The following is a 144,179-nucleotide window of genomic DNA, read 5'->3' on the forward strand; positions in this document are numbered from 1 at the left end:
ATGCACCACCAATGACATGCACCACCAATGGCATGGTTGACTTGATAAGACCTCACTCAGTAGGTGTCAGTCCTCACAGCGAGCATTAAGTCTCTGGAGGTGACCTCAGACAAATGTTCTCAGAGTAAATAGGAGTGGACATGTTCCTTATAGTGAAAAGCAGGATTCAGACCAAAGTGAACAAAATAGTGCCCAGTATGGGCTTGCAGGTGGTCAGTATGGGCTTGCAGGTATTCTAAATAATGCTCAGTAAGAGCTTGAAGGTATTCTAAATAGGGCCCAGTATGGGCTTGCAGGTGGTCAGTATGGGCTTGCAGGTGGTCAGTATGGGCTTGCAGGTATTCTAAATAATGCTCAGTAAGAGCTTGAAGGTATTCTAAATAGTGCACTGTATGGGCTTGCCAGTACTCAGTATAGGCTTGCAGGTACTATTCTATATAGTGCTCAGTAGGGAGGAAGGATACCTCAGGGGCAACACGTTCGTCTTGGATGAACGCAGTGCAACAGAGGTTTGAATCCCGATCCTGCGCTTATAAACCACTCATGGGTATTAAGCGTGTTATAAAAGAACAATTATAAGTATGCCTTAAAGGTATTCTAGGTGTTCTAAATAGTGCACAGTATTGGCTTGCAGGTGCTCAGTATGGCCTTGAAGGTATTCTAACTACTGTTCAGTATGGGCTTGCAGGTATTCTAAATAGTGCACAGCATCAGCTTGCAGGTGCTCAGTATCGGCTTGCAGGTATTCTAAATAGTGCACAGCATCAGCTTGCAGGTGCTCAGTATCGGCTTGCAGGTATTCTAAATAGTGCTCCATCTGCTTGCAGGTATTCTAAATAGTGCTCAGTATCAGCTTGCAGGTGCTCAGTATGAACTTGAAGGTATTCTAAATAGTGCACAGCATCAGCTTGCAGGTGCTCAGTATCGGCTTGCAGGTATTCTAAATAGTGCTCAGTATCAGCTTACAGGTGCTCAGTATGGGCTTGCAGGTATTCTAAATAGTGCACAGCATCAGCTTGCAGGTGCTCAGTATGGGCTTGCAGGTATTCTAAATAGTGCATAGCATCAGCTTGCAGGTGCTCAGTATGGGCTTGCAGGTATTCTAAATAGTGCCCAGTATGTGCTTGCAGGTATTGAATACTCTGTATGGACCTGCAGGTATTCTAAATAGTGCTCAGTATGGACTTGCAGGTATTCTAAATACTGGTCTGTATGGGCTTAAATGTATTTTAAATAGTGCTCAGTATGGACCTACGGGTATTTTATATAGTGATCAGTATAGGCTTGCAGGTATTCATTGCTCTGTATGGACCTGCATGCATTCTAATTAGTACTCAGTATGGGCCTGCGGGTATTCCATATAGCTCTCAGTATGGGTTTCCAGGTTTTTTATATAGTGCACAGTATTGGCTTGCAGGTATTCTAAATAGTGCACATTGTGGGCTTGCAGGTGCTGACGTATGTGCTTGCAGGTATTCAGTACTCTGTATGGACCTGCAGGTATTCTAAATAGTGCTCAATATCGGCTTGCAGGTATTCTAAATAGTGCACAGCATCAGCTTGCAGGTGCTCAGTATCGGCTTGCAGGTATTCTAAATAGTGCTCAGTATGTGCTTGCAGGTATTCTAAATACTGTTCAGTATGGGCTTAAATGTATTCTAAATAGTGCTCAGTATGGACCTGCGGGTATTTTATATAGTGATCAGTATATGCTTGCAGGTATTCATTGCTCTGTATGAGCCTGCATGCATTCTAAATAGTACTTAGTATGGGCCTGTGGGTATTCCATATAGCTCTCAGTATGGGTTTGCAGTTTTTTTTTATATAGTGCACAGTATTGTCTTGCAGGTATTCTAAATAGTGCACATTGTGGGCTTGCAGGTGCTCATTATGGGCTTGCACGTATTCCAAATTTTGCTCAGTATGGGCTTGAAGGTATTCTAAATAGTGCTCAGCATGGAGCTGTAAGAATTCGTAACAGGTCTTGGCTTGAGATAGCAGTGCTTAAGTAGGGTTAACAGGGACTCGAGTGCTGTGTGTTTTATGACTGTCCAGGCCACACAGGATGTAATTGTGTGGTCTGCTAACTTTGGTGAAAGGAAAGCTACTGGTACATTGGTTGGAGGGACTCGGCATGAGCTGAAACATTGTGGAAAGAGAGAAGCAGCCCAGGACTGTAAAAGTTGGAAAGGGAGGAGGGTATTGAGAGGCCCTGAGAAACTCGTGTTAACAAGGTAGAAATAATGCAAGAAAAACAGAAGAGGGCAAGGGTGTCACTAAGCTGCTGAAACTGGTGAAGTGTAGTCCGGCACCTTTTCAGGCAAATTAGCAAGTCAGACATTCCTTGCTGTATCTAACAGAGATGGGGAAAGGGTGGTGGAAGCATTATTGACCAGTGTTTGGATGGAATAATTGCTCACATGTTCTTCCATGCATATGTCCGAAGTTAGGTATTTCAGAGAAGTTGTGATGTTATGGAAATGGTACTGATATCATGAAAGCGCCACAGTTACCCAGCTTAACAACATCGATATGTGTGGGGGCACTAGGGCACTTATTTCTGATAAATAAAGGTCAGAGGAGAATGGTGTGGTTCGGCTGCAGGGAGGAGATGCCCAAGAACGTCTGGCCACCGACACAGGGGATCCAAATTCCGATTGTTAGGGAAGTGGGTGGATTTGCACTGCTAATGGACACATGCCGTAGTCTGCCACCGAGGCTTCTGGGGTCACCCACCTGCTGATCCTCTGTGGAGCGAGACCCGCCGGGCGCTCTCATCTGGTGTCTGGAGCTGCAGATGTGGTCCCTTAGAATGCCTGCCTCTGGGGGCATACCTATGGTGTGGTGCCAGGCCGTGGTTTGTGGCACGTAGAGGGTAAGGGATGTTGAGCAGTCCTGACGTTCAACAATCAGAATAACCCTCTCAAGGTCTTTGCTATATTAGTTTCAGAAATCTCTCAGAACGAGGCTTTTTCAACAGCAAATGACCAAGGACCAATCCCAAAGGACACACGTACTGGTACACAGACTGCATCTCACAGTACTGAGCTACTGTTAAAAGATGCCAGCTCAAATGCCGGCTACCCACACCATGTACAGCGCTCTGCTGCTCTTGACCTAGGCTCGTGGTTTGACAATAAAAAAAAAATTAATGATGCCTGTAGGTGAATCATCTCAAGCACACACCACCACTACAGGAGGACAATCAAATACCTCTGTGCATGTTCATGTTAAGTGCAACCCACTGGGTCTGTCCTTCTCCCTCTCTATTCACTCTCTGTACCTTTGTTTATCCACCACAGTTTATTTCAGTCTGTCTCTTTTTCAACTCTCTCTTTCAGTGTCATTATTAGAGCATGAGCAACAGTATGCATTTCCTAAGGCTCTCTTCGTGGTTCTCTCTCATCCATCCACCTCCCTCTCTCTACTCCTCTGCCCCTTCCCTCTCTTTTCCTTTCCCTCTCTCAACACTTTTTCCCCACTGCCCTCAACTCTCTATCCTTCCGCTTTCTCTTTCTTGCCCTATGCAGGTGCTGAAATTCCTTTTGACGGTTAGCCATGTATTCTTCTGGTTAAGGGGTCTGCAGCCTTTGTCTCTCCAGATGTATTGAACCACAATGCCCATCAGCCCAATTCAGCAGAGCCAATGGTGAGGGATCATGGAAGTCATAGTCCAAAACAGCTGCAGAGCAGCAGGTCACAGAGATCTTGGTGGTCATAGTAAAAATGTAGTAGCCCTTGGAATACGAGAAGAAGGTCCAAATGGGGTATTGATCCTTAAACAATCACATGATCATGAATGGGCAAAGGACCACATAACTGCTGATTACTAGCGGAACAAGGCAGGAGTGCCCACTGTCTAAGCAGTCACAGGATATCATTTCCTATTCACTGTGCACTGACCAGGTAATGAAGGTTTAAATGTATGAGGACGATGTGTGACGCTTCCACTCTCTTCAAATGCTTGGTGTGCAGTGTGCACATTCTTTATAATTCCAAAAGTTCTTGATTGGGTCTTTATTTACTGGATTAATGAAAACAACATGCAGGCAATGGTCTGGAACAGTCCCTGCATTTTTGGCATCTTTGCTAGTTTGTCTTCATCTTTACAGCTCAGTCTACAGCTAAACAACCGTAGACTACGCTAAATCAAATATTGAAAACACAATTAGCTCCATGAACATTTAATTTAATTTTCGCTGGTGTTGCGGCTCCCCCAACACAGCGGGATGCATTAATTAAGATGATTAAGATGCTTGCACTTTCTCGCTCTCTATCTTCTGAGCTTTTCTGCTCTCATAGTGTTCTTTGTTCATTGTATCACATTTTTTCAGTTTAGTCCCATCTCAATGCCCCATTGCCTCTCGGCTACGGCACACAGAGTGGTCTACTACATATTCAGGTATGTGGTTAATGTTATCTGCCACCTGCCACGGCTACTCCTATACTTTTGTACTGCACCCCTGCATAGTGAAGGCCAGTCATGCATTTGTGCTTGCGTACGGAGCTACTTGGCGAAGATCGCTGTGTATTATAAATGAGTGCAAATCTTGTCAGGCTGATAACACAATCTTATAAAAGTTATATCTATCTTGTTTAAAAGACACTTAGATGCATTAAACAAAAGCTATGATTTGCTTTCAAGGATGAAAGACTTTGCTTTTTTTAGACTTTACTCTCTACCACTGTGCTTGCTGTCTGCTTCCTACATTGAAACTTCTGCTCAGATGACATGGTTGAGCATCTGCAACTATCATATATTGAAACTTATTCTCAGATGGCATGGTTGGGCACCTGGAACTATAACGGGTCAAGACCTAAAACGAAATTTGGGAGGACACATTAACATTCCAAACAACTAACTGGCCCCCCTGTGCCACAATCCACAGTACACAACTGCCTTTAAAGTTCAAAAGATCAGACACTAGTTGGAAATTATACAATTTGAATTATTGTTCTTAAGGGCCAAACAGTCGACACGTGTTTCGACCATATTTAAAAGGTCTTCCTCAGGGCTTCCAGTTCACAATACTATGGATCCTTTCAGGTTTGTCAAATTAAATCATCTCTTGTGGGACTTATGTGCAAAAATCTTTCCTATATCTTGTGACATTAACAATCTCACAACTCATGTACGATGAATTACCTATTGACATTAGTATGATATATATAATGGGCCTGTCTGGTAAGCCAATCCCTGAAAATTAGTGCACAATACAATGGCATGGTCCGCGTGTGTTTCTAATATAAGCTTCTGTTTGCCTGCCTGTACATGCATATATACAGATGTTCTTATAAAACAAGTTTCTTTGATTTTTTGAATATAGGTGTTAGATAATCTTCTTAGGGCTGAGCACCAAACTCAGTTTCTAGGACGCATTAACATACCAATTGAACGTGGTGTCACCAGAAATTAGCATATCAAGGTGCCCTCTTAAAAAAGTGGGGGACTCTGTCCACCAGCGTGTACCCTTGTCTCGAGCCCTGGGAGCTATTATGGTTGCTCTCTTGGTGCTGTCCGAGTATGGCGTGGTGGCATGTGGACAGATTGCAAGAGCCAATGTTCATGGACTAAGCACATCTTAAGTCTTTAATGGCACAGGTTAGAGGTCAGGACGAAGTAGTTAGAATGCTCTCTCTATTTTCGGGGTTTCCTTCCTCCATTAAGCAATGGGTGAGTTTTCCTCTAACTTTCCCTATCCATCTGTATGGTATTGGGAACTTTGTTCCATTTCTTAGCTCAGGGGAGCTTCCATCTTTTGGCAAAATGCTTCCTTCTGATTTCTGAAGATAAGGCATTTGTTGAAATATTCATCAATTAATCCAAGCAACAATACAAAGCAAGTGTCCTTCTTTCGGGAGAGACTGGGGCGGGGTGGACAATGGGCAACAATATCCCTATTATAGAAACTGTTCAGAGCCTCCATTTTTAATCTTCCTTATCTAAGTGGCCATCAGCATTTCCTGATGTGGCTATCCATGACAAGTCTGTACCAGTGGGCAAAGGAAATATGAGTGGCAACTAGGCATGTATTCTACACCTGTACACATGTAAAAGATGGCTCACCAATAGCGAGGCATCTTGTCTGAGATGCAGGCTTGTAAATCCGGAGACTGAGCCCATCCGAATTGCCTGTCCCTCAATTCTCTTATACTGTCCTCAAGTTATTTTCTCCCATACATTGTGCACATTACACTACTACCCACTTCATTCGTATTCATATTGAACCTTGAAGACATGTCCCCCGAAAACCCATGTTGTCTGAGGAATCATAGGATTCGAATGCATGAAGCATCATCTGCTCCATGTTTTGGGATGTACACTGGAATGCACATATGATCCAACCTAGCATGGGTCATGATTTAACCTCTTGTATTCAAAAGGAGGGTACTTAGCTTATGCCTATTATTAGTGAGTTCAGGGTCAGAGCGCTAAGGACCTCATTTTCAATGAGCGTTCATCTGTGTCCCGGTTCATGTTCATGTATTTGCATGGCGGGGGAGGAGGGGTGGAAGATAATGGATCGTTCTGCCGCTCCCTTCCTCTCCGACATGCAAATAATACAGCAGTTGCGCCAGCATGGATTTTCATGTCACTGCACATTTTGAGGATTCCGATGGAGTCGCTGGCTTTTTCATGGGAATCCATTGGAAACGCTGCCTGGTACATGTGTTGGTGGCAGGCTTCCGATGGAGTGGCTGGCTTTTTCACAGGAATCCATGGTAAACGCTGCCTGCAATGTGTAGTTGGCAGGCTTCCGATGGAGTCACTGGCTTTTGCACCGGAATCCATTTTAAACGCTGCCTGGTACATGTGTTGGTGGCAGGCTTCCGATGGAGTCACTGGCTTTTTCATGGGAATCCATTGTAAGCGCTGCCAGCCTTCTGTAGTTGGCAAGCTTCCGATGGAGTCGCTGGCTTTTTAATTGGAATCCATTGTAAACGATGCCTGGTACATGTGTAGGTGGCAGGATTCTGATGGAGTCACTGGCTTTTTAATGGGAATCCATTGTAAACCTTGCCTGGTACATGTGTAGGTGGCAGGCTTCGATGGATTTGCTGGCTTTTTCATGGGAATCCATTGTAAACGCTGCCTGTCATGTGTAGTTGGCAGGCTTCGATGGAGTCGCTGGCTTTTTCATGGGAATCCATTGGAAACGCTGCCTGGTACATATGTAGTTGGCAGGCTTTCGATGGAGTCGCTGGCTTTTTCATGGGAATCCATTGTATACGCTCCCCGCAAATCTCCATTAGTCAAACAGGGATTTTGGAGCTGAATGGCACGCAAATCCCCGTTGTACACGTAAATAATTCCATGAATCCGGGCATCTTGGCCATCCTGGGCTGCAGCGTCCTTGCACTAGTACTCATGTGTTTATATTATTACACCTAGTGACATATTCGTGTGTGCAGATAACGGGCCGCGTCGTGACGGGTGCTACTAAGTAAAGGATCAGTGTAAGTGGTTGCATTAAACATTAGACACTCAACGCCTCGTCTGCGCACTGAATGCAGTACTTGACTGAACAGTGTTGGCATTCTGGTGCCAGCTGACGACGGCTCTGTCTTCTTATGAGTACACTTCAGACCTTAAAAGGGAAAGAAACAAAGCGTCTTTGGATGGTAGCTTGATTACAAGAAGTCATTCATTAACGGAAATAAGTGTGTGCAGGCAATGGTCTGCCAGACGCAGCATTCTCAGTGCAGATGGGTTCACCACGGCAGCGTCCGTCTCATCAATTTCCCATGTTACTGTCCTTCGTGTTATGTTAAAGGATATTCATACCACGCACTATCACCACCCTAGTGGTGTCCTGGCGCTCTCATGGTAAAATTACCTGATAGGTATAAGGCTTAGAATGGCTCTGTTCGGTTCTGTCTTCTTTTATGTCTCCCCTTATACCAGACTTTCTACTTGTGCTGCCACGAAGCGACACTGATCACCGCTGGCACCTTCCATTTCAACTATAAATAAATAAATACATATGCAAAACTCAAAGCGTGCAACCCTGAATTACGAAGCACACGTCTCTCGGGGCACCGCACAGACTCGCATTGATGGAAGCACTCTTGCAAACCACGTGGATTACTATCATCATGTTTATCCAATCAGAAAACAGCGTGTGTTAATGCAAAAGGCCGAATTGATTGACATTCCCGCAAATGACATAGTGAACCCACGAAACGAGGTGCTTGTACCCCCCCACCCCCCGCCCAACCATGTGGGAGTTATTGGGCAATGTATAGTGAGCGTACAGCTCACAACTGTAGAAATTGCCCCCCACCACTCCGTGTGATTACAGTATAGCCGGTAAGATAGCTCGGTGTGTTGAGCGCTCGCTGCTGCGGTTTGTGAGTGATTTGTAGGTCGCAGGTTTGAATCCCAGCAAGGCTAACTTAGCCGTTCGTCGTTCCAAAGGTGGATAAACGAGCACCGAATTCTGTAGGGTGATATTGTATACATATATGTTCTATGTAAAGCGCTTAGGTGCAAGCACTGCATAAACCTTATCATTTAAGCTGATTTCAAATAACAGGATAGTCAGGTTTCCAAGAATAAGGCGAAGATCTGTCAAGTACTAATGTGTTGAATTCCGCTTCTAACGTGTTCCTTTTTATTTTTTATTTTATTTTTTTCCAATTACATTAATTGCTTTCGATTACAGATGTCTGGCACATAAAATATTTGCAGCGCTGCACAATTTAGAGAGAGACTTCTGAGGACATTTTTCGGTGTGTTTATTAATTTACTTGTTAACAGGATGCATTTAACATCAGACAGACATCAGCAATGACAAGCGTTAGACAATCAGCACTGAACACATTTAAAAGGAGACGTGTTTTCCAAATCTGCACATTAAAGCGTGGCTTCATCATTCGCCCCCTTTGGGCTCTTTTTCGGGGGGTTGGTATTGATGTGTCAATGTGGAAAAAGAACTGCTTAAAGACTTAACCCATTCAGGTCTCCTGTGGCCTCCTTGTTGGGCCTCATCACTGAGTGCAGCTTAGTTCCATATGGGGCAGCAAGCACAGGACGCACATCTGAGCATACCCTCTCTTACAAAGGGAAACATACTAAAACCAAAAAAGTGATGGGTGGAGGGTTTTGAACTAATCTGAACCACTGGCACTGCACTGGGCAACCTTTCACAACACCATTTTTTAGCCCATCTGTGACATTGCAAAAGGGGTCCAGTCATATGCAAATCAGTCAGGTACTGCCACCAATGAGAACAGCCCTGCCCGAACTGCTTGGCCAGGTCCCCTCTGCATGGAAACACAGCAACCGCAGAAATGGTTCCGCCTTGTTGTGCCTCCTCAGTGAGGTGCAGCTTGCTTCTCTATGGCGCAGCGGTTAAGGGCAAGGGACCCATCTATGAGAATACCCTCTCTCGCATAGGGAGAGAAACTAATCTCATGCAGTGCTCCTGCTCTGCCTGCCAATAACTTCTACTTCCCTGAGAATGTTTAATTAACCATAAAACCATGGATATACCTCTTACATGCATAGCATTTGCTCCTGACTTCTAACCAGGTTGACTTCAAGATTTAGCTCCTCCCAGTCTGGGTACCTTGTGGCGATGTATGCCAGGATTCTCCGGATCCCGGAACAGGTGTGGCACTGTGGCTATGCATGGTGCAGTGCTGCAGGAGGTGAGTGTGTGGGGATTCTAGCAGAGGCAGTTGGTGAAGGCGGTACACACAAAGCTGCTGTGGTGCAGTTGGCGAGTTGCCTCATGGAATAATCTTGAAAATAAGGGTAGGTTGACCTGTCCTTCGTATATTAGACCCCACTCCACTCATCTAGCGACGGGGGTGTGTGGCATCCCTCTGATCCTGCTTGTCATGGATTTTTAGAAGGAGTCGGTGAAGGCCCATTGGAGCCCGAGCCTGTCTGGTGTAGGTGACTAATGATGGAGCCGGCGGTCAAGGTGTTTGGCTTTGTCAAGAAGTCCCGCTGTGCAGGTGAACTTGCCGGTAGAGGTGGACTGGGAACCAAAAGAGGCCCTTGAGGTAATTTCCAAAGTGGTGCCATATTACACATTTTCAGCAAGCCCAACAATGTTCCTATGGGAACGTTTGGAAATACCACACAAAAGAAGCCCAGGTTCTCTATAGGCCAGTCCACCCATGCTTGCCAGTGCTGTCAGCCAGGTGTTACAAGTCCATCATAACAACAATTGTTTTTCAATATAACAGCAGGCCTTCCTTGTTGGGAGCAGAAGACTTGAATAAAGCGCTGATTCCCTTAGCACGGAATCGCTGCCACTCGGCGGGTTTGGCCTCTGTCCTATGCCACTGATTGTCACTTTGTCGTGGCACTCCATACAATGTGTCTTGCTGTTTCCTTCTGAGTTTACCTTAAGAAGCATAGAAGGATGCAAGTCAAGGCTGCTTCCCAGTTCTTTCCGCTGCCAGGCCTGACCTTCTTAGGAGAGAAGTGAGCTGTAAATTGGAGCTCGCGCACAGCCCCAGCATAGACACCGCAGCAATTAAAATCTCACACAGTGGCAGGGACTGAAGAGGGTATCCAGGCTAGCTCAGCCTTCTGCTCTAATTGTGTCAGTTTCCCGGACATGCCCCTCTATCTTCCCCGCCAGTCATCTCCCTCCTGCCAGCTGCCAGGGGTACTTACTTGCCATGCGACATGCACGCAGTCAATTCGTGAAGTCGAAGCAGACAGTACCTCAGTCTTTAGGCCAGTTCATTATACCAGGACTGGCTGCCTGCCCTGCAGTCCTGTGCATTAACTCCTGCCACGTTCTTGTCTCGTCTCCCTCAGATATCATCAAATGAGACGTTGCATCGCCGCAATATTTATCTGATGTTGGATAGACCGGCTGTTTATGTTCGCTCTTTGTACTTTGTCCCAGACCTAGATGTTGACACCTAATAAATTACCCTCTCTGGCTGCTAAATTGGAGCACTCCACCGGAACGTTCTGTTCCATAAAGCAGAGTGATGGATGTCTGGGCCTGAGAGGTTGGTTCAAAAGTGACCCCCTGCACTTCATTTGAAATTAGGCTTTTGTGAGCTCACTCACTCTTCCCTTTGCACCGGCAGATGCGACTTTCTGAAGGCAGTACTCGTGCCCTCAGAAGCAGAAAGCAGTTCTGGAAATCCCAGTGACATGGCATGGATTGCATCGCACTCGTCCCAGTGTCTGCTGTGCTCAGAGCTGTTGTGCATTCAGGAATTCAACAATATGTATATATACTAAGTTTTTTTTTTTATTACTTTTCATGTAACTGCTTGCAACAGCATTCTCTTGTATACCTATGCCAATATGTACATCTCACCAGTCAAGCTTGTTTCATGTAACTGGGTGTGACAGCGCCCTGGTGCCTCAGGGTTTTGGCGCTTTACAAATATAAAAATAAATAAATAAATACACACATATCATTTATGCTCCTCTTTTGGGACATAATTTGTAAATTTACTGGGGTACACTCGAGATTTTGGAAGTCAATTCTTCTGTTTGTACCCCACGCCCCTACTTGCAGCTCCCTGTAGGGGGTGCCTATTGACAGCGTGCTTTTGATTACCAGCTTGGTTTGTACTTTATAAATCTCATATATTAACATAACTGACCTTGGGGTACAGACACACCGCTCGTAGCACGTGACTCCCCTGAACCCATATCATGTGTCTGTGACCCCCCTATGAACTCCCCACTCACTTCCATTTTCCCTGCAGACACATGTTCCCTGCACCCGACAAGCTCCAGCCTGGTGAATAGCTGTGTTTTCTATCAGTAACGCAGGTGGGCCAGATTGCTAGACAATGGAAGAAAGTGATTTTCAGGATTGTGACCTTATCCTCTTTTGGAAAAGTAAGCTTTCTATTTTTAGCACGAGCCACTCGATCTATAAATATAAAAATACTTTACTTTATTTTTTTTTTATAGCAATGTGGCCCACTTGCACCAGAACTAAAAATACAATCATTGGGAAACCCTATAGTTTTGGCTTCTTTGTAAGCATGGGATAGGCATTGGCCAAATACCTCTAGGTTACCACCCAGCCATTTGATGGCAACCGCTGGAAAATGTTTGATTACCTGTGCATGACAACAGTTCTTGGTAAATGGTTAATACCCACAAAAAAGCCATAACTTTTGACTTTGTCAAAGGTTCTTTTCAATCAGACCTCCGTTGAAAGAACATGTCGGCAGTGTAAAGCCACTTTTCAGCAGTGCAAATTCACTTTGAACCGGGCAAATATTCCATAAATCTGGCCCATAAAGTGGGTGACGGCACACTTGGTTGAGACATTTTTAGTACATTAGTAGTACATTTACAGCAGTTTTTACTTGTGTGTAGGCACGAGGTACGCAGTTTCCAGGCACTGGCGTAATGGTACAACTCACCAAATTACACTCCCTTACCCTGATTGAGTAGGAGCGTGAGAATCTTTTGGGATGGGACGATTCCTGAAATTTCTGCAAAATGGCATCATTAAGAGGACAATAGGGCCAAATGAGAAACGGGATATTACGGTAAAACTTGAACCTTATTAGAACACTTTATGGCATGTTATCAACTTTAATGGTTGGCAAAGTGGGAATGGATATTCTGTTATATTAGATATGTTATACATTGGTTGCTGTAGTTTAGCTTTTGCACTTTATATGAACATTTTATAAATTTGTATATTATAGACTATACATTTTAAAGCCGATTGTTGTGATTTTACCAAAAAACATAAAAAGGACATTTAATTTGTATTTTTCTTTATGAATGTAAATCATTGGGTGCTTGTATTTTAGCCATTCTGACTTGATAAAGGTGATTTTAATTTGTATGTTGTAATCTTATTAAGATAATTGTCAAATGTTTGTAAAGTGTATTGTCTAATCCAAATACAAATAAAAAAAATAAAAGGGATATTACAATGTTGGTTACAATAATTCCAACTCCTCCAAAATAACAGTATCCGACTTTTCAGAGAGAGCTGTCTCCTTAGACCTGGTGTACATGGCTAGGACACGCCTGCTGAAGTACAGTTATCTAAAACATGTTTACATACTAAAATATTTAGGTATCACTAAAATAGTCTGCAGATCAGTTATGTTTTATTTGTTCTGTAGCTTAAATAAATGAGAAGCTTTGCAGGGTGCAATCACGGCGACACATCCCTTTGCAATAATGCTTTTGACATATTTGCTGTAGTTTCATTCCATTCTTTTCACATGTTCTTATTTCAATGCGTTACCCTGAACACAGCCGCAAGCTTGTTTCTTTGAGCGTAAGGGCCATGCACTCCTTAGCAAATACAACTTCCTTTTAAGACTTGAGCATATCCACAATGTGGGTTTCACAGATTCTAGGAAGGGAGTGTAGAAAAACAGTACATGGCTTTCTGTTTCTCACAAAAAGAGAACATATGAACATTTCGTTTTTGTTGAAGCTTGGCAGGTGGTACACATGGTCTGCTTGGGATACAGGCAACCTAAAGGAAGACAGCTTTTACTAACTTGGCTCTAGAGTGACAAGACATTTTAGTTTTCTCCCTATTTTCTCAATATATTTGGTAAGGCTTTCACTTTTACTGGCTTGTTTCAGAGGAGTTTTACAACCTGCTTCTTACACACGGAGAGCATACATACAGCTAACCTTCTCAATAGAGAAACGAATTCAGACTTCCCATCCTGAATCCGTGAAGTGCCTGACTGAAATAACAGCATCTGTTTTCTTCTCTGGGAAAAAATGTATAGCTCGGAGGGCCTGTTTTGCCATTTGCAAAGAATATTTATTCTCTTAGATTATATCCAAAGTTTCAATTTCAATAATTGGGGTTTTTTGTCATATGTAAAATAAAGAACATATGTTTCAGACAGCAATTAATACATGCAGAATAAATACTTAACACCATGTTTACTTTGATTGCAAGAATAGACATTGAATCTTTGGACTGTTACATCAGGCCTTGCTTATCATCAGCTGTGGTCACTGGCGAATTATGTTCTGTTATTAACTCCTGGCTCTTTGTTTATTACCAAAAAGTGTCCATCAGTTAATGTATTTTTCAAATCAACTTAGTCTAAAACAGATGAAACGAGCATTGGCAATGCAAATAGTTTTGTTGTTTACTGAGGTTATTTGTGTTCCGAATGTATAGGCACCAGGGTGCAAGGAGGAGAGTGCAACACTTCAAAGGGGAATGCATAAGAGGTGCAGCTGTGCAAGAGAAAGAGAAGGATATAAAATATGATCCCAGATAGTAGTGCTTCATTTAATAACAACTTCATACATGCCCTGTGTCCTCCAATTCTGGCATCCTTTTCTTGCTTTCTGTGGCCTGTAGCGTTACCAGACATTTGGTTGAAAAAAATTGGTCGACCAGACAAATGGTCGAACCAATTTGGTCGAAAACCAAATGGTCGAATTTTTTTTTTTTATTTTCACCCTTTTTATTTTTTTCTAAAAACCCCTTTTTTTTAAAACGAAAACCCGAAAAATATATATATATAAAAAAAAAAAAAAGAAAATCGACCATTTGGTTTTCGACCAAATTGCGTCGACCAAATGTCTGGACACCGCCTGTAGTCCTGCAACAAGAGCCAGGGAGAGGAGGAGGGTATCTATGCCAAGGGGACAGGGCTGGACTGGCCTACAGGGAACTCTGGAGATTTCCCGGTGGGCCTCTGCACCCTGGTCCTCTTTTGTATTTTATTTTAACATTCACATTCCCTCATAGGAAAAGGATTGCGCTAACTCAAACTATGTAATATGGGGCCACTCTGAAAATTATTTCCAGGGCCTCTTTTGGTTCCCAGTCCACCCATCCAAGGGGACCTCAACCCTGGGAATGCGCATCAGACCGGGAGGGACAGGTCGGATAGAAAGGACGGATGCAGAACTTTAGCAGAGATGGGGGTACGGGCGAGCCTGTCAATGTGAAGGAGCAGTCAGTTGCGGTAGGGGAGGCATGTGAAGGGTGGAATGGGAAGACAATGCTAACAGATGTGCAGAGCCTGGCCGCAGTGCGGTGGAGCAATAATAACAGGGGCACAGTTACCATGTACAGATAAGGTCATCTCCCCTACAGTGGCTTCAACCCAGATCAAGTACAGAGGCAGCCCACCAGCTGAGAGCAGATGGGGTGTCCTACTCCATCAATGCCGGTGGCCGTTGACAACCCTGAGGTCATGCACAAGCCACCTGACCCCCTTTAATACTCTACACACCGAGAAGGTCGTGGAGGGAGCCCTGGCCCTCACCGGGTCGGCCTTGAGGTCTTCAAGCGGAGTCTTGGCAGGGGTGGGCGAACGCAGCGCTGGGTGTATGTCCAGTGTGAGTACCAATTGTTTTGGTGATGGTGGCTACACCACCAAAAAAATCCAAAAACAAAAAACACCAACAAACCAACAGCCTTTTCAACTCCGCCTCTCCAAAAAGCATTACACCTCCAAAGTGGCCAGTGTTACATAGAAAGACACTCCCATGCCAAATAAACAAACTAAAACAAGCAGGGTCAGTGATACACCTGCATAGTGACAGGGAGAAAAGATTCAGAATGCTAGGATCAATAATTCGAAGTATAATTTAGGTCCATTACGAAACATACTCAAAGATGAGAGCGATTTCCTCTAAGCGGGGTGTGGGCGCTTGAAAAAACGACTTCTGGCCACAGTCGTGCAACCGAGGGATGGCGGATTCTGCTCAGTGCCACAATTCGTCTGAGGGAGCTGCCAGCAGACGCATGACCTGCAACTGGTCTATGTAGTGTGTGGTTGTAAAATATATTTTAACCGTGACAGAAAAAAACATCTACACAGAGAATATCACGCTCGGATTGTATTGACAATGTCACATCGTGCGCCCCACAAGTGGCCCCGACAGTGCTATATGACTAATCCAGGGAAATAACCCTGCCCAACGTCCCCTCCCGCAATGTACAAGGGGATAAGGTTGCAAGAGGAGGAGCAGACCCAAAAACATGCACAGAGCCCACCACTCAAGCCAAGAAACATGTAGGAGTTGGTCCTTACTGCTAACCACCACATCCTGCTCTATTGGATGAGATGGTGATCATGGCACCTATGCATCATATCCAACCAGATCTCCACAGTTCAAGCCTGCTCACCTGTCATTCAACTGGTCCTCTGTCCCCGGTAGAGGGGCTGCACTACAAAACTAAAGGACCCATGCAGGTGGCAGGAGAAAACCAAGGCAACAGAGCTGGTGTGTCTAACTGCTATGGAAGGTACAGAATGCAGGTTGCCCTTATTGTTGGTTTGAGGTTAACACTCAAGCCCCTGCCACCATCTTTACACTGAATCTACGGCATAGCCTGCATCTCCTACCACGGACACTCCATTTCCTCTAGTGGCCTAGACCTTCAAGATGCAAACACTGCATTGATTGGATGACCACACCAGAAAAGAGACGCGGGTACGTGAAGCCAAGATTGGCTACAGAAAGGACATGCCACACAAAAAGTGCCAGAGCGAGTCTGTTTCCATCTCTGTCTCACAAAGAGATCACTCTGTGGCTCAGCCAAGAAAGTCACTCAGACAAGTGATATGTGACAGTACTGCTGATTGGGAGAAAATATGTTAAACAGCATTACTATTGGATTACATCCACGTAGTACAACAGGAATTAACACTTAGTGTGTTAGCAATTGTACACCACAGCATTTCCATTGTAGCGGTATTATTATGCGGTCACACTCAGCTCAGGGAGTTCCTTTCCCTCCAATCAAGGTGGCGCACAACAAAGCACTATTAGTTTGTTAAGGTTCACTTTGGTGAGGCCGCCAACCTGTCTCGCACCCAATCCCAACAAGTACCGAGTGCCACAATGGACTAGGAACCAGGCCGGTGTGTAGTAAGAATATAGATTTATTCATTTATTTACACCAAATATGACACAGACTAACATCAACCACCAATGCTGTGGCAACACAAGAACAAAAATAACATCTGTAATGGCGCCAACACAGAGATAATGCTGAGATATGCAGTCACAATTTCCAACAGCTTTCTTGTCAAATCACCCACCAATACAGAAAAAAGAACAATTCAAAACACACAGTGATTGCTGATTTGGGCATAATAGTTTTCTCTCCCAGCAACACCCACCCTCCAAACATCAATTAGACTTCATCCTCTGAATTGAAGGCCAGTGGCAGAGAGTGGAAACACAATTGGAAAATCATGTTGGGTTCTGATAGAAATGCACTCTTTGGAAAGGGGATTCAAGGTGAAACATCTTTTTTAACTTATTACCACAGATGCAACATAAGGCAAAGGAAAGCAAATGGGAAAATGTGTTTACCATACCTAAAAAGAACAGGCAATGCTTTGTGTGTTGGGTCAGAGCACAATGGGAACAAAGGGGCAATTTTATTTTCCCACCACACATGCAAAGGGAATACAAGACTTCACACTTCTGATTTAAAATGAAGGGGATCAATGGAGAATTTAATTTTGCATCCTGCACCCTCACTTGGAAACAAGGTTTTGGGATGCATTCTTTTGGCAAATCATAGCAACTCAAAACACACTGGGAAGAGCTTGTTAGTTTTAAATGCTAATAAAACACATTCTGCGATTTCTATAAGGGAATTCATTGATTTACTTTAGGAACTACACAGGCAAACAGGATATTTTGCTATGGGGAAATAAATAAAACAATGCTTGAAAATGGAGGGCCTACACAATCTATGGCTTTGGGGATAGCTTTACTTACAGGAGAGGCCTTGTAATGGGCATCAGGGAACAGCATGGCAACCCGGGGACAGCAAGGGTGCCAGTTAAGGCTAGTCCCCTCTGGCTCCTCCAAGGGGGTCCCAGTCAGCTTCTATTTCTCCTTGTCCCTGTCTTCAATGCAAGATTTGGGGTCTCTCTGCTTGGGTGTTTCTCGCAAGAGTTCAGCAGCAGGGTTCCTCCCGGAATAAGTGGAAAAAGCCCAGTTCTGATGCAAACTGGTTTACTGATAGGGCAAATGACATCACAAACCTGTCACGATTCCCGCGAAAGGGATTGGTTGGTTTTCTCTACCCACCTCCCACCTGTGTGCTAATAGGACAAGGAGATGAGGGTGTGAGTTAGGAAAGCTGTGGGAGGAGAAAGCTTTGACATCCCAAACTGAAATGTGGGCTTGGCATGTTTAAACTCAGAAAATCAACATGGCAAGAACCCTAATTTTTCAAATCTTTACATGTATGGATATATTTTTAAGAACTACATTTGAAGCCAAATCAGATGATGCCAATCTTAAATTAGCACGCGCTTCCTATGGAGAGATACATTTTTTCTTAGTTTACTCAGGGGCCATATCAGTGAAAAATATGCCACTTCCCATGTTAATTTTGTCCTTCTTCACACCTACTTTCAAATCTCTTGGAATCAAGGGAAGGCCCCAATCAAATGTTCATTAATACATTCTGTTATGTTTATCACACATACATCATTTTGGCATGGTTTAAAGTGGGTTGCTGTCACCTTTAATAAAAGTCTAGAATTACTGCAGTGGCATATACACTGCCCTTTTTATGCAATAATATGTATTTTTCAATTAACTAAACTCCAGCCTTTCCTTTGTTCCCTTAAGTTTCCTTTCCCCTTAAGCATTTGATCAGTCAGAGGCTGGCTCATGTTGATCTTCGCCTGTCCTTTCGTGTCCTTGTAATGGCCCTGGCTGCATCTCTAATATACATTTTATGGGAGTTTTGACCTCAAGGTCACTTTTGCTGAAAGAACAGGCGTGGCTTTATTTATTTCCACCGTGGTTTAAATTTATACAGTGTATTTCTTTATATATTTTTCAAGCAATGGACCTGATTGATTTGTGACAATCAGACCTTCCTCTCCAGGACCAGCAGAGGAAAAATCTAGGAGGTTAAGTTTCATGTTCAGGAGAAATGACTGGCTGCATGCAAAATTCAGCAAGAAATGGATTTTAAAATCACACACAATGCATTTTACATTACATGTCATGAGGCACCTGGCCTTATATCCATGTCTAACATACTTCTTTAATCTCTCAGTTGCAAAATACATGAATATTACTTCTGAATTGTCCATATGTATAGGGCAGTTTTATGAGAAAACTGTGTTCAAACTCTGAAAAAGGATTTAGATGAGGAAAAAGGGCCCTCTTTTATTTCTTATAATTGCAATAAGCTTGGTTTCACTTGGGATTACTGGAGGACAATTTGGTATTACATTGAAGATGATGTACCCACAGCTATATGTCTATTTAAGTAACAATTGTAGCGTTCCATTGATTAAGTAAAACAGTGCTGCCAACCACATGTCTTTCTTTTCATTGCTGAAATGCACTGTTCATATCGTCACACTTTTGAACTTCCCAGCATATGTTCCTTCATTTGAGGTGCCTGTCTTTAGTTCAATAGTCCTCATGTATGACATGTAAGCGACTTCAATTCAACACTACAGCTAAGTCGATGCCTGGTCTGGGATGCTGATGGAAGCCCTTATTGATGTATTTTTATGTCCAGTTCATTTACTCTGGGTGACAACCCTTATATAACACCCCTCTCTCAGAATCCCCCCGACCCCGCTGAGCCAAGAACTAGGTTTGTTTTGCAAATTTAAAAGGTTTATTTGAAAATTAAACAATATATATCTATCACACTTTTATGGTAAATTAATATTTGATAGCACACTTGTGAGGATGATAGTGATCAACAATGGATAAGGTTACAGTGGTACACTCTTTTTGATGGCTTCGAAGTGATATAGAGAGGATGAAGTAGCTGAGAAGGCTTTTATGGCTTCAATGACAATGCAATGATGAATGAAATGCAGTACAGAAAATAAACTTGATATGACTTCAACAAAAGACAATGTAATCTCTTTTCTTTGACAATTCACCCCCCCCCTCTATGCAAGGTAAAGAGATGGGAGGAAAGCACACAGTTCTCAGGAATGCAATCAAATATAATTCAGTTCCCCCCTAGCAAGCTTAGAGAAAACAGGTAGGAGGATTAAACACAGGCAAAATCCTTCTAAATGTGGTGGCAATGAAGTGAAAAATATACTCAAATTGCTTTTAATTCCCTATAGGAGGTTCAAGGTGAGTGAGAGATACTTTAAATTAATTCAAGATCACTTTAGCAATGCTCTATGAATGATTGTCAGGTTGCACATGAATTTCAGCAAGGAAAGCAAGGACAAATATTTTTACACGTGGCTGAAATTAAGCAAAATGCCAAATCGCGGCAAAATTAGTCGCGTGCCTCGAGCACAATTACGGAGGCACTATAAGGAGGAGGAAGTCGGTAGGAAGTCGGTTCGTTGGAATATTCAGAATCTTAGCTTTAAGATGACAGTTAAAACTCGCTCCTAGCACAAACGGTTCCGGAGATACGGCCGATTTAGTAAAGGTAGTTTTTCGGATTTGAAATTTTAAAGCTCAGAATGACAGATGACAGTTTTCATTTTTAAAGATGACAGAATGACACGATTCTAGGAGGCAGTTCTAATAGGCTAAAATAGTTTGGATTAGATTATTTTAAACTAAGAGATTGGTTTTGGCACAGTGCTAGCTCGGTACTCACACTAGATTTTGGACAGGAATGCGACTTCGTCACCGATCGGGTCAGGATTGGCTGGACTTCTGCTATCAGTTCTTCACAGCGATCTGGTCTCTGGTTCTCTCTGGTTCCAGATACAGCACTGCTTTCTGGATACTGCTACAGGTTCTTACAAAAGTTCTTGGCAAAGAATTCAAACAACTCGCCCGGCTGTTGAATAGTTTGGTTGGTTTTGAGGCCTGCTGAAGAGGATTCAGCTTGTGGATTCAAGCCTCTCTGCTACAAATGCTGGAGTTAATTTCTGGTCTCTGGAGATTGATGGATTTGAAGTCTGGATCTCTGGATGTGAAGTCTGAAGTCTCCCGGCAAAGCGTCCCGCAAGAAAGTGGAAAGTGAATGGGCCTCATTACGACCCTTGCGGAAATGGAAAAATGATGGCGGAAATGCAATACCGCCATCGAACACCGCTCGTTGCGATCATGACCCGTCACCGTAAAGTACGATGCCATTAGCGACACCGCAGTGAACGGCAACGCTAACTGCACCAAGTACGCGCACGCGCGCCTTGCAAAACCGGAATCACCGCCATGGCGCAACGGTACGCGAATTCTGACCCTAGCGGACATGTACTGAACGCCATCAAGCACGTCGTAAAGTACCATTCCGCCATGGCGAGAAATACGGCAACGCGAACCAACCGTAAATGGCCCACTGAGTGCCTGTACTCCACTCCCTGGCCTCATTGCACAACTCCTGGCAGGCGCAATGTACTCACACTATGCAACCAGTGAAATCCACGATTCACCCATGCATGCCAACGTAGAAAAGCATGCAGGGGCTCAAAGCGCCCCGTGAGTGGGCATCCATGTACGGCATGTCACCATAGCCGTACTGACGCAGCACAGGCATGTGAAGGTACAACACATCAAAATGAAAATCAAGAACACATGACACAAAACAACAGTAGTCCCCCATCGCTTGCCACCAGCGCAAGGCAACATCCACAACAGCATCCTGAGGGGGATTGCACCAGCCCTGTACTCATGCCAGTAAACAAACCAACCATCAGCAGAAGCATGTACCACACAAGTCGGCAGAGTGACTGAGCAGCCAGGCTCATCCCAAGAGGGGCCGATGGGAGCTGCAGGGCACAGATGGCATCAATACAGAAGCTATTCCAATGGACATGACCCCAGTCCCCCTCCAACAAACGCACGCAAACACAGTCACCTGTGACCAGCCACATTCTGAACAACCCATCATTCCACCAATCGACCTGGCTGACAGGCACCAGTCGGCCAAAAGCCAATCCCCCACCCCTGAACAGCACATCATGTAAACAGACACAATGGCAGCCTCTATCCGTGACCATACTGTGCTACGTAGGCAAACGCGGCCAGTACTGTACCACACAACTCAACTCAGAAGGCGGAACACAAAGCAGATCAACACGCAATACATACCGCCACAAAGCGAAAATCGCCACATCACCTGCAAAGAACAACGCAACACGACAAATATCGGAATACAATTTAAATGCACATCCAAATGACAAAGGCCCCACATCAATTTGCAAAATCCCACCAAAACAACCATCATCACCGAGGGCTGCATCTGCAATAATTGACCGGCTTCCACTTGTGTGACGCCCTGTACCATCATGGCACACAGGGCTTACATCAACGTTCCAAAAGGCAACATGGAAGCGGCAAGAACCGCAGGTCCGTCCCATGAGGCAGGCACTAGTCGAGCTGAAAGGCCGAAATGTTGCACCTAGCCACCAGTACAGCGTAAGGGCATGTGGCCCATTGGCGATCGTCCCATATGATCGAAATGGTGCTCCACTGATTCACCCGAAGCTGCAGGAGTCGAGAGTAAAAACCATCTGGAGGAGTGGCGTAGAGATGGCATCTGCAATAGGGCAGGAGATACCTGTCACCCAAAAGAAACACAAATCAACCGATTGCATTACGGGACTCATGATGCATTACAATCTTCATTCAACACACCAAATCCACACCCATATGCATGCTAGCCCACTCCAAAGGAATATACACACCCCTAATCCAGTATCGAATCACAACGAAACCAATCGAGCTAAATACACCATTGGCAACGTCGGTTACTGTGCATGCGTCCGTCAAGATAGAACCCATGACATGGGATTAGTAACGTGCCTAGACACAAGTGTATGAAGGCGCGTCGAGACAGGGAGGATCCGACAAGGGCAGAGAGACGTATGTCCCACTATGGCAGCCTTGCATCACATAACGCAGGGCAAGGGGAGTGAACCAAAAAACCCATGTACATGGCAGACCCTAAACGGATTCATCAGTCCATGCATCCACACATCATTCCCTCATCCCGCAATGAAAACGCATGAATATTCACTCACATAATATGTGAAACTTCCATCGCGTCTGTGCGTAATGCAGTCCGCAAAAACCACTGTGCCCCTGGCCGGATCTGTAGTGTTGTGAAGCAAGATGGATTTGGGAACGTCCTGCCTCATCGTCCACTACGCTATTGCGCATCCCCTTCAATTCATATCATTCATTGCCTGCTCGTTATGGGCCATGTCCCAAGGACATTCTACAATAGAACGTTACATTTCCAGCCAGACCTGTGGGCGTATCCTCGCCGCTACTTCAAAACCCAAAATGCTGGCCTTCGAATTCCTCACTTGCAACATTACGTCGAAAAGGCTTCTGTGAACGCTTGCATTCACAATTACATCAATGTAGTGCGGCTGTGTGTCATGATGCTAACTGGCTGCAATCACAAATGGGACGCCACGCCCGTCGGTGAAGTACGTTACTGTGCTGCATGAGGGTCGGCCATCGATCGAGCCCTACATACCACTGACTCTTCACAGGTATGTAAGCGGCTGCAATCATAGCATGTGTAACAATGGGAGCATAGCATGAAAATCAGTCAAAGTACATCACACTGCCATCGGGATTTGATACATGATTCCAATCCCAAGATGCCATGCGGCCAAATGCAGCCTTACGTGCGGGCCGTGCTCGACCAGAAGGGATTGCATCTGCCACAGATTCATTCAATCAGCACAGGTGGAGGCCATACAGGCCGACAGCACATATATTGCAGACCCAAACCCCTCCCACAACCACTCCCACTCCAAAATGCTACCGGCAGGACTAGCGATGTTGGGCCTGGGGTACCAGATAGCACTGCAAGTGCTACAACTACAAGAAGACGACGAACAACAACAGGTACAACAACCGGGCGCACAGGGGAGACGGAGGAGGAGGAGGAGGAGGAGGGCAAGGCAGGGTCAGCAAGGCCCACAAGCACTGCCACTACCACCACGCAGGCGGCCCGCAATCCCACGCCTCCGAGCCGATCCGTTCAACCTCACTGCTGAGCAGATCCACACCCTCTACCGTTTGGACCGGGACACCATAATCGCCATTGTGGACATGACACATGCTGACCTCGTGAGCATGATAGATAGCCCAACCGCCATCCCACCCCTACTGAAGGTGGTGTCTGCACTCCACTTCCTGGCCACAGGCACCTACCAGCACACAGTGGGACAGTTGCATGGCATTTCACAGCCACTGTTCTCACGGACACTCTTCCAAGTGCACGATGCCCTCCTGAAGCACGCCGACGACCACATCACACTACCACGCACGTACCAGGAGATTACCAACGCTAAAGTGGGATTCCATGCACTTGGCGGCATCCCGGGTTGCATTGGTGCCATCGACTGCACCCATGTTGAATTGGTTGTCCCACATGCCATGGAGGTCCAGTACCGCAACCGGAAACAATTTCATTCAATCAATGTGCAAATGGTGTGTGACTCCAACAAGATATTTACGCATTGTTGTGCCAGATTTCCAGGATCTACCCATGATTCTATGGTCCTGAGGAACACAAGAATACCACGCTACATGGAGCGACACGCAGGGCACAGATCCTGGCTACTCGGTGAGTCTCATTCCATGCATGACATCGTGGCCCATTTGATGCGTCAATGACCTTGCAGGGGGGGGGGGGGCTACTTAGCACTATCATTCCACTGACACCCTTTATTCGTCTCATACAGGTGATGCCGGGTATCCACTGAAGAGATGGCTCCTTACACCAATCCGGAACCCACAGAACGAGCATGAGGAGGACTACAACCATGCCCACTCACGTACCCGTGTGGTCATTGAACAGGCATTCGGCCTACTGAAGGCTCGTTTCCGCAGCCTCAGCAGGTCTGGCGGGGCACTCATATACAGCCATGAGAAGGTTTCTAAGATGGTCATGGCATGTGTCATGCTGCACAACATGTGCATACGTAGGAATGTGCCCATGCCCCCTGACGCTGTACTGCATGCACCTGAAGATGATGATGATGATGAGGGTGGGGATGTGGAGGCACCTCAAGGAGTCCATGAGGCACAGGATGCACGTGCAATCCGACAGAGCATCATAGATGCATGCTTCTAGCAACCACGCATGGTGCCTATTACACGGAAAGGGGACCTGTGGCACTGTGTGTGTGTAGTACAGGCACATTGTGGACTGTACGCCTATGAAGGCCTCGTACGCAAATATCAATGTCCACACATGTCATTGGATGATAATGAGGTGCTGTATTGTTGATGTGATTTGATTTATACACCCTATGGACCCGCCACCCAGTGAAGCCCAACACACCCCCTCCACCCTACTACCTCCCCCCCCAACACCAGTGTCCAAATATGCATGCTGTCCGTGGGTAGACGCTATTGCAAGCCCCCTCTACGGGTATCAGGGGCACCCCTGCCCGTGGAGCGCAGGTTCCTGCCAGATCTGCGTTGGGGGCTGCCCTGGACGGAACTTGCCACGGATGAGGTCTCTGCCTGCTCGCGTCCATGCATGTCTCTGAGGGTTTGTGAGAGCTCCGAGAGCACACGGCGCACAGCAGCAAGTTCAGCACAGACGTCTTTGGACGTCGCATGCAGTTCCCCCCTCAGGCTCTCGGTGCTTTTCTCCATTTGTGCTCTCAGGCTCTCGGTGCTTCTCTCCATTTCTCCCCTGAGGCTCTCACTACTTTTCTCTATTTGTGCCCTGAGTGTCTCGGTGGATGTTTCCATGGCTGCCCTGGAACCCCCGCATTCATTTGCATGGTCCTTGAGTAGCGTGGACGCTTCCTGCTGTTGCTCGATCAGCAGGTCGAGGGACTGTTGCCTCTGCTGGGCCATGGACATTTGCGGTGGTGTGACAGGGGGGCTGCTCAACACATGTTGCCTTGGCACAGGACTTGTGGGGGTTGGCCAGTCGTCGTCTTCAGGGTGCCCCTGCGTGGTTTCGTCATGGTGTAGGGGATGGAACATGCAGGGGGATTGGGAAAGGTCATGGATGGTACCTACGTCGCCAGCACTGTTTTCCGTGTCGGAGCATGCTGGCATGACAGCTGTGTCACCTATGGTGCTGCTACCACCAGAGGCAGTGCCATCAGATACGTTCTTTGGGGGGACCTGTGGTGCTGGGGTTGTGGACTTGCTGGCTGCTGGGGTGCCTGTTGCAGTCCCCTCCAGTGTGCTGCCACTTGATTCCTGCTGCTGCCGTGTCTTGATCCTTGCACCTGAGGTGGAGGCTCTTGGGACGTTGGTCCTGGCCCTCTTTGCAGGCGTGCTGGTAGGGGTGTCCTGCAGCTCGTCGTTGGTATCGGACCCTGTGGTGGAGTAAAGAGGGGCGAGCGTTAGTTATGGGTCTGTCGGATTCGGAATGGCAACGTATCAAATGCATTGGGGTGGTACATGAGGCTGATTTGGGACTGGGCCTTGGAGGTGGTCTCATTTTCGTGTGGATTGAGGATGCATTCATTTGGCTGCCTGCAGTTAGGGGGTGCATGCTGCACATGTAGGGGTTGTTTATGGCTTCTTGATTGATTTGTTTGTTCATTCTGACTTTTAGAGGGCGCTGTCAGGGCTAAGTATGTATTGCACTATGGGGTCACATGGTACTGCACATGTTCGTGGTTTGTGGATTTCGCATTGTTTCTCTTGGCCAACCTACCTGATTCTCCGGATGTCGGCACTCCTTTCTCCATCCCTCCGACTCCCTCTATGCTCTCCATTCCTATGGTGGAGGCGCAGATTTCCTCCCAGGGGGTCAACTTGATGGGCGACTCTGAACCCCCCCCGGTAGCTGTGGCGATGTTCCTGTTCGCAGAAAGTATGCTGCGTACGCGGATCCGCAGGTCGTCCCACCGCTTGCGACATTGCTGTGGCGTGCGGGGTGTTGTCCCCACCGCACTTACGCGCTGTGCCACCAGGACCCATATGGCCTTCTTGTTGGCAAGGGCCGTCCTGGTCATTTGACTGGAGAAGACGACGGCGGAATTTTCCTGTAGGGTCTCGGTGAGCACGGTCAGTTCCTCTCGGGAGAAGTGTACCTGCCGCTTGCGGTCACACGCTTTCTTGGCTACCTTTCCCATATTTATTTTTTTAACTGGGGTTGCTAACGGGTTGGGATGTGTGTCAGGGTCGGATTTTTTATGGTTGTGTTGGGATTCGGATTTTATAGTTGTGCGGCGTGCTGTTTCCCGTTCCGGCCACATGCTTTTACTTCCGTTTCCGTATATTTACGGTGGCCGTAATTTGCGGTGCACGCTCGTTACGGTGACCGCTCATTACGGTGACCGCTAAGATGGGTGGCGGTATTGCACCTGGTGCAGCGTACGGCGGCGGTAAGGGCCGTTTTGGGGTCATTTCCGCCATCGCAGCCTTTCGGATTCCGCCATGGCGTAATGCTCGTGCCCGATGGGTCGTGATTGGCCGCACTTTGCTCCTTCGTGCTATGGCGGAAACGCTATTTACGCTGTTGCGGTCCGGTCAGTCAATTTCCGCCAGGGTCGTAATGAGGGCCAATGTCTCTACCTGGGTTTCAATGTTCCTTTTATGTGTTTTGAAAATGGGTGTGTGCCTGGGCCTAGCTAAGCCTGCCCCTCTCACTTATCATTGGCCAAGCTTTCCTCTCTCCCTTGATTGGGGGAAAGAAATGGAGTGTCAGAGTGATGCTGTAGGTTTTATGGTCAGAATAACCTCCCCTTGTCAAATTGCACACAAATCTATTTCTGATGACCCAAATTCATAATTATCTATGCACCATTTTTCTAATATTATATGTCCAGTAAACATATTTTCTGTAGCACCAAACCATCCGATCCCTGTCTTTGCACGATGTCGTGTCCACTGATGACAGAATTCTCCCCTTTTCAACCAGATAACGACCTCTAAACTTTTCCAGATTTTACACACCTGTGCACCAGGGATATGGGTTTCAGATGATAAAGTGCCAGATTTTTAACATGCATACATTTGGAGTAACAACCTTTTTTTCCGCTACTATCCCCAAGAACATACCACAGGGTCCTAACACCTCTTAAAATGTGCACAGAAAAATCACACGCATTATGATGTTATTTATATAATTTTTACAAGTCCGCACTATGAATTATCCATCTTTTTAAAATCATGCTCTGGCCCCAAAGGGGTGTGGTTTTACAAAAGCACATGGTGGAATCCACTTCCCCCCAGCTCAGCTTGTTCTCACAGGCACTGCCCCTCCCAGTTTCTCCAAAGAGGAAGCCATTTTACGACCCTCCCAATATAACATTTGCCTGTGCAAGGGCAGGGCTTTGTTCAATTTCCTGCAGTCCCTAGGTGCTCCTCCCCTAATCCAATCAGAGAGGTGTCATCTCCTTTTGGCAGGGGCAGCAGAATGCAGCCAGGCCTGGGAAGAGTTGTTGAGCCAGTTCAACTCCTGTTGGGGGTAGTTGTCAGGCAGAATTCAGCTAAATGACACTTTAGTTCCCAGTTTTCTACATTCAAATCCAACTTACAATTTTTGCACATGCAGCTAGAATGCTGATTCTAAGTTCAAAACTATGACATTTAAACAATTGCAACCTATATGACACTCACAAGTAGGTCACTCATCTATCCTAAACATTTCGATTTTAGTGGCTTTAAACCCAAATTCACTTAAGCTGCTGACATCCCAAGCTATTTTTTATATATGCATTAAATAATTACTTCCTTCAAGTCATTTCAGAATATAGTTTTACATTGTATCCACCTCTTAGCAAGTCTTTCCTTGGCCTGGTTTGGGTCATTTGTTCAGTTTTACACAAAAGTCTGGTGTTTTTAAAACGCTGGCTTTCTGATAGTGGTGAGCACCAGTATTGCATCCATTTTTGACATTAAGAAAATGAATTCCCCACATTTCTGGGTTGCTTTTGGCAATCAGCATTGCCATTCCCAATGGTTTCAGGCTACTGTGTGTGTAGCCCAATGGTGGTTTTAGGCAGTGCCCTCCTGTGCTCACAACATAGGCAAAAATGGTTGGCAGCCTATTCTTCATGTTTTCCCTGTGCACTTTCTGGGGAGTTCTGGCCATCATGATGTTTTCAATGCCAGTAATGCACACTTTTATGGTAGGGCTTGGATGCATGGGTAAAAACATCCCACAAGCCCCCCCTCTTGCGATGGCCATTGTGATCTTTCACTGATGGAACTCGCAAGATCTGGGATGTTCGCCTCATCTTCTTCCAATTCCGTAGATGGCACAGTTCAGCATCGTTTCCTCCCTCCGGTTGGATCGATCGGTTCTCCTCGCCGGTCCTGATGGGAATATTGGGCGGTACCCCGGGCCCATTGGATCTTTGCTCCCGGTCTCCGGGTCGTTCTCCTGGGTCAGTCTCCGTGGTTTTTCGCTCTCCTAGGATGATAAAGCAAAAGCGGCAATACCTATTCGTAGACATTTCTCCACCACTATTAATGGTGTGGCGAATACATACATTTTATACAACCGGTTACATTTTCTGGCTTTTTTTAAAAACAAGATATAACAGGAAATATTTTTACAAGAATCATAATATTTTAGAGACTATCTACATGGGATAATTTAGGTTGGAACTGGATTAATCTGGAGCGGTCCCCTCTGGGATTCCAGAGGATTCCTCCAGTTGTTGCAGAGTGTGCCTGGATGGCAACACTTTAACTGATTTATATGGACCCACTTGTCTTTCCCTTCCGCCAGACTGCCTTTGGGGATGCGGGTCTTGTAAGCTACAGGGGAGATTTTGTCTATAATTTCAAACGGTCCCTTCCATGTAGGCAAAAATTTTCGCTGTTTGGCCTGGTTCCTTTGGAAATTGTATAGATAGACCCGGTCTCCCACTGTCATGATCTCTGCTTCCAAAAGGTCAGGGTTTTCCCAACTCCCTTGGAAGCAGATCCATAACCCAGGTTCCGAGTGCCAACCAGTCCCAATTGGGACCTTTTGGACCCAGTCCTGGCGCCAGTGGCACCAGGCTCATAAATATGCCCAGTCCCAGCGCTGGAAGCGCCGGGCTCATAATGCTTGGGTGGACTTACCAGCAGCAGACCATGCTGCTTACTTGCCTGCCAGTTGAGCCTCTGATCCTCTTCTGTTTGGAACTACTTTTCCATTTGGGTGGGGCAGGAGCCACTCCCTAGATTCAGAACACTGGAACAGGAACTCTTTTCTTACCTAGGCGTGGCAATGGAAGGAGACACCTAAGCACTACAGGAGGCTATTTAAACCACACCCGATGGATGAATCTTGCTTTGCGTTATTCTGCATCCTCTGCAGCAGAACGCTCATCGTGTCTTCTGCATCTGATCCTGGGCCTAAGGAAAAAGGCTTACCATCCTGAATCCAGTCTTCAGCAACACCTATAAAGACAAGAAAGAACAGGTTAGCATTACGGTCTTCAGTGACAGCTCTTCACTTACCTGGTCCATCGGCTGTCACCAACGCCTCGCGCTGCATTCCGGCATCTGAAAGACAAAGGCTTACCTACTCTTCGTGCGCTCCGGAGGTCTTCACACTGCATTCCAGCATCTGAAAGACAAAAGCTTACCAACTCTTCGCACGCTCCGGAGGCCTTCGGCGCTGCATCCCGCGTCTGAAAGACAAAACAAGGTGCGTTTAAATACATTGGGGAACTTTAATACTCACATGCCATTACTCCTTTCCACATCTAACCCAGTGGGTATTCCGGCACCCTGCAGCCGCTCCGAACTTGTACCTGCAAAATAAAAAGACAGTTAGAGCGCATTGTGAAGCAGGCAACAAGCGCTTACTTACGTGCTTCCAGGCGCTTCTATTCATCACACGGCTCCATCTTCAACTCACTTCAGCCCGTCATCCGCCATCGCCGGAACCCTGCAAAACAAGAAACATCATTACTAAAGACTTTAAAGACATTAGAATTACTCGAAACTTACAGTTCGTGCAGTAAACGACGGACAGCAGTCCTCTGAAGTCAAGAGGCCTGCTTCCCTTATCCAGTGAAGAAACTGGTTACAGCACCCTGCCCCGAGGCAGATGGAGAGCACGGCGTTCACTTACCTAAGGTGAGAGCGTTAACCTTTGGGGTTCTACAGGAGAAGAGAAAGGGAAGAAGAGAGAGACATTCAATAACCCAGTTCCTTAATCCCATATTTTCTATCTGCAGACATCTTACCCTTCAAGTCAGACATACAGTGCACAGAGGTCCAGCCCAAAGAGCCAGCCGTGTGTTACACATCACCTTTGAAGATACGGTATACGCCCAGTCAAGACCGGCGCCTCTACGGGAATCAGGTGAGCGTTACAGAACGCAAAGCCTACCACAAAACTCCCGTCCAGGCGCTATGGAAACTTCGGATACCGACCAGCTAGCCCAGTTACTTGGGGAACTAAGGGCAGAAGTGCATGCAGCCCGTCAGGAAACGAACGCTCTAAGAAGGGAACTGATTATTTCCAAGGAGCGAACAGATGATCTCGCTAGACAATTGCTACAGTCACAAGCCGGACAGACCCCGTTACCCGCATCTGGGGGAAATCTTCCTTCTACATCCTCTATGAATCCAGTGCAGATCAACCTACCTGGGAATGTACCTCTGGCTCCGCCCGAACGATTTTCTGGTGACCCAAAGAGGTTTGCAGTATTTATCAATCAGTGCCGGTTGCATTTCTTATGCCGGCCAGCAGCCTTTCCAACTGATCAAGCTAAAGTAGCTTTCGTGCTTTCGTACCTTAGTGGCAATGCGGCAGACTAGTCGATCCCTCTAGTAAATCAAGATGATCCGGTCCTCCATGATTTTCAAGCTTTTCAGCTCAGTATGGAAAAACTGTTCGCAAGACATTCACAGGGGCAGGCCGTGGACAATGAGCTTCTTTCGTTGCGACAAGGTAATCAAGACCTTTTGGCTTATATTGCGTCTTTCAACAGACTGATAGTGGAAACTCAATGGCCTGAGGACAAAAGGATTACGCTGTTTTATAGAGGTCTACGTGGAGAGCTCAAAGATGTGTTAGCCCAAGTAGTGAATCCCCCACAAGATTGTTCGGACTATATAGACTTAGTCGTTCAAATAGATCACAGACTGCAGAACAGGAAGGCCGATCGTTCCAAGTTTGATGCTTGAGTATTTTCCAAACGGCCAACTCCTTCCAAAGGAGTAGACTCCGGGGAACCCATGCAAATAGGGGGTCTGAAAGGTCCTCTAACACAAAAGGAGCGGGAAAGGAGAAAACAGTTGCAATTATGCCTCTATTGCGGAAACTCAGGGCACTTTCTTCGAGACTGTCCGGTGAAACCTGCCAAGAAGGCAGTAGGAGCTGCAGTTACCAAAGTTACAAACTCTGAGCAGGGAAACGACCTCGCCCGACAAGAATAGAGGTCCTCTTGCCGAGCGTGAAAACCAGTTCCGTGACCTCGCATTTCGTGATACCTATGGTCCTCATTAGCCCTGATAATCCGGATCGATTACATGCAATTGAAGCTTACGTCGACAGCGGTGCCATCGGCAATTATGTGGATCATGAATTGGTTTTGAGGATGAATCTAACTCTTTGTCCCAAGGCTGTAAAGGACGTCATTACTACGGGGGATGGTACGGAGATAGCCTCCGGGCCAGTAACGCATACCACTCAAGAGGTGACGCTAGTAAGTCAAGATGGACACCATGAGAAGATCATGTTCGATGTGATCAAGGTCCCTCAGTTTCAGATTATTCTAGGAATACCTTGGTTAGAGAAACACAATCCTCTGATCGATTGGCGAGCAAGAATGGTCCAGTTTCCAGAATGTGTCTCTACTTGTCACCCTCCACCTGGTGTTGCACTGGCAGCAATTTCTTCAGAGACTACCCAGTTACCTCCCGAATACCTAGAATACCAAGATGTTTTCCGGAAGGATCAGGCTAACTCTCTACCTCCTCATAGGTCTTATGACTGCCAGATAGACCTGATACCTGGATCTACTCCTCCTTGTAGTAGAATTTATGCCCTCACCGAGCCTGAGAACCTTCACCTTCGACAATACCTGGATCAATACCTGGCAAATGGGTTTATTCGTCCTTCCAAGTCCCCTGCTTCTTCAGCTTTGTTCTTCGTTCCAAAAAAGGAAGGAGACCTTAGAACTTGTATAGATTATCGCTCCCTGAACCAGATCACCGTTAAGAATAGATATCCGTTACCTTTGATCCCTGAACTCCTGGACCAAGTCAGAAAAGCATGCATATATACAAAGCTGGATCTTAGAGGAGCTTACCACTTGGTACGAGTAAAAGAGGGCGATGAATGGAAGACGGCCTTCCGCACCAAGTATGGGCTATTTGAATATCAGGTCATGCCCTTCGGACTTTGCAATGCCCCGGCCGCCTTTCAATATTTTATGAACAATGTCCTCAGAGAGCTCATAGATGTGTGTGTTGTTGTTTACATTGACGACATCCTCGTTTATTCTTCATCGGAATCTGAACATCGGAAACACGTGAAAATGGTCCTCGAAAGATTGCGTCAACACAAACTTTTCGCTAAATTGGAAAAATGTGTTTTCAACGTGACTGAAGTTGAATTCTTGGTATTCATATTATCACCTGGCGGAGTGCGTATGGATTCAAAGAAGGTCGATGCAGTTCTCAAATGGCCATCACCATCCTCCGTAAAAGGTGTGCAAAGCATGTTAGGCTTCGCTAACTTTTACCGCAGGTTTATCCCCGAATTCTCTCGAATAGTCCAGCCCATCACTGCCTTGTTAAAGAAAAACAACCGTTTTGAATGGTCTACCGAGGCGGAACAAGCTTTCCAGGATTTGAAGACTAAATTTATCTCTGCACCAATCTTAAAACACCCTCGTCCCGAACTCCCCTACATCGTGGAAACTGATGCTTCAAGCCTTGCCATGGGGGCAGTTCTATCACAAAAGGACCCGGTAACCAATCAGTTGCATCCCGTGTCATTTTGGTCCCGCAAATTCTCACCTCCTGAAATCAATTACACGATTACTGACAAGGAACTTCTGGCTATCAAGTCTGCCTTTAAGGCTTGGCGGCATTATCTGCTGGGGGCCCGACACACCGTTACTGTGATTATGGATCACCGAAACCTGCAATATTTGAAAACCGCAAAAGCCCAATCCTCTAGACAACTCCGTTGGGCATTATTCTTTGCCGAGTTTGACTTCATAATTACCTATCGACCTGGTACAAAGAACGGTAAAGCTGATGCCCTTTCTCGGATGGGAGTGGAAGAACACTTGATCAACCCTAAACCTGTACCAATCATTCCCGAACAAAGGATTCTGGGTGTAATCGCCACAGAATCCATAGAGGAAGTTAAGGATAAAGCCAGGCAACTTGTAACTCCAGCAGACATACAGAATTGGCATCTGCAGGGAAAGGACTTTGCAGTAAAGGACAACTTATTGTATTTCCAAGAACGATTATACCTACCCAGCACAGATTTACGGAAAAAAGTAATCTCTTGTTATCACGATTCTTTAATGGAAGGACATCCCGGTATGGCCAAGACCTCAGAAAAGATCACACGCTACTTCTGGTGGCCATCTTGGAAAAAAGATATCAGAGACTTTATAATGTCCTGTGGAGTATGCGCCCAAAACAAGAGTCAAAAGGAAAGACCAGCAGGCCTCTTACGCCCTATTGACATCCCACCTCGCCCTTGGCATACGCTTTCTATGGACTTCATCACCGATCTACCTCCATGCTCCGGATACAATACAATTCTAGTAATCGTGGACTTATTCTCCAAGATGGCGCATTTCATTCCGCTCAAAGGCTTGCCAACAGCAGCAACTCTGGCCCGAGAATTTCTCGAAAACATCGTCCGACTGCACGGTTTTCCTTCGGTTCTAATTTCGGATCGAGGTAGTCAATTTATTTCTCATTTTTGGCGAAGTTGCTGTCGGTCGGCTCACATTGATGTGAGACTATTGACCAGTCACCACCCTCAGACCGACGGACAAACCGAGAGGACCAATCAAACTCTGGAACAGTATTTACGCTGCATGCTGCAACAAACTGAAAAAACTTGGAAAGACATCCTTTGGATAGCCGAATATGCCTACAATAACTCTGTCCATTCGGGAACTGGGAAAACCCCGTTTTTTCTTTTGTACGGCAGTCACCCTCGAACCTCGGAGTTGGATCCCCTCCAAGATCTTGAAACACCAGCAGTAGACTACCTGAATTCTACAATCACCCAAGCCTTTAAGGAAGCTGTTTCTCACCTTCAAAGGGCTAAAGAACAATACAAGAAAGGAGCAGATCAACATCGGAAGGAAGCCCCTCAATATCAAGTAGGGGATCAAGTCTGGTTATCCACCAAATATCTACCTCTAAAAGGGCCACGCACATTCAACCCAAGATACCTTGGTCCCTATTCCATCACTACCATAGTAAACCCAGTAGCGGTCAAGTTGGACTTGCCCCCGCACATGAAGATACATCCAGTCTTCCACGTCTCTCTATTAAAACCCGTGCAACCTCAAACCTGACTAACTAAATCTCCAAAACCTATCTTAGTTGATGGAGAACTCGAGTTTGAAGTCAAAAGCATTCTGGACTCCAAGATCTCCAAATCTAAACTATTTTACCTAATTGACTGGAAAGGCTACGGCACCCAAGAGAGATCCTGGGAACCTGCTGAATATGTCCACGCTCCTCGCCTAATCAAAAGATTTCACCGAACATTTCCTGACAAGCCAAAACCCCCGGAGAAGCCCGGTTTGGGAGGGGTCTTGAGGGGGGGTACTGTCATGATCTCTGCTTAAAAAAGGTCAGGGTTTTCCCAACTCCCTTGGAAGCAGATCCATAACCCAGGTTCCGAGTGCCAACCAGTCCCAATTGGGACCTTTTGGACCCAGTCCTGGCGCCAGTGGCACCAGGCTCATAAATATGCCCAGTCCCAGCACTGGAAGCGCCGGGCTCATAATGCTTGGGTGGACTTACCTGCAGCAGACCATGCTGCTTACTTGCCTGCCAGTTGAGCCTCTGATCCTCTTCTGTTTGGAACTACTTTTCCTGTTGGGTGGGGCAGGAGCCACTCCCTAGATTCAGAACACTGGAACTCTTATGGAAAGCAGGAACTCTTTTCTTACCTAGGCGTGGCTGTGGAAGGAGACACCTAAGCACTACAGGAGGCTATTTAAACCACACCCGATGGATGAATTTTGCTTTGCGTTATTCTGCATCCTCTGCAGCAGAACGCTCATCGTGTCTTCTGCATCTGATCCTGGGCCTAAGGAAAAAGGCTTACCATCCTGAATCCAGTCTTCAGCAACACCTATAAAGACAAGAAAGAACAGGTTAGCATTACGGTCTTCAGTGACAGCTCTTCACTTACCTGGTCCATCGGCTGTCACCAACGCCTCGCGCTGCATTCCGGCATCTGAAAGACAAAGGCTTACCTACTCTTCGTGCGCTCCGGAGGTCTTCACACTGCATTCCGGCATCTGAAAGACAAAAGCTTAACAACTCTTTGCACGCTCCGGAGGCCTTCAGCGCTGCATCCCGCATCTGAAAGACAAAACAAGGTGCGTTTAAAGACATTGGGGAACTTTAATACTCACGTGCCATTACTCCTTTCCACATCTAACCCAGTGGGTATTCCGGCACCCTGCAGCCGCTCCGAACTTGTACCTGCAAAATAAAAAGACAGTTAGAGCGCATCGTGAAGCAGGCAACAAGCGCTTACTTACGTGCTTCCAGGCGCTTCTATTCATCACACGGGCTCCATCTTCAACTCACTTCAGCCCGTCATCCGCCATCGCCGGAACCCTGCAAAACAAGAAACATCATTACTAAAGACTTTAAAGACATTAGAATTACTCGAAACTTACCGTTCGTGCAGTAAACGACGGACAGCAGTCCTCTGAAGTCAAGAGGCCTGCTCCCCTTATCCAGTGAAGAAACTGGTTACAGCACCCTGCCCCGAGGCAGATGGAGAGCACGGCGTTCACTTACCTAAGGTGAGAGCGTTAACCTTTGGGGTTCTACAGGAGAAGAGAAAGGGAAGAAGAGAGAGACATTCAATAACCCAGTTCCTTAATCCCATATTTTCTATCTGCAGACATCTTACCCTTCAAGTCAGACATACAGTGCACAGAGGTCCAGCCCAAAGAGCCAGCCGTGTGTTACACATCACCTTTGAAGATACGGTATTCGCCCAGTCAAGAGCGGCGCCTCTACGGGAATCAGGTGAGCGTTACACCCAAAGTATATTCCTTCCTGGTGGTCTTCAGGTCGTGGTGGGTTTTCATGTTATCAGCTGATCTTTCTAGATTCCGCTGAGCATAGGCAAAACCATGCTGAAGGTGTTTCCTTAAATTCTCCACATACTCATGAGTTGTGGAGGCATTTATCAGTGTCTGCTATTGGGTCCTGTAGAGCAAATGGTGGGGAAGCACCATCTTGCATCCGGTCATCAACTCAAATGGTGACATTTTAGTTGCAGATGAAGGGGTAGATCTGATGGCCATTAGGACCAGAGGTAATCAGATATCCCAACTTGGCCCAGAATCTGCCACAAACTTTTTTAATATGCTCACAATGGTTTGGTTGTATCACTCTACTGCTCCAGAAGAAGCTGGCCGGTAAGCAATATGTAGCTTCCTTTTAACCCCCAGTATCTCCCACATCTTTGTCATTACCTCGCTGTTGAAATGGCTGCCTCTGTCTGACTCAATCCTTTGAGGTAGACCAAAACGGGAAAAGATGTGGTTAATCATCAAGGAAGCTGCTGTTTCTGCCTTGCAGTTTGGGGCCAGGAGACATTCCACCTACTTCGTAAACAAGCATGTGACGGTCAACATGTACTTGTTTCCTCTAGACAAGCGAATTACAGGGCCTTCCAAGTTGATTTGCAATTCGACCATGGCAATGTCACCCCCCTCTTTTGGAGAGGTGCACAGTGTGTGAGGGATGATGGCTGAAATTGTGCACACACAAGATACCCCTTCAAGTATCGGTCAAGGTCCTGCCCCATGTGTGGCCAGTATGCAACCTCTCTTAAGATTTCCAGTGTGGTGTGAAACCCCCTACGACCGGCGGTGGCCGCTTCATGGGCGTGACTTAACATCAGGCTTCGGAATGAGGTAGGAACCACCCCCTGATCATGGCCAACTTGGGATTTCTTACCAACAAACCATCTTGGATTCAGAACCTTTTTGGACATTTCATCAACACTCTTAGGTCCTCTTTCCCAATGTAATCGGAATCCGTCAGGGGAAAGTTCTCAGGGTCCTCAATGTGTTGGTAAAACTTACCAATTATTGGATCCCCTTTCTGAGCTGTAATCAAATCAGCATCAGGGGTCTCCTTACTCCATTGTGCAGTTGAAAGATCATTGTGAGCATTTGTCTGGGACCTAGTGATAGCAGTGACCTGGATTTCCCCCAACAGGGACTCAATCTCTATTAGATCTCCTTGGATGGTCCCGGTTTTGGCCATCCAAGGGGATCTAATAAAGTAATTTCCAGTTTTGTCTGGTCCCTCTACTTTGGAATGACCCTTGATCTTTTTCCAGTAGATGGTCAACCCATTCGATGTGACCAGATCATCAATGTTTTGGATTAACTTCCCATGTTTCAAGGGTTTGTTATTAGCACATAACATGCCTCTGGTTTTCCAGTTAACCAGGTGCTCCACGAACCCGTTCCGTACATAATCCGAACCTGTGATTATGACCAGTTCGTGGAGTTGATGTTGGAAAGCAGTGAGGAAGGCCTGATGCACAGCCATCAATTCTGCCACCAGACTACTTCTGGGACCAATTTTGTATACAGCGGAGGGTTCTGGGGACTCATTCACCCTTGCATTCCCTACGCCGGCCACCAGTTCTTTCTCCCCGTTGTTGTCAACATGGTAAGAGCATCCATCCACATAGACAGTGGGCATTCCCTCACACTTGTCTTCTTCAAAGAGTTTGTGTGGGGAATTAACGTATGCCTCCATGTTGTCTTTGATTTTTAGACTTTCATCCTTGAGACAGTTTTCTCTGGCACAATCATGCAAATCAGCCAGACCTTGCGCGAGCGGACTCTTCTTGTTTTGGCCATATCTGACCTCCACAGGAAAGCCTTGCATTGACAGAATCCAGGAAGTAATTCGGGAATTACTCACATTTCCGGCCCGGATTCTGTCACTTTGGAGATATTGCAGAGGCTGGTGTGGAGTCTCCACTATGATGTGTTCCCCCTGGATGAACGGGCGGTAATTCTTCAATGCCCACACCGTTGCCAGGAGTGCCTTTTCACAATCGTTGAATTTTTCCTCCACAGAGGATAAAGTTTTGCTCGCATAGGAGATTACTTTATTGACCTTGACATGCTTTTGGTATAATACTGCTGTCAAGCACGTATTAGAGAACCCTGTCTCCAGGAAGAACTCCTTGTTTCTGACAGGGTAAGCTAGGCAAGGCGCTTGTGAGAGGCTTCTTTTGAGTTGTCTTTCTGCATCGGATTGTTCTGGACCCCATTCCCACTTGACCCACCCTTCAAGAGATGAATCAGGGGTCTCTGCTTAGCCCTCAATGAACTTTTTTCTGTAATTAGTCAGTCCAAGGAGGCTCCTTAGTTCCCGCAGAGTTGTGGGATCCTTCAGTTTCTGGAGTGCTTCCACTTTCTTTTCTTGGGAACAGAGACCCTGAGGAGTAATCTCATGCCCCAAGAAATTAACACAGGTTCTACACCACTGTGCTTTCTGAAAGGAAAGTTTTGCTCCGGCGGCCCTCAACTGTGTCAGAACATAACGGATTTCCGCTATGTGTTCCTCCACAGATGAACTTTTGATGAGGACATCATCTACATAAGCCAGGTTACCCCTCGCGCCCAGATCGGGCATGGCCTTATGTAGGAAAATGTTTAATTCATTGCCGGAGTTGAGGTATCCGAAGGGAGTGCGGGTCCATGTGTACTGCTGGCACCCAAAGGTAAAAGCCAGTTTGTATTGGTCCTCCCTACTGACAGGCACGGTCCAGTATCTATTGGTCAGGTCTATTGCAGTGAATACCTGTGACCCCTGGATCTGGGCCAGCCCTTGGTAAATGTAGGGCAGAGGCCATCGGGAAGTATGGACCCGTTTTTTGAGCTCCCTAAGGTCGGAGCAGAGTCTCCACTGGCCGTTTGGCTTCAATATTCCCAGCACCGGATTATTGAAAGTGCTGTGGAGTGGGCGGATTATTCCCCGGGACTCAAGGTTCTTAATTATTTCAGTAAGGGACTCCATCGATGCGAGAGGCAAGCGATATTGCTTCACAAACACTGGAGTCATGCCAGGGTCCGTGGGAATTGTTGTTGTGTAGATGTCGGTGCGACCACAGTCATATGAGTCTACCGCAAAGAGATCTTGGAAATCCAAGAAAACTTGTTTCATCTTTTGCTTCTGTTCCAGAGTCACACAGGCATCAGCTAGGTTGACTCTCTCTTCCACCATCTGCCGGAAGCCTGGAAAGACTTCTGGTTTGGCTATCTCAGCGGCCTCTTCCAGCTGGGTGGAGAAGTCCCTTGTCAGAGTGCTGATTTGGACTGGAGGCTTCAGGTGGGAAAGGCAGCCCTCATGGACCTGGAAAATCACCTCGTCCCTCCTGAAGTCACAAGTCACATCTTCCTTACCATAAGGGCAAGAAGTGTACACCAGGAAGTTCCCCCCATGCCGGGTGAAAGTCCTGTCTGGTGTTGTATTGTCATCACTGTCACTGTCAAAACAGTCCTTGGGGATTGGTCCTAACAGTTAATTTCCTAAATCAATGGAGAAATGTCAGTCACCAACCGCCATTCCCATAATGGTGCCTGCGGCTAGAGTAATACTCTTTAAGTTGCTGTTATCCACCTCTATTGGAATGGTGTCATGTTCTATGTTGACTAACGGTGTTGGGTTTACCCCTAACCCTTGCTGTTGCAGAGGAGCATTTAGATGAATATAAGCATCAGGGTTTTTCAATTTTTGTCCTCTTTTAACTTTCACTTCCAGGGAGAATTGTCGGGTCCTTTCTGGGATGGTGACTTCCTCTTTAATCTGAATTTCAACTGCATAAGGTAGCAATTGAGCTGACCTAAATCATGTTTCTTGATCATCAAAGCCCATGGGATTATCCGCTAATCGGGACCAAGCTTTGAAGTTTATTAGGTCCAAACTAATTGCGAAGCAATTGAGAATGTCACTGCCTAAGTAAAAAGGCGGCAGTGATGTCTCGCACGACCCAACAATTATGGACTATGCTCTTGTTGCCAATGGAGATTTTGAGCATACGCCTGCTTGGCAGGAGATGTTTGGAATTGGGTGCTTCCAGGTCCCATTTCCCATTTGTCTATCAGTTTGAATGTGGGAATGGCTGGATCTTTTGGGAGTTGGCGGAACATGGCTTCACTGATGAAGCTCTTACCGTTGTTCACACACACTCGAGCGAGAACAGAGTCCTTCCCATCATTTAACTGAACAGGGATGAACAACTGCTCTCCAATTTGCTGAATATCAGCCAGGCTCTGAGCTGATTTCACATCTTTCTGGACTATAGTAGTGGGAGTGTCTGAATGTGGATTGGTAAAGAATTTCAGAGTGTTTCCTTCCAGTGTGGAATAGCACCTTAAACTGGAAGGAAGGTTGATTTTCAGAAATAGAGAGGACCCCCCATCACCAGTCTGTTGTCCTACTGCTATTACTGTCATGTCTAGAATTTGGTTGTTCTGGAAATGAAATTCGACTTGGTCAGATTTTTGTTCAACCATGTAGCAGGTGCCATTTAAACTAACATGGTTGACACTCTGTTTTAATTTTATTTGTCGACTAGTCTGGGTCTTACGCAATCTATTAGGGGTGACAACCTTCTCAGGAGGTCATTCCCTAATAAACAAGGGGTGCCTTCTGGAGTCACTACTATGACCGGGTGTTTCACCTTGTGTCGCCCAATTTTGATGTCCAAATCTGCAGTCCCCTCGACGGGAATTTCCTTCCCGTCAAAGTACTGCAGTTGTCCAGGAAGAGATGTGAGGGGAATTTGGTACTTCTCCCCCCTATCTGAATTCAGTTCATCAAAGGCCCTTCTGGACAGAAGGGTAGCTTGAGATCCAGTGTCCACCAGCGCCAAAATTGTACCCTGCCCCTGTACTTGTACCGGGGCATAGTATCTTCCCTCCTTCTCCTCATGGGGGCAGAGATAATGCACATTTTTGGACAACTGGTGGGCTAATTTTCTGGTTTTGGACATGGCGAGAGAAGAGATTTGGGCAGAATTCTGTGGAGAGCCAGGGGAATCTGAAAGAAAAAGTTGGCAACTGGAAATGGTTTCGGGTTCTGGGCCGCCCCCCCCTTTTTGGAGACAGTCATCAGGATGGGTTTGACCCATGGGATTTTGGTATTGTTGGTTCTGGGATAGAATGATGGGCGGCGACAGATCAATTCCCACATCTACCCAGACCGTTGATTCGGTTTTAGGTTCCCCTGGTTCTGGTTCTGGGCCGCCCCTGCCTTTTTGGAGGCAGTCACCAGGATGGGTTTGAACCAGGGGGGTTTGGTTTTGTTGGTTCTGGGATAGGATGATGGGTGGCGACAGCTCAATCCCCACATCCACCCAGTCTGGATTGGAATCTCTTGGGACCTATTTTTCCTTGGGAGGAGTTCCCCCATCTCTGAGGGAGAAGATCCTTTTCCCAGGATCCTCTGAGGATCCCTCTCCCTCAAATTGGAAGACCTGTACCTCCTCCAAAAAGTGGGTCTGTTTGGGTCCTTTGTTTCTCCTACCCCCCCTCTGCTCCTTGGGAGGCAGGCTTTCAGGGGCAGGAGATTTTGTTTCTGGTTCCTGGTTTTCCAGTTGCTGTTTACAAGTTGGAAAGGAAGCTTCCTCCAAGGCTTTACACCCCTCTTCCCCTTGTGCCTCCTCCCTGGGAACCGGTGTGTTATCGGGGTGCTGCCCCCGTCATTGTTCTGGAGCACCAGGTCCAGAGTTTGGGGCATTCTGCGGTGGCATGCTCATCTGAGGGTTCTGTTGAACCCTCAGTATGTGACCCAGATCCCGTGCCATATTTTGGACCTGGCGCTAAAGTTGGGAAACCCGCTCAGGTTGATACAGGGTTCTGTTTTCTCCCCTGGGCTGATCCCGGGAAGGGTAGCTATCCCTTCTCTGGTAATACCCCGGGTTGGGAAGATTTGGGTACCCCTCCACCCTTGGCCTCCCCTCTCCTGGATTAGGTTGTCTGGGCTCAGGGAATTGGGGAAAGAAGGATGGATGGTTTTGGGGCTGGAAACCTTGTGGATACCTGGGAAAAAAGTTCTGCCCAGTGTTTGGGGAATTTCGGCCCTCCTGTGGGAAGTTAGGATGGAAGTTCCTTGGGTCAGGTGCTTGTCTGGATCCTCCCCCTTGGGCTGGAGGAGTCCACACATAACCCAGGACTGGTCGGTTTCCCTTGTAGCGGGGACTTACATAGTCAGGGGAGCGGGGGACCCCATTTGTGGGACTACCTCCTCGACTCCCTGTCTGTGACTGGCCCGAGGGCCTTCTGGGCTGTGAATTATTTGGTGCAGGCAGGTTTTTAGGCCCCCCCATCTCCAAATCTAAAACCGGGGCAACCTTTACCTCTGCCACCTTGGCAGCAGCAGGGGTGCTGTTGGTTTTGGGGTTTTTCTGCGCATTACTTTTATTTTCTATGGGTTTCTGCACCTCATAGATCCGGGTGGCTTGCTCAATGACCCAGTCTAAAGATCTTTTCTCATGAAAATCTCTCACGAGCTGGGTCATTATGTACTTGGGAAGAGCGTGGAAAAATGTGTTGATGAATTCTCTGCTGTCCGTGCACACCCGTCTGGTGGTCTGTGCAAAGGCACACTTCAATTCTTGCACAAATTCTTGTGGGGCCTGGTCCTCCCCATATTGCAAATTGTAGGCTGCCTTGTGCGCCTCTTGGGGATTTCTATGTACAGAAAAATGTTTCAAGATGGCCGCCCTATATGTGACCATCTTGAATGGTTTTGGTCCTCCAGCCCCGCAAAGAAACTGGAGTATTCAGGGGAGAATGTCCATTTGACGTACTGGATGCAGCTACCGCTGTCCTTCAAATGGAAAGTCTCCATCATTTGCTCATAGAGCTCCAAGTGTTCCCAAACAGAATACTTGGCGTTCTTATGATAAGGCGTGATAACACTCCTGATTGCCTTAATCTGTTTTAAGGGGTCCTTAAGCAAGGCCCTTTTCACCTTATTGGCCTTTTTGGTTCGGGTAACCCTGGTCCATTCATCCTCTGATTCAGAAGCACTGCTCCCAGTGGTGCCCGTCTGATCTTCCAGGTTTTCCTGGATTCTGAGAGCCTGGGAATAGCTGGCAGAATGTGGGGACCTGGTCTCCTGTGTCCTGTGACGCTCAGAGGAGTCTTCAGATCCCTCCTTGCTACCAGGATTTAATGGGTACCCCCCCCACTGACCTAACTGGGCAGAGGTTTTCAGGATGCCCTTAGTGGGCCTACTCTCCTGGGGTTCCCCACTAAATTGCACTGTACTTAGGTGCCGATACCCGGATGCCCGCCCATTGATTCCTGGATGGTACTGGCCTATGAGCCCCATCCTTTTGGCTGGTTAGTAATCTGCCATCCCTATTGCCCTGTGCTCATGTGACCCAGGGGACATGGGTGTGGCAGAGTCCAGGGACTGGGAGAGATGAAGGCCTCTGGTACTAGGGCTCCTGAGGTTATGCTCAGGCGTTTCCCTTTCCCAGCGAACCTCATCTCTATCAGCCCCTGCTCCCTGTTGCAATGCAAGAGCCTGTGCTTTCAGTTCCTCAGTTAAGGCCTTACTAGACTCTATCAGTCTCTCCTGCATGGCTACCTGTTGCTGGAGCCTATCATCGAGCTGGCAGAGGGCCTCATTCTCTCTCTGTGCCTCCTGATTGGTCCTGGAGTACTGGGCCAGTCTTTGCTGCAGGAGGGTTACCTCCTGAGTCCCATCCCTACTGGCCTGCTCCTTTCTTGCCAGAGCCTCTTCCACCCTCCTAGTGAGCTCTAACAGGTTCTGATGCTCTTTTTGGAGGTCACCCAGCCCCTGGAGGGCCAAGAGATTTTCTTCAGTTTTTCTTTTCAAAAGGCAGACTTCCTGGCCTAAGGTGTCCCTTTCCTGACTAAGAGTCTGCATCTGTGCCGCCAGGTCGTCCCTTTGCCTTTGAAGGGCACCAGCTTTCTGGCGCTCCTGATCAAACTCTGCCTGGGTATCCAGGTCTTTCAGGATCAGTTTATTGCTCTCTGCCTTTTCCCTATCTAGGTGGCTTTGCAGGGTGACTACCTGCTCAGCACATGCCCTATTGAAATCTAATTGTTGCTGCAGCTTTTTCTGGCTCTGCAGTAGGGAGTCCAAACATTCTTGGTACTCCTTTGCAAGGCCAGAAATCTGGTATCCTGGTCAGACTTTTCCTGTTGAAGGATACACATGTCCCCTTTGATTTTAATGAGATACTGTCTGCTCTCATTTTCTGACTCCTGGCTTCTGTGCATCCTCTTCTCAGAAGAGACCAGGTCAGATTGGGCCTTCTCTAATGCCAACAGTTGCCTACTTGCCAGTTCCTGGCCTTCAGCACATTTGTCCTGTATGGCTCCCATATATAGATACAAATATGCCGCTATCCTAACCATCTTGTCGTGTTCATCTTTAGCTTTAGGAGCCATGTATAGTACGCTCAGGGCCACATGTAAGGGACCCTGATCTCTCCAGATATTTAACCCAGTTGCAGTGACCTGTTGCGTGATTGCCTGCAACCACGCATCCTGGCCCTGCTCAATCCATTCACCTCTCACAAATAGCTTATGTAAGAAGTGCTCTCTGGCTATTTTGATGTCTACCATTGTCGTCATTCTGGAATTTGAGTTCCTTCCTGACTTAAAGAAGTTTGTATTTTATTTTGCAAAACAGACAGTTTCCATAGAGCGTTCCCTTGAGGGGTGCTTTCACAGTGTAAAACAGCGTGGTGATCTAACCGGATATGTGTATCCGGTCAGTTGACACACTGTATTAAGCTGCACAAGTGGTAAATCTAATCCAGATCATCCCGGCTACGAGCCCCCACTTTGTAAGCGACTTCAATTCAACACTACAGCTAAGTCAATGCCTAGTCTGGGATGCTGATGGAAGCCCTTATTGATGTATTTTTATGTCCAGTTCATTTACTCTGGATGACAACCCTTATATAACACCCCTCTCTCAGAATCCCCCCGACCCCGCTGAGCCAAGAGTTAGGTTTGTTTTGCAAATTTAAAAGGTTTATTTGAAAATTAAACAATATATATCTATCACACTTTTATAGTAAATTAATATTTGATAGCACACTTGTGAGGATGATAGTGATCAACAGTAGATAAGGTTACAGTGGTATACTCTTTTTGATGGCTTAGAAGTGATATAGAGAGGATGAAGTAGCTGAGAAGGCTTTTATGGCTTCAAGGACAATGCAATGATGAATGAAATGCAGTACAGAAAATAAAATTGATATGACTTCAACAAAAGACAATGTAATCACTTTTCTTTGACAATTCACCCCCCTCCACCTCTATGCAAGGTAAAGAGATGGGAGGAAAGCACACAGATCTCAGGAATGCAATCAAATATATTTCAGTTCCCCCCTAGCAAGCTTAGAGGAAAACAGGTAGGAGGTTTAAACACAGGCAAAATCTTTCTAAATGTGGTGGCAATGAAGTGAAAAATATCCTCAAATTGCTTTTAATTCCCTATAGGAGGTTCAGGGTGAGTGAGAGATACTTTAAATTAATTCAGGATCACTTTAACAATGCTCTATGAATGATTGTCAGGTTGCACACGAATTCCAGCAAGAAAGCAAGGACAAATATTTTTACACGTGGCTGAAATTAAGCAAAATGCCAAATCGCAACAAAATTAGTTGCGTGCGTCGAGCGCAATTACTGAGAAACTATAAGGAGTAGGAAGTCGTTTCTAGGCACGATGGAAAGCTCAGAATCTTAGCTTTAAGATGACAGTTACACTTCACTCCTAGCACAAACGGTTCCGGAGATACGGTCGATTTAGTAAAGGTAGTTTTTCGGATTTGAAATTTTAAAGCTCAGAATGACAGATGACAGTTTTCATTTTTAAAGATGACAGAATGACACGATTCTAGGAGGCAGTTCTAATAGGCTAAAATAGTTTGGATTAGATTATTTTAAACTAAGAGATTGGTTTTGGCACAGTGCTAGCTGGGTACCCACACTAGATTTTGGACAGGAATGCGACTTCGTCACCGATCAGGTCAGGATTGGCTGGACTACTGCTAGCAGTTCTTCACAGCGATCTGGTCTCTGGTTCTCTGGTTCTGTTATCGGTTCTGCTAGCGGTTCCGGATACAGCACTGCTTTCTGGATACTGCTACAGGTTCTTGCAAAAGTTCTTGGCAAAGAATTCAAACAGCTCACCCGGCTGTTGAATAGTTTGGTTGGTTTTGAGGCCTGCTGAAGAGGATTCAGCTTGTGGATTCAGGCCTCTCTGCTACAAATTCTGGAGTTAATTTCTGGTCTCTGGAGATTGACGGATTTGAAGTCTGGATCTCTGGATGTGAAGTCTGAAGTCTCCTGGCAAAGCGTCCCGCAAGAAAGTGGAAAGTGAATGTCTCTACCTGGGTTTCAATGTTCCTTTCATGTGTTTTGAAAATGGGTGTGTGCCTGGGCCTAGCTAAGCCTGCCCCTCTCACTTATCATTGGCCAAGCTTTCCTCTCTCCCTTGATTGGGGCAAAGAAATGGAGTGTCAGAGTGATGCTGTAGGTTTTATGGTCAGAGGAACCTCATTTGTCAAATTGCACACAAATCTATTTCTGACCCAAATACATATTTATCTATGAACCATTTTTCTAATATTATATGTCCAGTTAACATATTTTCTGTAGCACCAAACCATCCGATCCCTGTCTTTGTACGATGTCGTGTCCACTGATGACAGAATTCTCCCCTTTTCATCCAGATAACGAGCTCTAAACCTTTCCAGATTTTACACACATGTGCACCAGGGTTATGGGTTTCAGATGATAAAGTGTCAGATTTTTAACATGCATACATTTGGAGTAACACCCTTTGTTTCCGCTACTATCCCCAAGAACATACCACAGGGTCCTAACACCTCTTAAAATGTGCACAGAAAAATCACACAAATGATGATGTTATTTATATAATTTTTACAAGTCCGCACTATGAATTATGCATCTTTTTAAAATCATGCTTTGGCCCCAAAGGGGTGTGGTTTTCCAAAGCACATGGTGGAATTTCTGGTTTATCCACTTCCCCCCAGCTCAGCCTGTTCTCACAGGCACTGCCCCTCCCAGTTTCCCCCAAGAGGAAGCCATTTTACGACCCCCCCCATATAACATTTGCCTGAGCCAGGGCAGGGCTTTGTTCAATTTCCTGCAGTCCCTAGGTGCTCCTCCCCTAATCCAATCAGAGAGGTGTCATCTCCTTTTGGCAGGGGCAGCAGAATGCAGCCAGGCCTGGGAAGAGTTGTTGAGCCAGTTCAACTCCTGTCGGGGGTAGTTGTCAGGCAGAATTCAGCTAAATTTCACTTTAGTTCCCAGTTTTCTACATTCAAATCGAACTTACAATTTTTGCACATGCAGCTAGAATGCTGATTCTAAGTTCAAAACTATGACATTTAAACAATTGCAACCTATGTGACACTCACAAGTAGGTCACTCATATATCCTAAACATTTCGATTTTAGTGGCTTTAAACCCAAATTCACTTAAGCTGCTGACATCCCCAGCTATTTTTTATATATACATTAAATAATTACTTCCTTCAAGTCATTTCAGAATATAGTTTTACATTGTATCCACCTCTTAGCAAGTCTTTCCTTGGCCTGGTTTGGGTTCATTTGTTCAGTCTTACACAAAAGTCTGGTGGTTTTAAAACGCCGGCTTTCTGATAGTGGTGAGCACCAGTATTGCATCCATTTTTGACATTAAGAAAATGAATTCCCCACAGTTCTGGGTTGCTTTTGGCAATCAGCATTGCCATTCCCAATGGTTTCAGGCTACTGTGTGTGTAGCCCAATGGTGGTTTTAGGCAGTGCCCTCCTGTGCTCACAACATAGGCAAAAATGGGTGGCAGCCTATTCTTCATGTTTTCCCTGTGCACTCTCTGGGGAGTTCTGGCCATCATGATGTTTTCAATGCCAGTAATGCACACTTTTATGGTAGGGCTTGGATGCATGGGTAAAAACATCCCACAGACATCACCATTCATGTGCTGGCCTTATACTTCAATGGGACTTCACAAATCACCTTGGCCTCTTTATTTCTGGCAGTCAGGGGCTATATTTCACCTCGCAGGTCCCACCTCCTTGGTCTTTGATTCCAGTGAAACAGGGAGAAGAGCAAGGAGAGAGTGGGGTTTCTGTTTCTTTGTGGCCTTGGTTCATCTAAGGAATCTCCATCAGAGCATGACCGCTCTTTTCCCTATCCTGATGGAGTGGCAATTTGGTATGCACTCCACTCTTTTTGGATTTTAGATTTTGTCCTGGACCCCTCCCTTTCCAATAGCTCCACCTCCGGCCTGTGAGGCAAGGAGTTATTTAATCTGCCGAGAATAAAAAAGAGGTTAAGTATTTTATACAGTACTAATTTCCCCGGTATGATCGATGTGAAAATTGACAAAATAACAATGAGTTACACATTATTTTTCACTTGACATATACAATTCAGACATGATCATTGCTTTTGGTTATTTTACTCCCTATAAATATGTGATTTTCTCCATCCGGGTTCCCTTTTATTCTTTATTCTTTTATTCTTTTATTCTTCAGATGATTCCTGGGCTCTACACTCACTGGGCTCTTCAATCAGTTGCAAGTTCTGTCTGGGATGACAGCTTTTCAACTTATTGCTATGAACCCATTTCTCTTCCGTCTGTTCTCCTTTAGGGATGCAGTTCTAAAAGCAACATGTGCGATTTTGACAACAATTTCAAAGGCACTGCACCAAGTGGGGATGAACTTCTGCTCTTTGGTCTGGTTCCTTTGGAAATTGTACAGGTAGCCCCTGTCTCCTACTTCATACTCTTTCTTGGTGGTCTTTAAGTCTTAGTGGGTGTTCATCCCCTCTGTTGACTTTTCTAAATTTCTCTGAGCGTAAGCAAAAGCATGCTGAAGGTGTTTTTGTAAATGTTCAATGTACTCATGAGTCGTGGACGCGTTGATCAAGTCTATTCTTGAGTTCTGTAGAGCAGATGCTGAGGTAGCACCATTTTCTGTCAAGTAATGAGCTCAAATGGAGAACATTTTGTAACAGAAGATGGTGTAGACCTGATGACCATCAGGACAAGCAGTAATCGGATGTACCAACTAGGTCCAAAGTCCACCACAAACTTCTTCAAGATGCTCACAATTGTTTTATTGTACCTCTCAACTTCAACTCTTGAGGCTGGGCAGTAGGCAATGTGGAGTTTTCTCTTTACCCCCTAGTATCACCCACATCTTTGCTATCACATCAATGGTAAAATGGCTTTCTCGGTCCGACTCAATCCTTTGGGAAGACCGAAATGAGAGAAGATTTGATTGATCATTATGGCATCAGCTGGTTCCACCTTGCAATTTGGGGCCGGAAGACATTCAAACCACTTGGTAAACAAGCATGTCATGGTCAAAATGTATGTGTTTCCTCTAGAGGAGCGAATCACTGGCCCGATGAAATTGACTTGCATATCCGACCAAGGCAGTGTCATTCCCCTTTTCTGTAGGGGAGCATGGTGTGTGGGAGAACTTGGCTGAAAATTAGCACACACAATACACCCTTTTAAGTATAGGTTGAGGTCCTGACCCATGTGTGGCCAGTTTGCAACCTCTCACACGATTTGTAAGGCTGTATGAAACCCCCTATGACTGGCAGTGGCTGCGTCATGTGTGTGACTTAACATCAGGCTTCGCAATGAGGTAGTTACCACCCACTGGTCACATCCAGATATGGAACTCCGTACCAAGAAACCGTCTTGGATTTGGAACATTTTGGAAAACTTCATCAACACCTGGAGATCCTCTTTCCTGATATAATATGATTCTGTCAGAGGAAAACTTACTGGGTTTTCAATATGATGAAATGGCCCAATAATCGGATCCTGTTTTTGTGCCGTAATCAAATCACCATCTGGGGGATTCTTTACTCCACTGGGCAGTTGAGAGTTCATTTTCGGCATATGTTTGGGACCTGGAGACAACAGCGACCTGGATTTCCCCCAACAGGGATTCAGTTTCCATAAGATCCCCGTGGATGGATCCGGGTTTGGCCAATGGGTCAGCCAAGTAATTTCCCGTTTTGTCTGGTCCCTCTTTTTTGGAGTGACCTCTGATCTTTTTCCAGTAGATGGTCATTTCATTCGAGGTGACTAGATCATCAATTGCTTGGATTCATTTCCCGTGCTTGAGCGGTTTTTTGTTCACACACAGGTGCTCCACAAACCCATTTCTGACATAATCTGAATCAATGAGTATGACCAGTTCTTTATGTTGGTGTTGCATGGCAGGGAGGATAGCTTGATGTACTGGCATCAACTATGCCTCTTGACTATTTCGGGGAACTATTTTGCACCCAGCAGAGGGCTCTGGGGCATCATTCATCCAGGCATTCCCAATGCCAGCCACTAGTTCTTTTTCCCTGTGATTATCAACATGGTCGGAATACCCATCCACATAAACTGTGGGTATCCCCTGGCACGTGTCTACCTCATAGACTTTGTGCAGGGAAGTAAGGTATGCCTCCATATTGTCTTTGGTCTTTAGACTTTCGTCCTCGATACAGTTTCATTGAGCACAGTCATGCAAGTCAGCCAAATCTTTTGCTAGAGGACTCTTGTTTTTGGCCATATCTGACCTCCAAAGGAAAGAATTGCATGGACAGAATACAGGAAGTAATTCTGGAATTACTCAGGTTTCCTGTTCAGATTTGGTCACTTTGGAGATATTGCAAGGTCTGGTGAGGAGTCTGGACAATGATGTGCTACCCCTCGATGAATTGGCACTAATTCTTCAATGCCCAAACTGTTGCCAGGAGTGCCTTTTCACAATCGTTGATTTTTTTCCTCCACAGACATAAAGTCTTGCTCGCGTACGAGATTACTTTGTTGACATTGTTGTGCTTTCGTATAATACTGCCATTAAGGAAGTGTCTGAGAACCCTGTCTTCAAGAACAATTCCTTGTTATTTATTGGGTAAGCCAAAAAATGACGCTTGGGAAAGGCTTCTCTTTTGTTGTTTTACTGCTTCTGAGTGTTCTGGACCCCACTCGCATTTGACCCCATCCTTTCATAAATCGACCATGGTCCATGTGACCTCTGCATAGTCCTCTATGAACTTTCTACTATAATTAGTGAGTCCAAGACAGCTTCATAGTTCCCTTTTAATTTCAGTAATACTTCCACCATTTTCACCTGGGGACTGGGACCCTCAGGGTGATTTCATGCCCTAAGAAGTTCATGCAGGTTTTACAACACCACTGTGTCTTCTGAAAGGACAGTTTTGCTCCGGCTTTATGCAACTGGGTGAGAACATAGCGTATTTTGGCTATGTGTTCCTCCACAGTTGAGATCCTGATTAAGACATCATCTGCATAGGCTAGGTTTCCCCTTTTGCCCAAGTCGGGCATGGCCTTATGTAGGAAGATATTACATTTGTTGCCAGAGTTTATGTATCCAATGGGGGTTCAGGTCCATGTGTATTGCTGCCCCCCAAAAGTAAAGGCTAACTTGTACTGGTCTTCCCTACTCACGGGTAATGTCGAGTAACCATTGCTCAGTTCAATGGCGGTATACACCTGTGACCCTTGGATCTGGCCAGTCCCTGATTGATGTACCTGAGAGGTCTACCTCTCACAAAGAATCCACCCGGTCTGCTCCACAAGGCCAATCAGCTCACCAGATACCAACGTGCTCTGTGTGCCACTAGTAAAAAGAGCCAGAGCTGGAGGATCCAGCTTCCCTTATCTCGCACCATCACACTGAAATGCCCTACCTCCCACAATCCGAGGTGAGCCCTCCCTCATTGCCTTCCGGAAAGCTATGAAAACCATCCTCTTCACATAAGGTCTTTCGCAGCACCATGTTTGCCAATAAACTGTCTGTAATGTAATAACCAAAGATGCATGAGCTGTAATGACTAATCTGTTTGTAGCAATCATAATGTGCCAACGACTGCTACCAATCCTGTACCCCCTGTAACTAAATTCCTGCAAGTAACAGCGCCACAATGCCCCTGGGCTGTCTGCGCGCTATATAAATATAAATAAATAAATAAATAAATAAATAAATAAATGTAGAGAAGGCGCCATCTTGACATGTGGGCCCATTTATTTAACTCCCTAAGTCTGCGCAAAGTCTCCATTGGCCATTGGGTTTGAGTAATCCCAGTACCGGGTTGTTAAAGGTCCTGTGGACTGGACAAATTATACAACGGGATTCTAGGTTTTTAATAATCTCCATGAGTGACTCCATAGATGCAGGAGGCAACCAGTATTGCTTCACAAACACTGGAGTCATCTCAGGGTCCATAGGTATAGAGGTTGAATGTATCTCTGTGCATCCATAGTCGTACAAATCCACAGCAAAGATATCCTGAAAATCCCAAAACACATGTTTCAGCTTCTGCTTTTGCTCCTCGGGCTCACAGGCATTAGCAAGGTTGATTAGTTCTTCAGCCATCTGCTTAAAGCCTGGAACAACATTGGGTTTGGCAGTTTTAGTGGTATCCTCCAGTTGGGTGGAGAGATCCCTTGTTATGGTGTTGGCATGGGCATGAGGTTTCAAGGATGGGAGGCAGTCACTGTTGACTTGAAATACCACCTCATCCTCCCTGATGTCACAGGTCACCTCTTCTTCACCATAAGGGCTTGAGCAGTTGTTATGATCCGGTCTGGGTCATAGTGATATAATCAGGATGCAGTTGCAGGTATGCTTAATGGTTGCTTTATTCAGGTTCTTCAGTTACAGGTACAAAATCAGGTCTCATCAAGTCCATAAGGAGATAGGAGGATCAACTGCCTGGGTTAGAACCCTTTCATACACAAACACTCCAAGATACCTCATACATTCCACAAATGACATCACCACATACATACAGCATTCAGAAGGTGAAACCATAAAAAGGAAGGCTGATCCTAACACCTCCTTCCCTTATAAACCATAGAAGGGAAGGCTATTCCTAACACCTCCTTCCCCTACAATCCCGACCAGTACAGTGTCACACCTCAAACACACCATGACCTGAATCCGTCATCACACCTAACCACCAAAAGGCCTCAAGTACAACTACTCTGCCAGTCACTCTAAAAGACCAAGAATATAACAGCTGGACACCAGGCGTAACTAACAATCCGGTAACGGCACCCCACCATCTAAACAACAACAACTTCTGTCCTTCAAAAAATCACGCATCACCTTCCACCCGTCGCCGCCACCAACGGGTCACCAGCCTGCCACGCTGGAGCACAGACCTGCCCCTCTGGGCTACTAACCAGCATGCCATACTCAACCTGAGGAAACAAAACACCTCCCGTCCACCACTGCCACTGGTAGACCTCAGGACTGCCACACCTGAGCACAAACGCCCACCTATACGGGCTGGCACGAAGTCCGCTACACACCTACAAGGAACATGTCTAACCTACTACACCAGACCATAGACTCATGGCAACTAAAGAGACAGGCGCCTCCAATCAACCAAAACACACTCACTTGACTCATCCTCAACCACTCAACCTTCATAGCAACACGGAGAACAGAGGCAACAAGTGGAGAACCAGTCCACCATACCACCATACTTCCTTGAGGTGTTGGCCAGACACCTCGAGCCCTCATAGCTACTAAAAACAACCAGGTAACCCCACTACCAAGATGTTCTGTTGCCAAGCTCCCAGAACCACCCAGAACAAAATCCAGGATGACTCCAGAAGCAACACTTCAAGTAAAAACAATAATAATCAATCACTCACCATCATGGCTCAGCACAAAACACTATCCTGACTCCTATGAGCCACACAAATCACTACCCTGATTCCTGTGAGCCACGCAATTTACCATCATGACCCCGCAAAGCCACACAAATTACTATCATGACTCCGCAGAGCTGCACAAATTACTAACATGACTCCGCAGAGCCGCTTGACCAGACTACCACTAGTCACCCAAATCACTAACATGACTCCGCAGAGCCGCTTGACCAGACTACCACTGGTCACCCAATTCACTATCATGACTCCGCAGAGCCGCTTGACCAGAGTCCCACTAGTCACACAAATCACTATCAAGACTCCTCTGAGCCACTTGACTAGACTACCACTAGTCACACAAATCACTATCAAGACTCCTCTGAGTCACTTGACTAGACTACCACCAGTCTCACAAATCACTATCAAGGCTCCTCTGAGTCACTTGACTAGACTACCATTAGTCACATACAGTCTCTTTAGTTGCCATGAGTCTATGGTCTGGTGTAGTAGGTTAGACATGTTCCTTGTAGGTGTGTAGCGGACTTCGTGTCAGCCCGTATAGGTGGCCGTTTGTGCTCAGGTGTGGCAGTCCGATTGGAGGCGCCTGTCTTTACGCCTACCAAGGCACTGTCACTTTTTCAGCCCTGGGTGGTGGGACTCTTCCTGGACCATGGGGGCAGTGGGTTCCCTCTCCTTGTACAGTCTCTCACTTGAGCTTCCCTCCTGCTCTGCACCCCCCGCAGCAGTGTCTCCTTTCTCCTTATCCTGGACCACACACACACACACAGGTACCTGTTGCCTTGTAGCCTTCAGGGTCCATCCAACCAGTCCTGTCAGTCCTGTTGGAGACCAGTCCTCGTCGCCAATTGTTATGATCCGGTCTGGGTCATAGTGATATAATCAGGATGCAGTTGCAGGTATGCTTAATGGTTGCTTTATTCAGGTTCTTCAGTTACAGGTACAAAATCAGGTCTCATCAAGTCCATAAGGAGATAGGAGGAAATCATGAGGGAAACCCACTGGCTCCCACCACCCAGGCTTCCTTAGATCAACTGCCTGGGTTAGAACCCTTTCATACACAAACACTCCAAGATACCTCATACATTCCACAAATGACATCACCACATACATACAGCATTCAGAAGGTGAAACCATAAAAAGGAAGGCTGATCCTAACAGGAGTACACCAAGAAATTCCACCCTTGCCGGGTAAAAATCTTTTCCGGAGGGATATTGTCATTAAAATTGTAACAGTCATTGGGAATTGGTCCAATGATCTAATTTCCTAAATCAATAGAATAATGTTGGGTGTCAACCGCAATTCCAATAAAGGTGTCTGCGCCCAAAGTGATACTTCTAGGGTTGCTGTTATCCACCAATATTCATTGGAATGGTGTCATGTTCATGATCAACTAGGGGTATCTCTGGATGTCGGTCAAACTTTGAGCTGGTTTTCATCATCTTTTATCATGGGATTTAGGTTTTCTTCAGTTTGTGGATTTGTATACAATTTTAGAGCATATCCTTCCAGTGTGGAATGCCACTTAAAACTGGGAGGGAGGTTGATTTTCAAAAATGGAAAAGCATTCCCATCACCATTTTGTTCTCCTACAGAGATGACAGTGATGTCTGGGACTTGATGGTTCCTAAAGTGGAATTCTTTTTTGTTGGACCGTTGTTCAATGATGTTGCATGTGCCATTTAAACTCACATAATTTGTACTTTGCTTTAATTTGATTGGCTGATTAGTCTGAGTCTAGAGTACCTTCATTGATTGATTTTGAAATTTCTTAAGTGCAAACGGTCACCCAAAGGCATCTTGGTGCTGGAGAGTGAGGTAGACCATCCTTATGAAAACCACTAAAGGAAGCAGCTGACTAAAACAGAAGTGTCTTGATAGCTTTCCTAAAGGCCAAATGATTATAAAGTTTCTTTATGAAAGTTGGAAGTTTGTTTCATAGTCTAGCAGTGACTATAAAGAAGGCTCTGCTTCCAATCCTCATGCGACGGTGGGGGGCACGATGAGTAGATCAGCTGAAGCCGAACAAAGTTGACGATTGGGGTAATAGCACATGAATTTGGCCTGCAGGAATTCCACGCCTAGATCATGAGTGGCTCGGTGCACTATACATAGAGTCTTGAATCTTATGAGCTGGCAAATGGGTAGCCAGTGTAACGATCACAAGACCGGAGATATGTGGGCTCCATAGGGGGTGTCACTTGCCAACCGAGTCGCCAGATTTTGAAAGCATTGCAGTCTTTGCATAAGACCCTTGGGTTGGGCCAAATACAAAGAATTGCAGTAGTCCAGCAGGGATAGTATCAACGCCGCTACCGCAGGTGGGCCTAGGGGTGCAAGAATCGAGGGAAGGACCTTCATCAAAATTTTCAGCTGGAACTGCCCCACCTGACATACAGTCGCGACTTGATTAGCCATAGAAAGAGAAGCCGAAAGAACTACACCCAGATTTTTTTCTTTGCTCACTGGGGACAGAAGAACACCAAGAGAGGAGTGCCAAAAAGAAGAGACCCAAAGTGTAGGATATGGGGGACACCCAACCACCAGGACCTCTGTCTTGTCTCCGTTTAGTTTGAGCCAGTTGTGGTTCATCCATTCGCCCACAGCCGCCAGGCATCCTCGTAGGCATGATGAAATCTCAGCTTGATTGAGATCTAACTGGATCAGGATCTGGGTGTCGTCAGCATACGAGTAACATCTGCCGCCGTAGGAGCGGATGAGACACACAATTGCTCAAATGTAGATGTTAAATAGAATCAGAGACAAGGAAGAGCCCTGTGGGACACCCCAAGTGAGAAGACAGGGAGCAGATAGAAAAGGTGGCATGGAGAGGGTCTGGGTAGAATCCGCCAGGAAGGAGGTGAACCAGGATAGTACCTGGCCGGATATCCTTATCTGGGCCAGTCGAGACAACAGGATGGGGTGGTTCTCACCTTGTTCACACAGTCAATCAGGGGCAATAACCTCCAAAGGAGGTCATTCCCCAGAAGACAAGGTGTGCCCACTGGCATAACGACTACCACCGCATGTTTCACCCTATGCCGCCCAATTTTGATCTCCAGATCCATAGTCCCTTGGGCGAAAATGTTATTCCCATCGAAGTTTTGGAGTTGTCCAGGAAGAGGAGTGAGGGGATTTGGTGATTCTTTCCCCTTCCTGAATTTAGTTGGTAATAGGCTTTTTTGGACAGAAGTGTGGCTTGGGATCCAGTATCCACCTGCGCTGATAATGCACATTGACCTTGTACCTTGACAAAGCCTTAAAATCTTCCTTCTCTCTCTTCAAGGGGACAAAAGAAAATGTGCATTTTGTGCCCGCTTGGCAGTTATTTTCTTTTTATACTTAACTCTGTCATTGTGTGATCTTGGACAGTTTTTTGTGTTGGAGTCCGGGAATCTGTAAAGACGATTTTGCACCCAGTTATTGGGAATTCCCTTGTTCCCCTGATTCTTTGCTGTCCCCCTTTTCCTGAAGACGTTTAACTGAACCTGTTTGGGGTGGATCCCTCAGTGCTTTCAGAGTCATCGTGGTGACATTGTTGGGGTTCAAGAATGTGTTGCTCTGGGTCAGTCTCCATACTTACCGAGTCTAAGTTAAGGTATTTTGGGGCCCATTTTTCCTTGGGAGGGATCCCTCCATCCCTGAAAGAGAAGATGTTCTTACCTGAATCGTTCAGGAATTCTTCCCCTCCAAACAGGATGGTGCTGACTTCCTCCAGAAAGTGTGTTCTCTTTTGCTCTTCATTTCTCCTACTTACCCTCAGTTCCCTAGGTTCCAGCTTTTCGGGGGTAGAAGATTTGTGTTCGGATTCAGAGGTTTCCTAGGGCTTTGTTCTGGTGACAAAGGAAGCTTCCTCTACGACTTTGCATTTCCCTTCACCAGAGGCCCCCTCCTCTGGAACCTGTTGGCTGTCAGAGGTTTCTTCCTGTCATTACCCCGTAGCACCAGACCTGGGAGTTGAGCTATTCTGGGCAGCAATTTCCATTTGAGGGCTCTGCTGAACCCTCAACATGCGACCCAGGTCTTGTTGTATTTTAACTGTTGGACCTGGCGTTCCAGTAGGGACATCCTTTCTGGTTGGCAGGGGGGTCTGGATTCATACCTTTGCTGCTCCCGGAAAGGGTAGCTGTCCCTTCTCCCAGAGTAGCTAGGGTATTGAGAGTTTCCCTGATAACCCTCCATCCTCAGTCTCCCTTCTCCCTGATTTGGGAATCTATTGTCCTGAAAGCAGGGAGAGACGAGGATTGTTCTGGAAATTGGGGTTTGAAGGGTATCTGGGAATGAAACCTAGTTTGGGGGGTGGAGTATTTCTTCCATCCTAGGGGATGTTCTGATGGAAGTTTTGAGGGAGGTTTTCTGGGGCAGAACTTACCTGATTGGACCCACCCCTTTTGCCGGGGGGAGTCCATACATACCCCAAGATTGGTCTACTGCTGGTCTCTTGCGAGGAACAACCAGCAGAGAGGACTCAATCCTTGCATTGGAGACAGTGACAGTGAAATCTAGAAGTTAGATGGGACCCCTATCAGAGGAGCCAGAGGAAGTCTGGGTGCAGGAGAAAATCTTTAACTGAAGCCCTTGACCAGATCTGTGCTGTCCTCAGAGGATCCCTGCTGTTCCCCCGGATCCCCATAATGAAGGTCTCCCAGGTAAGTAGATTAACCTAAATGCCAAAAAAGTGTGGGGGGGAATCTTCCAGCCTTAATCTCCACCTTGCATAGCGGGTAGGGGGTTGGTGCTGGGGGAGACCCTTGGCACATTTTATTAAATCCAACTTAAATTAATTCCACTATAGAAAAACACCCTATCCATTTAATTTGGGATTGTGCTGGGAACTGCCTGCCATTAAATTGTGGTGGGGAAGCTGTGTAGATCCTTAACGCATTGAAATGAAGTTAAGTAAATGCATTCTCATATAGAAAATAACGGGATGAGTGTTGTTAGAGTTTGAAATTAACACAGTTAATGCCCAGTGTGTTAGAGCCAGTATAGCCAATAAAGTACTTAGGTGACTCTCCCTTTCTGAAGCCCCTGTCTTCTACACAGAACTAAAACGCTGCCATTCAAATACATGTAAAGTGTGCAAAACTAAATTTCCAATTTATTTACTTGCATCCCAAAAAGATTTACTCAAAGCCCTGTATTTCATGCAAATAAAAAGCCCAAAACGATTTTCGAAACGTGTGTTCTTTTCTTTACTTAGCCCTTCAAATAAAAATCCCAAAACGATTATTTTTCATTCTGTGTATTTGTCAACCCCTGCCTTTTAATAAAAAAAAGCCAACATGATGTTGCTACTGTATTCCCACTCCCTGTACCTTGCCTTCAAATTAAGGGGTCATATATAACTGATGCCTGGGGGTGGGGGTAGCTGGGAGACAAGAGCATTGTGATAAACCAAGCATTCACTGGGGGTTGTTCAAATTTGAGAATTGATAACGTGCAAGAAATCCTCTGTGTGTGTTTGATGTACAGTCTCTACATTTACCTGTGTGTTGTAGCATCTGTAAGTTCATTAGAAATAGAAATCAGTCATTTGGTGCAAATAATGAGAAATTGTGACATTATGTTGTGAAATAGAAATCAGTCAATTGGTGCAAATAATGAGAAATTGTGACATTATGTTGTGAAATAGAAATCAGTCAATTGGTGCAAATAATGAGAAATTGTGACATTATGTTGTGAAATAGAAATCAGTCAATTGGTGCAAATAATGAGAAATTGTGACATTATGTTGTGACACAGCGTTGGTGGTTGATGTTGTGGTTGCTATTATTATTTGTCAAACATTAAATAAATATACATTCTTACTATACACCAGTCTGGTTCCTAGTTCATTGGTGATACAGAGGGTATTTGCTAGGATGGTGTGAAATAGGTTGGAGGCCTCACTAAAGTTGAATCTGTATAAGTACTTTGGGTGCACACCACCTTGCTTGGGTGGGGCGGGGGGGGCACCGTGTGTTGAGAGGGACCGCCTAATAAATTGCGACAAAGCTGTACAGTGTACTGTGAATTATCGCCTGTACAATAGGATGAGGCATTAGTGATTAACAATATAAGAAACTGGAGGTGCGCCATCCTAGTACATTGTTATCAGTAATCAGTTGTATGCAGAGTGGTGTGCAGTTTGTGAGCAATCCAGCAAGAACGTTTTGACACATATATTTAGAAAGAATAATATGCATCTGAAATAGCCATTTGCAAATATGATGTTTCTACAAATACCTTGTCTACCTCAAAGGAAATGCACCATTGATTAAAACATGCATTTATTCAATCATTGTCATGGTTGAATGTGAACAAATGTAGTTCAAAGTATTGTTTGATAGTCATATTTCAGCTTCAAAACTTCGAGTATATGGAATGCAGCATTTATAGTGCTACTATTACAGCAGTCTGCCACCTTTTCGCTCTCCTGATGTATTGAACTACAACTTGCATCCGCCCCGCCAGCAGAGTCAATGGTTAGGAATCATGGGAATCATAGTTCAAAGTATTAGAAGATCCACAGGTTACCTGTGCATTGGGGACTGGACATGAGTGTGGCCCCAGTCCGCTCACTTCTAATATTCCAAGCGAAGGAAGGAAATAATAGCTCTGGAAATGACAAGCAGGCTAACTCTTTGACCCCAATGAAGTGAGTGATAGTATCCGACTTTTATTTTCACATCCAAATCCTAGTCCTGTCTAAATGAGTATATTTGGTTCTTATCTGCATATAGTTTAAATTAGGGAGAGATTTTTGAACAATGAAATTAACACTAAAACCAGCGTGCAATATGGTCTTATGATATAGGCATACAACCCCTTTGCCACAGACACGTTTGGCAAATATGTAAATCCTTTGCTGTTTGTTTGGTTTCAAAATGCTCTTCGATTGTATGCAAAGCAGCCAGGAGCCCCCATTGGCACTATTTGTTTGCCTTTCTCATTGTGGTATTTTAAAAGAGTAACATGTGCCAGAATGTCCTTCCAGGAATGATAACCGTTTATCAGAAAATGATTTACAGTAGGTTGTGATAAAGTGCTTTGTTCAGTAAGACCAGTGCAACATTATTATCATGTCTAATATGTATACTGGATCGATCATTAGAAATTAACATTGTAAAATGTTTACAGAAGATAGGTAACAATGTTAGTAAAATCGAACAATGTCCTTTTTAAAAGCTTATTTTGTCGAGAATACACACTATTTTGCCTCTGACTTTTTCTTGGAAAAGGTCATGACCATATTAGAACTAATGATGTTACTTCTGTGGGCAACAATTTGATGTTTACGTTTTGAAGCTAGCATCTGATTGGGTGATTGTGCTTTTGAATCTACACATTTGTTGCAGCATGCAAAAACGCTACCACTTATGAAAAAAAGAAAATAGAGAACAAAGTTGAGGACCCTGCAGCCTGGTGTTCTGGGCCCTTACAAGTTCTGTCACAATCCAAGCAACACGTGCAGAGTTTATATGTACACCTCTAGAACCTCCCCCATATGGTCTGTGCGCTCTCACTGTGCTGCTGACATTCTTGCAGGACACACGCATTTACAATGTATGTCTCCAAATATCATACCTGTCCCCAAGTCGGAGGATGCCTCTGTCACCGCTCCCCTCATTCCACTTTTAAGTACAAAATAACACAACACTCCCTAAACCCTGTCCTTCATTTGTATTTTGTACTTTATTGAATTTTTATAGCATTTTAATCCAAAATGCTTTAAACGAGGAACCATCAATATACAGCAAGCATTACATAACAATTGAATTAAACCAGAAAGCAGTACAAAAAACAATTTACATTATGGAAGGGGAAGAAGAGAAGGGAGGGGTCAAGGAGAGAGAAGAGATAGTGGGTGGGAGGAAGGTGAGGGAAGAAGTATGAGAGCATGTCTGTTTTTTTCTCTCTGGTCATGTTGCCCTCAGCAACAACTGGGGTGTCTCTATCAAACACAGTCTTGACAACCCAACTCTCACCCAGAGAGAGAGAGACAGAGAAGAGAGTGAGGCAGAAAGAGCCACAGAGAGTGTGTGAGAGAGAGAGGAAGGAGGGGGAGAGAGTGTTAGATCAGTGTGTGATATGCTTGATACAGCCAGTAGTGTAATGACATTATTAGTGTACCATACACAAACAGGTCGAACTTACCTAATTAGTGCTGTTCTATGGAGAAGAATGCTGTTGTTTTCAGAGAACACATTTGCAGCTCTACATGAAACATAAAGTTGAGATAAGGATGAACACCTTCTGAAAGTAGTTGACATAAAATGGGGGTCTTGCTCCCCTGTTTGTGAACTCGGTGCCTCCAATCCTGACTGGTGTCCAGTTGTGTCTTCCTCATCATCGGCGTGCCAGGAGCATCAGTGCCGGCTGCGCCGTGTCAGCCGGTATTGATCGCTCACACGTCGGCTCTGGTGAGTCGTTCACCAGCTCTGGTGACGCCGGGCCCGGTGTTGCCCGAGACTGACACGTGCAACGCCACCATTTATCTCGGTCAGGCCGGGCAGCGCGCGGTGTAAATCATTGTAATTGACAGCCATTTTCTGTTGCCTTTCACTCTTGACCCCATGCAGTCAGTCAATGGATTTTTCAAGACTCTTGATTGATCTTTTTTTGTTGAGGCTGGAACGTGCCTTTGTGCGAGAGTAACATTTACCTCCCCATGGATTTAAGAAGGGGCGACAAGACGGGATTACCAGTTGTGTAATTTATTATCGGGTGTATGTAATCGATCAGTTACCTTTGTAGTATAGCTCTGGCCAGTGGATTCGTTTTTTTTGACATTTCATTCTCACATATATATCCTTTCCCTGGCTATGATAGAAATATCTGCGCTTGTGAGCTTTTCCTATTCCTGTTTCATTCTTATGTCTGGTCTAAGGTATACCTCCTGCTGAGGGAAACACACACCATGCAATGCCTGAACTCAATTCCAGGTTTGCTCGGATGGTATTTAGGAAATCACAAAACTACTCCTGCCACAAACAATACAACTAATAAAGCATGTGGTAATTTCTGCCTTTACTTTTCTGCTGGAGTGAAACATGCTCGTTTACATTTCTGCCTGGAGTGGGAGTGGTAAATGCACATTTACTTTTCTGCCTGTAGTGGTAAATGATGTACTGGATGTCTTTTTAAGGGGAACCAAGTCTTTGGTTATCTCCCCTTAAAAAGACATCCAGTACATCATTTGGAACAACCATCAGGATGCCTTTTTATGAAGACGAAACTCCGGTTCACTAACTACAATTTCATGCTTGATGTGTTTTTCTGTATATAATTGCTGCAAAACTATCCTGCTTTTATGTACATGTTTCAGCAAATGTATGATCATGTTTTGAGAAATTTGAATTGTGGCTTCAGTCTGCTCTTTATTTGTTCTCTTTTCTACATGTTTGCCAAATGTTAGGCAAGTGTTGTCCAAAAAAACTATCTAAACACTATGGGAAACTAAACCCAGATCTTTTGTGACATTAGCTGAATAAATAAGCCAATAGTCACCTGTGACATTTTTTCTCGTATCCCTGCCTTTAAACTACTATGAGTACACAGCTCCTCTAATACTTAGCGTGTGAAATGTGAAAATCTTTGCAACAAATAGAAATGTAAAGAACCATTGTTAGAAATATAGGTGGCAGGACGCCACCCCTTTGTTTCATATGGAGTGGTAAATGCACATTTATTTTTCTGCCCGGAGTGGTAAATGCACATTCACTTTTCTGACTGAAGTGGTAAAAACACATTTACTTTTCTGCCTGGAGTGGTAAATGCACATTTACTTTTCTGTCGCCCCGAGGATGGCGCTACACCAATCCAATTCTTTATATCGTTTCCACAAAGCCAACGTTAGAGCTGACCAAATGTAAAGTGCTGTTGATGTCACTGGTGGCTTAATTTGAAAGGCGCATCATCTAAAGTGGAATTTCCATTGAGTTTGCGTTGCTGAGGTCATACTCAGATAGCTCAGAGAGTTAATCGCTCGCCTCAGACACATGTGTTCAGACTACAGGATGCAGGCAGTTTCGGCTCCCAGCAGAGGTTGTTAGCAAATAATCGTTTGAAATCATTGAAATGTACACTATTGTGCTTGTTCATAACAACACCCGCACAGTGGTAAGAAAGGGACAAATCCGGCATTATAAGAGAATCTGATCATTTTAATTAAGCAGAATCTTTAAAAACAATACATTCTCGTTGCCAGCAATATTTTGTTGAATAACATGTTCTTCCCAACTGCATTTGAATTATTATTTTGCTTGATGACCAATGGGAAAGCTGAACAGAAGGATCAAAAGCCACAACAACTCAAGAAATTGATAGTAAGACTGCTGGCTGATCTTTGCTCATTGCCAAATCATACACTCACTCAGGCCAGTGAGGCCACAATGGAGCCATGTTTCTTTGTAGTCACTAGCCTGCCCCATAGATGGTATTTTACTAAAGAATGACTAGGGACATATTCGTCCCTGTTTGTCTAAAACCATCAAGGACCACATTGACACCCTTGCTCCTGCTCTGGCCGACTTCTGCAACCTCTCCTTCGTCTCTGGAGCCTTCTTCTTCCCTATGAGGCCCTCTATTGTGCATCCTCTTCTCAAAAAACCCACAGTCGACACCTCATGCCCAGCTCACTATCGCTCAATCTCCATCACTCCTGTCCTGGGTAAACTCCTGGAAAAGCTGGCCATTTCACAGTTTAATCTTCATATCGATTTTGTTGGTTGTCTCCATGACTATCAGTCTGGCTTTAGAGCTGCCAGAAGCACGGAAACTGCTCTCCTGAATATCCGTGCAGACCTGCTCTACAGCCTTGACTCTAACATCCCTCTGTCCTCATCCTACTCGATCTCTCTTCTGTCTTTGACATGGTCAACCATGTCATCCTGCTCAACCGTCTCCGTGATAACCTGGGTATCACCGATCAGGCCCTGGCCTGGCTGACCTCCTTCCTCTCTGATCGACCCTCCCAGGTCCAATTTGGGTCCTTCCTTTCCTCTATATCACTCTCTACCTGTGGTGTTCCCCAGGAGACTGCCCTCTCTCCCTGGTTGTTCAACCAATACCTGGAACCCCTTACCCACCACATTGCCGCTCTCTGCTCCAACTTTCAGTGCTATGCGGACAAAACTCAGCTCGCTTTCAGGCTTACCCCTGCCACCTCTTCTCCTTCTCTCATCTCTGACTGTCTGTCTGCTATCCAGGAGTGGTGTGCCACCAATGATCTCTGCCTTAATGCCAGTAAGAAAGAGATTCTCCTCATCGGCACACCTGAACCCTCCTTTCCTGTCACTCTCTGGCCGGCCTCCCTTGGCCCTCTTCCTGCACTCACCTGTGAGGCTAAGAACCTCAGGGTCATCTTCAACTCCACACTCCCCTTTTCTCCTAACATCTCTGACGTCTCTAAGAAGTTAAACTAACAACTGCACCTCCTCAGAGGTATTCTTCCCTTAATCTCCTTCCCCCAGAAGCTTACTGTCACTAGAGCTTTTGTTCTCTCTAGGCTGGACTACTGCAACAGTCTCTTTCTAAATATGCCTGCTTCTACTCTCCGCCCTCTGCAGCTCATCCAGAACAGGACTGCAAGTCTTGTCTTTGACCTCAACCCTGGGATCTTATCTCTCCAGCTCTGAAATCTCTTCATTGGCTCCCAGTAGCTACAAGGATCAAATTCAAGACCCCCATGAATTGTCCACAAGGCTTCCAGAGGCCAAAATATCTTAAACTCTTCCTCTGTAAATACCTTCCCACTTGAGCCCTTTGCTCCTCCATCTCTAACTCCCTCAGGGTCAGTCGCTTCTCCAAGCAACGAGTTGGGGGTAGATCTTTTTCCGCAGCTGGGGCCTCCCTCTGGAACAGCCTCAGTGCCACTCTGAAACTTGAGGAGAACCATCTCCAGTTCCGGAAGCACCTCAAAACCTTCCTCTTTGCTTCTGCTTTCGCTCTTCCTCTCCCCTGCTGATCTGTCTGCTTCAGCTCCATGCACCTGGTTACCCCCTGATTTCGGGCCCAGGTCCCTGCCCACCCAGCAACACACCCGCACTGCCTCCTGGAAACCCCTGCACTTGGGTCTGTATCTGTAACCATACAGTCCGCTTACCTGCACTTATCAGACTTCCCTTGTCTGTACGGTAAACCTTGCACTTGCTACCTAGCTGGCCACACTACCAGTTGTCTCCCTTTCACTTTCCCCCTTCCCTTTCCCCTGCACTTGCGCATTCTCAATGTCACTGGGCCTAGTAAAATCGCTGTTTTTGTCTTCCCTTGTGCCCCTCCCTAGCCTCGTCGCGCTCTGAAACACTTGTGTATGAGCGTGATACAAATAAAATATCATATCATATATCATAAGGTTCTTTTTAATTGGCTGAATTACTGATGCATCTTACCACTCTTATGTCCGATACACACTGGACATGGCCGTCACCTGACGTTGTTCATTATTTTACCCTTACGTGGCTTCTAGTCAGTCAATGCGGGTTGAAGCCCCAGCACCTCGATGCTTTGGCGCTGGCCACACATACATTGCCAGGAGAGTGTGATGCAGAAATGCTTTCATGGTTCACTGTAGCCTCACTGGAGGTAAAGTTGACCACCTTCCTGGTCTACCCATAATAGATTGGAGACCACGGTTCGAGCCTTGTGATCCCTTCATCAACTGAACCACCCCAATTCCAACTGGGTGATCGATGTTGACGTGTTCCACCAAAGCCATTCTCAAAGTATTCAGTAAACAGTGCATTGAACATCTCAATTATCAATTTTGTTTTGTTTTGTTTTTGCTTTAGTTTATCCACTGTTTCTTTCAGGTTTGTATTTAGCTAATGGCAGTATTCTTTGGTGGTGGCAGTAGTTATGGGATGATGGTGAATGCATTCTTCTTTTCAATGCATTGCTTTTATTTATTCCGAGTTTTTTTTTAAAGTGTGTATGCTTACCATCTTTAAAGAACTAACAGACCCTCCCATCTGCACTGACGAGATCGTTAAAGATGAAGCTTGGTGCACCAGCATACAATCTGCTATGCTAAAAAAAATAGACCTCCTCCAAAACAAAATTTCAGACCACTATAATGCATTGCTCATGCAGGACCAACCGACTCAGACTCTGCCCAATACCAAAAATAGCAACTTTCTCAAATTCTCATTTATGGAAATATTAGAAACAGAAGTCATAGACATCCTTAAACATCTTAAACCATTGCAATGCAAGGGCAGTGTGTGCCCCGCTAAGTCATCAAGGAATATGCTGAGCCACTTGCTCCTCTCCTTACTGCCTTTATCAACTCCTCATTCAAAACAGGCATAGTCCCTGACAGCCTGAACGAGACTCTAGACCCCTCTCAACCTAATAACTACCGACCCATAACGAGCGTCCCATTTCTTCTTAAAATATTAGATAAGGCTGCCGACAGGCAAATCCAACTTTACCTTGAAACAAACTCTATCCTAGGAAACAGACTGTCTGGTTTTCGCAAAGGGCACAGAACTGAAACCACCTTACTAGACTTAAAAGACAAATCACCCATATCCTTGACAAGGGCAAGCTTGCCTTCCTCCTCCTCTTAGACCTCTCAGTGGCGTTTGATCTGCTTGATCACAATACCCTCACCAATCATCTCACGCATGCTGCACACTTCTCCAACTATGTCACCTCCTTCCTAGAAGGCAGAGCTATGAAAGTGTTCTCCAATATAGCAAATGCAGAGCTCACTATCACTCACTGTGGTGTTTCCCAGGGATCCTGTACTGCCCCCACTCTATACAATCTTTTCACAAAGCCCCTCTTTGATAAACTGGATGCATTTGGGATCACATACACAAACTATGCTGATGATACCCAGGTGCTCCTTCCTCTTACAGGAATTTATCATCAAGATGCTACATCCCTACGGCAAATTTACTCACCATCCAAGCCTGGATGGCCCTTAGCTAATCCTGACTAATCTATTCTAACTTCTTCATCGACAACTGTGCCATCCCGGTCTTATCCTCTGTTAAAACTCTAGAGGTCCACATTGATTTCACACTCTCCATGGATATACAAGTCAGCGATATTGTCTCTGCCTCTGCCCTGAGCACTAAATCATTAATGCTATAAAGCCGTTCCTAACCAAGGACAACTGCCTCTCCATTGCCAGAGCTACTATAGGAGCCATGCTGGATTAATGCAATGCACTCATAGCCAGTACCTCCAAAAAAAACCTAACCAGACTCCAAACTACCCAAAATAACTCACTCAGAGCAGCTCTTAGTATACCTAAAATAGACCACATCACACAAGCAAGAAAGACTGTTCACTGGCTCCCAGTCAAAGACCGCATTACATTCAGAATTCTCACAACCACACACAAATGCAACAACTACTCAGCACCTTCATACCTCTTAGACACTATCCCGATCACACGCAGCCAGACCACTAGATTATGCTACTCACAGTACCACGCATCAACAGGGCAAAGGCAGGAGGGATAGGTTTCCCATACATTGCCCCTAAGCTATGGAACGCGCTCCCAACTGCACTCAGAGCTGAAACGTCTCTCCATGCCTTCCGCAAAAACCTTAAAACTGCTCTCTTCAACTAACTGCTTACACTCTCCCACCTCTCTATCCTCATGCTTCACTACTGCATAAACTAACAGTACCTAGTATGCCTGTCTGTATTTTTTTATGTAACTAAGCTATGATAACCCACTGTAACAAGCTCCACTATGCCTATGGGCTTCTGTGCGCTTAACAAATGTGAATAAATAAATACATCATAAATATGTTGATAATAATGTATTTATAATGTCTTGTTTTTACGAGAAACAGTATTGTGTAAAGTCATTACTACACTATCGATGGCACAAAACAAAAAGAAATGCCATCAAGTCACAAGACGTCACTTGCTGAAACAATAGGGTACGATTGTGACAACAGGTGCAGTGTGTGTCGGTCGATATTACAAATGTCGATTATATATTATGTTATTTTACAATAACTTTAAAAACGAGATAGAGGTTGTCTTGTTCAGATGCCATGTTGTCAGTGCTAATCACAGGGCGTTCAGGGAGTTAGCATCATGTGCTGTGGGGCAGTGCTCCTGCAATCCTACAGCTGCAATCTTTTCGCATTAGAGATCTTGGACTTCATGTCCCAGGATGCCTGGGGCATAATGGCAAAATGACATGTACTACACAAATCCTGAACTTGCAAATGTGGTTCGAAAAGTATCTGCATGTTTTGATGAGACACTTCCTTCCCTCACAACACCACCTTTTTTCAAAATCATCTTTGAGCTGAATCTGCCCCTCCCCCCCTTTTGCTGCCCTCCCTCAGGCGTTCACTTTTGACTGAGAGCAGAGTGCCCAGACCTGCAGTTTTATGGGCTATCAGGGGACAGGGTAAAGTGGGACTGCCATGCTCTCCCAGCTCTCCCAGGGGCACATGAATCAATTCCTTCAGGGTGAGCTGATGCTGCTTCAATCCTTAAAACAGCACTAATAAGATAGGTCTGATCTCTAAATCAAGGCAGGATTGTACAACAAGAACTGGGTCGCCCCCCCACAAAAATCTCTCCTTTGTGATAAACTTGGGGTCACATGGAGCCCGCTGTTAAAGAGACGAGACCTCCAAAAAAACGGAGAATGGGACCCTGTGAGATCAAGACCCCCTGAGCAGAATCGGTGAAGCAGTGGAGTAACCTTGCTGAAAATGTTGGGGGGGGGGGCATGACATCTAAAGGAAAGGTGCCCCTACCAAATAAATGGGGACAAAATGGTGTGTTGCTAAAGTTGTTTGTCTCCTCCTAAAATTACGCCCATCTGGTGAAGAGGTTGCTCTTCAATGACCCCTGAATATTGCTGCGCTGCCTATTCTCCTATTGTAAACTATTACATTTTCCCTTTTTATGGCCATTGAGGGGGGTTTACACTCAATGGGAGCACAGTACTTTCTCCTGTAGTCCGTTACATCTCTTTCCGTTACGAGTGTCTCATTCCCTTTCTGTTGGTACCCTAAAGTTTGAATACACCAAGGGGTTACAATATTGGTGTGTTTTCAATGGCAGCCCTTTCCATTACTGGTGTCTCATCCTTTTTCGATTGGCATTGACAGAGGTCAATACTCTCTGGTATCTGCTTCCATTATGATTAATTCTCTGTTGGCACCAAAAAAGATTGATAATTTGTGGAGGTCCCAGACCATCTGTCATTGTCTTCCTATTTCTGTATGTCTTGTCTTTCGTGCGCTTTGAGGCCCATGGACGAGTAGCACTTTGTAAAAACTATAAATTAATTAAATAAATAAATGTATGAGGGTCCCTGATAATAAAATGCTGCATGTTGCTTTTTTTTATTGCTACGAACACCTCTGCCAGCACTGGACATTGTCTTGAGTGAGACATCATCACTGGACAACTCCATCCAGTGGGAGAAAGTTCAGGCACCCTACCAAAGGGCCTGCGATCTGAGGCGCAAGCAGGTGAACAGACATTGTACATACCGCTCATATGCAATATCATGTGTATCAAATCAACAACGTTGGTTAAGGCTGAACAGAGGAAGAGAAAATAAAAGGGAACATAGCATAACATAAAGTGAACACTCTACTGATATCTGATAGCTACATGTCGAATGTGCCATTTTTCATCCTGACATTGCAGCCCTGGTGAGGAGATATGCTTTGCAAGTTGGCTGGCCATATGTCCTTAGGCAGGTGACGTGACATCCAATTCTCCTCCATATTGTTGGCCCAGACAAAATAATTCTCCCAGTGACCCATCTTGGGAGCTCCTTGGTGTAGAGGAGGAGCCAAGTACCCCTACTCCACCTATGAACCAAATATGTGACATATACTACACCAATCAGAAAGTAAAAAGAAAGAAGAAAAGCAACGACTCTGTGCAGTACCCATAAGAATACCTATACGTAAGAGAATATGGGAAAGTATCCATTAAGGAAACCATACCTACATCCAAGACAATATGATGGCCATTTGAATGCGATTCCTGATGAAATAAAGAAACTGAATGACCAGGATGAATGGTGACGTCATACTAAACTGTATTGATTCCATTTATAGAAGATAATCAGACCTGAGAGGCAGACAATTTATGAAGAATGAAGAAGTACAAAGGATAAGTGACATTTTGAGATCAAGATAAAGAGATTTATGCCATAAGTATGATGATGATAGTTAGTTTAAACTTGTACAGATGCATGAAACGCAAGCAGCAAAGCAATCATGAAGCTAGCCAAATGCATATAGTAAATAGATTGCGGCAAGCGCAAACATATACATATATACCTCATAGATACATATGGATTGAATAAAGAATGACGCTTCCACTACGTATATAGCAGTCTTGAACAAACGGAGAAGGCCTCAAATTCAGTGCCGTAGTTACAAAAGCAATTGAATTAAACAGAATATATTTCAGCTAAAGGAGTTGGATGAGCCAAAGAACCAAGGTCTCATCAGAACTAAAATTGTCTGACCTTAGATGTAACCTTGATGTGGTCAGAGCACTCTTAGAGATCTAGATAAACTTTCCTTAAAACTCTCGCAGCCTGCGCTTTTGTGCCTTATTCCCTGCCCAGGGAGTGTCTGTTTTATTCATTTTTACACGTGTTAGTCAGGGTGGGCACAAACATTTGGTGACCCCGACGTGATCGGAGAGGTGCCTTGAGGCCGGCACTGAGCGGCGAGATCCGGGACGCCTCCCAGCAAAACCATTGCCTCCACGGCCGACCAGCCTGTGCGCACTACGAAGAAGGGTCAAGGGTTCCCGGTTGACGAATACCCGACTGAAAAGCTGCTCGCCGAGGCGGGCCACGGCTTGGTTGGGGTGCAAGACTGACTGAGGTCGGACTGCGAGCGGCGACCCTCGGGTCACCTGACTGAACACGTGAGTGCCGGTTGCGAAGGTTTCGTAGGAAAGGTAAGGGGGAAATAGGGTGGACAGGTGGGTACGGGTAGTAGGGAAGAGTAGGGCCTGTGTGAGTGATGATGAGGCTTTTCTGATCTATCCTTTATATGGCCATTAGGTTTTGGTAAGAAGTGAAGAGAGAAAGAGAAGTAGTGTCCTAGCCCGAACGGGGTAGAAGGCGGTGCCGCGTAGCATTGTCTCGTCCATTGCAGAATAAATAAGTGAAGTTACAGAGAAATAGTAGGAGTCTCGTATATTGAGTAGACTCAGAGTAGTTATTTAGAACATTCTTTTTCTGGGTACGAAAGGATTGTTGGAAAAGAGTAAGAGGGTGTAAGAGGTGGGGAGTGAATGAGAAGAGTAGGCGAAACGGGGAAGAGAGTGGGAAAAAAGAGCAACGTGGAGAAAACGCGCGCAGGTAGTCCATGTGCATGATAAGTGCTATATGTGCTTTTGTGTTCTGTCCATTTTTTGTCAAGGATATCCAAGTACTGTGATTAATTTGTGGTTAAAGTGGCAAAATATGCAACAATGAACTGTTGAATTTGAACATGCAATAACTAAAAGATTAACGTTGAAAAGAGGGTTGATATATATGTATATATCTTGATACATATATGTGCCTACAAATTACAAGCAATTGACAAAGCTCGGGTTATATTATCCAACTGGTGAAGAAGCGATTAAGGGGAAAGCGAGGTCAAAAGGTAAGTACAGACAGAGGGAGGGAAGGAAACACATCGTCATGGGAGGAATAACACCACTAGAACATATTTGTCAGCACCTTCCGTTATACAGTGAGAAAATACAAAAATATCATGATCAATGGTTGTCGGAGATAAAAGGGGACAGTGTGACACCAATCTGGCCAGAGGGTGGGTCATTCAACAAAAGAGTATTAGATCTAGTATCTACATACTTGTTAGCAAGGTATAAGGGGAAACAATTGCAAAACAGAAGGGAAGTACTAGACCTATGGCAAATGTTTGAAGAAGTTACGCATGCAGCACAGGTAAGTAAAGAGAAAGTGAATGAAACACAGAAAACACAGGAAGAGGTAAGTGGAACGCCAAAGGGCGAGTACACAACCACTACAGCTGAAGGCGACACAACTAAAATATATCGCTCTAATGTCCAGACCAGCAGTAGGATATAGTGAGCCCCTGTACGTACCAACATGTCCAACTCCTACACCTACAACAGGAGCAGTTGCCACAGCACCACCCCCCTATGTTACAGGAGGGTTGTATGGCCCAACAATTGCATCCCCCGTGAATTTAGCACATATCACTGGAGAATTAGACCGCCAGCTAGCGCATACACAGATGGAGATAACGCGGCTACGAGCGTTGTGTGACAGAAGCCAAATGCTGCCAGGGGGAGGAGAGGTGCCACCATTATCCATAGCGGATCTAACACCAACATTGAGCACAGCAGGGGAAGTGGCGCAAGCGATCTCAGAGCCAGCACGGTCAGTATCATCACAAGGACAAGATAAAGAGTGGCGGTCGGGGGAGTTCCTGTTTCATCTAAATGACAAACCCGTGAGAATTATACGCCCACCCACCCCAGACAGTGAGAGAGGAGAAGGATGTGAAGGAAACAATGAGCAAGAATCAGAACTAGAAGAAGTGTGGAGTGACTTAGACGAATATGAAGAAGCAGCTGCCGAGACGGGGCCCCATTGCCAAACCGCCGGTACCCGGACACACCATCGCCACCACTATGACAGGGTAGGCTAAGACAGCGAGGTGGAAATATGATGGTAAGTAAGACAAAGAAAGGTGCGGTAAGTAAGGTAGGGAAGAAACACAAGTTACAAATGCCATTGATACATAAAGGAGCAGGTAGGCCACATTACATTCCGTGGGCTCAAATGGATAAAAACAACTTGCTAGAGGTCCTCCCCCCACTGTCGGGTGGGGCTGGGAAATGGACACACGCCTTTGAGAAAAACACAACTGGAGTGCCGCTAGCGATAGGGAATGTGAAGAGCTTATTAGTGTCAGTATCGGTGACCAGGCAGACGCAGTGTGGGAAAAGGCCGGATTCCCCGGGGTAACGATGAGTTGTGACCGCCACAATGGATCAGCGTTCAATAATGTTCACGCACAAGTGTGGGATGCATTGAGGCGCACGTTTCCAGATATTCCAGATTTACATTTAGTGATGCAGTGCACAATGGAGGAGAATGAGGATACTGCGCAATTCATACTGCGGGTGCAGGATTTATGGAGAAGCGAAACTGGCACGGCATGGAACCAGTTCACCACCTTGTTTTACCTTATCATTAAAAAGGGCTCCCGAAGGAGGTGCAGAAGGCCTTGGACAAAATAGCTGGGATAGAAGCCAAGGGCTGGCCTGAAATACAGAGTATAATTGTGCACCACTGCAGGAGGATCAAAGAGAGAGAAAAGGAGATAGCTCAAAAAAGGCTGGCAGACGAAGCGAAGCTGGTACAGAACAAATTAGTGAAGGTCGCCGCCGTCAACGCCAGCGCAACCACAGACCGAGAAAACGAGAGGGACGAAGGAGTAGGAAACAGACCAGCAACGATAGAAGCACTGCGGGCCACAGGAGGACAAGGGCAGTCGAACGAAGAAGAGAAATACGGTGGACAACAGTGGTAAAACAGACCAGCAAGAGGAAGAGGTGGGTACCATGGCCAGAGAGGGGGGTTTGGAGTTATGGGAAATAGGGGATTTGGTGGCCAAGGAATGAGAGGCGGATCACACGGGTCATGCTGGAATTGTGGGAGATGGGGACACTACTCTAGAGATTGTAGAATGCGGCCTTAAGGGCATTTGCAGGGGCAACAGCTCATGGAGAACAAACAATGGTGGGGGTGTCCACACCCAGGTAGCCCCTACGGACTACCGATGGGAAGTGGGAGACAGAAAGACTACTGCTATAACGAACCTCAGGTACAGCTAGGATAGCAACCACCACCACCACAACCAATGGCAAGACAAAATGCAGTGGGAAGTGCGACCAATAATTGTTATGCAACATCTGCAAACGGTGCGCCCGCACCGTACCGTGGTGTGACCGTGGTCGGAGATAATGTCTTCTCCATGCCAGGGCAAGAAAGACATTCAGACCAGGACAGCCCACAGGGAACACTTGCGTGTCCAATCCTATCCACCACCCTATGTGCAGAAGAGGAACCACTAGTGGGGGCAGAGATAGGAAATAAGCAGTTTATCTTTATGGTAGACTCTGGAGCAGAGAAATCATGTCTTATGGAAGGGCGGTTTCCACTCTCAGGCAGGAATTTAGAGACGCAGGGGTTCTCTGGGGCTATTTTAAAAGTTCCTTACACTAAAGATCTTGATATAACGGTGGGGGGAAAAACCTTGCGCGGACCCTTACTGTACAACGAAGACGCGCCAATAAACCTGCTGGGTAGAGATTTGTTGAGCAAATTGAATATGACGATATCTTTTACAGAACGAGGAATAGTGTGCTCAACACCAGGAGTATGCCCAGTACGAGCAATGTTGATGATCAGCACAGTAATGAATGAAGTTGTGGTGCGAGGGGTAACCATTGATATAAGCATGTTCATATATGGTATAAAGGTGTTAGCACGAGTGGTGCCAGAGATAATGAGAAAAGAATGGAGAACACCATCATATTTCATATTCTGCCCGATTGCACACACAGACATTGTACCAGGCACGATAATGTCCATAGACATTGAGGCAGTTCAAGTATCCAGCAAACGTATTGTGGTCATAGGACTGGACACGCAGGGGTGCGAGTGGAGGACTGTGTTATGCATAGACCCAAACATAATGCTACGATAAACAACAGATGAGGAATCGTTCACTGATGGTGAGGATGATGGAGAAATAATAATGGAAATAAGCATACCATGCGACATCATGGTCCAGTACAGAGAGGTACATAACCCATTGATGGCTAGCGTTAAAGCCCCACTGACTATATTTGAGGAAGACATGACAAAAGTAGCACCTGAAATTTGGACCACCGGGCCCCATGATGTAGGGCTGCTGCATGAGGTGACACCAATAAAAATAAAACTCAAACCAGGTGCAATGCTGCCGAGAGTAAAACAATATCCCATATCAAAAGAAGCAGAGGAGGAATTAGAGAGACCATAAATGCACTCCTGAAACAAGGCATCATAGTGCCATCAACCGCCCCATGTAATACAGCGATTTTCCCGATCAAAAAAGCAAAGGGAGGGGCGTGGAGGATGATGCAAGATCTCCGCCCACTCAATGACGTCATTCAAAAAGAGTTCCCATTAGTGCCTAACCCGGCATCAATATTGTGCAGTGTGCCAAAAGAATCAACATGTTTTCCTGTAATTGACTTGAAGAATGCTTTCTTCTCCATACCACTCGACCCAGGATCCCAGTACCGGACAGCGTTCACAATAGGGAACAACAGCTATGAACACCGCCGACTCCCGCAAGGGTATTGTGAAAGCCCCAGCATTTTTAAAGGGTGTTACGGGAAGACATTGGAAACATAGATGTAGAGAGCACCATCATTCAATATGTGGACGATTTGCTCGTCTGTAGCGTTACAGAAGAAAAGTGTCGAGAAGACTCGATAGCACTACTGAATGTGCTAGCTGCCAAAGGATACAAGGTAGACAAAGGGACATTGCAATACTGCCTTGCCGAGGTAATATACCTCGGACAGTTAATCTCAAAAGATGGGAAGCAAATGCTCCCAGACAGAGCAGCTGCTATACGCAACATAATAATACCAAAAACTGTAAAAGACATGCAAACATTTCTTGGCATTTGTAATTATTGCCGAGCATGGATCCTTGATTACGCGGCATATACACACCCCCTACTACAAACATTAAAAGAGGCACAGAAGAATAGGGCGACAATAAAATGGACGCATGAAATGATAATACAGTACTCGAAATTAAAAGACCTCATCGCTGATGCCCCAGTACTCGCGAACCCAGATTATGAGAGGGAATTTTTCTTGTTTTCACACGGCAATGGGACACTGATGACAGCAGTACTGACACAGAAGACATCACTAGGTCACAAACCATTGGCTTACTACAGTGGGACACTAGATCCAGAAATGCAAGGTCATTTCGCGTGCAAACAGGCCTTCGCAGCTGCGGCCTTCGCGATTGAAAAAAGCGCCACCATTGTCATGGGATGTTCGATAACGCTATATGGCCGGCATTCCCTGTTCTCCATCGTTGAGCGTTCAAAATCAACACTAACGACACAAAGAGCAACAGCATATGAAGTAATAATTTCAAGCCCCAACGTACACATTGTGAGGTGGAAGACAGTGAACCCAGCAACATTTATTACAGAGCCATGCACGACAGAGGACATACAAGAACACGATTGTGCCTCATATGAGGGGGAAGATGATGACATCCCTGAAGCAAGTGAGAACGCCTTACAGGAGGGAGAAATATATTTCATAGATGGGTCAGCATCAATAAACCCCGAAACAGGGGAAAAACATGTTGGAATGGCAGTAGTGCGCATGGAAGAAGATGAATATGAGACAATTGTGAAAATGCGCCTCCCATCCCATTATTCAGCACAGGCAGCAGAATTAACTGCCTTGATTGAACCCCTGCACACAGCCAAAGGCTGTGCAGTGACAATATACTCAGACTCAGCGTGTACAACTACCACGGTGCACTCAGGGCTGTCTCGGTGGCATAGAAGAGGATTCAGGAGGGCAGACGGTTCTCCAGTACAGCATGCCACATTGTTGAATGAACTGATAGATGCATTAGCAGTAACATTGGTAGCGGCAGTGGTGAAATGTCAAGCCCATACCAACAATACAGACGCAATTTCATTGGGAAACGAGGCAGCCGACGTGGCCACGAAGGAGACCTCGTATTTCAATGTGACACCAACACTTGAGTGCATCACAAAAGCAACCACCACAGACCCACGATAGGAAGCATACAATAATACCCCAATAGCGCAGATAATAGAGTTACAAAAACAAGCGTCCCAAGAGGAGCAAGAACTGTGGAGCAAACAGGGATGTACACAATCAGCCACAGATCTCATTTTGAGACAAGAGATGACAGGAAAGGTTGTAATGCCCATAGAGTTACTAGAAATAGCATTCCAACAATTGCATTTCCCCGGCCATGTAGCGAAGCAACACATTGCTGCAGACATTCAGGAACACTGGTTTGTCCCCAATATACAAGAGCACCTGTCAAAATTAATTGTAGAATGTATAACATGCCAAACATATAATTCTGGAATGACATTAAGAACACTGCGTGGTACCTTGTCTCGACCAACAGGACCATTTAGAGAGCTCCACATAGACTATGCTGATATGGGAGAGCAGTGTAACGGAGCAAGATATTTGATTGTGGTGGTGTGCCCCTTTTCAAGGTGGGTGGAAGCAGGCCCATGTCCCACCCAGATGCTAAATGTGCGGCCAAGATCCTCGTGCGGGAGGTGTTTTCACGATGGGGGATATGCGATGTGATTAGATCTGATAATGGCACGCACTTTGTGAATGACCTCTTTAAGGAAGTGACATCACTTTTGGGGGTGAAGCACAAATTATGCTCAATTAATCACCCAATGGCGAATGGGGTAGTAGAAAAGATTGACGGATTATTGAAGAGTAAGTTGTCTAAATTGTGTAACACATTGAAAAAGAACTGGGTTTATTGCTTGCCCCTAGCACTGTTCCAACTCAGGACGCAACCGTGTAAAGACCACCATTTGAGCACCCACGAAATTGTAACTGGGAGGAGAATACACACGCCAGTATCCCCAATTAGAAGAGCATCGGATGCACACAGGGCTGCCACAGTGCTGGGGGAAGAGTTCAAGGAATACCTAACCCAGTTATCACGCGCAGTATGCAGCATAGCGCGACAAATAGAGCCGCCATTTACTGAAAATGTGATGACTGATACTACTACACCGGCCACAGATAGTTCAAGCGGGCCACTAATACCGGGGGCACATGTGTATATCCGCAGCTTTGTGAGAAGGTGGAATTCACCCAGGTTTCATGGCCCCTACGAGGTTATTTATAGTACACCCACCACGGTGAAGGGTAAGGGATTGAAGTATTGGGTGCACTTATCTGAGTTGAGGAGGGCACACAGTAGTACAATCCTCCAGGTTGAGCAAGACAGCGCTACTGGGACAACAAATGAGGGTGAAGGAAAATAACAAAAGAGTCAGGAAAAGAATATGCAGAAATAAAAATGATGATATGGATTTTGTTCTGCACAGCGTAAATCCTCCTTCTTTCTTTTCTGTCTCTTCCCCCCCTCTCCTCTTCAATTGGCCAGCATATTGTCTATATACCACACCTATATCTCCCCCTCTATCTCCCACCTTCATTTTTTGATGGTTGTCTCTACAGCAAAAACACATGAACAATAGAGTAACAGAACAAGCCTGACTGAAAATAATGATTAAACGTGAAGATGAACAAGAATGTAAATATATATATATATTGTGATGACTTAACAAATTTATATCGCCCCTCCCGGTGAACAATGGACCAACGACCCACGATCGGAGAGAGCGAATGAATGTTAGATAGCAATAGGGTCGCCATTAGGGCTAAAAAGTTCAGTGATGTTGAATTCGTTTTGAAATGTGCTGCAATTTTTATGTCAGTAATGTTGTTTTTTGCAGCGTGGTACTATACCCTTTTATCTCTTGTTGATGACATGCAAAGGGGGGGGAGCGGGACTAACATGATAAGAGAAGGATCGCAAATGATATGGACTGGGGTGAAGACTATATGGCAGGAGTCACATGAAATTAATGTTAACAAAACAGATGGAATGCAACTCTCAGAATACATCACTGTGGGATCAACAAGTGTGTCAGTGTTACATTTCGATGTAAATATGAGTAATGCTTATGGACATAACGAATATGATGGAGATTATTATTGGACAAATGATTTAATTAACACTAGTACTAATGCAGAGACAACCATACACTCTACCTCACACAATATTGCTTCTACTGATGATGATACATATGCCATATTGTATAGTAATGATACAACATGGGGTGGGATGTTTCCAATACATTACAAAAGGGTGACAAACAATGATCAGGAAGGGAGGAGGAGGAGAAAAAGGGGGGCGGGAGGGAAAAGATAAGACATCTATCACGACCTGGGGTTAGATGAAATAGAAGATCCCCGCCACCCTGATCAATCAAATAAATGGTATTCTGACATGAGTGCCACGGCGAAGCAAGCAACAAATGAGAGCTGCTACATCTGTTCACTCATCCCGCACGCATCAGGAACACCGAAAATGTTAGTACTACAGGAAGTGCCCTTGTTGGAGGCCCAATGTTTAATTCATCTGGTTTTATGCAGAATAAAGAGCACATTCCAGGCGCACACTGTCACATTGGAAAAGCTGGAGAATGAGAAAACACGCATAAGCTGGCGCCAAGGAGTAATTTGCCTCGAGGAACCATTTCTTGTCATCAAGGGGACACGATTTGCAGAAAATAAATGGCACGAAGAAACAATACAATTCAAAGCCGAAGCGCTTCGAGGCCTACCAAATGATACTTTCCAATGGATAAAAGGGGCATGTGACCCCATCTGGTCGCAACATGTCGCAAAGCTAACATGGGACACAGCATTAGAAAAACCTATCAAAATACAAAAAGAAGTGCCACATGAACTGTGTTTCCATGGGGAAGGGAAAGTGAACATGGGGGAAGCAAGGAGATGTAACAAAACGGTAATAATTCCCAACATAAAGAAAGGCACAGCCGCACTAATGGACAGGTATTGGGTTTGCAGCAAACAAGCTTACCTACACCTCCCCGCATCGTGGAAAGCAACTTGTGCTTTAGCGACACTCCACACAGCCCTGATGGTAATACCAGAGAGCCACATCCAAGGGGCAGCAGGGCAATCAGCTGGCATATCGGCAGCAGAGCAATCGGCTGGCATATCGGCAGCAGGTCAATCAGCTGAACCATCGGCAGCGCCCCAACTAATGCGAACAGAAGCTCCAGCATATGAACTATTGTCAGAATATGAACTAAAGAAAAGATTTACACGAAGTAAAAGATCCTCCAATTACATCTCATCCGAATCATCAAAACTCCTTGCTGAGATCCCGCAGAAATACAAGCTCTTTTCATCAGCAGAGACATTCTTTGCCTCACCTCTCGCCCTTGGACTACAAGTGCGAGCAAATGCCAAATGGTTGCAGATCAGGCGCTGGGAGCTCATTCAATTGGCTAACGACACTGAAGAGGGGTTCAACGTGATAAAGATAGAGTTCCGCGCGTTGCGCCTAATGACAATGCAAAATAGATATGTCCTCGATCTCCTCACGGCGATGGACAGTGGTGTTTGCCGAATAATTGGGGGGGCGTGTTGTACATTCGTGTCAACTGAAGACGCTGATAACGGGACACTCTCCCATGTGATAAACGCAGTGCACAATTTAGGGGAGAGAATGAGAGCAGAAGGAGGAGCAGAAGAAAATACATGGTTCGACAATTTGTTCAGCTGGATACCATCATGGGTAAATGTGGCAATGAAAATACTGATCCCCATTATCGTTTTTGTGCTTCTGTTCTTTTGTGTGTGCCAACTGGGACTACGGTGTTGTGAGAAAAGCATGCCAACCTCGGCTATGATGATGGTGACAATGGGCCGACCGACAACGGTAGCTACCATGATAGATGCACAAATGCAAACAGGGGAATAGACCACACCACAATACAGAATGACAGCAATTTACAGGCAATATGGGATATAGTGGATACTTTGCATTACACGACCATAAAGGAACCAAGAGAGTTGCAATGGTACCAAGAAGTATGGGTAGATCTAGATGGGGATGGAGGTATTTACTTAATGTGTACCCCAGATGAATATGCCAGAAGAGGGAACAGCCTTAGAAGCGTTTGCAGAGCTTGGATGCCCATAAAAGGTACCCCCGCGTGGGACGATGCAGTGGCAGAGGTTGAGTACTACCGAAGGGAGAATGAAAAGAATACAAAGTAGAAGTATTCGTTACTTTAGATGTAACGAAAGGGGGGAATGTGTGGGAGCGAGGGGCCAATGGACCCCTCTCTACCATCACTTCTCAGTACAAAACTTGGACCAAGTGCCTCTTGTGGTGGGTACGCCCATCGCCCTTATGCGATACTAACTTTTGGTTATATTCGCGTAGATGAGACCACCGAGCAGGGCACAGGGCATCCATTGTCTGTACCCCCTTTCGACTCCATCTTGGTAACTAGGCCTCACTGCGATAGTACAAAATGCATCTCTCCCTTTTGCCGGCCGCTGTAGCTTGGAGCACATGGCCCCCACCCTCGTCCCCACTCCAACTGGCAAACTCTGCGGCAACATTCTCACGCTGAGGCCGGAGCTGCTTGCAACAAATAATAAATGTAACACATCCCTTTTCCTCTGAGATCACTGTCCTGCATGTGAACCAACATGAGCCAAGCACATAGATCATCCATCTCCATAAAAGTGTCCTTGCCCTCTTACCCTCGCCAGCTGAAACTTATTGCCATTCTAACCCTGTGTGCTTGCAAGGCATCCCTTTCATGTGCCAGACTGCCAACCTCGCTATGAAGCCCACCCAACAGACCCTCCAACTAACATTAGACCCCTGTGCAGTATATCGTGCCCAATACTAACAAGTGCCACATACCTGAGATTCTTGTGAGCCTAACCCTATAGTTCAATGACAGTATTATAGTGGTCAAGGCCCTTAAACCTGTGACCTGTGTAACTCAAATGTGTGGATGGTATAATCCCTTGAATGATTTGTATAACAACATGATACACTACTGAGAGTCTTTTGATCAACTGTTATTTAGGGCATGCATTACTCAGAATGTATTTTCTTAGCTTAGATAGTGACCACCATGTTTCACAGCGACCTGACCTTCACCCATCCGGAGCACAAATGTCTGACGTCAATCCACCCACCAACCAAGCAACCAACCCGGAGGAAGAGATGATGCCCACACCTAAGTCACCACCATGGCTGACCGATCCTGGTCCAATGTAGCATCATATGTTAAAAATGTAGATGTACTATATAAATGTGTTGTAACCTTGATGTGGTCAGAGCGCTCTCCGAGATCTAGATAAACGTTCCTTAAAACTCTCGCAGCCTGTGCTTTTGTGCCTTATTCCCTGCCCAGGGAGTGTCTGTTTTATTCATTTTTACACGTGTTGTCAGGGTGGGCACAAACAGATGCAATTAACGTGAAAGAACAGAGCTCCTGTTCAAGAAGGTCAAGTGAAAACAACAGACTTCAGAGGACTATTGGGGAATAAAATCAAATACAAGAAAAGGCTCAATTCATGGTGTCCAGTCACATGAAAGAAGAAAGTTAGATGCATGAGGAGATCAAACCTACGCACGGAAGCCAGACAGTACCCATACTCCTTAAAAAATCCCAGAGAACAGTACAGACTCAAGGCAAACTTCAAACAATAATTGACACTCAACCGTTGAGGTAATGATGGAGTATCCATTTTAATGGGTGGGAATCTGGTAGCAAGACAAGCTCACCCGCACCTGGTTGTTCAGTCTGCATGCTGCTCACGTAGGTGGAAAGTTATAGACGGGGGTTAGAAGCCAACCAATTGTAGAGGACCACGTAGTTGGGGGTCCAATAGTTTGTGTACCCAATGGGACGTTGTACATTTAATGATGTTCATAGTGGCCATTTTGAAGGGGGGTTTAGTTGTTCCACCTGTTGTTGACTATCCAAATTATTTCTCTCTGTTACTCTATACAGATTTTACACCTATGCATAGTAGTTTACTTAGAGCCAATTCCGCTTCCCAATAGGTTTTAGAAGTTTGCCCCGTAGGATGATGTTGGTAATGAAGCAGGTCCACACGTCAGTAGTGACACATTTGGTCTATAAAAATATATTTTTTTCTTAAATGAGTTGAGAGTTGAGTATCGAGCGATTGCTGATGTTCGTTGTACTCCCTGTTGTATTTACATTAAAACAGACAAACTTTTTGCCAAGCTATTTGTGTCATCTGAATTATTGATGTTTGATTAAAATCTGCATCCCCATCTATCTCAAGGGTATTGCTACTCATCTTAAAGGGCTGGGAGTACTCAGTTCACTTGGTAGCAGATACTGATTGTTTGATAAGATACCATCGGCCTGCAACATAAGTAAACTTTAGGGTCTCTGCAAAATCGCACAACCTTTGCCATTCGGGTGACAGGACGTGAAGCTCCATGTAGATTGTGGTTAGAATAGATCCCAAATCTTGCAAGTCGGGTGTTACGGGACCCCTAGTTTCTATAGGAACCCTTCCCACATCTACACAAAGCGGATCGAAAAGCAGTTAGAAAATGCGGTAACGAAGGCGGTGATCCCGAGGGTCTAAAGACGAAAACATGCGAACGGTGAATAAATAGACCAAAGAGTGTGGCAAAGGGATGCATGCGTAGTAAATAACTGAGAATAACAGAGGGAGGTGGGATAAAATATAATGCAAGAGAGTAAAATATATGTACATGGGAAAGATATTGACTTGAGTGTTGCCAAGTAGTATATGAGGAAATTAGTTGTGAGGTGTAGCCACACTATAAGGATACACCATGTTCCTAGATTTAAAAAATTTCTAGCAGACACCTTAATTCAGAGCACTATTTGTACAAGGGACATATGGGAGAAGAGATAAGTTTAAAGACTTTCTTAAGGGAATTGGCTTAAGTTCCAGTCAGAACAAGAATTATGGAGGGTAAGGCGAGTCCTAAGGAAAGGATTGTGAGGTGCACGTACATGTGACCGGTCAAGTCTGTCTTTTTTGTTTTATGTGGTTGAAAAGTGTGGTGACATCACTGTTGAGAAAAAAAGAAATGTTTTAAGTGATAAAGAAATGTGGAAATAAGACGCGGAAAGTGATTATTTTAAGATTAAACTTTGATGGTTGTTTTTTAGCAAGATTGAAGTAAAAAGAAATTGCATTATAAGGGGATTGGAGCTTGCAACGATTGGTGCTCGCTTATAAGTGTATGTTGATTGAAATATAAAATTGAAAACTGTAACAAGAGCATAAGGAAAGTGGTAATAAAAAGAGAAGTAAAAGTTAGAACTGTAAGAAGTTACGCCAATAGTGCATCTTTTCAAACAGTTATCAAAGCACACGCTTAAACTTAAACAGTATAGTGCAGAATGGGTTAAAGGGACCGCGGACAAAATGTTTATGCCATGGCCCCAAGGCGGGTCATTACCGAGAACAGTTCTACAGCATATGATGACATATTTGCATTGTGCATACAGAGGGAAAAAGTTAGAAAAGCGCCTAGCGAGTCTAGAGCTTTGGGAAATGTATGAACACGAGAAGGAGGAGGAGCCTCCTTTAGATTGGATATTTAATATATGCAAAGAGGGGGGTGAAGAGTGAAGTGGGAGAATGGAACAAAAGACTCCCACCAATCCCCTCACGCCCCTGGCCTAGAGGATTGCGGCCCAGACACGCGCCACGAGAGGAGTTTGCCTATCTACCAGACGACCAAATACCCTGGTACAGGAACATACGGATGTGCCCACCAGCCTGCCCTGCCCAAGCCGACTCTTGCGGCATGGATGAACTCGACTGAACCATTCAACAGTAAATGAACACATCGTTAGAGGTGCCATGACGACCTAGCCAACGGTCAGAACACCCGTGCATACATGCACACTGGACACTCCCACACCAATCCACACGAAGAACATATTCAGTGCTATGACGTAGGTGACGGACACACCCACTGACGCGCATCTTTATTATTTTTCACATAGGTTTTTCAAAATGCAGAAACGCAAGACGCACAACAAACTCATCTAAAATGCTTGCTGACGCTTCTCCTAACCCATGCATTGCAATGAGAAATATAACGAAGACATGATACTGGGTATAAAGCAATATGATACCATAACCTAAAGCGCCGTGCATCAAACATCCCCACCTATGCACCAGGCCCAAGTAGGCCGCAAGCAAGAGCCTCCACAAACATTGAACGAGCCAGAGTACAATTGCTGACCCTGCAGAATGAGCCAGCGAGAACAGACAGCCAAGGGCACAATGTTGCAAACTCGCATGCCACAAGCCGAAGCCAAGGTCACACCTGCAAACTAAGCCAGACACACAGTGGAAAATGCAACATTAAATGTGCAGAATTCTGCCTCAACCACGGTCTCTCCACACGTGACCAAGCCGAACCTGACAGGGTGCCAGACACAGGAGGGAGGAGGCGCCTGGGTCCCACGTTTCGAGACACAGGCAGCAACAATGAAGCGGCTCAATGGACATCTACGGCGGTGGGAGTAGTCTGCCTTCAAGCATATGAACAAATCCACGCATTGTCTGCACAAACAAATAGTTACACATTGTTGCAAATGGCAGGTGCACCGCGAGCTGGGAACAACGATGGTCCCAGGCTGGGGGGCTCGTGAGTGGACCAATCAGAACATGGAGCACTTATCACTGACGCCATTAACATTAGCCAATCCTCAGGGGTCTTCATGTAATAATTTTCATGTATCTAATAGAAGGGACAACCCAAGTATACCACCTGACTGACCCTCAACCACTAACAGTGTTCTCTATACGTATGCTATACTAACCCTATCACTCGAGGAACCAATCCAGAGTGGCGATAGGTTTTTTGCTAACTTTCCCAGGTGACGCGAGTAGCGCGTCATACTGAGGTAAAAAGGGCCTGCGACCCCCACGAATTTTGAGAGAGAGTCAGGACGGACGCGTACGATCCTTGACCCATCCCTGCCGTTTTTTTTTTAATAAACAGCAGAACCACCTTGCTTCTTGCGTGTGCCTCATACTCATTTTTGGGATACGCGGGAGGAGTTGGGGCCTCCCTGCCCGGCGGCGCCGCCCCCTCTGCCACTGCCCCCTTTTGAGGACTACAGGACCATCGCGGAACTGCGAGAAGACCGGACAGCGCAATCCGGATATTGGCCTTCGGGAGCCGGTTGAGAAGTATCCCGCCCGCGGTTGGCGAGTGTCCAGACGTGGTCCAGACGAGGGGAGGTGGCGAGCCGCTTGGAGGGGTGCACGCAGTCGAGCGGCCCCGCGTCAAGAGAACTTGGTGAGTATGCCACGCCCAACAAGCAATGTGAAATTGTGAGGGAGGGGGGAGGAATAGAATACGGGAGGTGGGAGGTGTTACACAGGTGCGCGGAGAAGGTTTGATAAATTAGTGTTGAGGGTGAAGTGAATAATAGCTGGACAAGTGCGAGAGCAGTCCGCTACGTTACGGAAGAGGAGGGGGCGGAGCACGAAAACATCACGTGCGGCCACTCGTAGACACTGATTGGCCTAGGTCGCGACCACCTGTAAGGGTGTGTGTGTGTGCGGTTTCCTACGATTTGGTGATTATTGATCAATGATAGATGAGGATCCCTATTGATCGAGCAGAAAACTCGATAGATAGATGAGGTTTCCCTGTAGGCGGTAGCTAACTGGTTGCCTAATACGGAAGATAATTGGCTGGTTAAGCCCTCCTGTCGAGGGGCGTATCACACGCGAGGCGACGCAGCGTGCGCAGTCTGATTATATTGTTGATTACCTTGTTCCAGGCGAGACAAGAGGACAGCTGTGGGGTTAACGGGGGTAGATTGCAAGCGTATTTTGAACTTTTAAAAACATGTAAAGAACTTACTAGTAGTTTTGGAAGAGATCGGTGACGTCACCAGTAGGGCTTTCATAGGATATCTCGAACGCGAGGCATTTTTCGGAGAGTGGTGGGGAAGAGAATAATGGTAAGGCAGTGGAGACGGAGATAAACGGTAATGAGTAGATCGGGGCAAGGTGAAAAGGGGGGCGTGGCGGCGTACGGAGAACGCCGGCCACGACAAGTGAAGAAAGAGGAGGAGGGGTAAAACAAAGTGGGACGGCTGTATAAGAACGTCACACAGGGCACGCAGCCGCAGGGGGCTACGTGCGCCTCGGCCGTAGGGGGCCGTAAAGGTGTTCGGTAAAGGAAGAAAAGAAAGAAAAGAATATACAAATGCAAATGCTATATTTTACTATTTTGTTTTAGCGGACAATCGCAAGTCCCCAAAATTACGGGGCCAGGTAAAGATCTGAAATTGTATAGCGTACACTATTAGCAAGATAACCGCTACCATATAGAGGGAGGATAACAATTGAAGTGCTACTTTGTCACACGGGACAGGATCGGGAGGGTGGGGAAACACCCTCACTACCCCGCTACAGCATATATGTAAAACACTGTCACCCCATAGGGAGAAACTGATCAAATACAGCATAGAATGGACACAGGGGACGGACAACAAAATGACGACACCATGGCCGCCTAATGGCAGTTTCGATCCATATACCCAACATTCACTATTAACCCATCTGCATAACACATACAAGGGGAAGAAGTTGACACACCACGTGGAGGTGTTTAACTTATGGAGGATGTTCCAAGGGTCCCGACCAGGACCAAACGGAATGTTCACTATGGGGGAAACAACGGAGGCGAAGAAGATTAAGGAGGAAGGAGAGAATGGGGAAAAAGAGAGTGAAGGCACACAGAACACGGGGAACGGACAAGAGGGAGGAGAAGAGAGTTAGAACTCAAACGAAAAGGAAATAAAAAAGGAACAGAGCGACGATATGCCCCTAGCGAAGGTAGTGAAAACAGAGGGAGGGGGGTTATATCCTTTAAGAGAACTAGGAGAAATAGTAAGAGAACAATTAAGGGCGGCTGAGGGGTACTCGAACCCGGCATACAGCCCGCCACCATATACAGCTACAGGTGGCCACACGGGAGGGGAGCGGACTAGTACGACAGGATCAGCTCATAGGAAGAGGCCCGCAGGGGAGGGGAGGACTGGCGAAGAGCAGATCGCAGAAATAGGACATGATGAGTGGGTAGCTGCGCAGGTACTATTAAAATTACGAGGTTCATTAACAGGAGAAGAGAAGGAGGTAGTAAGGAAAATGGACGAGGAAAATACCAGAAAGAGTGAAATGAAAGGGGAAGAGGGGAAAAGAAAAGAGGAAGAGCTGTTACGACAAAAGGAAGAGATTTTGGAGGAACGATTAGCAGAATTAAGGGATGAGCAGAATGCACTGATCAAGCAGCTCGAGAGAGAGGAAAGAGAGAGAGCACGGGAAAGGAAAGAAAGTAAGAATGAGTTGGAAAAAATGAGGGAACGAACTGAGGAGCAAAAGAGAGAAGCCGAAAGGGTAAAGGCAGTAGCAGAAAGGGTATCCAGAGCAGCACTGCGTGACAGGAAAAGAGAGGAAGAAGAGAAAGAAAAAGAAATGGAAATATGGAAGAGGAGATTACTATCAGAAACGACAAGGAAATACAAAGAAGGGAGAATGATAGAGAGTATATTAGAACGGGAAAGAGCGAGATGGGAAAGGAAGAGAGAAGAAGAAAGGATATTGGAAAAGATGAGTAGTGAAGTAATGGAGGAATTGAAAAAGAAAAGAGAGGAAATTGGTAGAGAAATAGCGGAGAAAAATGAAGGGGAAAGAGAAGATAGGAGAGGGGAGAGTGAAGTAAGGAGGTATGTACACAAAGACACAGAAGTAGCAACAACATCAGCACAAAGGGGAGCAATTGGTAAAGAAGAAACGGGAGGAACGGATCTAATAGACTTAAAAACAGTAACGATTAGGGGGAAAAGGACAGATTGAGGGTTGCCATTCCTGGATGGCTTTTGTAGTGAGGAAGAAGAAGGAATGGAGAAGGAAGGAAGAAATAGTGAAAGGGAAAGCCTAGATAAATTATACATCACCCGGACAAATAGAGAATCACCATGGGCCTGCAGGAGAAAGGAAGACCTGGAGGGAAGTGAGGGGGAAGAGCAAGGAATGGCGGGAAGTAAGACACGTGCAGCTACACCCTCATCATCCCGTCCAACATGCTCCACCACCCCACACTCATTACGTGCAACATGCTCACCTACACCCGCCCCCCACAAACTGACACCCTACGCAGGAAGGCTTAGAGACCTCCCTGGATGCAGGCAGGGAGAACGAATACACACGCCCACATTAAATAAAGGAAATGATAAAAGAAGGGAAAGAGATGGAGGAGAAACAGTTACGAGCAGGGGAAATATGGACGTAATTGACGATGTAGAAGACACGGAAGAAGAGGAGGGGTACACGGACTCGATTTTGTGGAACCCAGGGGGTCAAACAGGACAGAACCTAATGCCACTTCTGGAGAGGGGAGGGGTTAGACCACAATACGTCCCTTGGAAGCATGCAGACAAGGAAAATATAAAGTGCAGGCTCCCATCATTAAGTGGAGGTGCGGGAAAATGGATATATGAAATGGAAAAACACACCGCAGGACAGAAACTGGCAGTGGGGGATGTAAAGGGCCTTCTAATATCAATATTGGGGGATGCAGCAGATGACATCTGGAAGAGAGCAGGCTTCCCCGGGGTCACAATAACAAACACATCGCACGATGGGGCACCATTCGCAAACTGCAGACATGCATTATGGCAGGCGCTGAGGGTACAGTACCCGGACACATCAGACATAGGAGCAATTACATCACGCAAGATGCGTGAGAACGAAGATCCTGTTGATTATATCCAGGAAATTCAAGAGAAGTGGCGTATGGAAACTAGAGAACAATGGGACAAAACACCAGCAATATTCTATCATATACTAATACAAGGGCTCCCAGAAGCATTTCAGAAACAACTGAAGAAGGTAGTGGGGATGGAAGCAAAAGCATGGCCAGAAATACAACTGACGATAGTACATCATTGTAGGACATGGCAAGAAAAGATGAAACAAAAGGAAGAGGATAGAAAAGCGGAAGAGGCTAAATTGGTACAGAAAAAACTTACTAGATACACGATGGAAGGTGCACTAATAACTACACCTGCAACAACGACTCAAAACCCCACACAAGTAGTGGCTGCACAAGATCCCTCCCAAATACAACCATCACAGATTGTAGCACAACAGCTGCCACCACCCCAACCATACACGACTAACATGGGAGGAGGATACTCAACGCCAGGAGCTGGATATTATAATTATAACAGGGGAAGGGGAGGAATGATGAGGGGGAGGGGATACGGCTATAACACACAACAGCAAGGGGGAGGATTCAGAAATTTCTACCCCACCGGGCAACCAGTATACCAGGACAATTCAGGGAGCTTTCCATGGCAGAACAGGGAACCACCGGTATGTTGGATTTGTGGATTACTAGGGCACATGTCACGCACATGTAGAATGAGACCAGGCACACCATCATGGGGAGAACAGGGACAACAAGGGCCTACAAGGGAACAGCAGGACACCCAACAACAGCAGGCACTGAAACCGGGAAATGTGCAGCAACAACTAGTAACACAACAACAGCCACAGACATATTCACTACCACAACAACAGGTAGCGATAACACAACAACATCAAGTGCAGCAAGTACAGCAACCTGCCCAAATTCAAGACCATAAAATAACCTCTACCAATACACAACTACAGCAAACACAACTGGGAAGGGCGACGGTCCTGGGACACAACCCTTACACAGGAAGTGGTCAATCATTATACCCTCAATAGGACAGCCCACACACGGCCTTGGTGTGCCCCATCCTGTCGGTAACACCTAATAGTGCGGAGGAACCACGCATAGAGGTAACGATAGGCGACAAAAAATTATCATTCCTTGTTGACACCGGGGCGACCCGGTCTTGCATAAGGGATGGTAAATTTCAGATGTCAGGTGAGGCCATGAACACCCAAGGATTCTCTGGGGCTAGGGGGTTGGTTCCCTTTACTGATAGCATTCCCTTATCGATAGGGGATTATGACATGTCTGTCCCGCTTCTATATTCCAGGGACTCACCAGTAAACATACTCGGGAGAGACATAATGAGAAGGTTGAATATGACGATCTCCTTTACGGAGGACGGCATAATTTGCTCCACTCCTGGAATAAACATGCTCACTGCATGACAAATCATGCAAGCATATTGTGGACAGACAGTGATTAGGGCTGAGCCAGTAGATGGCGAACTGTTCCAGTACGGAACAGACATGGCATTCGGATGGATGCAAGGAATAGAAGGAAAGATCTGGAGGAGGCCAACAGCCTATTTGTTTAGAACAGAAACACCAGCCAATGAACCAGAAGGAAAGGTGATTTCAGTGAGCATGGAGAGCATTATAGCAACTGCTGATTATATCGCAGTACATGCCCAAGACAGGGAAGGAAGAGCATGGAGGGCAGTGATAGCCCTAGCTGAGGGATGCAGGCTCAACCAGGTGTCAGACAAGGAGCTCTTTTCAGAAGAAAAGGAAGAAGGTGAAATGGTATTTATGATGAGTGTAGAAATATGGCTAAGAGTGACATACAAACAAGTGGCACAGAAAATTGCAATGGCACTTGAAGCACCCACATCCACCCCAGTTCCCTTCTTTGAGGAGGATATGGCAAAAGTCCCAACATCATTATGGACTACTAGTCCCTATGACGTGGGGTGCATAAAGAGTATAGGGGGAGTAAGAATAAAATTGAAAAAAGGTGCAAAACTCCCTAGAGTGAAGCAATACCCACTATCAAAAGAGGCAGATGAGGGCATATATGAAACAATAACGGCCCTTATAAATAATGGCATATTGGTACCATCAGAATCACCATGTAACACAGCCGTATATCCAGTGCGCAAAGCTAAAGGAGGGTCTTGGCGTTTCATCCAGGACCTCAGGCCCTTGAACAACATAGTGGAAGCAGAATACCCCATAGCAGCAAACCCGGCCACAATATTGTGTGGCATTCCAGCAGAGGCATCACGATTTACAGTGATTGACCTCAAAAATGCCTTTTTCTCAATACCCCTGCAACCAGACTCACAAGATCTAACAAGCTTCACGTACAGAAACACAAAATGGAAACACACCAGATTGCCACAAGGGTACTGCGAGTCACCCTCAATTTTCAACAGAGTAATACAGATGGACTTGGGAAACATTGAATTGGAAAGCACAGACGATATAATAATTTGCAGCACAAGCAAACAAAAATGCAGAGAGGACTCATTGAAGATGCTGACAATATTGGCTGAAAAGGGTTACAAGGTAGACAAAGAAAAGTTACAGTACTGTCAGGAACAGGTACTATACATTGGTCAGCTCATATCCCAATACGGAAGAAATATTGCACCACAAAGAGCACAGGCCATATCAAAAACGCTGTTGCCACAAACGGTGAGGGAACTGCAGCAGTTCCTGGGACTGTGCAACTACTGTAGAGCATGGGTATTTGATTACAGCTCGTACATATGACCCCTACTTGAGGCATTAAGAGAAGCTAACAAAGGGGAGAAAAAATTGGGGTGGACAATGGAAATGAAAGAGGCCTTTGATGAACTGAAAGATGCAATATCAACTGCTCCGGTACTGGCCACTCCAGATTATGAACGACTATTCTTTATATTTTCACATTGCGACTCAGCAGTAATGAAAGCAGTGTTGGCTCAAAAAACAAGCATGGGTTACAAACCAGTAGCATTTTACAGCGGTCACTTGGATCCTGTAATGTTAGGACATTTCCCTTGCGAACAAGGTCTCGCCGCAGCTGCCTTCGCGGTAGAGAAAGCATCATCAATTACAATGGGGTGCCCAACCACACTATTTGTGGAACATGCACTATTTTCAATATTGAACAAGCCTAAGTCCACACTAACCACGCAGAGGGCGTCAGGTTATGAGATCATCTTATCTAGACCAGAATTATCAATTGTTAGATGCAGCACAGTTAATCCTGCAAGGTTTATTGCGGAAGTGATTGAGGAAGGCGACTATGCACATGATTGTACACAGACTACTGAAATGTACTCATGTACTAGAAAAGTTGAAGAGGACGCGCTAAATGGAGGAGAGCTCTTGTTCATTGATGGGTCATCCATAATAGATCAAAGTGATGGGATAAGGAGAACTGGGGCAGCAGTGGTAAAAATGACAGAGGAATTGGTGTATGTGGCGGTGAAATGCGTACAATTACCACAACATTACTCTGCTCAAGCAGCAGAATTGGTTGCACTGATCTTGGCGTTGAAGGAAAGCTTTGACAAAAGAGTAACTATATATTCTGACAGCGCATATGTCACGTCTACTGTCCACTCAGGATTGTCCAAATGGAGGAGAAGAGGGTTTAGGAGAGCTGACGGCACCCCAGTGCAACATGCTCTCTTATTAGCCGAATTAATTGAAGTAATAAATGACCCCCACAAATTAGCTTTGGTCAAATGTACTGCACACACTAATGGAGAAGATCATATCTCAAAAGGAAATGCAGCAGCAGACGCACATGCAAAGTATGCTGCATATTTTGGTGAGATATGGAACCCCCCAGAGTCAGAGAGAGGGAGAGGGAGGTGGATAGCTAAAGAGATGTTGATGAGAGAAGGGTACACTCATCTCCCAGCCACACAGATAATGGAGTTACAAGCGGCTGCACCAATGGCAGAAAAAGAAATATGGGTAAAAAGAGGATGTACAATGTCGCCAACTGACGCACTATGGCGCCAGGGTAACACTGGAAAGATGGTAATGCCATTGGCACTATTGAACACCGCCCTGAGCCAACTCCACCACCCAGCCCACACAGGCAAGGAAGTCATTGCAGCACGAATTAGGAAAGATTGGTTCTGTCCCGAATTAAATTCCCATGTGACAAATTTTATCAGCAATTGTCTCACATGTCAACAGTTTACGGCCGGTCACACGCTGAAAGTGATAAAAGGTACCATACCCCGGCCAGAGGGACCCTTCCTGCACATCCATATTGACTACATTGATATAATCAACATATGTCAAGGAAATAGGTATATGATTGTAGTGGTATGCCCATTCTCCAGGTGGATTGAGGCAGGACCCTGCTCACATCCAGATGCATTTAGAGCAGCTACATTTTTAGTGAGGGAGGTTTTCCCCAGGTGGGGAGTGTGCGAGGTACTGCGGTCGGATAACGGCCCACATTTCGCTAATGAAATGTTCCAGCACATCACATCCTTACTGAACATCAAGCATAAATTTGCATGTGCATATCACCCACGGGCCAACGGTATATGCGAACACCTGAATGGCCTACTGAAGGAGGCAATTGCAAAGATACAGCAAACAACAAAGAAGAGTTGGTTGTATTGCCTTCCGCTAGCTCTATTTGAGCTGAGGAATAGACCAGGCTCCGACCACCACCTCACTCCTGATGAGGTGGTGACCGGAAGTCAAATGCGCCTTCCTCTAACGCCAACATCAAGGGCATTCACAGACTATGAAAACACTGCAACTGTTCTTGGTGATGAAATGTACCAATATGTGCCTTCTTTGATTACTAGTGTAGTGTTTGTGTCTCAACAGCTCGAGCGCACGAGGGGCGGGTCTAAGAGTTATCAACAAGAAGACGAGGACCAAGGATCGGAAAAGGAAAAACTGTGCAAAATTGCTAAAGGTGACCACTGCTACTCCGCAATTTCAATAGAAAGTGGAACAGCCCACGCTTCACTGGTCCCCACCTTGTAGAGGAGGTATCTACGAGAGCAGTAAAGTTGCAGGATAAGCGTGCTTGGAATCACCTACACGACGTAAAGATCTGCAAACTCCAGACCCGCCCTAGAGTCACTGACAGGGCCATTGGAAGAACAGCGACAGCGTCACCCACGGAGGAAGAGACTTCTACCACAGCTGACGACCTAAGTGTCTCCATACCCTGCCACCCCCCAGATTCCCCAGAGACAACTACTGAAATAAAAACTGGTAATTCCCATACCGCCCACCCCATGGTCACACGATCAAAGAGTAAAGAGACTCCCGCCAGTTGAACCCCAAACCCTCTGCCCATCGACCTCCTACCCACTACAGTAACCACCCAATTGAAGGACATTGTCTTGCACATATACACATGTAAACACTTGAATGTTCTCTTTTTCTTTCTCGCACATGCAGGTACCGCGTATTATTGTATTGCTAAGAAAACAGATAACTAACAAAGTTCATTGCCCAGGAGTAGATGCTACCCTCAGACGATAACTACCCTTAAGCCCTATCACACCAATTTGTCTATCACTTAAAAAGGCCAAAGTACCTAAAAAGAAGGAGGGTACGTGTCTACTACACAGCATTTATCTTGGCCATAGAACAATCAATGCCCCATCTTCACCAACACTTGCCTGCCCTAAGAGACAGATCGCTTAGATTGGCGTGGGAACAGCTCTTCGCCTGGGCACTGAAAGACTACTTGATAGGGAGAGCTTGAAAACAACAACTAACACTAATAACAAGCATATTGAGAATTTTCAGGCGGGCAACTTTAACGTTGCAAGAATAAGCTGCCGGACTGCAGCAAGGTAAGAGCAAAATGCCAGTGAGACTAGCTTCTGTAATAAAAATGATAGGGATTTTGATGATCACTGGGTTTTTGGCTGCCTCTGAATGGCAGAAAAGTTATGCTATCAATATTTTGGCTGTACCCAAACCTAATGTACCCCCACCCACGGCTGTAACAGGTGTTACGTCAGGTGGTACTAGCAAGCCTCCACATAAGGGAAATAGAGTTAAACGTAACATATACTCAGATAATAAAGGTATTGATAATTACATAACAGATTCAGCACACGTCTCGAACAACATGTGGTACCAACACATGACCCAAATAGGTAAGCAGACAACAGAAGACAGCTGCTACGTCTGCTCATTGATCCCATACGCCATGAGCGCTTCTCGAACATTTGTTGCCACGGAAATAGATGAAAAGACAGCACGATGTATAATATACCTGGCACTGTTCCAAACGAAAGGGAGATTTCAAGGGACGGTGGTGAAACTGGTGTGGAAAACGCGAGACACATATCCATACGAAAACAACTTCCTCAAGACTTATTTGAGTTACCACAAGAGCAGTTTGCATGCTGAAGCATTCAGATACATGACAAGTGGTCCTGAAAAGGGAGAAACAAAGAAAGTAACACTACAATACCTACCATGTGACTGGTACACCACTGAAGTTCCTGGTAAACAAGGATGTTGGGAAAGACCACTGGTAACAATAACAGGGAAGGTGTACATGGACAACAAATGGGACATAGGAGTGATTGGCAGCAACATGGTAACAAGAGAAAATATTACAACTATTGATGAACACAATAACAGATGTTGGACGATTTGGGGCAAGTACGTACCCATGCTGACGTGGATGGAGAAGGATGAAGGCCCAATAAGCAGACTGCCGCTGTCTGCACCTAAGGTATGCTACCAACACAGAGGAGAAGTGGACGTGGGATACAACACCAACTGAGCAAGCGTGACAGAGTTACCTGAGGGGGGAGCAGGAACAGCAGTATTAATGGACCATTACTGGGCCTGCGGAAACAAGGCATACCACACACTGCCCCCTCTGTGGAATGGTATATGCACAATGGTACACGTTAATGTACCATCACTAGTGGTGCCCCAGAAACATGTGAACGTGGCGAACTTCGCTAAAATGGATGAAGGAAACAAGAGGAAGAAGAGATCTGTAAAACCTCAGAAGGGGTCAGAGAACGAAAACAACAACAACAACAATGTCCTGAATAGAAAGAAGAGACAAGGAGAACCTCTGACAGGAAATTACCTAGGGGGAAGGTCGGAAACAGCACTCACTTCAATCCCACCAGAACACAGACTATTCAGCAGAGCAGCAATGTTCTTCTCGTCAATAATACATCCGGGACTACAAGCTTACGCAAACGCAAAATGGCTCCAGATAACTAGATGGGAGCTAATGATGACAATTAATTCTACAGTAAATGGATTCAACGCAACAAAAGAGGAACTGCGAGCAGTGAGGATGGTAGCACTAAAGAACAGATATGTATTAGATCTCCTTACAGCAATGGAAGGAGGAGTTTGCGCAAAGATAGGACAATCATGCTGCACATTCATTCCTGCTAACGATGCTGACAATGGTACACTGACAGAAGCAGTATCGCAACTGGCCCAGATGCACTCCAAAATGATGGAAGAAAGTAAAGGAGTGAAGAAGGATGACAGCTGTTTTTCAATGTTATGGTCATGGATGCCATCTTGGATGTCAGACGGACTAAAGATTATAGTTGGATGCATAATACTGGCTGGAGCTGCACTGATCATAATAAGATTTTGGAAGGCCCGGAAGGCACGCACTACAGACGAAATTATCGAAATGATTGGTATGCACCCCTTGATGCCGACAGATGATGGCCAGCACACAGGCACAATAATAAAAGAAAGAGAAAAACTGTGCAAACAGATCATCACCAACCACCTGGACCCACCATCTGTGAAGCTCGAAAACCCAAGAAACCCAAGGAGCTACATAGGGAAATGGGTATACTGCACACCTGGAGGAACCTGTGTATATATGTATTGGTCATTTGAAGACCATGTCAACCATTATGGACACTTGGGAGGAGTAACTAAAATATGGAGAGTAAGAGGAGATAAGGAACAAGATATGTTTGTGGTCGACACGTCGACCAGAGGGGGGACTGAAGTGGGAGAATGGAACAAAAGACTCCCACCAATCCCCTCACGCCCCTGGCCTAGAGGATTGCGGCCCAGACACCCGCCACGAGAGGAGTTTGCCTATCTACCAGACGACCAAATACGCTGGTACAGGAACATACGGATGTGCCCACCAGCCTGCCCTGCCCAAACCTACTCCTGCGGCATGGATGAACTCGACTGAACCATTCCACAGTAAATGAACACATCGTTAGAGGTGCCATGACGACCTAGCCAATGGTCAGAACACCCGTGCAAACATGCACACTGGACACTCCCACACCAATCCACACGAAGAACATATTCAGTGCTATGACGTAGGTGACGGACACACCCACTGACGTGCATCTTTATTATTTTTCACATAGGTTTTTCAAAATGCAGAAACGCAAGATGCACAACGAACTCATCTAAAATGCTTGCTGACGCTTCTCCTAACCCATGCATTGCAATGAGAAATATAACAAAGACATGATACTGGGGATAAAGCAATATGATACCATAACCTAAAGCGCCGTGCATCAAACATCCCCACCTATGCACCAGGCCCAAGTAGGCCGCAAGCAAGAGCCTCCACGAACATTGAATGAGCCAGAGTACAATTGCTGACCCTGCAGAATGAGCCGGCGAGAACAGACAGCCAAGGGCACAATGTTGCAAACTCGCATGCCACAAGCCGAAGCCAAGGTCACACCTGCAAACTAAGCCAGACACACAGTGGAAAATGCAACATTAAATGTGCAGAATTCTGCCTCAACCACGGTCTCTCCTCACGTGACCAAGCCGAACCTGACAGGGTGCCAGACCCAGGAGGGAGGAGGCGCCTGGGTCCCACGTTTCGAGACACAGGCAGCAACAATGAAGCGGCTCAATGGACATCTACGGCGGTGGGAGTAGTCTGCCTTCAAGCATATGAATAAATCCACGCATTGTCTGCACAAACACATAGTTACACATTGTTGCAAATGGCAGGTGCACCGCAAGCTGGGAACAACGATGGTCCCAGGCTGGGGGGCTCGCGAGTGGACCAATCAGAACATGGGGCACTTATCACTGACGCCATTAACATTAGCCAATCCTCAGGGGTCTTCATGTAACAATTTTCATGTATCTAATAGAAGGGACAACCCAAGTATACCACCTGACTGACCCTCAACCACTAAAAGCGTTCTCTATACGTATGCTATACTAACCCTATCACTCGGGGAACCAATCCAGAGTGGCGATAGGTTTTTTGCTAACTTTCCCAGGTGACGCGAGTAGCGCGTCATACTGAGGTAAAAAGGGCCTGCGAACCCCACAAATTTTGAGAGAGAGTCAAGACGGACGCGTACGATCCTTGACCCATCCCTGCCGTTTTTTTTTTTAATAAACAGCAGAACCACCTTGCTTCTTGCGTGTGCCTCATACTCATTTTTGGGATACGCGGGAGGAGTTGGGGCCTCTCTGCCCGGGGGTGCGCGGACGGCCAGCAGACCCCGGCAGAATTTCCCCCCGACAAGAGCCTTCTGCTTCACCCGCCCCATCTTTAATAAAAGACAAAACTAAGAAAGATGAAGGGTTATACCCATTAAGAGAACTTAAAACAGCGACCGGATATAGCAATCCATCATATGAGTCACCTACGCAAAGTAGTGACGAGGGACCAGAAAAAGACAAAGAGAAAGTTATAACCTCCAAAGTCCTGAGGGACAAAGAGAGACGTGATAAGGAGAGAAGTGATCAAGCAAGCACATCTCTAGACAAAAGGAGAGAAATAAAGAGATTGACAGGAGATAAGGATAAAACTGATGAGATAGCACTCGTACAGAACGAGCGGTTGGGAGGTCATATTTTACTTTAACTCGATAGTAAAGGCATCAAAGATGTAAGACAAAGGGGAGATCAAGACGAACCAGCCAGAAAAGACAAAGAAAGGGAGAAACGATTGAGAGATGGAAGAGTGAGAAGAAAAGAAAAGGTAGAGAAAGACGAGAACAGTTATATCAAAATGAGCAATTTAAGAAACAAGAGAGAGCAGAAGAACAAAGAAAGCATGATAATAATAGAAGAACAGCTGAGGAAAAAGAAAGATTAAAAGAGAAAAGAATAGAAGCCAATGAACAGGAAAGGATAAGAGAAAAATGAATACAAAGGCGAAAGGGATGAGGAGAGGGCAAATGAATGAAGGGATATGAAAAAGAAAGAGGAAGATAAAATAAGAGAAGAGGCGAGAAAGCGCAGAGAAGTCGATGATGACATGGAACGCAAAAGGAGACAGAGAGCATGCGATCTTGAGTATTTGGAAAGGGAAGTAAGAGATCCCAATCCACGGGTAGACTGGGAAGACATATAGGAATTCTTTCCCGAGTCTGAGTCATTTCCAGGCACATCTTGAATAAATCTGGAAGAAGAATTTGTTTCGCAAAGCATTGGGGAAACAATTGAAATGCAAGCCCAGAGAGAAGCATAACGGAAAGGAAAAAATGAGCGTCTTGAGAGTACGCAGTTGTATGACATGGAGGAAGCCTCCTGTAGTACGAGACAGAAGGAGCTGTTGTTAGACAGATTAACATTGAATAGAGATAACGATGAGAGGAGTTGCACAAGTTGGGAACAAGAAGCATCAGTCGAAGAACGAAGAAAGGGAAGCCTATTTGAGGGAAGTTAGGAGTTTTTATGTGAGCTAGAAGAACAACCACCTTTGGATAAAGAAGTAAGAAGGTCGGATTTAAAATTACCTATGTCTAAGGCATTAGAGCCACTGACACAGTCAGACCGAAATAAGGGGCAACCCCATCGTCAGAGGGTGGAGTTTCCGCCCTATGTAAGCAGGCTAAGGTAGACGGCGATGTGGGAATATTACTCCAGCAATAGATAGACAAATGATGAGAGATGAGAATGAGTTTGGAGCATCGCAGTTCCCCTTATTAGAAAAAAGAGGAGCGAGTCCACAGTATATACCATGGCCCAACATGGATAGGGAAAACTTAAAGTGTAAACTCCCAGTTTTAACTTCCGGTGCTGGAATATGGACACATGAGTTAGAAAAAATGACGGGAGGGAATACATTAGCTATAGGGGATATTAAAGGTCTTCTAATCACCATACTAATCACCATACCTGGTGAAAGAGCTGATGACGTATGGATGCAAGCAGGTTACCCTGGTGTGACTAAAGTCAACACTGCACATGATGGAGTGCTGTTTAATAACTGTAGAGCAGCGATTTGGAAAGCACTTCCAGTGCTATATCCGGACAAGTCCGATATAGGAGCTATAATGACAAGAAAAATGAAAGAAGGAGAGGATCCTTTGCTTTATATTCAAACTTTTCAAGATGCGTGGGCGCTTGAAACACGTGAGGTTTGGCGGAAGTCTATACCTGTATTTTATCATATATTATGCCAAGGGCTGCCAGAGCAGGTGCAGAAGCAGCTCAAGAAATTGGTGGCGATAGAAGCAAAACCATGGTCGGAAATTCAGTTGACCATCGCACACTATTACAGACTCCTACAGGATAAGAATCGCAAAAAGGACGATGCACGAAAAGGCGAAGAAGCAAAGTTAGTGCAGAAAAAACTATCCAATTATGCCATTGAAGAGGCAATGTTAACTAACGTGGGAAGATCAAACCCACAGCAAGCAGTACCTATGCCACAAGTAATAACCAATTTGATCAGACAAATAATGGATATGCACCAACAGGAAGGGGATATAAAGGGAGAGGTTGGCAAGGTAATCAAGGGTATTGGCAGAATAATCGAGGAAGTTTTCAGAATATCTGACAAGGGTTTCAGAGTTTTCAAAATGGTAATCAAAACATGCAAAATGGACAGATGGGTAGACAATCGCTTGTGTGTTGGACGTGTGGAATGACAGGCACATAGCTCGTATGTGTAGAAGCAATGGGATGGTACAGAATGCTCAGGTTTCAAGACAGTGAATGCCAAATCCACCTGCATATTCGCAGAAGAGTGGAAAAGGAGTTGCGCAGGATCAAACAGTGCAGCAGCAAATGTCGAAAGTGCAGCCAGGCTTGCAACCACAGCAAGTGACAGGTAATCAACTGCAAGGACAATCGCAGCAATCTCCTATGCAACTTCAGCAAAACACAAACACAGAGCAGCCTATGACACGTAGAATAGGAGGTGTCACTGTTGATGGAGGAAATCCATTCACAAGTGATGGAGTGAGGCTGTTCCCGCAATAGGACGGCTCACTGGGGGACCTGATGCGTCTATCCTCGGCTCCTCGTGAGGAGCCGAGGATAGACGCAGTTATACGAGGCAAAGCTTATTCCTTCCTAGTCGACATGGGTGCAACACACTTGTGTATACATGAGGGCAAATATTTAATGTCTAGGGATGCAATGAATACTCAGTGCTTTACAGGAGCTACGAGTCATGTTCCTTTTACAGAAGAATTACCAGTCTTTGTAGGAGAGTGTGATATGAAGGTGCCACTGCTTTATTCAAGGCAAACACCTGTCAACATATTAAGGTGAGATTTAATGACAAAAATGAATATGACTTTTCATTTACAGATGATGTAATAGTATCCTCGACACCGGGAATGCATTATTTAAACATGTGAAAAATTATCAGGGCATACACAGGACAAATGGTGCATAGAGCGATACCATTGGAACCCAAAGTATTCCATTATGGGATACACATTCTGTTAACATGGCTGCCTGGTCTAGTAGGCAGAACCATGAGAATACCAGATGAGTTTCTATTTAGACCACAGATACCCATGGATGAAGAAGAGAGGCACATTTTCCCCTTAGACATAGAAGCAGCTATAGTCTGAGGAAATATAGCTTTCGCTTGATGCAACTGATCACAAAGGTAGACAATGCTTCACAGTAATTGCCATTGAGGAAGGCCTCAGTGTGACGGGCGTCACTGATGAAGATTTGTTTCGAGATGACAAATATGACGATTTTGTGATATTTGAAATGTGCATTACTTGTTGGGTCAAAGTGATTAAGAGAGAGGTCCCGCAGAGAATGATGCTAGCAAAGAAGCGTCCTGAATATTTTGATGAAGATATGGCAAAAGTGGAAATCTCATTGTGGATTACAGGCACCTATGACATAGGCTTACTGAAAGGAGTTGGGGAAGTGAAGATTAAATTGAAACTGGGAGCAATTTTACCTCAAGCACGGCAATATCCCATGTCTCGAGAGGCAGGAATTTTCAAGATGATTTCCGCCATGATGGACCAAGGTATCTACGTGACGTCAGAGTTACCATGTAATACTTCAATTTACCCAGTGAAAAAAGGAAAGGGATGGTTGTGCGTTACAAAATATATATTTAAGGCCAATAAACAAGATTGTAGAGGCCGAGTTCCCTCTAGTCCCTAACTCGTCCACGATTCTATGTAATATACCTGTTGATGCACTATATTTCACGGTGTTTGACTTGAAAAATGCGTTTTTCTTAATCCCATTGCACAAAGACTCATAAGATTAGACATTGTTCACTTTTAGACAAGTACGATTAAAAATCACAAGGCTGCCCCAGGCGTACTTTGAGTCACCATCAATTTTTAACAGAGTCCTCCAAATGGACTTGAGCAATATTGCTTTAGAAAGCGTTGTGCTGCAATACGTAGATGACATTTTAGTTTGCAGCACCGCAGAGGAAGAGTGCAGACGCGATTCTGTTCAGCTGATGATTATACTTGCTGACAAAGGATATAAGGTCAATAAGGAAAAGTTGCAATATTGTCAACAAGAAGTGTAACGTTGGCCAATTGATTTCACATGAGGGAAACAAAGTTACTCCTGAAAGAGCCAAGCCACACACGATAAAATAAATGCAGAGTTTTCTAGGATTATGCAGTTATGTCCGAGCATGGTTCTTTGACTACAGTTCATACACTGGGCCGCTTTTACAGGCATTAAAGAAAGCACAGGCTACGAAAGAGAAAATATTGTGGACTGAGGCAGTGGAAGAAGGGTTTGACAAACTGAAAAAAGCCATTTGCACGGCTCGAGTTTTAGGGATTCCCAATTATGCAGAATAATTATTTTTCTTCTCGCACACAGATGGTACTTTTATGAGAGCAGTACTTACACAGAGAACTACACTGGTATACAAATCCCTTGCATACTACAGTGGAATTTTGTACCAAGTAATGAGAGGTCACCTTCCATGCGAACAAAGTTTAGCATCGGCCGCGTTTACCATTGAGAAGGCAACAAACATAGTGATGGGATGTTCCATAACATTATTTGTTGAACATGCATTATTCGCAATTTTAGAAAAGCCTAAAGGCATGTTGACTACTCAAAGGGCTTCTGCCTATGAGGTAATCATATTGACTCCAGTGATTAAAATAGTCTGATCTAAAATAGTGAATCCAGCAATGTTTATAGTGGAGCCAATCACAGACGGAGAGCCTATACACGATTGTGCAAACTATGAAGAGTTTTGCGATGAGCTTCCCAGAGTAAAGGAGAATGCACTCGCAGGGGGAGAGATTGTCTTCATTGACGGTTGTTCAAGAATCTATCAAAATGATGGGCAAAGATATACAGGCGCCACGGTAGTGAAACATTTGACAAATGGAGAATTTCAAGTGCTTGTGAGTACTCAATTACCATTTCATTATTCAGCGCAAGCTGCAGAATTATTGGCGTTGATACTCGCAGTCGAGAATCACTAAGACCAGGAAGTGACAGTGTACAGCGACTCAACCTATTTGATGTCGACGGTACACGCAGGAGTCACAAGCAGGAAATGGAGGGGCTACCTCCGAGCGGACGGCACGCCAGTGCAGCACGCAGCCTTATTGGATAGGCTAATTAGAGCACTACAACTCCCATTGGGCATAGCAGTCGTTAAATGCTCAGCTCACACGAAAGGGACAGATGATGAAGCCAAGCACATAACCAATACGAATATAGAAATTATGAATGTTCAAACTATTGATGTAGATGAAAAAAAGACTGTATTATTAAATATGGACGAGAGATATAATCACATGCCTAAAACACAAATAGTAGAGCTCCAAGGGGAGGCACTTCAAGAAGAAAAGAAGTTGTGGTAGCGAAGAGGGTGTTCTATAAACCCCTCTGAAGCATTGTGGTGAAAAGACAGCACTGGTAAACCAGTAATGCCTGTACCCGTATTAATGATAAGCGCTAGAACAACTACACATACAACTAGGGAGAATCTTGCTCTAACCATTGCTGAGGATTGGTTTGTACCAAACCTAATGGAACATGTTGCATTTTTTATGGTAAATTGTATTTTTTGCCAGTAGTTTATGGCTGGGCATACACTATACATAGTGAGGGGTGGTGATCCCAAGACAAAATAGCCCTTTTCAGCACTTGCATATTGACTATGTCGACATAATACAAGTTTGTAATGGATACAGATACCTTGTAGTTGCAGTATGTCCTTTCTCCAGATGGATAGAGGCAGGTCCATGCACGCAACCAGACTCTACCTGTGCACACAAGTTTTTGGTGCGGGAAGTGTTTCCCAGATGGGGGGTGTGTCAAGTAATGAGACCGGATGATGGACCTCATTTTGTTAATGCAGTTTTTGAGAAGATCACTTCGCTGCTCAGAATAAAAAAAACGTTTTCTTTGGCTTATCATCCACCAGGAAATGATATCTGCGAAAAGCTCAATGGCCTGATAAAGGAAAGAATCGCTAAATTGAAGCTTACTTTGGAAAAAGGGTGGTTGCACTGCCTATCCCTGCATTGTATGCATTACGGAACCAACCAGGTTCTGACCACCATCTTTCGCCGCACAAGATTTTGACGGGCAGGAGAATGAAAACGCCTTTAATGCCTGCATCCCGAGTTAGACGTGATGCTCAGCCAACATCAGAAGTGTTAGGACCTGAATTGCAAAACTACTTGAACTGTTTAACATCTAGTTTTTCTGTGATTTCAGGACATTTTCAGAGATGAGGGTGTACAGCGGTACAGAACACAGAAGGAGATGCTTCAACACTCCAAGCTCCCAAATTTATACGCCCAATAATTTATCCAGGTGACAAGATCTTGATAGGTAATCACACAAGAAAAAGTGGGACAAGCCTTGCTTTCACAGTCTTTTCATTGTCGAGGACTTTACGCCATCTGCTGTCAAAGTGCAGGGTAGGCAATCTTGGATCTTCCTGGGTGATACAAAGATCTATGCCGGATAGACACCTCTGGTTACACCCCACCGCAAAGAAGCTACAATCATCGGGGAAGAACCACAGCACATGCAGATGGAAGAACAGAGGACAAATGCAGATTCGGGGAACAGTATTATCACCAAACGGATGGGAAAAAGGAGTGGTGAGCTGCAGAGCATGGATGATCATTGGATACTACAAAGAAACAATTGAGAATGCACAAATGTTATACAAGCTATTATGGCCAAGACTTGCTAAACTACTGACATGGGTCGAAGACAGGGGAGGACCATTTCAGATAGTACCATTCGAAAGTTCTAAGTTGTGCTTCAGGAACAATGGTACAAGCAAAATGGGAGAACATCAGAAGTGTGGATGAATATTCGATGCACCAGGAATGATGCATGGAACAGCAGTAATCATGGATCATTATCTTGTGGATCAAAAACCTACATCAGACTGCCTAAAGACTGGGGTGGAATTTGCACATTGGTGAATGTCCATGTTCCTGCATTGGAGATTCCTGAAGGTGACCTGAACATTGACAGTTTTCCAAAAGCAGATGCTCATTTAAGGAAGAGGAGATCTGTGGAGCTAATAAGTCGAACTAAGAGAGAAAATTACTTCTCTGCTAAATCAATAGAAGCCTTTGATGCCATTCTGTATGAACACAATGTGTTCAGCCAGACCTCACAATGATCTTTATGCCAAGAATCTAGGTTGGAGCAAATACAAAGTGGTTTCAAATCATCAGATGGGAATTTCTGCAGACAATTAACACAACTATAAAAGGATTCAATGCAATCAGAGAAGAACAGAGAGCTGTAAGACTAATGGCTTTCTAGAACAGATACGTTCTGGATATGATTACAGTCATAGATGGAGGTGTTTGTGCCAAAATTGGAGAATCATGTTGCACATATACATTTTCTCACAATGACGAAAATGGAACTTTGACAGAGGCCACAAACATGCTGACAAAACTTCATGGTCAGAGTATAGAAGAAGTAGAAGATATTGCTGATGACAGCTGTTTTGGAAGTCTCTTCTAATGGGTTCCACAATGGATGGCAGATATGTTCAAATTTCTTGGAGCGTTGCTATTATTAGTGATGCTTGGATTCTGTGTGATCAAGATAATAATCTTTCAGTGCAAGAAGACAGCAAAGAAATCCATAGGGATAAAGATCATGATTGATGTTGAACCAGGATGGAAGCATAAAGACTTGACTGATGAAGAGATCAGAGACTTTGTGAAGTCTAGCAAAAACGCACCCGAGAGAACAAAGTTCCTGTATCGAAAGGACAACAGCAAGTATGTGGGAAGATGGATCTACTGCAGTTCAAGTGGACAGTGCATGCTCATGACAAGGAAGGATGAGCATGTGAAAACAGCTGGATGCCTGAAGGGAGTCATAAAGATATGAGCACTTTTTCAGACCTGAATGTCTGGATTTGGAAGACGATGTGAGAGTGGTCGATAAATTGCCCAGAGGGAGGAGTGTAGAGGAGGAGCAAAATCTCCATTACGTGAGAAGTATGAACCAAAGTATGTGACATAAACTACACCAAACATAAGGCAAGAAGAAGAGCAACGACTCTGTGCAGTACACATATGAATACCTATACCTAAGAGAATATGGGATGTTAAGGAAACCATACCTACATCCAAGACAATATTATGGCCATTTGAATGCGATTCCTGATGAAATAAAGAGACTGAATGACCAGGATGAATGGTGACATAATACAAAACTGAATCGATTCCATTTATAGAAGATAATCAGACCTGAGAGGCAGACAATTTATGAAGAATGAAGAAGTACAAAGGATAAGTGACATTGTGAGATCAAGATAAAGAGATTTATGCCATAAGCATGATGAAGATACTTAGTAAGGTTAAACGTGTACAGATGCATGAAACGCAACCAGCAAAGCAATCATGAAGCTAGCCACATGCATATAGTAAATAGATTGCGGCAAGCACCAACAGTATATAGCAGTCTTGAACAAATGAGGAAGGCCTCAAATTCAGTGTCGTCGGTACAAAAGCAATTGAATTAAAAAGAGTATATTTCAGCTAAAGGAGTTCGATGAGCCAAATACCCACGGTCAATATCAAAATTAAAATTGGCTGACATTAGATACAATTAACCTGAAAGAACAGAAGCTCCTGTTCAAGAAGGTCAAGTGAAAAAACAGAAGTCAGAGGACTATTGGGGAATTAAATCAAATACAAGTAAAGGCTCAATTCATGGTGTCAGTCACGTGATGGAAGAAAGTAGGACACATGAGGAGATCACACCTATGCATGGAAGCCAGACAGTACCCATACTCCTTAAAAAATCCCATAGATCAGTACAGACTCAAGGCCAACTTTAAACACTAATTGACACTGAACCATTGAGGTCATGATGGAGTGTCCAATTTAATTGGTGGGAATCTGTTAGCAAGACAAGCTCACCCACACCTGGTTGTTCAGTCTGCATGCTGCTCACGTAGGTGGACAGTTATTGACGGGGGTTAGAAGCCAACCAATTGTAGAGGGCCACGTAGTTGGGGGTCCTATAGTTTATGTAGCCAATGGGACGTCATACATTTAGTGACGTTCATAGTGGCCATTTTGAAGGAAGGGCTTAGTTGTCCCACTTTCTGTTGACTATCCAGTTATTTATCTCTGTTACTCTATACAGATATTACACCTATGCTTAGTAGTTCACTTAGAGCCAATCCCGCTTCCCAATAGGTTTTAGAAGTTTGCCACACAGGATGATGTTGGTAATGACGCAGGTCTACACGTCAGTAGTGACACATTTGGTCTATAAAATATTGTTTTTTCTTAAATGAGTTGAGAGTTGGTTATCGAGCGATTTGTCGGGGGGAAATTCTGCCGGGGTCGGCCGGGCCGTCCGCAGACCTCCAGGCAGGGAGGCCCCAACTCCTCCCGTGTGTATCCCAGATAAGATGAGATAGAGTATGAGACGCACACAAGGAGCAAGGTGACTCTGCTGTTTATTAGACAAAACGGCAGGGATGGGTCAAGGAGCGCACGCGTTCGTCCTGACACACACACAATTGTGGGGCTCGCAGGCCCTTTTTACTGTATTATGACGCGCAACTTGCGTCACTTCAGAAAGTTAACAAAAAACCTATCGCCACTCTTAATTGGATGTTCGAGTGGTAGGATTAGTATAGCACACATATAGAGAAAGATATTAGTGGATAAGGTGTAGTCAGGTGGTATATCTGGGTTGTCCCTACAATAAGATACATGAAAATTGTTACATGAAGGCTCCTGAGGATTGGCTAAATGTGCTGGCGTCAGTGATAAGAGCCCCAAGTTCTGATTGGTGCACCCGTGAGCTCCCCAGCCTGGGACCACCGTCGTTCCCAGCTCTCGGTGTACCTGTAAGTTGCAACAATGTTTCACTATGGGTACATGCAGACAATGTGAGGACTTATTCATAGCTAGACGGGGTACCGTTCCCACCGTTGCAAATGTCCATTGAGCCTTTCAAGTGTATCTGCCAGTGTCTCGTAGCGAGGGATCCAGACGCCTCTGTTCTCCAGGGTTTGGCATCTCGTCAGGTTCGGCTTGATCACGTGGGAAGGGACCGTGAAAGAGGCATAATTCTGCACAATTAATATTGTTTTTCTACTGTGCGTCTGCCTTAATTTGTCGGTGTGACTTTAACGTTGGTGCGCGGAGTGCGAGATTGCAACATCGTGCCTTTGATGATTTGCTCTTGGAACGTGGGTTTGCAACATTGCGACCTTGGCTGGTTGCTTTGCCAAGCTCATTCTGTAGGATCAGCAACTGACTTTTGTTTTGTTGATGTCCACGGGAGCTCTTGTTTGAGGCCTACTTTGGCCCGGTGCATAAGTTGTTCGTTTGGTGCACAGGTGCTTTAGGTTATAGGAGCATGTAATTCCATAATCGGTATTGTCTTTATCATATTTCTCATCGTTGTACCTGGTTTCAAAGAGAAGCGTGAGCAAGCTAAATAAAAGTTCATGACGCGTCTTGCGTTTCTGCATTCTGAAAGCCTATATGAAAATAATAAAGATGCACGTCCGTGAATATGCCTGTCGCCTACGTCATAGCACTGAGTATATTCTTCGTGTAGGTTGGTGTGGGAATGTCCAGTGTATATTTGTACAGATGTGCTTCCCGTTGTCTAGGTCGTCATGGCATCTCTAACGACGTGTAGATTTTAGTCTAGTTGATCCGTGCCGCAGGTGTCGGCATGGCCAGTGCGGGCTGCTGGGCAAGCAGATGGACACATCCGTATGTTCCTGTACCAGGGTACCTGGTCGTCTGGTAAATGGGCAAACTCTTCTCGTGGCGGGTGTTTGGGTCGTGACCCTCTAGGCCAAGCGCGAGAGGTGAAGGACGGGAGCCTGGTTTTCCATTCTCCCACTTCAGTCCCCCCTCTGGTCGACTTGTCGACCACAAACATATCCTTCTCGTTATCTCCTCTTACTCGCCATATCTTGGTTATTCCTCCGAGATGTCCATAGTGGTTTACATGATCTTCAAATGACCAATACATATATTCACAGGTACCCCCAGGAGTACAATATACCCATCTTCCTATGTAGCTCCTGGGGTTTCTTGGGTTCTCGGTCTTTACTGACGGTGGGTCTAGATGGTGGGTAATTATTTGGGTGCGCAGCTTCTCCCTTTCCTGTATAATTACACCTGTATGCTGGCCGTCATCTGCTGGCATCAAGGGGTGCATTCCCACCATTTCCAGCAATTCGTCAGTATTGCGTGCCTTTCGTGCCTTCCAAAATCTAATTATGATCAGGGTAGCTCCAGCCAATATGGTGCAGCCCACTATTATTTTCAGTCCATCTGACAGCCAAGATGGCATCCATGACCATAATAGTGAAAACCAGCTCTCATCCTTGTTCACACCATTGCTTTCATCCGTCATTTTAGAGTGCATTTGGGCTAATTGTGAAACAGCTTCTGTCAGTGTACCATTGTCAGCATCATTGGCAGGTATGAACGTGCAGCATGATTGTCCTATTTTTGCACAAACTCCTCCTTCCATTGCTGTGAGAAGGTCCAATACATATCTGTTTTGTAGTGCTACCATCCTTACAGCTCGCAGCTCTTCTTTTATTGCGTTGAACCCATTTACTGTAGAATTGATGGTCATCATTAGTTCCCATCTAGTTATTTGGAGCCATTTTGCGTTTGCGTAAGCCTGTAATCCCGGGTGTATTATTGAGGAGAAGAACATTGCTGCTCTGCTGAATAGTCTGTGTTCTGGCGGTATTGATGTTAGTGCCGTTTCCGACCTTCCCCATAGGTAATTTCCTGTCAGCGGCTCTCCTTGTCTTTTTTTTCTATTTAGGACAGTGTCATTGCTGTTGGTCCTGTTCCTTTGCTCCTCCTGGAGTGGTGCAGATCTCTTTCTTCTCTTATCCCCCTCATTCATTCTGGGAAATTTCGCCACATCGACGTGCTTCTTAGGTACCACTAGTGATGGTACATTGACGTGTACCATTGTGCACACACCATTCCACAGGGGAGGCAGTGTATGGTATGCCTTTTCTCCACAGGCCCAATAATGATCCATTATTACTGCTGTTCCTGCTCCCCCCTCAGGTAACTCCGTCACACTTGCGCAATTGGTGTTATATCCTACGTCCACCTCTCCTTTATGTTGGTAACATACCTTGGGCGCAGTCAACGGTAGTATCGCTATTGGGTCTTCATCTTCTTCTACCCATGTGAGCATTGGTACATACTTGATCCACGTCGTCCAACATCGGTGATTGTGTGTCTCGATGGTTGAGATAGTTTCTTTTGTTACCATGTTGCTGCCAATCACTCCTATCTCCCAGCTGTTATCCAGATACACCTTTCCCGTTATCGTCAGTAGCGGCCTCTCCCAGCATCCTTGTTTACCCGGAATTTCAGTGGCGTACCAATCACATGGTAGATACTTCAGTGTTACTTTCTGTGTTTCTCCTTTTGCAGGGCCACTTGTTATATATTTGAATGCTTCAGCATGTAAACTGGTCTTGTGATAACTCAGGTAGGTCTTGAGGAAGTTGTTTTCATATGGGTATGAGTCTCGTGTTTTCCATGTCATGTGCACTACAGTTCCTTGAAATCTTCCTTTCGTCTGGAACAGTGCCAAGTATATTATGCACTGTGCTACCTTCTCATTTATTTCTGTAGCAACAAATGTTCGTGACGCACTCATGGCGTATGGTATTAATGAGCAGACATAGCAGCTATCCTCAGTTGTCTGCTTACCAATGCGGGTCATGTGTTGGTACCATATATTGTTTGTGACGTGTGCTGAATCTTGTACATAATTATCAATACCTTTATTGTCTGAGTATGTGCTGCGTTTAACTCTACTTTTCTTTGGTGTAATGTTACTACTACCACCTGACGTAACACCTGTTGCAGCAAGGAACGGGGGTACATTAGGGTTGGGTGCAGCAACAAAATTGATAGCACAGCTATACTGCCATACAGAAGCAGCCACAAATCCGGTGATTATCAAAATCCCTATTATTTTTATTACAATTGCTAATCTCACCGGCATTTTGCTCTTACCTTGCTGCGGTCCTGGCAGCTTTTTCTTGCGACGTTAAAGTTGCCCGCCTGAAAATTCTCAGAAATGCTCGTTTTAAATGTTAGTTTTGTTTTGTTTAAGCTCTCCCTATCAAATAGTCATTCAGTGCCCAGGCGAAGAGCTGCTCCCACGCTACTCTAAGTGATTGGTCTCTTAAGACCGGCAAGTATGGGCGGAGGTGGGGCATGTAATATTCTATGGCCAGGAGGAAGGCTGTGTAGTAAACACGTACCCTTCTTCTTTTTAGGTATGTTGGCCTTTTTATTTCGTATACAAATTGGTGTGACAATTCTTCTGGGTAGTTATCGTCTGGGAGTACCATCTACGCCTGGACAGTGGACTTTGTTAGTTATTTTTCTACTTAACAATACAATAATACGCAGTTCCTGTATGTGCGAGAGAGAAAGAGAACATTCACGTGTTTACATGTGTATTTGTGCGACCAAGTTCTTTTAGTTTATGTTACAACTGTCCTGGGGGGGGGATGGCGTAATTATTTTTATTCTTTGAACGTGTGACCATGGGGTGGGCAGTGCAGTGATCACCCCTTTCTTCGTCAGTTATCGTCTCTGGGGTATCTGGGTAGTGGGAAGGTAAGGGAACAATTGGGTCGTTGTCTGTGGTAGAACTTCCTTCCGCTGTCAGGGATGTTGTTGCTGTTGTTCCAATGGACCTGTCGTTGGCGCTGGGGCGGGTCTGCAGTTTGTATATCTTTACATCGTGTAGGTGGTTCCAAGCACGCTTATCCTTTAGTTTTACTGCTCTTGTTGATACGTCTTCTACCAGATGTGGACCGGTGAACCTTTTATCGTTCCATCTTCTATTGAAATTACGAAGTAGCACGTGGTCACCTTTGGCAATTTTGCACAAGTTCTCTTTTTCCAATTCTGTACTGGCGCCTTCTTCTTTATCTCTGGTGGACCCGCCCCGTGTGCGCTCGAGCTGTTGAGACACAAACACAACACTAGTAATCAAAGATGACACATATTGATACATTTCATCACCTAGTATATTCGCTGAACTTTCGTGGTCAGTGAATGCCCTTGACGTTGGCGTTAGAGGAAGGCGCATTTGACGTCCAGTAACCACCTCATGTGGAGTGAGGTGGTGGTCGGACCCTGGCCTGTTCCTCAGCTCAAACAATGCTAGCGGAAGACAATACAACCAACTTTTCTTTGTTGTTTGTTGTATTTTTGCAATTGCCTCCTTCAATAAGCCATTTAGGCGTTCACATACGCCATTAGCCTGTGGGTGATATGCACATGCAAATTTGTGCTTTATGCTCAGCAGGGCTGTGATATGTTGGAACATTTCGTTTGCGAAATGTGGGCCATTATCTGATCTTAATACTTCGCACACTCCCCACCTGGGGAAGACCTCTCTTACTATGAATTTGGCTGCTCTAAATGCATCTGGGTGTGAACAGGGCCCTGCTTCAATCCACCTAGAAAATGGGCATACTACTACAATCATGTATCTATTACCTTGACATATGTTGATCATATCAACATAGTCAATGTGGAGGTGCCGAAAGGGTCCTTCTGGCCGGGGTATGGTACCTCTTATTACTTTTAGGGTGTGACCGGCCGTAAACTGTTGGCATGTGAGACAATTGCTGATAAAATTTGAAACATGAGAATTTAACTCGGGACAGAACCAATCATCTCTAATTCGTGCTGCAATTATTTCCTTGCCTGTATGGGCTGGGTGATGTAATTGGCTCAGGGCGGTATTTAAAAGTGCCAATGGTATTACAACTTTCCCAGTACCACTCTGGCGCCATAGTGCGTCGGTTGGTGACATTGTACATCCTCTTTTTACCCATATTTCCTTTTCGGCCATTGGTGCTGCTGCTTGTAATTCCATAATCTGTGTGGCTGGGAGATGGGTATACCCTTCTCTTATTAACATCTCCCTAGCCATTCCCCTCCCTCTCCCTCTCTGAGAGTCTGTGGGGTCCCATATTTCACCAAAGTATGCAGCATATTTCGCATGTGCGTCTGCTGCTGCATTCCCTTTTGAGACATGGTCTTCACCATTGGTGTGTGCGGTGCATTTTACTAGGGCTAGCTCTTGGGGGTCGTTTATTACTTCAATTAATTCAGCCAACAAGAGGGCGTGTTGCACTGGAGTGCCGTCAGCTCTCCTAAACCCTCTTCTCCTCCATTTTGTTAATCCTGAGTGGACAGTGGATGTAACATATGCACTGTCGGAATATATTGTTACACGTTTGTTAAAACTTTCTTTCAATGCCAATATTAGTGCAACTAGTTCAGCGGCTTGAGCAGAGTAATGCTGTGGTAACTGTACACATTTCATAGCCACACACACCGGAGCCTCCATCATTTTTACCACTGCTGCCCCAGTTCTCCTTATCCCATCTCCTTGATCAATAGTTGATGACCCATCAATAAACAAAAGCTCACCTCCCTCTAGTGCATTCTCTTCAACTTTTCTAGTACATGAATACATTTCATTTAGTTGGGTGCAGTCGTGGGCGTAATCTCCCTCCTCAATTATTTCTGCTAGAAATCTTGCAGGGTTAACAGTGCTACATCTAACAATCGCTAGTTCAGCCCTAGACAAAATGATCTCATAACCTGAAGCCCTTTGTGTCGTTAGTGTGGACTTGGGTTTATTCAATATTGCAAATAATGCATGTTCCACAAACAGTGTAGTTGGACACCCCATGGTTATTGCTGATGCCTTTTCTACTGCAAAAGCAGCTGCAGCGAGGCCTTGTTCGCAAGGGAAGTGGCCTAACATCACGGGATCTAAGTGACCGCTATAAAACGCTACTGGTTTATAGCCCATGCTTGTTTTTTGGGCCAATACTGCTTTCATTACTGCTGAGTCGCAATGTGAAAATATAAAAAATCGTCGCTCATAGTCTGGGGTTGCCAGTACTGGAGCTGTTGATATCGCGTCCTTTAATTCGTCAAATGCCTCCCTCATTTCCATAGTCCACCCCAACCTTTTCTCCCCTTTATTTGCTTCCTTCAACCCCTCAAGCAGGGGTCCTATGTATGAGCTGTAATCAAACACCCATGCTCTACAGTAATTACATAGCCCCAAAAATTGCTGCAGTTCTCTCACAGTCTGTGGTATGGGAGTGCTTGATATGGCCTGTGCTCTTTGTGGTGCAATATTTCTTCCATGTTGGGATATCAGTTGGCCAATGTACAGTACCTGTTCCTGACAGTATTGTATTTTTTCCATGTCTACTTTATACCCTTTTTCAGCCAATATAGTCAACATTTTTAGAGAATCCTCTCTGCATTTACTTTCATTTGTACTGCAAATTATTATGTCATCCACATATTGTAACACTGTGCTTTCCACCTCAACGTTACCCAAATCCATCTGTATAACTCTATTGAAAATTGAGGGTGATTCACAATACCCTTGTGGTAACCTGGTATGTTTCCATTTAGTATTTCGGTAAGTGAAACTTGTTAGATCTTGTGAGTCGGGGTGTAGTGGTATTGAGAAAAAAGCATTCTTAAGATCTATTACTGTAAATCGTGATGCCTCTGCTGGGATGCCACACAATATTGTGGCCGGGTTTGCTGTTACTGGATATTCTGCTTCCACTATGTTGTTCAAGGGCCTTAGGTCCTGTATGAAGCGCCAAGACCCCCCTTTAGCCTTGCGCACTGGGTACACAGCCGTGTTACATGGTGATTCTGAGGGGACCAATATGCCATTGTTTATAAGGGCCGTTATAGTTTCACATATGCCCTCATCTGCCTCTTTTGACAATGGGTACTGTTTTACTCTTGGTAGTATTGCACCTTTTTTCAATTTTATCCGTACACCCCCTATGCTTTTAATGCATCCTACGTCATAAGGGCTAATGGTCCATAATGATTTGGGCACTTTTGCCATATCCTCCTTAAAGAAGGGGACTGGGGTGCATGCAGGTGCCTCAAGTGCCATAGCAATTTTCTGCGCTATATGTTTGTGAGCCACTCGTAACCATATTTCTACACTCATCATGAACACCATTTCCCCCTCCTCTTTTTCTTCTGAAAACAGTTCCTCATCTGACACCTGGGTCAACCTACATCCTTCTGCTAGTGCAATCACTGCCCTCCATGCTCTTCCTTCTTTGTCTTGGGCGTGCACAGCAATATACTCAGCTGTTGTAATAATGCTTTCAATGTCTATTGCAAACACTTTTCCTTCCTGTTCATTAACAGGTGTTTCTGGTCGGAACAGGTAAGCTGCTGGCCTCCTCCATATTTTACCTTCTATCCCTGGCATCCATGCAATTGCCATGTCTGTCCCATACTGGAATATCGCGCCATCTATTGGTTCCGCCCTAATCGCTGTCTGCCCACAGTATGCTTGCATAATCTGTCGCGCTGCTAGCATGTTAATCCCAGGAGTAGAGCAAATTATACCATCCTCTGTAAAGGAGATTGTCATATTTAACCTATTCATTATGTCCCTCCCCAGTATATTTACTGGTGAGGCACTATAATACAATAGTGGAACTGACAGATCGTAATCTCCGATAGATAAGGGAACGTTATCAGTAAAAGGAACCAATCCTTTAGCCCCAGAAAATCCTTGGGTGTTCATGGCTTCGCCTGACATCTTAAATTTACCTTCCCTTATGCAAGACCGGGTTGCCCCGGTGTCAACAAGGAAAGATAATTTTTTGTCACCTATCGTTACCTCTATGCGTGGCTCCTCCGCACTATTAGGTGTTATTGACAGGATGGGACACACCAAGGCCGTCTGTGGGCTGTCCTATTGGGGGTACAATGATTGGCCATTTCCTGTGTAAGGGTTGTGTCCCAATACTGTCACCCTACCCAATTGTGTTTGTTCATTTTGAGGTTGTTGAGTTGTCACTATTTGTTGTTGTGGCAGTGGCTGTTGTTGTGTTAATTGCTGTTGCTGCAGTGGCTGTTGTTGTGTTAATTGCTGTTGCTGCAGTGGCTGTTGTTGTGTTAATTGCTGTTGCTGCATGCCCTGCTGTTCTTGCGATGGCCTAGGTTGTGCCTGCTCATTCCATGCTGGTGTCCCTGGCCTGACCCTACACGTGCGTGACATGTGTCCTAGTATTCCACAACTCCAACACACGGGTGGTTCTCTGTTTTGCCATGGAAAGCTCCCTGTGTTGTCCTGGTATACCTGTTGCCCTGTGGGGTATGAACTTCCAACTCCCCCCACCTGCTGTTGGGTATTATATCCGTATCCTCTCCCTCTCATAAATCCACCTCTCCCTCTGTTATACCCATAATACCCAGCTCCTTGCATCTGGTACCCTCCTCCCACGTTTTGTGCTTGTAATTGTAGTGGCGGCATTTGCTGTATTATACTTTGTCGAGGTGCTATTAGAGCTGGGTCTTGTGCAGCCACTATTTGCGTGGGGCTTTGGGCCACTGTTGTGGGTGCAGTTATTAGTGCCCCTTCCATTGTATATTTAGTTAATTTTTTCTGTACTAGTTTGGCCTCTTCTGTTTTCCTGTCCTCTTCCTTTTGTTTCATTTTTCCTTGCCATATCCTGCAGTGATGTACTATTGTCAGCTGTATTTCAGGCCATGGTTTTACTTCCATTCCCACTACTTTCTTTAGTTGTTTCTGTACTCCTTCTGGGAGCCCCTGTACTAGTATATGATAAAATATGGCTGGTGTTTTATCCCATTGTTCTCTCGTTTCCATGCGCCACTTTTCTTGAATATCCTGTATATAATCAACGGGATCTTCATTCTCACGCATCTTACGGGAAGTGATTGCTCCTATATCTGATGTGTCTGGGTACTGTACTCTCAGTGCCTGCCATAGCGCATGTCTGCAGTTTGCAAATGGCGCCCCATCATGCGATGTGTTTGTTATTGTTATCCCATGGAATCCCGCTCTCTTCCAAATGTCGTCTGCTCTATCTCCTAATATTGATATTAACAGGCCTTTCACATCTCCTACTGCTAGTTTCTGCCCTGCGGTGTGTTTTTCCATTTCATATATCCACTTACCCGCACCTCCACTTAGTGATGGGAGCCTACATTTTATATTTTCCTTATCCGTATGCTTCCATGGTACATACTGCGGTCTAACCCCTCCTCTCTCTAACAGTGGCATTAAGTTGTGTCCTATATCACCCTTTATGTTCCATAATATTGGATCTTCACACCCCTCCTCCTCCCCTATTTCCCTTACCACATCAGATTCTTCCTTGCTACCCCTCCTCCTACCTACCTCTCCTTCCCTTCCCCTTTTTTCGTCATCCTCTGTGCTTAATATGGGTATGCTTATCTGTCTGTCTTGCCTGCGGCTAGGGAGGTCTCTAAGCCGGCACGCATAAGGAGTCACTTCGTCCATGAATGGCGCAAGCTTTATTTTGCGCAGCGTGCGTGTGGTCGTTGAACATGTAGGGTGCGATGGGGGAGGGCGTGATGGAGATGGCGATGGTGTGGTTTCATGGGTTTGTTTTTCCACTAGTTTTTGCACCCTCTCCTCACCTTGTTCCAGCTCCTCCCTTCTCTTACGGATCCATGGCGAGTCTATATTGGTTCTAGTGAGGTACAGCTTATCTAAGCTTTCCCTTTCACTCTTTCTTCCTACCCTTTCTACTCCTTCTTCCTCCTCACTGCAAAAATCATTCATAGATGTTATCCCCCACTCTGTCCTTTTCCCCGTTACTGTTACTGTTTCTAAGTCTATTCGCTCCATTTCTCCTCTTCCTTTGTTATCAACTGTTCCCCCGGGTGTTGATGTTGTCGCTACTTCTCTACTTCTATATACATCCCCCCATTTTTCACTCTCCTTATTTCTCCCTCCTCTTTCCCCATCACTCCTCTCCTCCATTTCCCTACTATTTTCCTCCCTTTTCCTTTTTAATTCCTCCATCATTTCGTTGCTCATCTGTTCCAATATTCTTTCATCTTCTTTCTTTCTTTCCCATTTCACCCTTTCTCTTTCTATTGCTTTCTCTTCTTCATATTTCTTAGCTGCTTCTGATACTACCCTCCTCCTCCATAATTCCAATTCCCTTTCCTTTTCCTCTTCTTCCTTCTTTTTTTCTCTCAATACTACTCTTGACACCCTTTCTGCTGCTGCTCTTACCCTTCCATCTTCTATCCTTTGCTCCTCATTTTGTTCCCTTAATTTGTCCAATTCGTTTTTACCCTCTTTCCTTTTCCTCACTCTCTCCTTTTCCCCCCTCTCAAGCTGTGTTAGTAATTCATTCTGCTCATCCCTTAGTTTTGCCAATTTTTCCTCCAAAATCTCTTCTCTTTGTGTTAGTAGCTCCTCCCCCTTCATCTCACTCTCCCTTCTACTATCCTCGCCTGTTCTCTTTACAACCTCCCTTTCTTCTCCCGTTAGTGAACCCCGTAATTTTAATAATATCTGTGCAGCTACCCACTCATCATGTCCTATCTCTACAATCTGTTCTTCTCCAATCCTCCCCTCCCCCACTATCTTCCTGTGAGCCACATATGGTGGAGGGCTGTAAGCCGGGTTCGAGTATCCTTCAGCCGCCCTTAACTGTCCTTCCATTTCTCCTAGTTCTCTTAAAGGGTACAACCCTTCTCTCTCAGTTTTCACTCCCGGTGTTATGGGTATCTCGTTGCTCGGTTCCTTTTTTATGTCTTTTAAGGTGTCAATCTTTTCTCTTCCCTCTCCTTCGTTTTCCTCGTTCTTGTTCCTTTCACACCCCTTTCCCCCATCCGTTCCCTCCTTTATAATCTCCTTTACTTCCGGTGTTTCTCCCACAGAGAACATTCCATTTGGTCCTGGTCGGGATCCCTGGAACATCCTCCATAAGTTAAACACCTCCATATGGCTCGCCAACTTCTTCCCCTTGTATGTATTATGCAGATGGTTTAGCAATGAATGTTGGGCATAAGGATCGAAACTACCATTAGGCGGCCATGGTGTTAACATCTTGTTATCCGTCCCCTGGGTCCACTCTATGCTGTACTTAATTAATTTCTCCCTATGGGGTGGCAGTGTTGTGCATATGTGTTGTAGTGGGGTAGTGAGGGTGTTCCCCCACCCTCCTGGCCCTTTCCCAGATGACATACTTGTGCCCTACTTGTTACTCCTCCCTTCGTTATCAGTTTACAATTTACGACCTTATATTGTTTACCTGGCCCCGTAAGTGTGGGGACTTACGACAATCCTTTAAAAAGTATGCAATAATAGTAAAAAAAAAATAATAATAATAAAAAAAAACAAGAAATAATAAAACACAAATATATATATATATGTATAATTTTGTATTGTATATTCCTTCCCCTACGGCCCCCTGCGGCCGAAGCGCACGCAGCCCCCTGTGGCTGCGTACCCCTTACGACGATCTTATACAGTCGTCCTTATTCCTCGTTCTCCTCCCCCTTTTACATTTGCCGTGGCTGGCGTTCTCCGTGCTCAACCACGCCCCTCTCCCCTTCTCCTCTTCCAATCCACTCGTTTATTTGTTTATCTTCTTATCCACTCCCTCATCATTTTTCTCTTCCCCACCGCCTTCAAAACTCAATCTTCCTTGTGCTTGTGATATCCTATAAAATCCCTACTGGTGACGTCACCGATGTCTCTACGCTACTAGTACAATCTCATCATTAGTTTCAAAATACACTTGCAATTTATCCCCACTAACCCTACAGCTGTCTTCCTGTCTCTCCTGGAACAAGGTAATCTCATCAATAATATAATTGGACTGCACACGCTGCGTCGCCTCGCGTGTGATACGCCCCTCAACAGGAGGGCTTAACCAGCCAACTATCTTCCGTATTTGGCAACTATGCAACTAGCTACCCCCTACAGGGAAACGTCATCTACCTATCGAGTTTCTTGCTCGAACAATAGGAAACCTCATCTACCTATCGAGTTTCTTGCTCGACCAATAGGAAACCTCATCTACCTATCGAGTTTCTTGCTCGAACAATAGGGAACCTCATCTACTCATTGATCAATAAATGCCAAATCGTAGGAAACCACACACGCCCACCCCTACACGTTAGTCGCGATTTAGGCCAATCAGTGTCTACGAGCGACCACACGTGATGTTTTCGTGCTCCGCCCCCCTCTTTCACGTCACTGCTCTCGCACTCTTTTCACTCTCTTTCATTCCATTGCCAACACTATATTGTCAACCCTTCGCCGCGCACCTGTGCAACACCTCCCTCCTCCCTTATTTAATTCCTCCCCCCTCCCTCACAATTTCGCATTGCTCGTTGTGTGTGCCATGCTCACCAAGTTCTCTCGATGCAGGGCCGCTCGACTGCGTGCACCCCTCCAAGCGGCTCGCCACCTCCCCTCGTCTGGACCACGTCTGGACACTTGCCAACCGTGGGCGGGATACTTCTCAACCGGCTCCCGAGGGCCAATATCCGGATTGCGCTGTCCGGTCTTCTCGCAGCTCCGCGATGGTCCTGTAGTCCTCAGAAGGGGGCAACGGCAGAGGGGGCCGCGCCGCCGGGCCTCCTCGCAACGGGAGTGCCTGGAAAAAGTAAAAATAAAAGTCGATCTTAAACAGATCTCAGCAGTGCCTCCAACTTGTCGGGGGGAAATTCTGCCGGGGTCGGCCGGGCCGTCCGCAGACCTCCAGGCAGGGAGGCCCCAACTCCTCCCGTGTGTATCCCAGATAAGATGAGATAGAGTATGAGACGCACACAAGGAGCAAGGTGACTCTGCTGTTTATTAGACAAAACGGCAGGGATGGGTCAAGGAGCGCACGCGTTCGTCCTGACACACACACAATTGTGGGGCTCGCAGGCCCTTTTTACTGTATTATGACGCGCTACTTGCGTCACTTCAGAAAGTTAACAAAAAACCTATCGCCACTCTTAATTGGATGTTCGAGTGGTAGGATTAGTATAGCACACATATAGAGAAAGATATTAGTGGATAAGGTGTAGTCAGGTGGTATATCTGGGTTGTCCCTACAATAAGATACATGAAAATTGTTACATGAAGGCTCCTGAGGATTGGCTAAATGTGCTGGCGTCAGTGATAAGAGCCCCAAGTTCTGATTGGTGCACCCGTGAGCTCCCCAGCCTGGGACCACCGTCGTTCCCAGCTCTCGGTGTACCTGTAAGTTGCAACAATGTTTCACTATGGGTACATGCAGACAATGTGAGGACTTATTCATAGCTAGACGGGGTACCGTTCCCACCGTTGCAAATGTCCATTGAGCCTTTCAAGTGTATCTGCCAGTGTCTCGTAGCGAGGGATCCAGACGCCTCTGTTCTCCAGGGTTTGGCATCTCGTCAGGTTCGGCTTGATCACGTGGGAAGGGACCGTGAAAGAGGCATAATTCTGCACAATTAATATTGTTTTTCTACTGTGCGTCTGCCTTAATTTGTCGGTGTGACTTTAACGTTGGTGCGCGGAGTGCGAGATTGCAACATCGTGCCTTTGATGATTTGCTCTTGGAACGTGGGTTTGCAACATTGCGACCTTGGCTGGTTGCTTTGCCAAGCTCATTCTGTAGGATCAGCAACTGACTTTTGTTTTGTTGATGTCCACGGGAGCTCTTGTTTGAGGCCTACTTTGGCCCGGTGCATAAGTTGTTCGTTTGGTGCACAGGTGCTTTAGGTTATAGGAGCATGTAATTCCATAATCGGTATTGTCTTTATCATATTTCTCATCGTTGTACCTGGTTTCAAAGAGAAGCGTGAGCAAGCTAAATAAAAGTTCATGACGCGTCTTGCGTTTCTGCATTCTGAAAGCCTATATGAAAATAATAAAGATGCACGTCCGTGAATATGCCTGTCGCCTACGTCATAGCACTGAGTATATTCTTCGTGTAGGTTGGTGTGGGAATGTCCAGTGTATATTTGTACAGATGTGCTTCCCGTTGTCTAGGTCGTCATGGCATCTCTAACGACGTGTAGATTTTAGTCTAGTTGATCCGTGCCGCAGGTGTCGGCATGGCCAGTGCGGGCTGCTGGGCAAGCAGATGGACACATCCGTATGTTCCTGTACCAGGGTACCTGGTCGTCTGGTAAATGGGCAAACTCTTCTCGTGGCGGGTGTTTGGGTCGTGACCCTCTAGGCCAAGCGCGAGAGGTGAAGGACGGGAGCCTGGTTTTCCATTCTCCCACTTCAGATTGCTGATGCTCATTGTACTCTCTGTTTTACTTAGTAACATTAAAACAGACAAACATTTTGCCAAGCTATTTGTGTCATCTGATTTATATTATTGATGTTTGATTAATATCTGCATCTCCATCCATCTCAAGGGTATTGCTACTCATCTTAAAGGGCTGGGAGCACCAGTTCAATGGTGCATCCAGCAATGTAGTATACGTCTCTTTGTCAGGAAGAAGTTTAGATTCAATAGTCTGCATATATGATTGGAGGTTTCATCATATTGGTCGAACAGACATATATGGTCCTCATTATAAGTCTGGCAGTCTGGAAAAAAGGGTGCTGATAGCAACGTACTGGCACCCTTTCCAGACCACCAGACCATGGGAATAGCTACAGGGGCCGGTGCTCCCGGCAGGTCTGACCTGTCGCAAGCACCGTCCCCTGCAGGCATTATTTTCACAGAAGCACCGGTGCTTCCGTGTCCCCATTGCAATGGGAATCCACGGGACTGCAGACTTACAGTTCCAGCTGCGTGTCATGATCACTGCTTCCAAGGAGCCAGGACCAGCCCAACGTCCTTGGAAGCAGGCCCCTAATCCTAAGCCTAGGCACCAGCCGGTCCCTACTGGGACCTTTTGGACATTGTCCTGGCGCCAGTGGCACCAGGCTCATCAAAGCCATCGGTCCCGGCACTGGAAGCGCCGGGCTCATACTATATGTGAAGATGCTTGGGTGGACTTACCTGCAGCAGACCATGCTGCTTACTTACCAGCTACATAGGAATCCTCTGTAAGCGGGAACTATTTTCTTACCTGGGTTGGGCAAGCTCCACGCCCTGGATACAACACTGGAACTCTTCTGGAACAGGAACTCTTTTCTTACCTAGGCGGGGCCGTGGAGGAAGACGCCTCATCACTCCTAGGCTATTTAAAATACACCCGATTGATGAAGCGTGCTTCGCGTTATTCTGCATCTGCAGCAGAACGCTCACCGAGTCTGTTCCAGCTTTTCTTCTTCCGATCCTGTACCTGCAAGAACAATACTTACCATTCCAGTATCCAGTCTTCAGCAGCGCCTGTAAAATACAAGAAACAACAGGTTAGCACGACGACTTCACATGCAACGCATTCCTTACCTGGTCCATCGGCAGCGACCATTTCTTCACGCTGCACCTCCGCCTGTGGAGACAAAAGCATAGTTATTACTCACCGGCAATCCGCGAATTCCGGATGTTTTCAACACTGCAACCCAGCATCTGAAAGACAAAAGAAGAGACATTAGACAGGTATTTACTTACGCCCATCGCGCTCTCCACAATAGAGCGCCTGCAACTACTCCGGCGTTTTCATCACCTCTTCAGCACGAACTCACAGCTGTGAAGGAAAGAGACAGTTAAAGCGCTTGCATATACTCACGCATTTCCAAGCGCTTCTTTCCAAGGCTCTGGCTCCAGCTTTGGCTCTCTTCATACCATCTTCTAACGCTAGAGCCCTGCAAAACAAATAGAACAAAGCATTATTCCGAGCCCTGTTCAATACTTACGTGTCCACGCACCTAAAGATTATATGGACTAAAAGGTGTCCGGAAACTCACCGCTCGTGCTGTTAACGGCGGTTGCGATCCTCTGATGTTAAGAGGCCTACATTTCACCCAGTGAAGGAACTGGCAACGGCACCCTGCACCAGACGCAGATGGAGAGCCCAGCATTCACCTATCTAAGGTGAGCACGTTTACCTGGGGGCTCTACGGAGAAGCTAGACGAGAGAGAGAGAGAGAGAGAGAGAGAGAAGGACACTCAATTGTCCAGATCTTTAACCCCATATATTCTTTCATCTGCAGAAATCTCACCCTTCGAGTTCGACACACAGTGCGAAGAGGCTCAGCCCCCAGAAGCCAATCGAGTCCTGCACATCACTTTTCGAGTCACAGACTCCTTCCTGCCTAGACCAGCGCCTCCGTGGGAATCAGGTGAGCGTTACACGGCGTGACATCCTGTACTTTTAGATTCCTCCTCAGTTCACATCCATGCTAATCATGCAACATACCTTCTGGTCTTGGCGACTTTTCTCAGATGTCTCACAGTTGCAGCAGGTATGCCTATGATCCAGATATTGTTTCAGCATGTACTTTCTTTGTTATCCTCTACTCCAGCCTTATACTGTTCACTCTTGCTTGGGCTGCCTTATATTTGTGCATGCAGTTTGGCAACCTGTTTTCCAATGTCTCAACCTTATGTACAGCCACCATGACCATGTTTCCTCCTTGTGCCAATTGCCTCTTACCAAAGTCGCATCAAGCCCAATTACCACAATTTTCATATCTAAACAATCCCAGTATGATTGCTGTGTAGAATATTTTCCATATCTGTATCTCAAAGATGTAGCACCTGTGTAGAAACCTATGGAGTGTTAGCCACCTGGGCCTATGCTGCATATCCCGCTCACTTTGGCCAGGTATTATTTTCCATGTTTTTCTTTTGGCTTGCCTGTCAAGACAGTCCTTTTCTATTTGGCTCTCTTTTGTAGGCTTCCCCAGTCGTGAGGCTAATGGACAGTCAGGGGCACTAAAGTGGTTAATGGTCACGATCTAGTCAGTCGGATCACAAATCCATGTCTTCCATCTCATCAGGGTGGATGAAATGGCCCTAATGAGGGTGCAAGCTCTCATATTGCCCCCCTTGAAAAGGGGTGCAAGCCCTTTCATTGTCTCTGGAGTGGATTTGTGTTATGCCACCTGCCCTGTTCTACCAGTTTCTCCAGGATGTATGCATCTTGCCTCCAATACCCAATGAAAGTCTTTTCAGAAAATAACATGTCAAAGAAAACCAAACTCAACGACAGACAGAATAACCGAAATTGCACCTAATGGTTTCAATGAAACACTGAATGAAGTTGGGTGAAAATAGATAGGTGGAAGAAACATACAACATGTTTAAAGAAACTGTAACACAGCAAATAATAAATAGAAGAAGGTGAACATACATATTAAGAAAGGGAGACATGAGGATCTCAAGATGATCGAAACAGAAAAGACTCTTAAAGGGGAGGCAGGATGAGGTCATTGGGAGACATAGGGAACAATAGGGGTTTTGCAATAAGGATGTGTGGAAAATAACTACAGAAAATGCTAAAAAAGGACAAGAAACCCTACATTGTGCAGGGATGGTGCAGGAATGGTGAGCTGAAATGACCATAAAAATCTACTTCGATGAGCTGGCTTGCAATGAGCTGGATGCAATTTGTGGGAGTTGCATTACAATAACATGCCATAGATCTAGCTTCCCCTTTTGATAGGGTGTCTTTGTATCCCACAGGTTAAAGGGCCAAGCCCAACTGCAGTTGATGACATATCCACCTTAGTAGTCTACCTCATGGGCTACTGGTGGCTGTATAAGAAGTCCTAACCTGGCATGGAAGAACTGGATCTATATTAATTTATTTTATCCAACCAGGTCTCCTCTTCAACTCCTCAAGTCAGGAACCTCCCACAGCATACTCTTAGCACAGCCAGCATGCTCCCTACATCCCCAAACGCAGTTACATATCCAGGAATAGTGGGACCATGTTCGCTCTGCTCCTTCGAAATGTAGTCTGCTCATTAGAAGGCTGACTTCTTTCAAGGTTTGAATGTAAAGCCGTCAGCTCCATGGGATCCTGTTCTGATCACCATTTTAAGGACAGAGACCCACAGGAATTGGGGTGCTTCAGCACCCTTGCATCTACAGGAATGCTTATGTTGCCAGCACCTCAAACCTTTGTCAGTCAGGCATGCAGATCAAAGCACAGAAGTATGCCAAAGGTCTTGGGAAAACTCACCTTGACATGTCTACTCTATTTCAGAAAGGACCAAGCACCTAGTGATATTTACTGTAGTTCTATGGAAGAAAACAATCAGGCTCTTTTCAGTCAGTTCCATCAACAGCAACAGCCCTCGGTCAACATCATCCACTGCAGAGTACACCGAGCAGACCCCCCAAGAAGGAAAAGAGTTAGGGGCTTGTTGCAGCCCTCCCAATAGGAGTTATTTTGCACCAATAAAACAACAAGATCCACTTGTCACCTGACATACATGCAGGAAATGTGTATTGCAATGGAAGCTGGATACCACCTTGGTCACCTCTTCCTCTTACCAGCAGCCCTACAGGAAACATCATCATCATCTGCATGTTTGTCCAAAAAGGAAAGGGAGACCGGTCAGCCACTCACGCCTCGACTGAGTACAATTAGCACATTTACGCCACCATCCATCACCACTAGACCAGACCTTTTTGTTGAGTGACATATTTGCACAAGACCTGCCTGAACAATGTCTTTGCCAGCTGATCCCATAGGACAGACACCTTATTTCCCTCACAATGCACAATCCCAGAGTTGCTGAGGCTTGTGAGCATGACCCAAAACATCACAAGAGACACAAAAAGTTCTATCTATTCAATGACAACCTTGATAAAAGGTTGCCATTCGATTTATTGTCTGGTTCCTTTGAAGGAACCCATGGATTCAGGCAGCTCCTTGGCCTCATTGATCCAGCTGGTAAATGTACTTTTGGTACTACTTTATTCGAACTTAAGTACCATACCTCTATGACCATGTTGTTTAACCGATGGGAAAGGCACTGGACCACAGTAAGAAAGTTCAGCTAACAGTGGACATGTGGACCAGAGCTTAAGGCAAAGGTTGCATGGCCATCACTGCACACAGGGTTACCTTACCCCATACCACTCATCAGAAAAACACAGGATAGCAGCTGTCAAATGTCATTCACCAGCAGACAAACCTGTGCATGGAATGGTTCGATACCATGCTCCACATGGGTGTGGGCCTCTAGGAAAAAGTCAAGAAAGCTGTGGCAGACTGGAAACAGTGTGCATTGTGACAGCTGACTATGGATCTAACGATAGATAGGACAATGCACATGCCCCGGTTTTCCCACGTCCTCCATTTTATATTGACCGGCTTCATAGGCCAGTGCACATCAATAGATAGTAAGTGTGGTCCAGAACTTAGGCACCCACCTCAGATGCTCCTTCAGTGCCTGTATCATGTTAGAAAAGATGCAGTCGTAACACCGTCTTCCTTACACCCACCTCAAAACTTCAACATTGATTTAGTGGATGTCAACCCTTCACATGCTGGAGCTTCTGCTATGCCAATGCAACACAGTGACCGACTTCTGCAATAGCCAGAGCCATCAACCGGATGTTCTCTACTTGTTGCAGCCCTTTCAAGAGGCCACCTTGCTGGCAAGCCTTGTGCTACTTTACTAATTGAGTTGCTGTCTTTGATGGTGGAATCATAACTATGCAACATACTACATGAACACAAATTGCTCCTTTGTGGTCTAGATACTGTGACCACGGAAGCCAGTGACACAAACAATTGCATGCAGAATCGCAACGTGCTGTGTGTCGGACTTCCTGGGATAAGTGTCCAGGCCGTCAGAAGTAGGCAGCCAGAGCATGCAAACGGTAAATGGCTGGAGAGGGTTGAGGGAGGCAGAGGCCCATCATTCAGCAGGAGGGGTTTGGGCGAGACCCCAAAAGCGAGCAGAAGGGGGAAAAGGACAATAGGCCACCCTGGCGGATGCAGCCTTGTCAGCCTGGAATCGGCAAGGACAGCCTGTTGAAAGCACCCTTTGGACTCAGAACTGAATTGCCTTGTGGTGCAGGAGCAAGTAAATTGGCTAGAAATCTTCTCCCCACCTTCTGACAGGATCTACGCATTGTTAGAATGAAGCGGAGTCTGGAGTAACGCCTGATATCCGTTCTCGACTCCTGGTTTAAAGTCATGGTGGAAGGTTTTAAGCAGCATGTGTGTGAGAATGAGGAACGTACAGAGGGTTTTCCTTTGCAAGAGGCCATACTAGCTCTAAAGAGATGTGTAAAAGCCCATATGGAAACAAGGAACAATACTACAAAGTTCAGAGTCCAATAACCCACTGCAAAGAGGTGTGCAGAAATAGACAAAAAAAATATAATAGTGATAAAGAAGAAGTTAAACACTATTAGTACCCCGGCGAGAGACAATCAGAATGAAACAAGCATTCTGATTGGCTCTCGCCAGGTCCATACCCGGCCGGGAATCTCTCCGTCGGGATCCCATGGCCTTTTTCCCCGACGGGAGGCGTGGCAACCCCTCAGCCTATGGGGAGGCTCGAAGCAGGACCTCCCCGCAGCTGAGAGGCTGCGTTCGCCCCCCGCCGGGGACTCGGCTAAGTATTTTTTTTTCTCCCTTCCCTTTCCTTCCTCCCACCCGCCCCCCCAACTTACCCTCTTGTTTCTGCATCCCCGGCGGGGGACGAGGGAAGTCTCCAGCTGTGTGGAGACTCGGAGCGGGGCCATCCCCGCTCCGCACCTCCACACGGCTGGGGGCTTTCCTCGTCCCCCACTGGGACGCAGGTACGTTTTTTTTTTTTCCCAACCCACCCCCAGTTACCTTTTTCTTGATCCTTTTTTGCGTCCCCGGCGGGGGACGAGGGAAGTCTCCAGCCGTGTGGAGACTCGGAGCGGGGCCATCCCCGCTCTGCGCCTCCACACGGCTTGGGGCTTTCCTCGTCCCCCGCCGGGGACGCAGGTACGTTTTGTTTTATTTTTTATTTTTTTTCCCCCTCCCATCCCCACTTATAAACACCGCAGCATTTCGGGACAGAAAAAAATTGCTTTTAGTACCCCGGACACGCAAATATTGCGGGCCGGGATACTAATAGCAATATGACCCTCGCGGCGGGGGCATTACCTAACTATGGCCCCAGGGCATTACCTGAGTCGGTAATGCCCCCGCAGCTCGGGTCATATTGCTTAATTAGTACTCGGTGAGGGCTCAATCAGAATGAAACAAGCATTCTGATTGTCCCTCGCCGGGGGGGCATTATCCAGCAGGGAATCCCTCGGCCGGGATTCCACGGCCATTGTTCCTGGCGGGGGCGTGGCAGCCCCTGAGCCGATGAGAAGGCTCGAAGCGGGGCTATCCCCGCTCCGAGCCTCCACACGGCTGAGAAGCGGCCTTCGCATGGACATATAACTATGGACCCGGGACATTACCTGAGTCAGTAATGCCCCGCTGCTGGGGGCATATTGCTTAAGTAACAACTGACACACTTCTCCAGACCATTCCTAAACTTGACAAACAAACTGCAAAATGCCATGAAAACCACAAATCTGAAAACCACCAATCTGTGACCCTGTCCTGCCCACATCTAACATGACCGCAAAACAACACCTACCAAGGAAGCTGGAAGTAAGTTGAGACGTTTAAACCTGTTTTAGAATTACTCTAGGCTTCTGATTGACAAGTTGTAGTCCTCATTCAAGGAATGGGCCTTGCAATTGAATGGGCAGCCTCAAACCCCACCTTGATGAACAGAGTAGGCTTTGTCCTTTGGGAGATCTCACAGGAATGGCAAAGGGCAGATTATTCCACGCTACACATTTTGGGAAGTTCAAGAACCAATGAAGGTTAAAGTCCTTTCCAGATTGGCAGTGAATTTTAGGGACGTCTATGGATTGTTAAGAGTGAATTGAGTCTTCACAAGTTGACTTTTCTGATCAACAGGAGAGTGGGGGGAAAGGCGGGTCTTTTAATATCCTGTCTTAACACACATATTCCCCCTGTTGTCAGCTGGAGCCACAGATGCCTTTTTCCAGGTATGGGACGACAGAATGTTGTACGCTTTCCTGCCTTTCTCCACGCTCCCTAGGACACTCCATATGTTCAGAAGCAGAACTGCTCCTTGAGTCTTGATCCTCGGTGTGACACCCAGGCATGGCTTCTGGTGCTGATGGAGATGGCCAAGGACATTTCATTAGTCCTCCCTTCCATCAGGAACCTGCTCTTTGATATGCACCCCCCTTGTGCTGATATGTGTCCTTTCCGTTTTGGCATGGACAATATTGGGGAAAGATTAGAAGCAGGTTTTTTGTTATTTTTTTTTTTAATTTTATGAATTGTGTTTTACTATCATTATTATTATAGTATTTGTTGAGTGCAGACCTAGCTTCAAGAAGGAACAGAGCACTTTACAGAGGTGTACAACAGTACCGAGGCATAATGCAGTGCTTTTCAGAGGTAACAACAGAACAAATATGTAGTGGGGGTGGGACACAGAGGGGCACTGAGGAGGGCTACAGCTGTACCAGGAGGAGGGGCGGAGAGGGGAGGGCGGCGTCTAGAGAGTCAGGCGGCACGAGGGGTGATGTGATGGCCTAGGTGTTAAGGCAGAGAGATTCCTTGAAGAGGTGAGTACTTTTCTGAATTGTTGGAGCGTGGGAGCGAGTCTGATGCTGACAGGGAGGAGGTTCCATAGTCTTGGGCTGTAGGCAGAGAAAACTTGCTTTCTGATCCTTTCCTTTTTGCAGCGGGGAATTTCAACTCTGCACATGTCCTGGCTTCTGGTGGTGTGCTGTCCACCGGAGATGCTGAGTTTCTCTGCGAGGTAGCTGGGCGACTGCCTTATAGATGATGCAGCAAGACTTGAAGGTGATTTGTGCGTTCAGTGGGAGCCAGTGAAGGTGGATGAGGCCTGGAGTGATTTGGTCGTATCTGCGTAGACCCTTGATGAGGCAGGCAGCTGCTTGTAGGACACTTTCCAGGGGCACAAAGGAGGATGACAGGAGGCACTAGAGAAGTGATCTGCTCCCCATCCAGATGGGATAGAACCAGTGCTTGAACGGTGGATCTAAAGCTGTTAGGAGGTAGGAAGTGCTTGACTTTCTGCAGGAGGGAGAGATGATACGAAGCTGTCTGAGTTTTTTTTAGCAACGTGTGTCTTGAAGGGGAGGTGTTTGTCGATGTGAAACACGAGGGACTTGGCACAGGAGGTGAGCTCGGGTGTGAAGCTCTCAGGGCTTATGGTTAATAGCCAGGTTTGTATGTCTGGGCGTTTGATGTTGTTGATGACGAGTAGGAATTTGGTTGTATTATTTTTATGTTATACTACCTTTTTCTTCTCGTTTTATTGTTTGCTGCTTTGTATTAATTGTGGGAAAAGTCAACTGGCTGAGGGCATCTTTCACTAGGTCTGATCTTTCTGTACTCTGTTGCTTTGTTCTTATTCTCTCTTGCTGAGCTCTGAGGCCTTCGGGCATGTATCACCCTACCCATAAATTAAAATATAAATAAAACGTATAAAAATAGAGATTGGGGGTCATTATCGGTGTTGGAGTAACGGTAAATTCCCCTTCCCATAGGACTCCATGGGATGGGAACCACTCAAGCACCGGCAATGCTGTTAATGGTGCCAGTGATTTAGTGAATTCTCCGATGGTAGGGGCCCGAACATCCGGCAGGTCAGACCTGCCGGTATTTCACTGCCCCTAGTGGCAGACTCGGAGTATGCTGGTCTGGAAAAGGTGCCGTACACGTTGTTACCGGCACCTTGTAATGACTCCAATTGTTGCCATTCAGTGCACTAATGAAGCATGAAAGCAGACCAGTTCTTATTTTAAAAGCTGGCAAAATAAAGGTAGGACTTAAAACACAATCAGCCCCATACTTGTCATAGGGATGAATCACACTGACATGATGCAGTAAAGAAGTGCCACGAGAAGCCAATCCCTAAAGGTGGAACAATACGCACGCAGCTTTTCATATCAATGGTGGGCGGGCTCCTTAAATAAACCAGCAATCCCCTCCCCCAATGCATGTCTCTGTTTATCAGCTCTTTCAAACAAGTGCTCTTGCTTTTTTTGCAAAGGTCACCTCGCCTTGTTATTCTTTCTTTTCCCATTAGCCACCTTTTCCATTATTTGCAGATGCCAAATTAATGCTGACCACTGCCATGCCATTCTTGTTGCTGTATATTAGCCTGCCCCCCTGCTGCACATGACACCCCACTTTCCGAGGCACCAAATTGTTCCAATTTCGGGGAACATAATCAGCATAATGCACTGATTTTAGCAGTGCCGTTCACCGTGTTTTTAAATCCCTACAGTTCTGAGCTCAAAGCCACCGACAGTGCAACAGATTTATTTTGTTTTATTAATTTATTTTAATTTTTATAACACGCCACATGTCCATGGGTCTCAGTGCGCAATTGGTCTATTACCACTGTGCTTGAGAGGAGATGAGAACCGTGTTCTGCAAAACCAGGCGGGACTGATCCATGACTGTGGGGGGCGCCCACTCCCTGCCCCAGAGCTCCTAGCCCCACGCCCTTACATGTTACCATTCAGTGACGACACGTCTTCACGTCTACGCCATTTACATCTATTGTGCTCATTTTTCAGGGACCAAGAATAAAGGAAATGTAAAAATTAGTAATAGGGTTACTAAAAATGAAAAGTTAGGAGGGGTACAGAGGCTCTGCCCACCGCCTTTTTTAGAAATACAAAAAAAAACTGAAAATGCAAAAGTGCAAAGGAAGTGGATGTTAAGGTATGGAGTCTCATGCAAATCATTTTTAACTCATTTCTTTCCTGCTCTGGCGACATTAAAATGATATAATGCAGCTGGCATTTTCCCAGCTGCACACCTGCACTGCCTCCCAGAAACCATTGCACTCGGGTCTGTATCTGTAACCCTACAGTGCCCATACCTGCACTTTTGGACACCTGCTGTCTGCACTTACCTATGCACCTGCCACCTGCTGGTCGCACTTCTTGTTATTGTTATGATCCCATGTACAGCACTGCCCCCTCCCCTTTCCCCTGGCACGTTTCCCCTCCTCGCTCCCCTGCACTTGCGTGATCTCAATGTCACTTGGCCTAGTAAGATTGTTGTCTCTGTCTTCCCTCTGTTCCCTCCCTTGCTTTGTCGCGCCTTGAAACACTTGTGCATAGGCGCGTTACAAATGCCATATCATATCATATCATAATTTGTATCAATCAATGTGCACATGAAACTGACAATATGAATACAGGTTAATGACCTGATTCTCCCAAGATTTGCAATGGAGCAAATGAAGATATGCCCATCTCGGATTTGCACCTGCTAATTTATAATATAAACAGATAAAAATAGAGAGAATCCTTATACCTGGCTCCCAAAGCCTAAAGCTGAGCTGAATCTGGACGCGCCCGCAGCATCCTTGAGATGCTCACATGGAAATGTGATTAGAAATATTTGCTCAAGGGCATCTTGGAGACGCGCCAGCCGCCAGCAGATTTGCTCCAATCAGACTCAAGCTACTAGGTGCGCATCCAGGGTGCTCAAAGGCTTTCCCCCCTTTGCTCCAGTGTCATTATTCGATAATAAGGCCCGTGTTTGAATGTGTTTCACTGGAGTTGTAGCTTCTCAGAGCCGCTCCATCAATTTTGCTGCTCTATCAATTTTGCAGAGTTAGATTTCATTTCTAAATATCCACTGCTTTCATCGTCTCAGCAACCACACAAGTGTGTTTAAATTGTGCAAGCATCCCTTTACAAGAGCAATACAAAATCACCGAAGACATGTATTTATTCTCTTAATGGAGTCATAGAAACAAAAATCAATGCCGGGCCGAAATATATCCCTTTAGTTAAATGTCAAATAATTCTGTTGTCTGCTGAATTTGACAGATTATCTTGCATTTTCGGAATATTATTTTCCGATTGCATCAATTAGCAGAAGAGTTTGAGCTCTGATGTCAAAGACATTGGTTGAGGGATACATGAAAGCTGATTGGCAGGCTGTAATTGAGTACTAGCACTCAAGAAAAGAAAGGTCCCAAAGCACACAGAAAAAGGACACGACACAGGGGAAGAGATAACGACTTACACTTGTCGGGATGTGGGCTGGGCAGACAGCGCCACACTCATCTCAAAATGGCCGCCTTCTCAATAAGTAGAGGATGTCAGAGCATGCAATGGTGGTCAGACAAAGCACTACCCCTTCAAAGAAAACAGCTGTCCTTTGTAAAGACTTTAAAAGAAATTGTATTTTTTTAGGCATTTTTATAAAGCTGTAATGTTATGTTATATGCATTTATAGCGCGCACGTCCACCCAAAGGCATTTTGGCACGAGAATACACACAAAAAAACGATAGCCAACCCAAGCTTTTAGAATAGCAAAGTTTTAAGCTGACCGCAGAACTGCAAGTTGGACCTTAATCCAAGTTGAGCTAAGATGCTTTACCTTAGCTGGAGCCTCTTGTAAATGTGGGGGAGTCCCCCTGATACCAGGTCATGCAGGCGGTTTGGGTATTCCCCATGCCCAAAATGAAACTTTTCTGGAGGCTGTGATTAAAACCTAGGTACCTACGCTCCAAGGTGAGCACCCTCCTCTGTGTCTTTGCGCCTATAGAAACCCATATCATGTTTGAATGTCTGTCTATAATGGTAGCCTTCGATGCTTCATGAAGACTAGTTTAATCAAGCGCAACCTGCACATTTGCAGACACAGAATGAGTGTAAACATACTTTCATGTTACGTGCACCATTTGGGACTGTCATTTATTTTAAAACATGTTCACCACTTTCCATATTGTATTTCTAATTTCTAATGTCAACTACAAATGAATTCCCCCGCTCCAGTATTGCATGGGGCGGTTGAATGACACACTGATATGAGGTGCTATTGTAATGACACTCCAACGTTTTTCGGGGTTGTGCAGACACATGAAAAGGGGCGTTCCAAACATTGTTTACAAATATATATCTTTATTAAATCAAACTTTTTAAAATCTTGACAGCCTGCAGGGTTTTCAAATACAGGAGCACATTCGAAGTGTTTGGCCCACCTGACCTTTGTCAAGGGTAGTGGGACATTTAATTGGGTCTCATTACAAGTTTGGCGGTATTCCGGTGGTCAATTTGCCAGAATACCACCAAATGGAATTAGCGTTACCACCACTTGGTCCTGCGGAATTACTGCTGAATTACAAGTGGAGTTATGGCGTTGTTAGTAGCCATTTATGGTCTTACTCAGTGTTACAGTCCATGAAAGCCCAGCCCCCAGTTATAATGCTATCAGTCCCCTGGGAGTAGATGGCAAAATACACTTTTGAAGTCCAGGGGTGCTAATTGGCATCCCATTGCTTGTGTCCTACTTTCTGGAAGTCACTGCTACTTCTCCAAGGCCAGCCCACCAAACACATCAAAGGGAACACCCTTGTTTTCCATTCGGCCATTAGGACAGCATCACGTAGAACTAAAAAGGAGTGGGATGAGGCAGGACAAGTCCTTTTATGGGCATATTCCCACACCACAAAATAACGGAAGTGATTGACGTAAGTATTGCACTGTTTGTAAAAATGCTTGAAGTTAAAGGTTGTGTAATATGCCCCGCCATGTAGGTGAGATAAGCTGTAAGGGAGTCACAGGAGGAGCACGCAGACAATCAGAATTATTGACATTTTCAAGCATTAACAAATTAACTAAGGTAAAGAGAAAGGGAATAGAGCAAGTGGCATACACATGATCAAAAATCAGGGAGCACCATTAAACAGAGCTGGTAGAATGCAAATTACCAAAAATCAGGGAGTGCCAGTAAATAGAGCAAGTGGCACGCCAATTACCAAAAATCAGGAAATGTTAATAAACAGAGCAAGTGGCACGCCAATTAATAAAAATCAGGGAACGTCAAAAAATAGAGCAAGTGGCACGCCAATTACCAAAAATCAGGGCGTGCCAATAAACAGAGCAAGTAGCAACCCAATTACCAAAAATCAGGGATTGTCAATAAACAGAGCAAGTGGCGCGCCAATTACCAAAACCAGGGCGTGCCAGTAAACAAAGCAAGTGGCACGGCAATTACCAAAAATCAGGGAACGTCAATAAACAGAGCAAGTGGCGCGCCAATTACCAAAAATCAGGGACCGCCAATAAACAGAGCTAGTGGCGCGCCAATTACCAAAAATCAGGGAGTGCCAGTAAACAGAGCAAGTGGCACGTCAATCTCCAAATATCAGGGAGCGTCAATACACAGAGAAAGTGGCACGCAAATGATCAAAAATCGGGGTGCACCAATAAACAGAGCTGGTGATGTGCCAATTATCAAAAATCAGGCAGCGCCAATAAAGAGAGCAAGTGGCATGCAAATAATCAAAAAATCAGGGAGCACCAATAAGCAGAGCAAGTGGCACGTCAATTACCAAGAAACAGGGAGCGCAAATAAACAGAGCTAGTGGCATGCAAATGATAAAAAATAAGGGAGCACCAATAAACAGAGCAAGTGGCATGCAAATATTAAAAAATCAGGGAGCGCCAATAACATGAGCTAGAGGCATGCCAATTATTAGAAATCAGGGAGCGCCAATTAACAGAGCAAGTGGCACCCCAATTACCAAAAATCAGGGAGCATCAATAAACAGAGCAAGTGGCACCCCAATTACCAAAAATCAGGGAGCACTAATAAACAGAGCTAGTGGCATGCCAATCATCAGACATCAGGTAGTGCCAATAAACAAAGCTCGTAGCACGGCAATTACCAAAAATCAGCAAGCTGCAATAAACAGAGCAAGTGGCATGTAAATGATCAAAAACCAAGGAGTGCCAATAAACAGAGCTACTGGCATGCCAATTACCAAAAATCAGGCAGCGCCAATATACAGAGCAAGTGACATGCAAATGATAAAAAATCACAGAGCGGCAATAAAGACAGTTAGCGGCATGCCAATTAGAAAAAATCAGGGAGTGCCAATGAACAGAGCAAGTGGCATACAAATATTAAAAAATCAGGGAGCGCCAATAACATGAGTTAGCGGCATGCCAATTAGAAAAAATCAGGGAGTGCCAATGAACAGAGCAAGTGGCATGCAAATGATAAAAAATCAGGCAGCGCCAATAAACAGAGTTATTGGCATGCCAATTAGTAAAAATCAGGGAGCGCCAATAAACAGATCTATTGGCGAGGAAGTTACCAAAACTCAGGGAGCGCCAGTAAACAGAGCAAATGGCACGTCAATCTCCAAATATCAGGGAACACTAGAAAACAGTGTCACACCAATTTCTAAATATCAGGAAGTGCCAGTAAACAGAGTTAGTGGCGCACCAACTACCAAAAATGATGGAGTGCCAGTAAACAGAGCAAGTGGCGCGACAATTATCAAAAATCATGGAGTGCCAGTAAACAGAGCAAGTCGCACACCAATTTCCAAATATCAGGATGTGCCAGTAAACAGACCAAGTGGCGCGACAATTATCAAAAATCATGGAGTGCCAATAAACAGAGCAAGTGGCACACCAATCTCCAAATATCAGGGAGCGCCAGAAAACAGAGCAAGTGACCTGCCAATTTCCAAATATCAGGAAGTGCCAGTAAACCGAGCAAGTGGCACACAAATTACCAAAAATCATGGAGTGCAAGTAAACAGAGAAAGTGGCAAACCATTTTCCAAATATCGGAGAGTGCCAGTAAACAGAGCAAGTGGCACACCAATTATCAAAAATCTGGGAGAACCATAAAACCGAGAAAGTGGAACACCAATTTCCAAATATCAGGAAGTGCCAGTAAACAGAGCAAGCGGCACACCAATGAACAAAAATCATGGCGTGCCAGTAAACAGAGCAAGTGGCACACCATTTTCACAATATCAGGGACCACCAATAAACAGCACAAGTGGCATGCCAATTACCATCAATCATGCAGTGCATTAAACAGAGCAAATGGCTCACCAATCTCCAAATATCAGGGAGCACCAGTAAATGGCCAAGTGGCATGCCAATTACCAAAAATCAGGGAGCACGAGAACACAGAGCAAGTCACACACTAATCTCAAATTATCAGGGACCACCAGAAAACAGAGCAAGTGGCACACTGATTTCAAAATATCAGGAAGTGCCAGTAAACAGACCAAGTGGTGCGACAATTATCAAAAATCATGGAGTGCCAGTAAACAGAGCAAGTCGCACACCAATTTCCAAATATCAGGATGTGCCAGTAAACAGACCAAGTGGCGCGACAATTATCAAAAATCATGGAGTGCCAATAAACAGAGCAAGTGGCACACCAATCTCCAAATATCAGGGAGCGCCAGAAAACAAGGCAAGTGACCTGCCAATTTCCAAATATCAGGAAGTGCCAGTAAACCGAGCAAGTGGCACACAAATTACCAAAAATCATGGAGTGCAAGTAAACAGAGAAAGTGGCAAACCATTTTCCAAATATCAGAGAGTGCCAGTAAACAGAGCAAGTGGCACACCAATTATCAAAAATCTGGGAGAACCATAAAACCGAGAAAGTGGGACACCAATTTCCAAATATAAGGAAGTGCCAGTAAACAGAGCAAGCGGCACACCAATGAACAAAAATCATGGCGTGCCAGTAAACAGAGCAAGTGGCACACCATTTTCACAATATCAGGGAGCACCAATAAACAGCACAAGTGGCATGCCAATTACCATCAATCATGCAGTGCATTAAACAGAGCAAATGGCTCACCAATCTCCAAATATCAGGGAGCACCAGTAAACGGCCAAGTGGCATGCCAATTAACAAAAATCAGGGAGCACGAGAACACAGACCAAGTCACACACTAATCTCAAATTATCAGGGACCACCAGAAAACAGAGCAAGTGGCACACTGATTTCAAAATATCAGGAAGTGCCAGTAAACAGACCAAGTGGCGCGACAATTATCAAAAATCATGGAGTGCCAATAAACAGAGCAAGTGGCACACCAATCTCCAAATATCAGGGAGCGCCAGAAAACAGAGCAAGTGACCTGCCAATTTCCAAATATCAGGAAGTGCCAGTAAACCGAGCAAGTGGCACACAAATTACCAAAAATCATGGAGTGCAAGTAAACAGAGAAAGTGGCAAACCATTTTCCAAATATCAGAGAGTGCCAGTAAACAGAGCAAGTGGCACACCAATTATCAAAAATCTGGGAGAACCATAAAACCGAGAAAGTGGGACACCAATTTCCAAATATCAGGAAGTGCCAGTAAACAGAGCAAGCGGCACACCAATTATCAAAAATCTGGGAGAACCATAAAACCGAGAAAGTGGGACACCAATTTCCAAATATCAGGAAGTGCCAGTAAACAGAGCAAGCGGCACACCAATGAACAAAAATCATGGCGTGCCAGTAAACAGAGCAAGTGGCACACCATTTTCACAATATCAGGGACCACCAATAAACAGCACAAGTGGCATGTCAATTACCACCAATCATGCAGTGCATTAAACAGAGCAAATGGCTCACCAATCTCCAAATATCAGGGAGCACCAGTAAATGGCCAAGTGGCATGCCAATTACCAAAAATCAGGGAGCACGAGAACACAGAGCAAGTCACACACTAATCTCAAATTATCAGGGACCACCAGAAAACAGAGCAAGTGGCACACTGATTTCAAAATATCAGGAAGTGCCAGTAAACAGACCAAGTGGTGCGACAATTATCAAAAATCATGGAGTGCCAGTAAACAGAGCAAGTCGCACACCAATTTCCAAATATCAGGATGTGCCAGTAAACAGACCAAGTGGCGCGACAATTATCAAAAATCATGGAGTGCCAATAAACAGAGCAAGTGGCACACCAATCTCCAAATATCAGGGAGCGCCAGAAAACAAGGCAAGTGACCTGCCAATTTCCAAATATCAGGAAGTGCCAGTAAACCGAGCAAGTGGCACACAAATTACCAAAAATCATGGAGTGCAAGTAAACAGAGAAAGTGGCAAACCATTTTCCAAATATCAGAGAGTGCCAGTAAACAGAGCAAGTGGCACACCAATTATCAAAAATCTGGGAGAACCATAAAACCGAGAAAGTGGGACACCAATTTCCAAATATAAGGAAGTGCCAGTAAACAGAGCAAGCGGCACACCAATGAACAAAAATCATGGCGTGCCAGTAAACAGAGCAAGTGGCACACCATTTTCACAATATCAGGGAGCACCAATAAACAGCACAAGTGGCATGCCAATTACCATCAATCATGCAGTGCATTAAACAGAGCAAATGGCTCACCAATCTCCAAATATCAGGGAGCACCAGTAAATGGCCAAGTGGCATGCCAATTACCAAAAATCAGGGAGCACGAGAACACAGAGCAAGTCACACACTAATCTCAAATTATCAGGGACCACCAGAAAACAGAGCAAGTGGCACACTGATTTCAAAATATCAGGAAGTGCCAGTAAACAGACCAAGTGGTGCGACAATTATCAAAAATCATGGAGTGCCAGTAAACAGAGCAAGTCGCACACCAATTTCCAAATATCAGGATGTGCCAGTAAACAGACCAAGTGGCGCGACAATTATCAAAAATCATGGAGTGCCAATAAACAGAGCAAGTGGCACACCAATCTCCAAATATCAGGGAGCGCCAGAAAACAAGGCAAGTGACCTGCCAATTTCCAAATATCAGGAAGTGCCAGTAAACCGAGCAAGTGGCACACAAATTACCAAAAATCATGGAGTGCAAGTAAACAGAGAAAGTGGCAAACCATTTTCCAAATATCAGAGAGTGCCAGTAAACAGAGCAAGTGGCACACCAATTATCAAAAATCTGGGAGAACCATAAAACCGAGAAAGTGGGACACCAATTTCCAAATATAAGGAAGTGCCAGTAAACAGAGCAAGCGGCACACCAATGAACAAAAATCATGGCGTGCCAGTAAACAGAGCAAGTGGCACACCATTTTCACAATATCAGGGAGCACCAATAAACAGCACAAGTGGCATGCCAATTACCATCAATCATGCAGTGCATTAAACAGAGCAAATGGCTCACCAATCTCCAAATATCAGGGAGCACCAGTAAACGGCCAAGTGGCATGCCAATTACCAAAAATCAGGGAGCACGAGAACACAGAGCAAGTCACACACTAATCTCAAATTATCAGGGACCACCAGAAAACAGAGCAAGTGGCACACTGATTTCAAAATATCAGGAAGTGCCAGTAAACAGAGCAAGTGGCGCGCCAATTACTAAAAATCATGGAGTGCCAGTAAATACAACAAGCGGCACGCCAATCTCCAAATGTCAGGGAGCACCAATAAACAACGCAAGTGGCATGCCAATTACCAAAAATCATGGCGTGCCAGTAAACAGAGAAAGTGGCACACCAATCTCCAAATATAGAAATGCCAGTAAACAGAGCAAGTGGCACACCAATTACCAAAAATCATGGATTGCCAGTAAACAGAGCAAGTGGCGTGCCAATCTCCAAATATCAGGGAGCACCAGAAAACAGAGCAAGTGGCACACCAATTTTCAAATATCAGGAAGTGCCAGTAAACAGAGCGAGTGGCATGCCAATTACCAAACATCACAGCGTACCAGTAAACAGAGCAA

Source organism: Ambystoma mexicanum, chromosome 12 (assembly GCF_040938575.1).
Source record: "Ambystoma mexicanum isolate Mex_15411 chromosome 12, UKY_AmexF1_1, whole genome shotgun sequence".
Classification (NCBI taxonomy): Eukaryota; Metazoa; Chordata; class Amphibia; order Caudata; family Ambystomatidae; genus Ambystoma; species Ambystoma mexicanum.